The 144,179-nt window shown below is 43.8% G+C and overlaps 1 protein-coding gene across 1 annotated transcript; it reads left to right on the top strand.

Moving 5' to 3' along the window:
- The first annotated feature begins 38,586 nt into the window (after positions 1–38,586).
- Positions 38,587–40,986, top strand: LOC147673832 (E3 SUMO-protein ligase KIAA1586-like). The gene has a single exon (XM_086945535.1). The coding sequence runs from the start codon at positions 38,587–38,589 to the stop codon at positions 40,984–40,986; it is 2,400 nt and encodes a 799-aa protein (XP_086801661.1).
- Positions 40,987–144,179: the final 103,193 nt, after the last annotated feature.

Genomic DNA, 144,179 nt, shown 5'->3' with positions numbered 1-144,179 from the left:
TATTAGACATTGGAAACCTACTAGGGAAGGTGAGGTGACGCATATACTTCAGACTCTTTCTTCCCTTTCGGATGACCCTTCAGAGGCAGTTGAGAGGCCTTATATTTGGTCGGGAAACATCCTTTTCCACGCAACCATTACAACGCGTAATGGTTACATTGTCGTTTTAACAACGCAAGTCATTACGTCGACTTGCACTCGAAGGCGCTCTAGACTAAGGAATACTGTAAATTACTATTCCAACACCTTCCCTACTGTACGTAGACTGGAGTTGGAATAGTAATTCACACTATTCCTAAGTCCAGCGCCCTCCAACGCAAGTCGAATTAACGACTTGCTTTATCAAAACCGCAATGTAAAATACTGAGTTGTGTTGGTGTGCGTGGTATGATCATACATTCTATTTGGTCCCTTTACTGCCCCGTAAAATTCCTTTTTGAGTGGCTTGAGGGTGATAGAGGAGTGTCAAGCTGGTCATTGAGATCTGTGAGTGCTGCAGCATTAGTTGCTTCAGCAGTAAGGTGTAACCTGTTCCTGCAGAAGTGGCTTGTCAAGGATTAGATGTGGGGCTTGCAGGCTTGGGGTGCTCCCTCCCACTACGACTTTCATTGGCATGTTCTTTTTCATCCTTTACTTTCTATTCCATTATTGCTCTACGCGCCTTTAAGTGGAACTCAGATCAGGAAGAGTACTCTTTACCTGATTGTGCCAAAGAACAAAATCTAATCCACTAAGATATAGAGCACATAATTAGAAAATTCTCAAAGGAGGCAGATTATTACCTGCGTATTTTCAAAATTTTTCTGAAGAAAACTCGCTCAGTGCCACACAAACAATGAATGTAAAGATGAAGATTGAAGAAAGTCATCTGATTGTGACTATAGAGGATTTGCGCGGCCCTCATATCGCTAAACAACCACAAGAACAAGCGACCCACTCTAGGGAAGAAAAAATAATTCCATGCAGGAATTGTTCATTGGTTTGTTATGCTCAAGTGGCTCAATCAGCTCCACAGGTCTCACAATCTTCTATTGTATCGGATTACACCTTACCAGATATTTCTCCCGTTAAACAAGATGTTGTGATAGTAAATAGGGGTTTGGAATTACTGCCTGACAAGCCAAAGCTGCAGAAAAGTCCATGGAAATGTTTTCTTGCACCCCTAGTTTTACAACTTCTGTATTATCAAATATTTCTGTGTCTCCTGACATGTTGCTGAATCTACCCATTAACATTTAATTGGACTATGTGTGTTTTTCCAAATCATTGCAAAGCCTTGAGCTTATTTGTCATCTATTTTGTCTTTACTGGAAAAATCTACTGATTGCTCCGATCCCATCAGATATTTTAACGGTAATTTTTAAAGGATTGCCCTTAAAAATAGCTGACAATGGCACTTTGATCAGGGTCAAAAGTTCCACACTTAGCTTTATTGAAATAGGTGTACAAGTAGGTGGTTTTAGGCTTAAAACCCGAATGAAGGCCAATAGTTGTGACCTGTCAGTAGACTTATCCCATTTGGAAGGCTTTTTTAAAGAATATCTTTCAGACCCAGAGGTTATTAACAACTGGGACGAACTCCCTAGTCATGTCCCTTTTCTAGGGAAAAGTATTGAAGTTTTTCCAATCTTTAAAAAACCTAAAAGGAAAAAACGGACTTCGAATGTAGAGGATTTGACTTTTAAGTCTAGTAAAAGAGAGGATTTTTTTTAGAAAGGATTAGCAAGAGAAGTATAGTAGGGGTTAAATTATCTATATTGCATCTGCAAGCTGAGATCCCTGTCGTTAAACTAATAACAGACAAGGTTTCTGCTTTGGACCTTCATGTGTCTATTTCCCTACCATCGGCCTGTCATCCGACATAAACAGGGCCATAATTCACCATTACTGAATCAAAGTCTGTGCAGATGGACCCTGATTTATCAGTGCCCAAATATTCCCACGATTGTTAGATCAGAGTCCTTTAGGCTGGAGGCTGATCAAATCGTAGGTAACCGCTATGAGGAAGTTGGTTGAGTCCTTCAATTGGTGGATATTTTTGCTGACCCTGATATAGTATGTGTCCTAAAGCCATCTCCCTGGTTGTTCTTCCAAATGCCAGTGCTATAGCTGCTTCCAGGCCATTTGTATTGGTTCATTTCTATTCCAGGATAGTAGCAGATGAAATTCTAAACTTATGAGCTTCAGCGAACAGGCTTTGATATTTTTGAATCATGTATCCAAAGGCCTGAACTCACTAGGGAGTTGTCAATCCATAATACCTGAGGCTCCCTGTTTTCTGTTTTTATGGATAATTGCAGGCAGAAAACAATGTGTTTTCTGTCTGCATCTATTTTTAAAAGTGGATAAGTACAAAAAATGGTGCTTCTTTTAAGTGACTCTCCATGCTGTCTTTCATGAATTGTAGCCAGCTGAGCAGATGGACAGCATTTGAAATTAAAAAACTGGATTAATTTTTTTTAAATAATGGCATATGTCAACATACATTTATGATTTAATGCTAATATTTAGGGGATGTTTTGTTAAGTAACATTTGGCAGCTTAAATAGCTAAATACCGATAGACATCAAAGAATGAGTGCATCTCTGTCAGTTAAGTAAATATGGAAATATAGTTTTACAACATAATTTATACACAAAACATAAATTAAATATGGATAAATACAGATAAAATGGCTCAAAAATAAATATGGATAAATACAGGCGGAAATGTAAAAAAAAACATAAAACTGGGAGCCCTAATAATAACAAACAGGAGAAGTGTAAGGCTCAACCATGATCTTCCATTAGCGGGCCACAAGGTTGCTGGGTTTGATAGAATTTTCATTGTTAAATCAAAGAAAGTGAGGCCAATCTTTACTAGCTGTGAAAAAGAACAGCACGATAACAAGTGGAGTTGTATTGTGGGAACAATTATCTCAAAACAAGGTAATTTCAAGACCCCTATTCTGTAGATCCTGATGACGTTGCGGGTCATTTTTTGTCATGGAAAATTGCTGATCTGAAAAGGAACCTTCAATCTCTTTTCTCTGTTATAGAGGTTAACAATGTTATGATTATTGCACTGTAGGAGAACTGGGAATTGACAGATGTGGTGTTGAGTGATTGTAGAGTTTTTAGCATTAAAGCAGTCAATGTGCAATTGGTTGCCCTGCGGGGGGGGGGCTTAGCTGTCATGATGTCTATAAAATATGAAGTAGTTGGTGTCATTATATACAAGGAATGTGCTTTTTTTTATAATGTCAGTTTTCGTCTGTCATTGAAAAAGCATGATAACCTGGGTGAAAATGGTTGTCCAGATTTAATACCAATTATTACATATTCCCCCCCACCCCACAAAAAAAGGCAGAACAAACAGTTAAAAGAGCTGCCAGTCCTAATGGATAAAGTTAACCTGTCCTTCCCTAATGTGTCAATCCTATTGATGGGCAATTTTAATGCAAAGATTCCACCAATCTTATCGAAGGAGGAGTTTCAATTGGAGAAAGAAAATGCATTGGGTATCCCGTGTCAAATTTTGCCGCTCCAGCAGGGGGATGGGATCGATAGACAGTTAGTTATACTGTTAGACAGCCTGAACATGACTATTGTTAATGGCAGATGCGTAGGCGACGAGATGAGCCCAGCTCACCTTTGACAATGGGAGAGTGTCTACACTGATCAGTTATGTAATAATCTCTTCCTAAAATGTTGGTAGAGTAAAGGACCTAGTAATAGGCGATCTAGGAGGAAGAGACCACAAATCACTAGTGCTCTCGCTGTACAGTGGTGCTTATTTAAGGGAGCATTGACGGAATAGTTAGACAATTTACAGTAAGACTGAGTGTAGATCAGTGAGGTCAGCAAAATCAAAATCTCAAAGTGTAAATGGTATGATGGAGGTTTTGAAATCTCAGATCAATCAATCTTCTCAGTACATAGCACATGTTTTTGAGAATTTAAGTGCCTCCATAAGGAACATGGCAATGATGGGCTCCAATAGTTGCCAGATTAAGAAGGGTATAAAGTCCTGACAAGGGGAGGGCAAAGTCTTCTTTAAAAAAGAACATAAGGGAAGTATAAAAAACAGGTGAATCAATAGTGGGTGCCTAATTAAATTACTTAGGAAAACCTATAGAGAAGAACTAAAACAAATAATGTGGAAAGAAAAAGAGATTGTATGGACAAAGGCAATTCTCTTCATACAGGAAGTCTATAGAGCTTCTGAACACACTTAATAATGCTCTCGGGCTGTACAAAAATTGTAGCAGTGCTGGGCGCTGAAGGACTATGGTTCAGGTATATATCTGAGTTGTATAAATGAAAAGAAGAAAATAAAGGAGTAATGTAGACCAATTATTCTGGGCCACCAGAGATGGGGATGGTGGAGAGTTTTCTGTTCCCCTCAGTAAGTAGTATTGGGGCTGTAATAAAAGGCTAGAAAAGCTCTAGGGTCAAGGTCTTGACGGCCTTTCATCAAAAGATAAATAAACTTAATTCCGTCTTATGTGCTCAAGTCCTGGCTCCGGTGTTTGGAGCGATAATAAGTGGACACACCCTACCAGAAGCCTGAAAAGGGAGTACTATGGTCCCAATGTATAAAAAAAGGTGAATGGGGTTTGCTCTTCCGTTACCGTATGATTATCTTGTTGGATATTCCCAGTAAGATTTATGTAAAACATCTGCTTGGTTTATTGGAGGATTGGGTAAGCAGTGCCAGAGTTTTATCAAAGGTCAAACTGGGTTTCCATAAAGGGTATTCAACGATGGATGGCTGTCTAACTATAAACCTTTTGCCAGAAGAACATTCCTTCAATAAGAAACAGCTCCTCTGTGTGTCATACATTCATTTGTCAAGAGTATTTGACACAATAAATAGGGCATTACTCTGGGGGGAAAAAAGCATAAATGGGAATGTCCAGCTGACTTTTTAAAGCCGATCAATCAATTACATGTGGCTCAAGGACAAGGGTTGAACTGGGAGGCAATGGAGCTTTGCCAAGAAAAAATAGCTACCCCCAGTGGCAAATGCTATGGTAGTGTTAAACCAGGTGCGGTATTTTCCACCAAAATTAGTAGCTGAGGCCAGTTCAATAATGTTTTATGCTGATGAAACTGCACTATTCAATCATACGCCGGTGGGCCTACAGAGGCAACTGGAGGCTATTTCCAAGCACTGTCAGGCTGATGATCTGAAAATAAATTTCCAAAACAAAGGTCATGGTTTTTTCAAAAGGAAGTGTACACTCCATCAGGCACAAGTGGTGGCTAAGCGGCGTGCAAGTTACAGTGGTAAACAAATATAAATATTTGGGCCTGCTAGACACTCCCGCGCTCTAGCAGTCAGGAGGACTGGCTAGAGACTGATGCAGGGATTCCTATATAAGTAAGATAGGAGGTAGGCTCTCCTTGCTTTGCGAGCACTTACACAGCTAGGCTCGTTTTCTGGAAACCCTTGGCTTTTAAAGATCCCGTTTTTGTCATTTCATTTAAATTTTATTTTTCACCGTCTTACCTTGTTTTTAAACTCCCGATTGCATTCTTGCACAGTAATTGGCTCCTCACCGCTACTTTGGCGGGCCGGTCCCTCGCGCTCAGGATTTGGTGAGCGCCATCTTGGGTGGGTGTAGGGAAACGCTAGACACTCCCGCGCTCTAGCAGCCAGGAGGACTGGCTAGAGCTCTATTTAAACCGGTCACGATGACGCGCAGCGTGTGCGCGCAGCGTGATCGCCGCAGCCACGCCGGAGTCACGCCAGAGTCCAGCCCGTCTGCGCCCGTCCGCGCTGAGGACGGGCTGGATGGCTGGTCTACTGGTCACAATAAGGTAGGCTCTTATTTATTCAAATACTCCTTACAGGATGTATTACGGCTCAAACCCCCACTAGCACCTTGCTTCCATCGGTACATCCCTGAAGACTTCCCACTACCCCGGGGGTGTGGTTGCTTTCAGGTAGACTCGGGGGGCCCCAACCTATCCTCCCCTCCCACTCCTTCGGAGCCTTGCTCTCCACCGGGACTCAATGGGTCGAGCGAAAATTGCTTTCTTATTAACGCTCGCTCACTCATTAAAAACAATATAGTTTTTAAGGAGCTCGTTTTAGATAGGAAACCCTCTTGGGTTTTTATTACTGAAACCTGGGCTAAAGACTCCTCAGGCCCTGATCTTGTGGAAGCGGTCCCTGAGGGCTACTGCTTAACACGACAGGACAGAATAGGCCGAGTTGGTGGTGGCCTGGCTATCCTGTATCAAGACAGGTTTCATTGCCACACTATACCTCTCTCCGACCCCAAGGATGTGTTCCAAGTACTATATTTTTCCCTGTTTGACTCTTCTAATCCCGCGTTCAATGGGATTCTGCTTTACCGTCCCCCCGGCCCTAGAGCAGATTTTGGGCTGAAATTGCTGCAGGTCTTGGAACCTTATTTTGGCCGACAAAATCTTACTATTCTAGGTGACTTCAATTTTCACCTAGAGTTGCTGGAGGCCCATGATACTATTTCCTTACTGGAAGTTATGTCAGCCTGTGGACTCACCCAATTGGTGAAAGGACCCACCCACCGAGCGGGGCACACACTCGATGGAATTTTTTCAAACGATCAGAGGCTGACAGTTACCAACCCCTTCCATCTCTCATGGTCGGACCATCTGGCTGTTCCCTTTAATATGACCCATCCGATCCAGGACACTATTAGAAGGGTCCCGAGTACAATGGAAGTACGAAGGAATTTTAAAAACATCAGGGAAGACTCTTTCCATCCGTGGATATCTAGTCTGTCCACTACTCAGGAGATGGACACTTCTTCAGCGGTCTTACAATATGAAAAGACCATCTCGGAGGCCCTGGATGAACTGGCTCCAGCTAGGTCTTGCTATTCAGCCAGGAAAAGACCTTCAGCTCCCTGGTTCTCAGAACAACTAAGGCTCCTTAGACAGGAAGTAAGGAGACAGGAGCGCCTATGGCACTCTAGCTGGGACCCTAAGGATAGAGAAGCTCATAAGATCCTGCTAAAAAGATACAAGCTGGAAGTGACTAAGACCAAGCAAGAATACTTTACGGCCCTCAAATCCTCACTTTCGTCTCCTAGAGAGCTCTTCAGGATCGTTGACTCTCTTACTTCTCTCCAGACCCCAGACCCTGTGGTTGCTTCTCAGGAGCTTTGCAACAAGATAGCCTCCTTCTTTCAGTCCAAAATTTCGGACATTTACATTGCCTTGGAGTCACAAAGATCCTCTACCGCTGTACCTTCGGTGCCCGCTGTCTTAGAGTCTAATTGTGTAGAACCATCTCGGCCCGTGGGTCTGGAATCCTTTCATCCTCTCTCTTGCCAAGATCTTGAGATCCTGCTCAACAAAACTAAATCTGGTTCTCCGCTAGATGTCTGTCCGCTAAAGATCCTTAAGCAGTGCAGAGAATCCCTCCTTCCCCCTTTGGTTGTCATCATGAATAGGGCGATGAAGGAGGGCATTTTTCCTCAGCAGTGGAAAAATGCTGTGGTAAAACCTCTGCTCAAGAAGCCCTCTCTTGACCCTGGGGTATTAAAAAACTTTCGCCCCATCTCACTGCTCCCGGCTCCCGCGAAGATGTTAGAAGTCCATCTAAATAAACATCTTGCTGCATTCGTGGAGAGTTCGGGCTGTTTGGATCTTTCCCAGCATGGATTCAGGAGGGAACATAGCACAGAGTCTGCCCTCACCATAGTGCTCGATAACATCCGCACACGGGTTGATGGGGGACAGACCTCCCTCCTGATCCTCCTAGACCTCACGGCTGCCTTCGATACCCTATCTCCCTCGGTACTAACATCTCGACTGAGGGAGATTGGGGTCCGGGAGGCGGCCCTGGGACTCCTTTCCTCTTTTCTCGATCATAGAGAGCAAAGGGTGATGCTGGGTCCGTTCCTATCTCCATCCCTGTCTGTGCAATGTGGGGTCCCTCAAGGGTCAGCGCTTAGTACTACCCTTTTTAACATCTATGTGACCCCCCTTGCCAGACTTATTAGATCTTTCGGGATGGAGGTAGTCTACTATGCGGATGACACCCAGATCCTCGTCTCTCTCGCCCAGTCAGTTACGTCGACTGCCGCCAACTTTAGATCTTGCATGGAGGCAGTCGGCCAATGGATGATTCACAATTCATTGAAACTGAACGGGGAGAAGACTGAGGTGATGGTGTTTGGAGGAAAGGAAGAAATCTGGTCTGCTGAGTGGTGGCCGGACTCACTGGGTGCCTGCCCCGATCCCACCTCCTCAGCTAAAAATCTGGGGGTTATGATCGATTCTACCCTTAGCATGTGCCAACAGGTCAACAGGACTGTATCGACCTGTTGGGGGATCATCCATATACTAAGAAAAATCAGGCACTATCTTTCCCTTCAGGCAAGAAAGCAATTGGCCGTCGCCCTCCTGGGCTCTCGTCTGGACTATCGCAATGCGCTGTATGCTGGACTGAATAAAAGTCAGCTACAGCGCCTGCAGGTGGTCCAGAACGCAGCAGCCAGATTTGTTCTCGATCTACCACGACGTGCCTCTGCCACCGATGCCCGGAAGCAGCTTCATTGGCTTCCCGTCGTGGACCGTATCCTTTTTAAGTCCATGTGTATGGTCTATAAGGCTTTAGCTAAAACCAGCCCTACGGGCATTGGATCTATTCTGTCTCAGTACAATCCTGGTAGGAACCTCCGTTCCTCATACAAACTTCTTCTTTCTGTGCCTCGTGTTCGGAAGACCAGATGGGGAGGTAAGGCTTTTTCCAATCTGGCCCCAAAATGGTGGAATGCTCTCCCTCTTGAAGTAAGGTCTCTCCCCACTCTCCAAGCTTTTAGATCTGCCTTAAAGACCCACCTCTTTGTACGCGCATACCTGTAGTGGTGCTCTGTAATTTCTGATCTTTTTTGATAGGCGCCTTGACACCTTTGGGTTTAGTTTGCGCGATACAAATTGCTAAAAAAAAAAAAAAAGGGCCTCTTTTTGTTATTGTTATTGTTAATTGGTATTTGTTGAGCGCATTATCACCAGCAGGTCTCTAAGCGCTGTCAGAGAGGTCCAGCCTAGCCAGAGGGATTAGATTACGTCCAGGCCTCCGCAAAAAGGACTGTTTTTAATTTCTTCCTGATTGGAAGGAGGGCGTGTTCCTTACGAATATTCTCCGACAGGTTGTTCCAAATGAGGGGGATAGATGATGAAAAGGCTCAACCTCCTTTCATGGACATGTTAAATCGCGGGCAGGCCAGAAAGCTAGGATCAGAGGACCGTAATGCTCTGCTGGGGGTGTATTTGGCGAGACGGTCCTTGATGTAGCTGGGAGCTCGGCCCTAGATGGCCTTGTGTGCAATACAGAGGCCCTTGAATTTAGCTCTCTGTCCGACAGGGAGCCAATGCAGCTGTTTGAGGAGGGGCGACGCATGTGCTCGCCTAGGTGCTTTGAAGATGAGATTCATAATCACCTGCAGTCTGGACACAAGGTTTCCCGGGAGGCCGTGTATAGGGAGTTGCCGTAGTCAAGGCGTGATAGTATCAGAGCAGATACTGCCATTCGGAGTGTATTAAATGTGAGTATAGGGGCGAGTTTGCGCAGCTGTCTCAGCATGCCTGTGAATGTTCTCACCACAGCCGAGACCTGCTGGGTCACGGTGAGCTTGGCATCAATTTTGATACCCAGGCTTTTTACAACCATGGCAGGCTCTGGATATGTACCCAGCTCTTGCAGCCAGAAGAGCTCCTTCCACGGGTTGGAGTCTGAGGTGACGGCCAGTACTTCCGTTTTGTCTGGGTTGATTTTCAGGGAGTTGGCCGTCATCCAATTCACCGTGAATTTTAAGATGTTTTGAAATCTTGTATGGGCTGATGGGGCATTGTCTATCTGAATAATAATTTGAGTGTCATCAGCATAGTTGTAGAGTTGACACTCCATGTGGTTTAGTGCCGCTATCAAGGGCTGGAGGTAGGCATTAAAAAGGAGTGGTGATAATGCCGAACCCTGCGGTACACCACATGAAAGTGGTCCTGAGTCGGACACCAGGTTGTTCAATTGTGTTCTCTGCGAACGACCTTTGAGAAAGGAGGTCAGCCATGCAAGAGCCGTGCCCTGAATCCCTAGCTCCGAAATCTGCGACACTAGTTAGTCATGATTGACCATGTCGAATGCCGCGGATAGGTCCAATAGGACATGGGCACATGGTTTTTTCTTGTCGGCCCTTAGTCTGAGTTCATCTAGGACCGATAGCATCACCAGCTCCGTGCTGTGGTGCGCCCTGAAACCTGCCTGGTTAGATTGTAGGAGGTAGTTATTTTCAATGTGGTTGGTCAGGGATTTTAGCACATGTTGTTCAAGCACTTTAGCAAGCAACGGTAGTTGTGAAATTGGCCTAAAGTTTAAAAAAAAAATCGTACTGGCCCCAAGTTTTTTCAAGAGTGGAATAACACGAGCTTCTTTGAAGTTGGAGGGCACATGTCCTCTAACAAGGGATCGATTGAGGAGTGAGAGTACCTCATTTTCGATGCCCGCCAGTGCTATCTTGAAAATTCTGGGCAGGGGTCCGTAGAGGACCCTAATTTCAGTCTGCCAATAATGTGGGCCACGGGTTTGTGCGTTAAAGTAGGGAAGGTAGTGAGGGGTTCAGAGAAAGTGAGGGGCAGTGGTGTAGGTGTCAAAGTGCATGGGAACTTAGGGGTGGAATGGATTTCCGTGAATAGATCTTTGACTTTCGACAAAAAGAAAGACTGAAAGTTGTTACAGTCTTCTGGGTAGAAGGTATGTTTCTGTTCTTTTACTTGTCTCAATTCTTACAGGATACTAAAGGTCTCTTTTTGTTTATTGTCAGCGGCAATGATTTTAGCCTCGTAGAATTCCGTTTTACGTGATAGAATTGCTTTCTTGTATGTTGCAAAAGCCATGCAGTATTCTTGCCGGGCGCATGGGTCGTAAGTTTTCCGACAGGCTCTCTCGCTTTGGCGGAGGGTTTGTTTCAGGGTTCTTAGGCAGTTGTTGAACCAGGGGAACCCCTTGCCCTTGTCCATGATTCTAACCCTGCGTGTCGGAGCTACTTTGTCGATGGCAATCTGTAGCCTTCCTGTCAGGGCATTACTTTCTGCATCGATGTTTCCCTGCTTGGGTGTGAGTGGAGCTGATTTCTGCAAAGTAGTGATCAGATTTTGTTCCAGCTCCGTATCACTTTCCAGTCTGGGGATAGACTGGCAGTTTGCTTAGGAAAGGGGAGCCGCCGCTAAGTAAGAAGTGGTCAGGCCAAGGGCAGGGGCTAATAGTTATAGGGCTGGTGAAAGGACGGGAGGACCAGACCAGGTCCAAGGTGTGTCCTTTGTTGTGCTTGGGCCCATGGACTAGTTGTTGGAGCTCTAGGGCAGTTAGAGCCTGCTATAACTGTTCGGACTGGCTTTCTTTGGGAGTTTGGTCCCAATGTAAGTTGAAATCCCCCAGCACCACCACACATTGATACCGAGACCGTATGTCATTGGCTAGCTGTGTGAACCGTTCAATGAACCTAGGTGGCATTCGTGGCGGACGGTAGAATACCAAAATGGCTAGACAAACTGACTGGAAGTGAAATTTGGGCCCTAGAACCTTCACCCCTTCAATGTTTTCAGGGCATAGAGCCTCTGCTTTTAGTTGGCGATTGTATAGCAACACCACACCACCCCCTCTGGAGCTACCTGGTAGATTGTGGCAGAGTGCTGAGTAATTGGGGGGAAGGGCTGCGACTAGGTCTGGTGTAGAAGATTCTTCGAGCCAAGTTTCCGTGATGCCTAAGATATCCAAAGTGTCATCTTGCAGTAGCGAGAAGACCTCAAGATTGTGCTTTGGTAGTGAGCGTGTATTGAGGGCAGCAATCTTGAGTTCCTGAGGACTATCAGTCAGGGTTGGTCTCTGGATATGCATTTTGTGGGACCAAGAATCAGAGTGGAGTCTTAATAGTCCTAAGGACCTCAGTTTAGTGGCTACAACATTGTTGAGTTGGGTCGTACCTTTGATTAGAAGCCGCAGGTCATCTATGGTATAAGGGGGGCATGGGCCAGGGGTCCAGGCCCCTGGTCCCGGTCGGGCGCAGACGGGCGTAGACGGGCGCAGACGGGCTTGCCTTAGGCGTGCCTTCAGCACGCCTGTGGCGCGCCCGCTGCGCGCGCGTGCTACACGCTTGTTCCAGTGTGGCTATTAAGCGAGTAACTCCTTTTCTCCCTTTTCAGCTATAACTTACATTTTAAAACCCATATAGAATTTCAGGAAGTTCGTTCCAAAGCTGTTGCAGGTGCTTTACGTAGGTTGGATTTAGCTTTGGGGCAAATGTCTGTAGACACTTGTAATACAAACATTGTAACCTTATTGTTGTAGGGCTAAAAAGTTATGCCAGCAAAGAATATAAAGCTGCTGCAAATTATTGAAGCTGAAATCTAGAAATGATGGCTCGGTTTGCCTGGAGGCTCAGTGAACAGTGCACTGAGGCTGGAGCTGGGCCTGACTCATATTGTATTTAAATACAAGCAAATGATCCTTAATTATTGGGCCTGTCACTAAAGTCAGATGAAGGCTTCCTTGGGCAAATAATAAAATCCTACCCCCAGGAAAAGCACTTAGGCCAATGGGTTCTTAATCTGTAAGATATTAAGGCCTCTTTGAATATCCCATTGACCGGCAAAACCTGTCTTTATCACAGCAGAAACAATTAATACTATTCATGATAAGAGTGTTCTAGAAAGGATGATTTAGATAATGTGGGAAATAGAGATAACCTGCAACATCTAATGGAGTAAGACTATGGTGGTCATAGCCAGTCTTATTTTTGTGATAAAAAAAGTGGTAATATTAGGAAGTGGACCTTGAAGGCCAGTCTGGGGCTGGTCCCGGCCTTTTTTAAAGTGGAAGTTGGTTATACTGTTTGGGGCAGAACGTGGTATTTGTCCCTTCTGTCAAAATGCTTCATTGTCTTTCCCGCATATAATTGTTTTTTGCACATGCTTTGACATAATTAGAAGTCTGCTGCTCCCTGTTTTCAGACGTTTACAGGTCCATCATAGTAGTAATTTAATGACAGTATTAATAAAGTGTGATAATATGAGTGTTTCGCTGTAGGGAAATTTTTGTCTGCAGTTGCCGAATGGTTTGCTGATTCAAAAAGCTCATAGCTATAGATTGATTCTGATGGAATGTGGAGGTTGGATCCAACTATCTTTGAATTGTGAATCTTGTCAAATTGAGTTTACTTATTTGTGTTATAAGCATATCATAAGATATGACGCATGAACTGTATTTATTATCAAACATTTTATTTGGTTCTTGCTCCTTTAAATTGAGAAGCTGAGGTTCACTATCCACTGCTATAAATGTATTTTACACAAAAATTACTGCATTTTGCATAAATAATAATGTTATACAATAGGTAAATTCCTGTCTGTGGTCTTTAGAATTATTTGCACTTTTGATCTGCTTTGTCTCCTACTGTATTTAACCTCTTATAGTTACATTTTGCATCTAAACAATTCTATTTTTGCACATAGAGATTTACCTATAAGATGACGGGTGGACGGAATTAACGTAGTCGCGCTACGCAAATCTCTGCAAAACAGTAAAAAATGTCTGTGAGCATGCAGAGTTCGTCAAATACACGGAATTGCTTGTTCCAGACGTTCCCAATGCATTTTTCCTGTTTGCGAACGCTGTATGCGTGCTCAGGGGAATATCTTGCGAACTTGCCAATGCGGTCACCAATTGGCTCGGCCATCTTCTTACACTTGTGCCGCCCGCTCCTGATGCGTGTTTACTGTTCGCGATCTCTGGTGCGTCTGAATGACGTGTTTGCGATCACAAATTCTCGCTGGATCACCCGGCTGGCTACCAAAATCTTGTGGCGCACGCAAACTGATAGGAAAACTCGTCGGCAAACGAAGTGATCCCCGTAAGTGGCTCCTGTGCACGCGAACACACATTTTGAAAGTGCGAGCAAGGAAAAAATTCCGCAACACCGAGGATCGCAGAATTTTTGACAATTCCGCTGTCTCTGCGGAACACGGAATAGCCCAAATTGCTCTAATTCCGTGAGCGGAAAGGAATTTACCGCCTAGGCCTAATGACAGTGTCATTATATGTGCGAAAAACAATTGTTTTGATTCAAAATACAATTATAGCAAGACCTTGCAGGTACCAGTTCTGGTGTTTCTGCTTTTTATTGCTCACTTCCATCACCTTGATTTTTTCTCATTTATTGACATCCAGTTAACAGATGAATAGTGGGATAACTTATCGATGAGTTGTTGCAGGCCGATCTTTGTTTGGCTCAGTAATATCACATCATCTGCGTATAGGAGGTTCAAGATGTGCATATCACCTAGTCTTGGAGGGTGTGCATTTCCTTCATTCAAGGCTACGGTCAAGTCAGCTAGGAAGAGATTAAACAAGTACAGTGCCAACACTCATCCTTGTTTTAAGCCCTGGGTGGTATCAATTTTCTTAGACAGTCAGGAGCCTTCACCTATTCTCATCCATGCCCAAGTGCCTGAGTATAGCAACTGTATTGCATTCAGAAGGTGAACAGGAATACCCCAGAGGGCCAGTTTTTGCCAGAGGACACTACGCTGCACACAGTTAATCAATCAATCAGGAAATTGTAAGCATGCCACTCACCCATGAGGGTATCAATGCACTGGGGAGGGAGGGGGGGGGGGGGGTCAGCAGTACTGTTCAGCCGAAGAGCCAGGTCTTGAGAATCTTCCTGAAGGTGTTGAAGTTCCGTAGTTTGAGGGTCTGAGGTTTGGTGGTTCCGAACCCGTTCAATAAAGGTCGTCGGAAATAGACGATTTTGGTGTCAGCGGACCGCAAATCACGAGTGCGGTATGTACGAGTGTTTTCGCATTAATTGACCAATGAGAACACTATGTATTTCGGGATTTCGTTTGAACCTTCGGGTTCCATTTTGTGTGGTTGCCCTCACATAGGCCGATGACCGTGGCCGAACGAGTCCTTGGGACACGTACACCTTAGCTGACTTCTGAATGACCTGAGCGAACTGACTCCCTTGCCCGAGGCCGACCTCGCTGAGCCAGTTCCTTGTTAAGCAGCTGGTCAGATAAAGATCAAAGAGAAGGACATGCCGAAGTTTACAGCACACTGCACCCACCTTTCTATCTTGCTTCTAATCTTTTTTTGCTCCTTCCTTTACGACATAATCACTGATTTGGGTTGAGGTTTTATGATGGGTTTGTCCGGCCTGATCGAACAGGAAAATGGAATGTGCTTGGTCATTTCTGGTGGGCTGGACAACAGAAAATGGGATTGTCGTCACGCGCTACTTTTGAAATGTCGCTCTGTGATTGGTTAGTTTGTATGTAACTGATGCCACTTTTGGAATGTGATTTTTGGCATAAAAGACCATGTTCCGCTCATTGAATTTGTGCAGACTCTAGCGAACCACCCGTGTTGTGCTTCGTAGATCTCTGTTCCTGGTTGCAGCCAATAAACTTTGGTCTTTGACGTCATCAAGAAGCGTCCCGTGTCTCGGTCCGCCAAGGCAGGGGAACTCGAAGGCATCGGGCGTTTTCCCTGGCGCCGCTGGGTTCTAAAAACCCGGTCCTTCAGTGTTCAGAGAGGGGGTGTGTCTGATGTTGATCGGGTGCTCGTTGCAGGTCTTGGCCGTGATGTAGGAGAAGGATCTCCCCCCTGCTTTGGCTCTGTGGATGTGTGGGGTTTCGGCGAGGAAGAGGTTGGCAGATCGGTGGTTCCTTTTAGGTACGTGGAGGGTGATTCTGTTGTTGAGGTATTGTGGTCCTGTGTTGTGTTGGCATTTGTAGGCTTGGGTGAGTATCTTGAAAGTGACTCTCTTCTTGATGGGGAGCCACTGGAGCATTCGTAGGTGTTGGCTGATGTACCCGTATTGAGGGATGCCGAGGACGCGTCTGGCAGCGGTGTTCTGTATAGTCTGGAGCTTGCGGAGTAGGGACTTGTTTATGCCGGCGTAGAGGGTTTTACCGTAGTCCAACCTGCTGGTGATGAGTGCGTGGGTGACCATCTTCCTTGACTCGGGGGGATCCATTTAAAGGTCTTACAGAGGATGCAGAGGGTGTTGAAGCAGCTGGAGGAGACGGCGTTGACCTGACAGTTCATGGAGAGGGAGGAGTCGAGTACGATGCTGAGGTTTCTGGCGTGGTCTGTGGGGGTCGGAGGGCTGCTGAGGGTGGTAGGCCACCAAGTGTTGTTCCATGCTGATGGAGTGGTGACAAGGACTTCAGTCTTTTCCGTGTTGAGCTTTAGGAAGCTGTTGCTCATCCAGGCTGCAATGTCTTGAATTCCTTCCTGGAAGTTGAGTCTGGTGGTGTTGGGGTCATTTGTGAGGGAGAGGATGAGCTGGGTGTCAATGGCGTAGGATACAATGCTGAGGCCATGCCGTTGGAGGTTGGCGGCGAGGGGGGGCCAAGGAAATGATGAAGAGGGTTGGGCTGATCGATGACCCCTGTGGGACTCTGCAGTTTATTTCCCTGGGTTCATAGAGGAAGGGTGACAGTCTGATCCTTTGGCTTATGGGGTTGAGGAATGATCGGATCCACTCGAGTATGCCAGCGATGTGTAGTCTGGTTGCAAGTGTGCGGTGGGAGACGTGTTGAATTCTGCAGACAGGGCGAGTAGTATCAGAGCTGTGATGTGGCCTTGGTCGAGGAGGATGCGGATGTCGTCTGTGGCGGTGAGTAAGGCAGTCTTGGTGCTGTGGTTGCTGCAGAATCCAGATTGAGGAGGGTCAAGGACGGTGTTGTCTTTGATGAATCTTGTTAGTTCTGCATTGTCGATCTTCTCAGCGACTTACACCACGAAGGGGAGGATCGAGATGGGCTGGTAGTTCTTGAGGGCTATGTGGTCTGCTGAGGGCTTCTCGAGCAGGAGCCTGACTTCTGCACTTTTCCAGGCAGTGGGGAAGGTGCCGGAATCCAAAGGTGATGTTGATGGTGCGTTGTAGTTCGGGTGCGATGACAGTGGTGGCTCTGTGGTAGATGTGTGGAATGCAGATTTAAAACCTATGAAGCAGAGGTAAATTGGTAGCTTGTTCAGCTTATGTTTGTCTATAATGACCGACACTGACAGGAGGTTAGTTGCCATACCTGGTCCTTGTATGAACACAGATTGATTAGGGGGGACGGCTTGTTTTTCTTCCGCCCAGAGCTCTATTCAGTGTCTAGTAGTGTAATAAGACAGTAGTTTTCCAGGCCGTGACGATCACTGTTGGTCACCCTCTATCTCTAGTTCCTCTACGGTTGGGTTACTTGGGGCTCTTGTTCTGCCTTGCTCCTAGAATGGTTGTCCTGATGGGCTTGAGGGATTTTTATGGCAGGAAACGTCCATGTTTGATTTTAGATCTTCTATTAAAGTGGGGAGGACATCCGGGATTGTTGCATATTTACTCATCAGAGAGGCACAAGATCAGTCTACATAAGTTGCTGCTGCATAATTTTCTGCCTGAGTTATAAGGTTGTTTAAATCAGATAACTTTTGGTTGATACCTGCAACCGAGTTTGCCATGACATTAAGCAAGTCCCCTTTGACATCCATTTTATTTGACAGGTACGTCAGAGCTTCCAATGTTAATTGAGAAGTTCTGAACAAAAGCTCCCGAATTGCCCCAGCTTCTGTTGTGCCATAGTTGTGGGGTTTTTCTCTGGGGTTTTTCTCTGCTGTTTTTCCCTGGACTCTTACTTGCTACAGGTGATCCTGCATGATTATCTGTATTTCCATTGAGTTGTCTGTTGAGGGCCTCTGGAACCAGGTTGTTGGGAGGTCCTGGGGTCTCCAACAGCAGATGTCTTCATCCTTTTGGGGGCCCAGGTTGTTAGGACACTGACCAAGCCACAGTAGCTGTGGCCTTAGAGTGCTGAGTCAACCGTATTTTCAACAAATTGCGATTTAAGCGTGAGTTGGGGTAAACTTGACAGCTGTGTCTCTGACTTGCCAGTTCTGTCTGATGAAGACGATTCTGGGATGCTGTATGCTGGTAAGTAGTCTTGTAGCTTGTCCCATTGTTAATTTTTACCCTGACCTCTATTAGTATTGGAGTGCTGTTTCGTAGGCTAGGCAATGAATGTGGCATTGGTGGGAGCTAATTGAGGTGACAGGGACCTTAATAAAAGTAATTCCAGGTCGGATTTCAGCCCCCAGGAGGGCTCATTGCCGTCTACCAAACCTGGTTTAGCTGCTTCATCCATGACCATTTTACAAGGCCCAGTGTTGGGAATTAAATCCTGGACAGTGCCCTTAGTGTTTCTGGTCAGGTAGGATGTTTGAGTCATCTGTGATGTCTGTGGCGTCTGTTTCCGACGACTACAATTAAGGTCCCTCTGGCTCTGCTGCGTCACCCAAACTAGCTGAACATCATGTGTCAAGAGCTGGGCCTAAGACCGTAGATCACAGAAAGGGATGGACTCAAGACATAGCCCTCATCGCCCTTTCAGCTCTTCCCCTACGCTCTTGCAGGCTGCTGCAGTAGTGGCAGTAGATGAAGCGTCGGGTAATGTGTGATTCCCAGTAAGGGGGAGGGCGGAGGGGGTGCCCTACACCCTGCACTCACCCGGGCCCCATTCGCTGACCACTGCAGAACAGAGAAGTCATAAGCGGGATGCCACACCGCCAACCTCACACCGGGCGCCAGTGCTCGTGCTTCTCACAACCTGCTTGCAGAAGCAAACCACAGCCAGCCTGGGGGAATCAGGGAGAATGTTCAATGAGAATCCTGGGTAATTTGGGAAGATCTAGGGGGCCTCCTATGAGCTCAGCGAGGAGCAATTCACCCCCGTGTGCTGAACTCTTCAGAAGTCAGCGCTCTGTGGTCAGCCTCGTCCCCTCGCTTGTTTGCTACACGTCTTACCAGAGTTGAGAAAAAGTCATGGAGAAAGAGAGGATAGGAACAAACGGATACATTGTTGCCTTCTTCTAATGTATCCTGGATAGGAATGATTGTTGGCAATGGTCAATCTTAATCATTTAGTGAGCTCAGTGGTGTGAATTGGTTGTATGTATGCACCGGCTGGAAAAACAGGGTTGGGGCAGAATAGGTTTTTAGGAATCTCTATCTCAATTGTCTACTGGGACCCTGGCATAATCAGTGAGGAAAATTCCAAGATTGATAATACCCTTTCTACATATTACGAAGATCTAACGTCCACCACCACACAGTTGTCTTTGTTTGGTTTTGCACTTCTTTCAATTCAAGCGACACGTTGCAATGTAATGATACCATCCAAATGTTCTGTTGCCTGTCCCAGTCTAGAACTCAGCAAATGTCTGACTTTGTGCCACAGTTCTCTCCAGCCCTCATGTTGACCTCGTGTGATGGTTTTGGGTGGTAATTGGAGATAATTACTTGCTGTGACTTTCTCTTGCCCCCTTCGTCATTTTGATAACAAAGATTAAGAAATGCTGTAGTAGTATTTTGATTTCTACAGGTGGGACCGTGAACCTCTCTGGTCCAATCTAGCATGAGAGGGTGGACTGCCAATTTGCAGCACAATTGCTCTTAATTGCTTCCCTTGTGTGTTCACTCAGTGCAAGAGAAAACTCTGGCACTTTCTCTTACTCTATATCACTTAATTGTCCAATTTGCATCTTCTTAACCAGATCTAAACAGTAATCAAGTCTTTTCAAAATGGCAATACATGTTCCTTTCACCAAAAAGTCTGGGAAGGACTGCCCATAATCTCCTGAAGTTGCCTCAAAAAAATCATCAACCTCCATGACTGAGGCTGATGCACCTTGATTAGAATTCTCAGTGGCTGGAAGTTGTAAAGCAGCGTGCTTTTATTTCGTGTGGTACAAGAGGCTGATTTTACTTTCTTATCTGGGGTAATGCGATAGGTGTGGTTGGCGAGCCAAGTAGAGCCACTCATAATGCATGGAGTAGTTAGGTCAGCTATGCCTATCATTCCACAGGAACAGGCTTCTAATGTCAAAAGGTTAATACAGCATTCATGTGGTACTGCTACAGTGCCATGAATAGCTGTTTCAGTTGCTGCATGTTGTTTGGTGACTAACCTCTCCGTGACATTACTAATTTCTTTATAACCCATATAGCATTAGTTTTAAAAAAAAGTCACAGTGCCTGTTGCTAATGAGTTCTCATTACCCATTATAGTTGGAGGTGTTTTTCTCTTCCCCTTCTTTTAGGACAGCTGGGAAAAGTTAAACAATATAAGGAGGGTGACCAGATGCAGTCTGGGACAGCGAGCCCTTGTTTTCCACCAGACAGTATTTCCTGTCCAGTGCTATGGGATAGGAGTGCACAGGAAATATCTCCATCAACATGGTGCCACCTCTTCCTCCTCCTCTCTCGAACTTGGGCAGACGCAGTCTAGAAGAAAGAGCCCTTGATTTTCCCCCAGACAGTGATATGCATCCCACGCTGGGTGGCAGGAGTGCATCCTAAATAGCGCCATGAAGAGGGCCCACCTCCTCCTCTCTCAAACTTGTCCAAATGCAGTCTGAGACAGTGTGTCCTTGATTTGCCCCCCTGACAGTAATGTGTGTCCCGCTACCGGCACTCAGTCTCTGTACCAAAAAATAATTTTTCCTCATCAGGCTTAGTCAGAGTGGTAGAGAGAAAAGCAGAAAAGAGAGAAAAAAGGGGGAAGAGAAAGATAAGAAAATTGTCACCAAGAGAGAAACTGGGGATGAAAATGAACCTGCAAGAGTCATTTTGTTTCATAAAACTTTATTCGGCTATCAAGAACAGCCATAAAAGTACATATAAAATAACAGTTAAAACAGTTTAAACTTTTTTGATACAATAAATTCAATAATGATTGTAGACTTCATAGGTGCGCTATTGCATATTACTTTTCATCACATTGTTAGATTCCAAAATCAATAGGGAAACATTATAACATACGAAAGGTTTGCTTAGAGTCACCAAACACTTCATTGCTACTTTATGTGACCTAATATTCTGTTCAACAAGCATAGGATTAAGTAAAAAAAAAAAAAAAACTAAAATCCTGATAAAATTTACAGAACAGTAGAAAGTGCAATGTGTTTTGTTCGTCACAAGGGCAGAGAGCCATATCGGATGGACAGGAGTTTATAGTTTAGAAAGCATCTAGATGGTGCACAATGCCACATCTCATCCTTACCAGCCAAAACAACGCTGTGTATTAGTCACATATGATAAATAGCTATTTCCTCCCTCCTACAAGTTCAAAGACTTATAGAAGGTGATTGTTGATTTGTTCCTATCATCCATCGATTGTTGATCCACTCTATACTGAAGAAAGGTTTCATTAATCCTCCTCTTAGTTAGAGATAATACCTTTATAGGATCCGGCCCGATAGATAAATTAAACAGCCTGGCGAGGAAGGAGTAAATTTTCAACAGCCAAGGGATTCTTAGCGCACTATTCAAAGTTAAGCTGTCTGAAATAATTGATCTGGTGGAACCAGTTTCTTCCTTGGCCGATAATGAAGTCCGCAATAACAACGGTCACACTAATAAAAAATCCTCTAAAAACTGGAGTCCGACCTCCTGGTGTAAGATAGTATTTGATACAGAGGAGGGTAGGCATAATAAACATTTTAAAAAGCTGTTTCCTTCTACTTGCAGAGCCGTGCTATTTGCGTAACCCCAGAGACCTGCCCCGCAGAGGGCTGTAGTTACTCCTTGTGCTATAAAAATAGCTACCATTTCATTAAAGGGTTGGTTCCCTAATTTTGATGAAAATGTAAAAATCCCTTGCCATGCCCAGCTCATTTTAGCTCTAGTGATAATCTCGCCCTACTTTAAATGTGGTCGAACATTACTCCTGAGGGCCGAACCGGATTTGGCTAGTTAGGTTTTCATAAAGGAGGGAGAGATAGCCGATGATTGGCCTAGGTGCACCCAGGGAGGTCAGAGTTGACCAGAGTAAGTTATGGTCTGCCAGATCGAAGGCACTACTTAAATCAGTAAAGCAAAAATAAAGTGTGTCTGCCTTAGCCCTAGTATATATATTAATAAGTAGCTCTAAAATGGTCCATTGTTCGATAGTCCCCAGCTGTTTTCTGAAACCTAACTGCACCGGGGATAAAATAGATTGCTCTTGCACCCATTCCTCGAATCTTATTAACAGGACTGTACTCATTACTTTCAAAGTGAAGTCCAGGAGGGAAATAGGGTGGTAGTTTTTTGGATCTGTTTTGTCCCCATTTTTAAATATGGGTACAATGGTAAAATTACCCCAAGAAGATGGAATCTTATCTATTGTAGCTGAATTAAACACCCTGGTTAAGATAGGCACCCACAAATCAGGGACGGATTTAAAAACCTCGACTGGCACCTTGTCTGTGCCTGGATCCCAGCCCCCAGCTCCGACATGTATAGCCAGATAAACTTCTCTATTAGTAATATTAATTGGGAGGCATTGCCCCTCGCACAACGGCTCCCAGTCTTGCCCGATGGCATCCTCACTATTTTGTCTAAAGATTTCAGAAAAATGGGTCAACCATCTATCGCAAGGGACAAAAGAGCAGAACTCAGGGATGTCATCATTTTTTTTTAATGGGTGCCTTCATTGTATACCAAAAAGTTAAATGTTCCTATTTTCTGCAGCAATAGCCAGGTTTTCCCATGATTCAGCCTAGAGTGTATTTTTCCTATTGGCTATAGCTGATTTATACTTGCCCTGGAGGGTCTTAATAGCCAATGTATCCCTTGGGGAATTAGACATGGCATATTTCAGTGAATGTAAGGCTTGAGTGCAAGCTCTATCAAACCATCCCCTTCTCTTATTCCCTGATGTATGCTAGAGTCAGCTAAAGAAACAGGAAGAGTAGGGCAATGGGAGAAAGAGGCTTGGAGTGGAGTCAATACTAGGCAGTCTTGGTATTCAGCAATCCTGACAATACGACTGGATTACTGCTGGGCTCCCTAGAAACATTTTGGGTCCCTTCATTCATTTATTTTATTTTTGAAGTTAGCTGTATGTCTGTGGCCAGGTATGTAAGTGCTTGTATGATGTGTTACAGTTATTTTTATTTTTTGTTTTTTTTATATAGCACAAACTTGGCTAATGGCATTGGAGCTCTTTACATGAGCACCAGTAACATTACACAAGGTAGAATTTATTTTTAGGCCGCCGTTATTCTGTGCATGCGCTGGCTAGCTGATTTCTAAAGTTAGCTTACAGTGAGCTTAGAGCCTGCCCATTACTTACCACTGATTGCCACTCTCTTTTGATTGCTTCTATTTTGGCACTATTTCTGGGCTTAATTTCCTCTTAATGGCTTTGTCCCTCCCCTGGAGCATGGACCCATTACTTGTATCCTTACTATGCTCCGTCTTTAGGTACTATTTTTTGCTTTTTGTTTAAGCATGCAAAGAGAGTGCTTTGTTTTCCTACAATCACCATTGTTCATGTCTCCTCTGTACTCACTGCTGTTCTTTTCTCCGCCAGCACAACATTGCTGTCTCTTGAGCCTGTGCTTCTTTTCCTATACCCACTGCTCTATCTCCTTGTTGCTTTGTCTTCCCCTACTCTATCTCCTTGTTGTTTTGTCTTCCCCTACTCATCCTCAGTGTTAACTCCCACCCCCACTTTTTATTATTTATTTTTTACCATATTGCACTCTCACTGGTTTCCTGACCGCCTTCGCTAGCACCTCTCCCCAATGTTTAATCCAGTTGACTAAGCCTTTTGTCCTAGTGCCTGCTAGATAGCCCCTCCCCCACCGATCTGACCAATCCCAATGAGAGTATTCTAGGCCCATTAAGGGATCTTTAAGCTGGTGAAGCTGCCAAAGCTGGAAACACTCCTCAAGGGTATGTGTTTGATTGTCAAGTCTGACACCAAAATAGTTTTTATAAGCTTCATAAATGCCTCACGTTAGAAATTCGGTCTCTAGTTGGCACCCTGTCCAAGTAGGGACCGCAAACCTGATCAGGGTAAGCAGGATGCACACTTTAAATGTACCTGTGCTCACCCTCTGGTAGCTTGGCACAGAGCAGGCAGGCTTACCTTAAGAGGCAATCTGTAAAGTATTTGTGCAACACACACACACACACACATAGGGTAACACAATCAAAACAAAACAAAAAGACTCCACATAGGTTTAGAAACATAGATAATATTTATCTCAGTAAAACAAGACCAGAACAACAAAAATCCAATCATTAGAAGTAGAGATATGAATTGTTAAAAATAATTGCAAAAACAGTGCAGTCAATAGCGCTAAAAGGTTATTTGAGGTCGCAAGGGACATGTCCAGCTAAAAAAATACCTTGGATGGAGCAAAGCATCGTCAACGAGAGTCCGATGCATTGGTTCAAATTCACATAGTGTGGTCGATGTGTCGAAGTCAAACCTCTCAGTCAGGACCTGAGTTCGGTGCTGCATCTGAGTCGAACCTCGCCGTCGGGCCCGTGGATCGGTGCTGCGTCGTCATCGAGCCACGCAGGAATGTCTTCGTATCAGCACTGCGTTGGAATCGAAGGGGATGGTGTCATTTCTGATCTGTGATGTGGTGATGAGTCTGTTTTGTAGCAAAACAGCTGCAGATTCTTCTGAGGCCCGGGACTGGAGGGGGCACCTCAGGACAGCGTAGGATTCACAGATGGCAGAGTCCAGCTGCACTAGCAGATTTGGAAGAAGTCTTTTATGATCAGTAGACTTCAGAAACTAGGATGTAAGCCCTTGGAGTCACTCTGGGTTCAAGTGAGATGGGTCCAGTTCTTGTCCTCAGCATGGCACAGATCCACAGGCAGCAGAGCCGCTCAGCAAAGCAGAGAAGCAGTGTAGGAAGGTGAATATCTGACTATATGGTTACCCCCACTTGTTGCCTGGTGTTTTGCTGGTTTTCAACTTAGTTGGCCTGGGGCCCTGAATAGCAAGGTCCTAGGCCAACTGTCTGCTTTCTCTATTAAATGGATTCCATGTACTTTAGGTACATACCAGATTGGTTACTGGGTCACCCTTGTGAGCCCCTGTATAGTGTACCATAGGTACCCAGGGCATAGGTGCACCCTAGGCCTACCACTGGCTGCAGCATGTATTGTGCCACCCCTGGTTAGCCTTCCAAACTGACACCAAAGGTCTGTACTTAAAGCCTGGGTAAAAAGGTGGTGTAGTCTCCCCTTACTTAGATATAGCATATCTATATCCTCCTTATATGTAGACACATAGTTACCTATAAGTCACTCCTATGGCAGGCCTTGACAATCATGGAGGCAGAGTGCTTGGTTTTGTGTGAGAGGGTGCCCTAGCATGAGCTGAGCCCCTCTGCAGCTTTCAGAACCATCTCCCTATAGCTGTTCTATGATATAGCCATACCATATACTCTTAAGTGCATTATAATCCTTGCGGTTAATGTTAACTTTGGTTTGGCTTTATCAAAACATGTCGAGTAAGGTGTCAAACACTTTGCAATACTATCCCCCACCAGTTCTGGTGGTGGGGGTAGCATTCCACCCTTCTAGAGGGAGAAGACATGTAGTTATTGGTTTACCTGGTTAAAGTTAAACAGAGCCCCAGCATCACAAAATGGATGCTGCTGCCACAGACATGAGTCTGCCCTCATGCTGCTGGACGAAACTCCGGCAGGGGAGGCCTGGACAATAGGTTTCATGTCCAGGGAGGTGTTAGCACCTCCCCAGACAGGCTTTAGTGCATTGGGGCAGGGTAGGTTGCATTCAGTGAATGCTTTTCAGACACTGCCTGGGGCCCCCAAGGTGCTCCACCGGTTGCTTTGGCGCTCAGCCCCAGCTCTGGCGTGAAACTGGACAAAGGGAAAGGGGTGTAACCACCCTCTCCCCAGGTCCACCCATAGAAGGGACCTTAGAGTTAGTCCAACCCCTAAACTTACTATAAGTATAGAACTCTAGTCCCTAGGACTTTAGATTAGCCTGGATGAAACTCTGCAACATATATCCTGGACCTTTAAAATTCCATTTCGACTAGAAGGCGGAAGAAATCTCCCTTGTGGTCAAGGAGTGACCACCCTGTTCAAACAGGCACTAACAGCATCTTTGCCGGTCTGCATTTTCGAGACTCCCGCCGGACACTGAAGAATCTGCGACACAGGATACAAACTTCCAGATATCTCTGACCCCTTCCTTCGCTCCCAGCAAAGCTGAGACCCGTGGCGGACATGAGAGACGTGGGACCGGAACTCCTGGACATCCTGCATTTTGCTACCTGCATCGACTTCCCGAGGTATCCCGAAGTTGTGCATTGGGGTGCTTGAAGCCCCAGCCCGAGCACCTTTTGCACCAAAGCTCAGAGGCCCACACTCCACGAGTGTCCCGTGGGCCCGCTTTGTGCATTTCAGCTTGATGCGTCTTCATGGTTGCTAGTCCGTTGGCTAGTGAGCCCCCAGGAAGACCAATCTTGGAACTACTTTGCTTTCCTGGTTGCTTCAGGCTTGCTCCAGCTTCTCTGCAAAGAAGAAGCGCCCCAGACCTTGCTGGTCTGCAACAAAGCCAATTTTGACATCTTGCCTGGATTGCGTTTGCCAAAGCTTGTTGGGTCTAATCCGTATACCGACACTGCAGTCAACTATATCCTTTGTGGAACAGCTTGAATCCAGCTCCTGGTCGTCGTCGCCGCCTCCTGCTTCTCGTGGCTGAAGAGACAAACTTCACCTTTTCACCAGAAATCATCCGACATCCGGTGGCATATTTCTATCGCTGCCCTGGTCACTGGCTAGTGGCCCAGACTCTGTCTCCTCTGCTTTCAGGTTCCTCACATCTCCGATCCACTCTTGGATCCACCCGGACACTTTTCCTCTGGTCGCCTGCAGCACTTCTTTGCAGCTCTCCATTGGAATCGACGACGAAACCCGACTCGAAAAGACACCTATGCACCCGGCTTCCCTGGGTGAGGTAACACGAGTACTCTGGTGCCCCCGTGGGTATTGACTCTCCAAGTGTCCTAGTCTAAAAGGGTTCCATCGCAGTTCACCTCCTTGTAACCTTTATCTTTAAAATTGTAACTTGTTCGTTCTCCATAGAAAGTCAATGGTAACCTGCGGCTGTGTTTAGACACTGCACGCGTCTCCCCTGGGCCTCCTACATTCTAACCTTTGGTTGTTCCTAGAAGCCCCAGCGATTTCCCAGGCCCTAGGCCTGCTTTCTATTTCTCCTGTGGTTCTTATACCACTATTTTAGTATATGGTTTGTGACGCTCCTAGGGAAAAACGTATACTGTGCAACTTATCGTATGCTAATTAAGTTCCTTGTATTGAACTTTTCCCTCTGACCTCATAAAGAATGCAGAGGGGTTGTGTTTAGAATAAATACATATATATTTGATATATACCTTGTGTGGTGTTCTTTAATTTGATACTCAAGGGATTATAAATGGTAAAACAACTTGCTTAATGGTCTCCAAGACTTAGCCTGAAGGCTGCTCTCCACAGCTACCACTAAGGATAGATTTCTATAAGGTTGACTTTATAACCTAACATCAATAAGGGTCGATTGGACTGGTGCAAGGTATCCACTAGAATAGTGGACAGCATATGCCAGGCCAACTTCTCACAAGCAGTTTGTCAGAACAGTCAGTCAAGGCAAAGGGGCAATCTTTACAGCACAGTAGTCTTTACTCCAGCAGAGTTCTTTCCAGGTCCAGTAGGGTACTGATTTGGTAGGATCAGAGCCCCAGTACTTATACCCAAATGTGCCTTTGAAGTTGGAGATAACTTAAAAGCAGCTTCTTGAAGTGCACAAGTCCCCTTTAATTCCAGCCCGTAGGCCAGGCTATCTGTGGGGGTAATCAGCCCTTTGTGTCAGGAAACTGTCTATTCAGATATAAATTATAGCTCCCACTCCCCCTTCTTGCCAGGCATGTTATCAGAAATGCAGATGAGTCCTCAGCCACAAACACAGGACAGGTGGGTGTGACAGTCAAGAGACAGTGCACAAAGTTTAGCTGCCACCTAGCCCAGACATGTGTTAGACACAGGCTGCAGGCACGCAGCGCAAAGAGCAGAGAAATGTCCACTTTCTAAAAGTGGCATTTCTAAAATAGTAATGTCAAATCCAATGTTACTACTATAAAGGATTTATCATTACCATTCCGACACATATGAACCGTGATTTAGCTACTCCTTTCTGGTCAGGAATTACAGCTTAAATGTATTTTAAGGAATTCTCAATACTAGCATATGAGAGAAGTAGGCCTCAGAATAGTAAAAAAAACAAATGTAACTATTTGTCACTACCAGGACATATAAAACTTAAAAGTACATGTCCTACCTTTTAGTTACATAGAACCCTGCCCTTAGGGCTCCCTAGGGCCTACCTTAAGGGTGACCTATGTGTAGTGAAAGGGGAGTTTAAGGCTTGGCCAAGTCAAAGTGGCAGTGAACTGTCTGAACAGGTTTGAAAAGCTACTTGTGGGGGTGGCTCAATCTGTACTGCTGGCGCACTAGTAGCATTTAGATTACAGACTCTGGGTATATGATATACCACTTTACAAGGGACTTATAAGTGAACTAAATATGCCAATCAGGTATACACCAATGCCACCATGTTTAGGGGAGAAGCACATGCACTTTAGCCCTGGTTAGAAGAGGTAAAGTACTCAGAGTCCTAAGGCCAACAAAAAGATATAGCAAAAAGTAGAGGTAAGCATGCAAAACGTTGGGGAAAGATCAGACTAAGGATGACAGTTCTAACATGTCACTATTTGACAACCTAGACTTGGAAGAGTAAATGCAACCTGTCTTCTTGTATATTTTGAGTACATGCAGAACACACTTGTGTGCAAAACAGACTTCATTTACGGCAACCTAAAATGTACCTAGAAGGGCAGTAGTATGCTAACATTTTTCAAAAATCGATGTTAACAGATCTTTCAATTGGTTTAAATGAACTGATCAAGTACTGCAAGTCCCAGAATGCACTCAATAGTTAAATGAAAGCAGAGAACTGAAAGCATGGTGTCATGTCAGCAACCCGTGCAACTTGCCAGCTACTGTTGGCAGCAGGGGCGGATTGGCAAGGCGGGCATTCGAGAATGGGCCGAAGGGCCGTTGCCTCAGTGCCCTCTGTGGGCCGTTTTTTGTCTCCCCTGTCCCAGTCCACAGAGAGTGGACTAGGAAAGGGGAGAAAAAAAAGGCCCACAGAGTGCACGGAGACAGACAAAGAAAATTAAAGCAGCCTCGCTGTGCGGCCAGACAGCGATTGTCAGCTGTGGGCTCTCCTTCACCCCTACCCTGCCAAGCAATCAAGCTGAGGCTGGGCTGGGGAGGGGTGATTGTTTGCAATATTCGGCCTCCCTGGGGGCCAGGTGTTTCTCAGGCCTTTGAGCCATTTACACCTCGGCCCCCTGGCGCCCATGCAGCCCAGAAACGGTGTTAGTCTTAACACCTCGCCCACAGCCCTTCACATTCAGGTCATAGTGGGCGAGGAAGAATGGGTCTTGCTGTGGGGGTCTGGTGATATTTGGAATTTGGTTGTTTTATTTATTTATTTATGCGATTTCATATAGCGCGGACTTTACCCGAAGGTGTCAGAGCGCTTCACACTAGGAACAGCAATAATACATGAGGAGAAAATTATAAGTGGACAAATTACAAAAGCAAACGTTAAGTTACATGAATCAAAAGTGACAATAGTGAGCAACCAAAATACAAGAGGAGCAAACGATACATTACAGGAGGAAAAAGAGATATGTGTGCAGGTTACAAAAGCGTACAAAATACAAGTAGAGGTATAATACTGCAATTAATGGCAGACACTCCAGCACAAGAACAAACGTTACGTAGGCAATGGTGGCACTTGTGCAAGTATCTAAAGCAAACAAAAGTGAAAGGTAGCAAACAGTGTGTTAGGAGAGAAAAGTGACGTGTGCATGTTACAAAAGGGTACCATACACAGGTACAAGGATAATACTACAGTAAATGGTAAATACTCAAACTGCCAGAACACACTGGGAAGGCACTTCCCATGCACCAGCTTCACCTCAGCCTCCCCCCTGGCTACCTGGCTACCTTGGATGACCCAGAAAGCTGTGTTTTGTGCTCCCCTGCCAGGACATTTTCCCAAGGCCTGGAGGGTTGATTAATTTACTAATTGCAGGGGCCTTACCTCTGTTCATGTGCTCCTGAGCTGAAGGTCTGGGGAGGGCTGAGTAGGTTAGTAATAGCAGGGGCTTTGCTGCTTTTCAGGTGCTCCTGTGCTGGAGGGCTGGAATAATTTTTTGACAAAAAGGGGCCTTGCTATTTTTTTTAGTTGCTCAGCATGTAGGCCATTGTCACCTTGGCCCTGTGTCGTGTGCAAGAACAGTATCCTCCCACTTTCATTCCTTGTCATGTGTTTCATGAAAGGGCACGCCCCTTGAATGTGGGCCACGCCCCTTAAATATGGGCCACGCCTCTTGAATGTGGGCCACTTTTTTCGTCAGTGCCCGGGCCGAATTGTGATCCCAATCCGACCCTGGTTGGCAGCAGTGCGGGGGTAAGCCATTCTTGTATGATTACAGAAATGCGGGGGGGGGGGTAAGGGTTGTTTTGCGGTGATTTGTCAGTGGCAGGAGAAGAGGAATTAACTTGTAATCATGTAAAGAGGGCTTGTTCCGGAGGCCCTGGGAGGGAGGCATGCCAGATGGGGGAAGTGTCGGCCCACAGGAAGTGGCCCGCCTTCTCCCTCAGTCCGCCGGGGAAGCTGAAGGCAAGGTTTGCAGCTTTCATCTCAGCCCACTACCTATTTCACCACGACTTGATCAAAACCATATAAAGTTAAACAGGCACTGGCAAAGCCAAAAGGTCTCTGCAAAGCGAGAGCTATTGGCTTTGTCAATATCTTTAAGCCATGTTTTATAGCAGTATACCTACTATTCAACATGTCTGGAAGCCAGGGGAAAAAATGCCTGACGCTGCTATACATCTTAACTAAAAGACATTGTCAAAGCCAATAGCTGTCTCATTGACGAAACCTATTGGCTTTGCCAATGTTTGTTTAAATATTGAGTTACCGTAGATGCACCGGTTTATGCTGTGCAATGCGGTGAGACCACGATGTGACAGTGGCGCTAAAAAACACGCTGATTAATAGACACCACCGTAACCATGAGCTACAGACCGTAAGGAGAAGGTGAGGGCAGCGACAGCCTCGAGCCTGTTCTTGCTTGTCTGCTATCCTTGTTTTGCTGCGCAAGAATTCATTAAATGAACATTTTGCGAACAGACGAGCGATGCACGTAACGTTCCGTTATATTATGAAGAAAAATACAGATGTGCATTTCTTGAAAGCTCAACGGAGCCGTTTTATTACCCATAGAATAGTTAATTGCTAATCACCGAAATGGCCTGAACCACCAGTATCGGGTAATAGCTTGAGAACGCCTCTCTGAGCAGGGCCTGCCGGCGGCGCAGATGAAAGGGAAACGCAGCCCGCGTCCGCTTATTAAAGCCTCGCGCCGAATTTGCCTCTGAGCACTCCAGCAGAAAGGTTCCCGGGTGCAAGGGTCTGCTGGCAGGATTCCTCTCCCACTTCATGGACACAAGGGATGGTTCTTAAAGCGCTCGAGCCCCCCTTATCACTGTCAATCGACGCGCGCGAGCTCGGAACCCCTTGTTTCCCTTTAGCTCACAAGGATACGATGACCTCGCGCTGACTTCGGCGTCTGTCAGAGCCGTCATTTGAGCATCTTTGATGTGGCGTTTTCGGAGCCTATTTACATCACGCGTTCGTCCATCTTCGTTTTCATGTCTAATTATAATAATTATTTGCTTGTCATTCCTGTCAAATACTTCACCGTATAGCCTACGGTTTAGCAGTTGTAAATGATATCATGATGGCACGGTGCCATTCCTCGATGTGCTACATTCCTTTTCTGTCAGACCTTAAGCGGGTCTGCACTCTTGCCAAGGTAGTCATGCATCCTCCTGTTACTGGCAAAATCTTGTTTTACAACAATATCCTTGAAAAAGAATCTACTTAACCTGCTGAAACAATTTACAGCAAATTCCTCACTCAGTTATCAATTGAAATCTGTTTTTTCCATCTGCCTTATCACATAAACCCTGCATTACAGCGTACAGAGGCTGTGTAGGAAATTGGGTTTTTGGTTGAGTGGGGTGAGACCCTTCTCAAACAGCAGCCTCAGTCCATGTTGGGGTGAACCACAACAGTCACTAATTTAACCTGTGTATATCCTTCTGTTAGCCTGGCACAAAAGCAGTCAGGCTTAACTTATAGGCAATGTGCGCAGTATTTATGCAGCTCATTAACAGTAATAAAATTAAATCAAAAGACAAGAAAAATCCCACACCAGTTTTGAAAAACACAGTACATTTTAATAAATGCATTGATAGCAGAACGAGAAAAATCCTATCCGTAGAACCGGAGATAGGCAGGTAGGAGAAATTCAATTTTAAGTAAATATAGCGGCTAAAACCACAATGTGCCACTCGTGGTCATCTGGTCGTTCTAGACCAGGAGAGAGTTGCATGTTCAGGCTGAGCATGATGGAGTATGGGCCGTATATAGGGACCAGGTTAGTTCCACTGTAAAAGGTATCTTGTTAAAGTCCAGCGAGAATGTAGAACGGCCTCAGGGAGCAAGGAGAGCATCGCCGATGGTTGTCGATGTAGAGCAAAGATCTGGTCTGGCGTTGTGGCAAAGTCATTGCAGGAGTTTCACGTTGGAGCAGTGTCGACTCTTCTGCTAAGGGAGAGGAGAGTCGCCCCACTGCTCTCCGAGCAGTGAAAAAAGGAAAATAAATGATAAGTGAACGTTATCATAATTTTCTTTTTCCTACTAGAGCAGCTCCGTTGTTTCCTGTGGGCGGGGCTGGGACCCGAGATGCCAGAGCACTGCAGGGAGTGGAGTGGTGGCACTCCAAGTGTGCATGCATTTTGACCAGCCCGCTCGGACCACCCAAAACAGTCATGCGCACTTGCCATGTTCTCCATCCAGGCTGCTCCCAAGCTTGTTCTGAGCGCCGAATTACGGCGCTCAGAGCAATCACAACGATGCATTGCTGCCTTGTGATTGGTCAGGGGAGCTTTGGAGCCCAGGTGCTTCCTGCTGCCGGATTCCAAACAGGAAGAAAACAAGAAAATGAAGAGGATCAGAGGAGAGTTGTGGCCAACTCCAGCCGTATCCAGGTAAGTGTTTTTATTTTATTTGAGCTTTTTCATTTCCCCCATCCCCACTCCACCACGAGTCTGGAAGCAGCCACTACTGCATTGGAGGACAGCAAGGTGAGCCTCACGGATGATTGTCGCTGTAGCTAAAAGATCTGGCCGGGCGGTGTGGGCGGTCATTGCTGGAGTTTCATATTAGAGGTCAACATGCACTTTCGTTGCTGTCGCATGAAGTGCAGATGTCACGTTGACATTCGTCATAGGCGGTTGCTGTAGGGCAAAGAGTCGAGATAACTGGAGCTTTGTGTTGACTGCTGTTACAGACGGCAGTCTCAGCATGAACATGATCGTTCGCAGATTGTGCTCAGCCCAAAACTTTAGGATTTCACCTTTCTTTGCAGAGGAGTGTGATGTGATGCCAGCCAACGGCCCAAAACCTAGAGGCATCTCTTGGGGATCAGTGGGTCACTCTAGCAGAGGTCTGGTTGCAGGTTCAGGATCGCTTAGTAGCAGCAGGTCAGCAGGGCAGTTGCAAGGAGGAGACCTCTAGAGCTTGTTGTGTCACTGTAGCTCATAGTAGGAGGTCAGCTAACTGGCCCTTGGATAGCCTTATGTATTACAGGGAACAAGGAGATGGTCCAATTCTCTTTCTGCAAGGATACCTCAAGCTAAAGGCCAGTTCTCTGAGAAACAGAGCAAGCCTCTAGCAGCAGGGCAGTCCTCTGGCAGCAGCAGGGCAGTCCCCCAAGAAACAAGGCAGGCCTTAAGCAGCAGAGCAGTCCTCTGAGAAACAAGGCAGGTCTCAAGCTGCAGGACAGGCTACTGGAGTACAATCTAGTCCTAGGGAATTCTTCCAAAGGTCCAGGCGTGAACCGAAGAATGGGTCTTAGGGTTCATCAATTATACCTGGTTCCCATCCTTTGAATTGAGTGAAAGTTCTAGGAAATTCCGCCCCCTCTCCTCACCCCCACCCCATCTGGATCCTCCTTCCCCAGGTGCCAAGTCGTCTACAGTGACCCCAGGCTGGTGTGAAGTTCCTTTCTGATTGTGCAGAAGGCAGCCCTTTTAAATGTAAGTGGAGCAGAGAACAGCTCCACCCCGACCAATGCTAGCAGGATTGCTCATCCTCGCAACATCTAGTCCCCCTTTGTTTTACTGTCTGGGAGGAATATAAAGCCAACTGTTTGCAGTAATGCAACCCGGGACACAGGCATCAAATGGTTAGGACAAGAACATGGCAACCTTCGAAAAGTGGCAAAGAATTGTGACTTACAGTACTACTTTACTATTATAGATGATTTTAAATGGCACTTTTTTTTAGACTAAGCATAGCACTTCTACCTGTTCCCAGTCAAAAGGTAGCAGGTATTAATTGTAATAACATAAAGCATGGTTATCCTATGGGAGAGGTAGGCCATACATTAGTTAAAAATGAATTTGTGAGTTTTTCACTACTAGCCCATCATTTTTCTATTTTTTTAAAGCATGTTCTACCTTTTAAATACAGTACACCCTGCCCTCTGAGCTGTTTAGGGCCTATCAAGGGGGTGATCTATATGCATTAAAAAGGGGTATTTGGGCCTGGCAAAAGAGTTGCCAGGTCGAAGTGGCAGTTAAAAACTTCACACAGGGTGCAATGGCAGACCTGAGACATATTTCAAAGGGTACCTAAGTGGGTGGCACAGTAAGTTATTTAATTATGTTCCCTGGTTACATGTAGTATCACTTGATAAAGATCAAATGTGCCAATCAGGTGTAAGTCAATTTTACCATGTTTCAAGGGGAGAGCAAATACACTTTAGCACTGGTTAGCAGTGGTAAAGTGTGCAGGGTCCTAATGCCAACACATTTTTTTTTCAGAAAACAGAAGAGCAGGGCTTAATTTGAGCCGGGGCTTGCCGGTGCTCAGCACCGGCACTTAATTATGGGGGCCGGGTCTATCACTCGGCATTAAAGTGCACCTGTTCTCTGCCTCATTTTCATTGTCTCTGACTGTTTGCGTGTGCAGTGCACTGACTGGTGCGCGGTGATGACTCTCTGGCAGGCACAGAGAGTGTGGCGCAGCGCTGCTGTGTATTATTACTGCCAGGCAGGCAGTGGCACTGACTGGACTGGAGTTACTTCTAGTTAAAGAAGACAGAAGAAGTCAAGTCAACTCAAATGAATTCGGAATTCCACTTCCCCAGGTGCGGCGCGGATCAGGGCCCCAGTCGGCGCCGCCTGGGCGGGAGAGTCCGGGACTTGCCGAGTTGCCGTTGGAAATTGTAACTTTGTTTCTTTTTGCAGCCTAGTTGCAGGGGCCAGGGGCAGGCACTGGGCAGGGCTTTGCTGCGGGGGTTGGGGCTGTGCGCGCCAGAGGAGGTGACGCGTGCGCAGATGATTGCATGCAAAATGCATTGCACGCGCATTTTCTCTCTGAGTCTGCCCGCCCCTGCATAACCGCACGTCCGCACTCCGCACCTCTTCCCGACCCTCGCCCGCCCAAACTCCAAAGTTGCTGGTGGGGGACTCGCCGAGTCGGTCGGGGGACTGAGACTCACTCGACTCGGAGTTGGGAGCGGCCGGCGACTGCGAGTGCTCACCGACACCGTCACTGCTCAGCAGGTGAGCCGCCCTGAGGGCGACCGGACCTAGGTGCGACTCTGCGAGGCGAGCGAGGCAGGGTCCGCAGGGACAAGATGGCCTGGGGCGGTGGGCCAGGGCCTGGCCCTGGGGGTACGGTAGGCCGGCGCCGGCCGAATTTGAAATAAGGCAGGCAGGGCAGCAGCTGAGGCGGCACTGCAGGTGAGTGAGGTGGTGAGGTGAGGCGAGGCGAGGCAGGGCCTGGGGGCGGTGGGGGCCACAGGCGCGCGCAGGATTACGTTTTTTTTTTTAAAATTATCATTAATTTACTGGCTGCAAATAATCGAAAAGTAAAATGAGAAAAGGAGGCAGGGTCCGCAGGGACAAGATGGCCTGGGGCGGTGGGCCAGGGCCTGGCCCTGGGAGTACGGTAGGCCGGCGCCGGCCGAATTTGAAATAAGGCAGGCAGGGCAGCAGCTGAGGCGGCACTGCAGGTGAGTGAGGTGGTGAGGTGAGGCGAGGCGAGGCAGGGCCTGGGGGCGGTGGGGGCCGCAGGCGCGCGCAGGATTACGTTTTTTTTTTTTAAATTATCATTAATTTACTGGCTGCAAATAATCGAAAAGTAAAATGAGAAAAGAGTTGGCAGCACACCTATACTGCTTACCAATCTGCATGCTTCTCAGATGCGTTGGATAATGGTATTTTTATGGTGATTTTGAGATGTACTTCTAGATTACAAGGAAAGATAGACATTTGCCCTGAAGGTTTAGCCCTGCGTTTGGATCAAATTTCGGCTTATTTTAAATAAACAAAACATTACAAGAGTACTCCTGTAAATCTGCTACTGTTGCAGCTCTCTAGGAGTACTCACGTGTAAATGTATAGCCATTTGGAAATGTATTGTCTATTGATGTAAATGCCTACGTGTGTGCATCACATATCATTTCACTCAGTAATGGTTTTGGAAATGCGGTGAGAATATGGTTGTAGTCAGCCAACCAACCCAACCCTAAGGCAGCGCCCCCTCCATCACGAGGCGCGTTACCAGCAGCACACATTGTACATCAGTGCCCCGAACAGCCCCACCCCCCCATCCTCCCCCCACCACCCCCAGCAAACCCGCGCCAGAGCAGGGCACTCTCAAGCCATCACACCGGCACCAAACGGGAGTCCACCCTGGCAGCACAGCGCAGCTACACACCCCCGAATCTTGAAGACCGCCCGGCGCCCCCCCTCTCACAGACACCCTTTGCACCTAAGGCTGACCGAATGCATGTCTCACACAGAGGCCATGCACACCCTATCAGATCGCCCCGCAGTTCAGAGCTTCATAGCTCACCTTCCCCAATCCCCACAGAGTGGTTCGGACGTCACGTCACACACTGCTTAAATGTTGTTGTTTCTAATGCCCTGCCTGGCATAGGGTAGTTGTTTAATCATCACGAATCGATGCACGATCAGGTTTGTTGTGTGTGCACTCACTGGCTATTTGTTGCGCAGTTGCGGGCTGCCTGGGTGAAATCAGTACAGGTTACAGGCCCAGGGCAGGATTCGGCTTCCTTTTCAAATATCATAAAATCTGTGGGGGTTCGGCCTGGGGCTGTGCCAGGCAAGCTGCAACATGCGCAAATGTTCTGACTGACTTAAGTTGCACTAGTACATTAAGGGCTGTTTTTTTTTTTTTGAAGCAAATAGCAATGGATAATAAATGCGCAGGTGAGGCCTACAGATTAACTTTTTTTATGTTCGGAAGTCACACTGCTTAAATGTTGTTACTGATGCCCTGGCTTTAGGCTAGTTTGATCATCACGAATCGATGCACAATCATGTTTGTTGTTGCCAGCAGTATGCACTCACTAGCTATTTGTTGCGCAGTTGCAGGCTGCCTGGAAGTGGAATCAGTACAGGATGATTTTGGTGCTAATAACCCCCCATGACCACCTCCAGTCCTGTCAAAACAGGTGCCTTTTTACAAGAGAGTTAGTGGACTCAGAGCCAGAATTGCCTGCTAAGGGCAGATGTATCATGTATGAGATTACCTGGAAGAGCTGCAAGTCGCATAAGAGCCGCCCTCATCATCAAACATAAGAGAGGAGTTGGTATTAAGGAGGGGAACTAAGTAATAGAGTTTGGGCCCGGGGTTAAATAAGGGGAAGTAATATGTGGTGGTCTTGCTTGCAAAGAAACCAATGGCAATCAGTCACCTGAGCAGGCTCTGCACCAAGAAGTGATGTTGGTATATGAGTTGAGAATGTGCATGATGAGGGTAAGGGAGCCTTTGTCTGACGTTTCCATGATTTCTAGCCAGGGTGCCTTTGTGTAACATTTCCATGATTTCTAGCCTGGGTGCCTTTGTCTGACATTTCCAAGTTGTGAGATTACCATGCTTTCTGGCCTTGGTGGCTATGCACGTCCTCATTTAGGTGTACAATTTACTATGCTTTGAAAGTTGATACAGCTAAATATGTTGTGCACCATTTTAGTTTTTTTCTCTTCAAAAAAATGTTCTTGAGGGGAGAATGACCCCCATGCAAACATCTCTAGCAGTCATTAAGCTTGCTTGCTATGCACTGTATGGGGGCTGGTCAAACAAAACTTGCCAGGGCTGCTTTGGGTTCCCATTCTGGCCTTGAGTGTCAATTAATGAATACTTTTTGTGAATCACAGTGTGTAACTAACTTTGCACACTTCCACCTTACCCTGCTTTAGTTGTCATGCTACTGCTACAGGAAGCCAAAGCCTAAAAGTGAGGCAAACTTTAAAGACTTTGTACCTCTTTTCAGTGAGTGCTCATCTGCAAAAGGTCTGAATTTGGGTGGGCAAACCCGGCAAAGTAAGATTATACTTGTAGTCAGTTGTAGACAGTAGATGGTAATATATGTGCAGATGCATAAATTTCTTTGGAGCAAACTGCAAAAAAAAATAATTGTGCATGTATTATTACTTAATTGAATTGACATCACACTTCGCACATGTCTAGCATGTTTTATTTCACTTTGCTTCCCTAGAATGTCGCACAGTGGGCAGAAGAAGATTTCAAGCTACTTCACAAAATTTAAGCCCAAAGACGATGGGGAGCCTACTAATAAAGTAGCTAAAAAAGACCATGTACTTCCGGTGGATGAAGGGAACAACACAGAAGATGAAGTGCAAGAGAAGGCACAAGATGAGAGGGACACCACTACTAGCAGCAGCGTTATCACACCTACAGAAGAAAAGACACAAGATAGTCCTCTCCGACATGACCAGTATCATGCTGTGGAGATTGCTGAGAGTGAGACAGAGGAAACTCCAAGCACTAGCAAACAATTTGACACATTATCGCTGAAACCACATTCAGGCACAGTTTTTAGGAAAGGCATTCTTCCTAAAGGTTGGAAACACGATCAAAAGATATATTTCCAACGCAAGCATCCGTGGTTAATTGTTAATGGCACTAACCTTGGCTGTTCTGTGTGTCGCCAAGTCCGTGATCTTGGTGCTGAGAAATCCAGGGGAATGAAATTGTCCAAAGAATGGACTGACTCTACTGTGAAGGCATATGGCACAAATCCACGACAACAGCAAAAATCATTGAGAAAAAAGATTGGAGAACATGCACAAAGCAAGGCTCATTTTGCAACTTTAAAAATCTTAGAAAATGCAAAAAAAGATTCTTTATTGCAAGTAACTGCAAAAGCTCAATCTTTACAAATGTCATCAACATCCAGAATATTCCGTGTAGCTTATAAGGAAGCAAAGCGGAACAGGCCAGCGTATGGTTTTGAAACAGAGATAGACTGCCACCAGTTAAATGGACTGGATATGGATCGAATTTTGCACTCCAATGTAGCTTGCTCAAACATACAACGCCACATATCCTCAGAAATGAAGAGGAAGATATTTGCTCAAATTATTGAACTTTCCCCAAAAATAAGTATTTTACTAGATGAAGGCACTGCGTTAAATAGGAAAAGTTCTTTAATTGTGTACATGCGAATGCAGCTACCTGGCATGGACTCCCCAGCTAATATTTTTGTTGACCTCATTGAGCTGAGTGATTTGTCAGCTGACGGCATAGTAAGTAGTTTACTGTCTGCTCTAAAAAAAGATCCTATTAATGTAAGTGAGGACTTTCTCTCCAAATGCCTGGTTTCAGTTGCCTGTGATGGCGCTTCAGTGATGTTTGGCCGTCACAGTGGTGTTATAAAGAGGTTGCAAGAAAAAATCTCTCCCAATATTGTAGCCTGGCACTGCTCAGCACATCGCCTGGAACTTGCCGTTCATGATGTCATGAAAGATATTGGCGCTACAAATCACTTCAAAAACTTACTCGACAAGCTATATTCTTTGTTTGCCACATCTGTTAAAAACCGTTTGGAGCTAAAGGAGTGTGCAGAAGTTCTTGACATTCAGCTCTGCAGAATAGGTAGAGTGTTAGATACTCGTTGGGTTGCATCAAGCTTTAGAACAGTAGAAGCTGTTTGGAATGCTTATCCTGCTCTCTACAAGCATTTTACTAGTGCTGCTGTTGATGCTTCCCGTGACAGTTCTAATCGAAATATGTACACCGGCCTAGAAAGGCGATTATCATCTATCCAGTTTGTTGCTAATCTTGGCCTCATGTATGATGCTCTTCAGGAGTTATCAGAGTTATCACTCGAGTTACAGAAACGTGATTCTACAATCATTGATGCCCATCGAGCTATTTGTCGGCAAATAGCAGTGTTTGAGGCAATGGTAGACCGGCAAGGAAAGCATTTCTCACAGTGTAAAAAGGCAATGGAAGAAAATATATTCCAGGGTGTGATGCTGCACAAAGGAAAGACCACTGACAAAATCATTGAACAGGGGCAGTTTTTTCGTAGCCTTGCAGAAAATCTGAGAAATCGTTTGTTGTCTACAGGCGGTACTAATTCTGCTGACAAAAAGGCTGACTATGAGACGCTGATTAACGAAGTGAAAGTTTTATACAAACAGTACTGGCCTGATGAGCTACCTGTTCTTTATGGTGAAAGTGACATTGAGTCTCTGTGTAAAAGATTCAACATTGCCAGCCGAGAAACTATACGTGCGTACAGAGAGTATAAAGAATCTGGAGGAAAAGAAATTAAAAGGCAGTTCAAGGAGCTTTTGATGGCTTTGCACACTATTGCTATCAGTACTGCAGAATGTGAGCGGGGCTTTTCTCAAATGAATCTCATTTGCACATCTACAAGAGCATCATTGCTGACTGAAACAATATCTTCTTTAATGTTTTTAAATCTTGTTGGTCCACCATTTAAGAGATTCAATCCAATCCCCTATGTTCAGTCATGGCTTGCAAAAGGGCGGAGAGCAGCTGATGACACTAGGAGTAAAGCAAGGAAAGAGGAGGATTTGGAATGCACAAGTGATTTAGACTGTGTGTGGGCTTTTCTAGAAAAATAGATGCTAGCCCAGTGTAACTGAAAAATGGGTCATTGCAATATTTTAAAAAAGTTAGGCTTTACTGGACTTTTGGGGAAATTTAATTGTTGTGTACTTTATATAGGTTATTTATTTGCATTGATTGACAGTGTCAATTTATTTAATATTTTCTTATAGCTGTCTCTTGGTTTGGATGTTATATTTATTATAATTTATATAATTTATTTTGTTTCTATAAGATTTACCTTGCTTTTTCATTTTAGAACATATTTATTTGTATTTATATGCTTTATGTTACATTATTTTGTCTTTATAGGTTTACATTTTGTATGGCACTGACAGACTGACTATGGCCATTTTGCACTAATAGCTAGGAGTCTGACTTGCAATACTGTGAAATTCAAACTGCCTCGTCATTATCTATTCCTTTGGCCTAGGTAGCTCTAGGTCCTTTTGGTGGAGATTACATTTTGCTGAGCTTTCTGGTAAGATACAATTCTTGAATTAAAAAGTCATATTTGGAATATATGCCTCTTTTCTAATCTGTTGTGTCTGTGTGATACAGAACTGCATAGTTCCATATTTTATTTAACTAATCTGTGTCTAATAAATGCACATCTATCCCCCAGGGTCTAAGCTATAGTAACAAGCCCACTTGGTAATCCTCTTCTTTTTTCAATTGTTTCTCTAACAAAATACTCTAGTGTACTGAATAATCACATACCCCTTCGGCCACTGGAAGTGCCATGATGACTGACTAATTCAAGTACATTGCATGATGTTGTTCACTTTCTCCGTTTAGAGTGTTTTAACAACATTTTGGTTCATTTTGGCACATAAGCTATGTAAAAGTTGTACCTTAGAATTCATAGACTGTTAAAAATGGCATACATACCCTACCCCAGTATTGTACTCCTTTCTCACCAAATCAGCACATACAGCACTGAAATGGTCCCTTTTCAATGCATTAGTGATTTTAGCTAATTTATTACAACATTGTGCTTTAAATGCACTTTTGAGTTAATCTTTTTCAAAATGTTCACAAGGCAAGGGACCCTCCTATCAAAACCTTACTATGAGGAAGGCTCCCTTGCTGAAATTTCGGATCAGCCAGATATATATATTACCTCTAACTTTTAGCAGAGCCAGTTGAAAATGTGGGTGGAGCCAATATAGTAAGTGGGTGGAGCCAGTGGATGAAGTGGGCGGAGCCAGAGAAAAGTAGGTGTGGCCTCTGACAAACATTTGAGCACCTGCACTTCATTTTTTACAAATTAAGCACTGCAGAAGAGGTAAAGGCAAAAAAGTTTAAAGGTGACCCTACAGAGAGGGCCGCGTCCAACAGCCAGTTACTGAAAACTGTGCTGCAGTGTTTTGCAAAATCTGCAAATTGGGACTGCATAGATCTTCAGACTAAAAATAGAGTAATCTACTCTGCACCTGCACACATGCCCGTGGGTGTATGCATAGTACATACACAAAGGGTGCATACACAATGGTCACCACAACAGGCATGTTTACCTACTGTTGAGAGCCAGGGGGCTCTCATAGTGGTAAATGAGCTCCCCAATGACACCCATCTTTTGGCAGATTATTACATCCTCCTAAAAATTCCAGGGTGCTTAGAGCGCATGCAAAATATCTGCCTAAGCTGTAGTAAGAATACAAAACAGCATTGGAAACAATATTAGTGTGAGCTCCAAGTTATAGCAAGTTAATATCTATATATATATATCTGGTAATTCTATAGAATGTATCTTGACAAAAGTCAGTGGAGTGCTGCACACAGTCAAATACACAAAAAACATCAACAAAAGAGGTAGCTAGTTAGTAGACTATTAATGTACTGTGACTTAGTGTTATTTTAAAGAGGTTTGTTATCAATTCTTTATTATATTGGAACAGTGGCAGGGCAGTTCTGATGGACATAGGGATGTTGTTCCAAAGCCTGGATGCAAAGATGGGAAAGGCCTGCTGCCTTGTTGCTTCTTTTGTTCACTTCCTAGTCTATAAGATAAGCAGGAGTGCTGGTTGTGATGGCTTGTAAATGATACTGCTGTTTGTGAAGATGGTGAGTAAGGCAAGGGTAGCCAAGGGAGTTACATCAGGATGGACATGATGTGATCACATTTCTTCAGGCTCTGGGTCAGAAGTGCTGCAGTGTGTATGATGCCCTTAATTGGTGACAGTGTGGTGTCTGGGTGTTCATGGATTAGGGTATGAACACCTCCCAGATGTAAGAGTGCAATGGGTTGAGCAGCAGTTTTGATTTTGAAGCCACTTTCTGGAAAAGACTGTTTTACTTTCTGTATAAGAGAGAGAGCTGGTACCAGGCTGTCTTTGTTGTTTTGGCAGTGCGTTCAGTGAGGGTGAGGCTGGTGTCCAGGGTGACTCCCAGGGAGAGAGCACAGAGATCAAGTCAGACTCTCTTCAGAAAACTTTCAAAAACATACTTCCTATAGAATCTAAACACAACCTCTCAAGTCTCAGCTGTTATTCTGCCTGTAATTTCCACCTCTATAAATTTAGAAGGATTGCCCTTTTACTGATTATGGAAGCTTACAGCACTGCTTTCGTTGCCCTAATAGGGCCATTTTTAGACTGCTGCATGTGAGAAAGTGCCTCTTTTTGCATTAGTTGGCCCCCGCTTTTTGCCTGGTTTTGATGTGGTTTCAATTGTAGTGCACAGGGTCCTTGCCAACCAGGTCCCCTGTGCCAGTGCTCCTTCCCCAAAACATATCCACAATTGGTACTGCTGCCCCCTGTATGTCCCTAGTAAATAATAACCTGTGTGCCTAGGGCCTGGGAGCTGAAGAGGGTCCCCTGGGGTCCCCTCACTGAGATCATGCCACTGCCCTTGCAGCTTCCATGCCCCTGTGAGGGAGAAAACAACAAAGTCGACATGGCAACCTGCCAGGGTGCCATGCCAGCCAGCACTGCCTGAAGATATAGGTAAGTCACCATTCAAGCTGCTTCACAGCCCTAAGACAGGGCGCACTATACCACAGGTGAGGACATATCTGCATGAGCAGATATGCCCTTACAATATTAGGGTCCATTCCTTAGCCAGTGAAGCCATACCGAGTACCTGGGCTGAAAACCCGACAACTCCAGTTCCACAGCACCATAATGGCTTCACTGAACACAGGAGTTTCAATAAATCCATGCTTATGCCAGTGTGGCATTTATTGTACCATGTACTCAAAGGGCACCTCACAGGTGGCCCCCTGAAAACCTACCAACCCTGGTGTGGTCTCTGACCGGCTGCAGGCAGCCAACCACCACAAAACATGCTTCTGGACCCCTGGATAGATAGCTCCTGCTCTCTGGGACCAGAAACAATGCACATCATGGGCAGAGGTGTCACACTTCCTACCCCAGGATGGACCAGTGCTCGAAGGGGAAAATTCAAATGCCTGACACATTTGTAATGCGATCCCCAGCCTCTGCTGATTGCAGCAGATGGCAGCCCCCGGTTTACACCCCCACTTGGGGCAGGAAAACAGTCAGGAAAACTTAGGAGAATAAGAGGTGTGCCCACCTCATCCAACTCCAACCTTAAGGTGGGGGAGGCGAGGTGAAGCACATCTTTCAGTTCCTGTACACTGTTGGGGAACCCCTGGACTCTGTGCACAGTGTAACCACCTAGTGTTGATACAATAAACAGAGCCTGTTTCCTACATTGCAGCTCCATTTACATTGACGTCAGCGAAAGCAAACTTTATTGCTTACTACTAATTCAGAATCGGGCAACCACATTGGTCCTCAGAGCCGCCAGCCACTTCTACCCTGCTTTTTCCAGGTTTACTGCCTACCTATTATTACACAAGTTGACCCTGCACACCCGAACAATTAGTTAGCACAATGTAAATGCTTAATATGCATATGTTCACAAAAAGGATGCAATCGTTCTCCCAAGAATATCCAAAGCCAGGTTTCTTCTTTTAAGTATTCCTTTTATTCATAACTGTAGATAAAAACCAATAGCCAACGCGTTTCGTCCGAAAAACGGACTTCTTCAGGGCTACATTTAAAAGATTCAAAAAAATATATATAAGCATATGTACATGAATAGAAAACTTGTTTACAAAAAAGAGTAATACATACTATTTAACAAAGAGTAAAATTACAGAAAACCAGACATTTTATAATTGACATTACTTGGAAAACCGGCTTTGATTTCATCTCTTTTTTCTTTTTACTTCCAGGGAGAACATACCCAAAGATGGAATTTCCCACCTATCTCTTCGAGTTATTCATATTATAGTACAAAGCCAAATTTACTCAGGTTTACCAACTAGGTTTCTACACACAGAAAAAAGTCCAGACAAAATTCCGGTAAAGATAGGTCTAAGCTAATTGGAATTAAAGCTAAGTACACAGATTATACAACATTCTTCATAATACATTTTTTTTGCCTACCTATCACTGCCAGAGTTCAATGTGAGACACTCTGCCTTATACATAAAGCCATTCATTCAAACAGTCCGTACTTTTGTCTCTTCTCGTGTATAGAGATACATTCCCAAGAGAACTGTCTGATGTTCCAATTTGCATCTTCCTCTAAATCCATGGGTCTCCATAGATAAGAATGGACCTCACCCTCCAAACTACCCCATTTCTGTCACAGTTATAAAAATAACAATTCTACTTTTAACAGTATTTTACCTGCCTGATAATTTTTTCTACTGCTTTGTCGTTCCTTACAACACTATGGTATGCCAGCAGTAATTTTACCATCTATCCTGTAGGATAGCTTGTGAAATGTCACCACCCCCAGACTGTTTCCAGAATGTCCTAACATTGACAGTGCAATTGGCAGGCCATTTTTCACAGTTCAGTATATGTAAATAATCATAGCAAGGCCAGAATTGCTCCAGTGTGTAAAGCTCAATTGGCAGGCATCCTTGTGCTATGTAGTGATTTAGAAAGAACCACAGCAGGGCAGTTTCCACACTCCTCAATTTGTAAAGAACCATTGCCAAGCCAATATTTTTAGAGGACATAAAGCGGAATAGTCAAGCTATATTTTCTATAAAGCCAGGTTAGTATTTTATCAGTATGCAAAAAAAACAGCTGGCCATTTTTTTGCCCCTGCATTTAAAACTCAATTTACATTGATAATGTCCCTTTTCTTGCTTATTTTTTCTTTTTTCCTTCTAAACCTGTACTGTACATGTTGAGTGTTAAAAGGCAATGATTGTTCTGCTACTAAAAAACCTTTGGCAGGTCTCAGTGTCTTGAAGAATTTCAAGCCCCATCTCTCTTTTGCCTTTTCTGGCAAAGCTAAAAAGAAGCTAACGACAACGTATGTCTTACATCAAAGCGAATGTAATCTTAGATTGTGAGTTTCCATTTCACCATGTTATGAACATACCTTTATTAGTGGAGGTCAATGATCTACCTAGAACTCTTGACCAGGAAGGGAGAACCGTGCTGATACTATTTGGTCCCAGGAAATTGCTTTTGACCATTTTCCACCCTGACTCCCCTATCTTGTCTAGCCACTATTTACATTTTGGACTCTGATCTGGCTTGGATCTCATCTTTTCTACCTGGAAGATCTCAAATGTTGCATATATCACTCTATCAATCCAGCCATAAGAATCTCTTGCTTAGTGCCCACCAGGCCTCATCCCTGGCCCCCACACTTGACACCTCTGTCATGCAGTCTTTTTGTAGTATCATGTTTTACACTGATGATATTCTTATTGTCCTATCACTTAATGACAATCTGGGTACTACACGGACTATGTTCATTCATGCATGTTGTCTTTCATTGTGTGGTGAGAAAAGTGAGTTCCTTATATTTAGTAGTATTCCACACATTCTGTACACTCTGCTATGAGTCCAAGTGTTTGCTTTATTCTGCTCCTTTGTTTTCTAAATAAGTGAATAAAGTAGTGTCTCCTCCTTTTACTTGTGCATGTTACACAAGGTTATTCCCATTCTTCTCCTGCCGCATAGTAGTTGTCCAGGCAATCATCATGTTTAGATTAGACTTTAGCAATTCTTTATACTGGGAGCTTTATACTGAAAGCTTTATGTATTTTCAACAGCTTCAAGTGGTGTACAGTATTGCTGCATTCTTGTATCTGGGGCATCGATCAAACACCTCTGTTGCTGGCCACCTCAATACACTTAATTGGCTCCCTCTTGCAAAACACTTTCTTTAAAGCCTGCTGTATTGTCCATCAATCTGTAAGTAAATCTGCCTTCTTTTTTATTCAGAAGAAAGTATTCCTATATGTGCCTTTAAGAACTCTTTGCTCATCGAACGCTCTTTGCTTATGCAGCGCAATTATTTAAACGATTGGGGGATGAAGGCCGCTTTTAGGTCTCACCTACAGGTGGCTGCTAAATGTTTGTTATCGAATTTCTACTGTGTACATTAGCAATATTTACTGTGGGCTCTGGAGCAGCTCATTCCTTATCATTGATTGGCCGCCTTGTCACTCTTATTTTCTCACCTCTTGTTCAATGGCTTTCCTTCCTCTCCTTGAGTTTGTCCCTCCCTGGAGAATATCTTCTTTACCATCCTTTTGATTGGATGACTTGTATCCTTCTACTTCACACATTCAGAGAAATAATTTTTCTTTTCCCTTTAGCACTACATTGGAGTGCATATTATTTTGTTACTCTTTACCCCATGTGCTGCTTTCCTCTTCTCATTCATGCCCCAGACTCTGTTGAAATTTGTCTGATGCTTCTCTTCAACTCTTCATTCCACCTAGCTTTTTAGTTGCATTTAGATTTTTCCCTCCATTTTCATTTGTTTGATTTAAGTCCCAGTTGCACCTCAAGCCCTGATCACTGTTATTCTTGTGACTCAACCGGATTTCCTTTCCCCACTCCAGGTCACTCCAACATTGTATCTTTTGTTGTTCTCTTTTCCATTCTTGGAGGGCTTGGCAACTGCAATTTGCTGCCAAGGTGCTTCTGTTTTAAAAAGCACTTTCACACCCATTTAACATGTTTTAAATGTCCTGCTCCAAGATTGGCATCCATATTATAGACAGGTAAAATATATATTTTTTAAATGGTGGCCAGGTTACTCCCTTGCTGGCAACATGAACCCCTTGAAAATGACTCCTGAAATAGTAGTGGGTAAAAGTGAGCAAAACAAAGAAAATTATATGATCTAGCACTACTCTAGATAAATGTGAAACTGAGGGATCAGTGTTACTCAAGGATATAAAAAAGAATGGTCAAGGGAAATAAGTGAACTGATCTTAATTTGTAAGAATTGCATGTCCATAAAGTAGGGTGCGTTCACCCTCCTTAGCTCACCATAAAGGCTCTTGTGGGAAAAACATCAAGCAAAACTTTGGAGAGGATCAGAAGCCCAGGGTATCGTAGCAGTGGAGGAGGACTAGACAAGCGAAGGAATTCAAAACGGGAGTAACAGAGAAGCGACAAAACAGCAAAGGTGCACAATGATCAGTGAGCGAACCCACCAACTAGCAGTATTGGTTTGGATGCAATAAATATTGTACTTAATAAAATCTGGAATTTATCAGGTATGATATTAGATCCCCTATTTATCATTTAGCCAGAAAAACAGGGCATTAGATGAATTTTGGTACATAATGCACCAAAATTCACATGTCCCAGTGTTTACCAGGCACTTTTCACTCGTTACATTCTAGCAAGTTTGGCCTCACAAAAATGTAACAGAAGGTGCAGACTTTATTACACCCAGTAACTCCAGGCTGTAATAAACCTCAAAGCTCTTACATTGTGATCCCTATGGAAACATGTTAGCACATGGACCTCAGTTTATTTGGGCATTTGTATTCAGGCCCCTAATTTCTGGGTTGACACGTAGACACAGTGTTGAGGTAAGAATTTTGAAAAAGATGAAACAATGGTGAAACCATTCCACATTAAGAGGGGGTGAGATTTGAAGTAGATCCTTCTTAATGAAGACCCGGTCATGGCAGCACCATATTTGTTCATAGATGTGAGGCAATGTTAGAACAGGTTATTTTCATATAAGTTTTCTATGTAGGTGAGTGAGCATCATTGTCTTTTTCACAGTGGATAACTTAGGTCCCATGAAAATCTGGACACACAAAGGAATGCAGTGCTCCATGCTGTGTTCAGGAAAGTCCTCCAAGGAGTCCATTTGTTTGCAGAGTGAGTCGAGGATGTTTAGTCTTCAGTTCTTTGAATGTTATTTTCAAGTTATTAGCAGGGAGGCATTGAAAGAGGGAGCTAAATGAGTTTGTCACTTTACATTGGAAGGATGCCCAGTGAATGTTTGTCACCCCCATTACTATCTTGGTGCTATCAAAGCAGATACTATTTTAACCTGAAAATTCTATGATATTAAAGAATGGTATAGAGAATATTTTAAACTACTTTTCTATCAAATCTAGTGCACCAGGGCTGTAGTCTAGAGTGGGAGTAGACATAGCAGACTGGTGGTTAAGGCTTTAATGTAATGCGTTGGTGTTGGTTTATTATTAACTTGGAGTGTTACTTAGTAGGTTACTTGGGGAGACATGCCTCTGATTCTGTTTCGGCCATTTATTTTCAAGATGTAATGTGGCATGATGAGAGATGTAGTTTTAGGTTTTGATCCTTACTATTGGGGTTCAGGATGTCTCCTGATGAGTTGTTAATAGGTGATGATAGAGAATTAATTGAAGTTTGAGGCATTCAGCAGGTGTAGTTATTGGCAGTACTAACTGTGGCTGTAATGAAGGTGGTGGTTTCTCTTGCTCCGACAGAGGCTTCCCGGGCCTTAAGAGTGCAAATGTTTTGGATGTATAGATGGATGTCAAGGGATTGTGTTATGCCCTTCCAATTGTTGTAGAGTTGTGTGTAAAGGTCATCTTTTCTGCTTTAAAACCAGTTACAGTACGTTTCTTGGGGGATTTAAGTTAAGATAGGGGAACAAATAGCAGAGGGTGCCTGTCCAACAATGTATGTCATCTAGACAAGTACTCCACTCCCCAGGCCATTATTCAATCATACAGGATTATGATTTTATTGTACACTATTTTCTTGACTAAATAGTTAGCTTGGCTGCGTCCAATCTTGTACTGGCGTAGACTCTGGACTACACCTGGACTTTCACAGTATGCTGAGGGTTTTTTTGGACATTATTAAAGCAGATGTGTTTCACAAAGTTGGATGGTTGAATGCGCTCAGAAAAATGCTGGGCGATCTTGGTCTTTACATGCTATGGGAAAACCCAGAGGTAGCTTCATTCCCACCAAAGAAAGTCCCCAAAGAAATCTATTGGGAAAAGGTGGCCGCTCGAAACTGGAGCGATACTAGTTCAGAGACTATGGCTGGAAGATTCTTAGAAGCAAAGCCCAATCCCAGCCTAGAACTCTACTGGGACGCCATAACTAGTCCGAGGGATAGGAAGTTGTTCTTCCAAACCAGAGCGGGTGCCCTTCCCCTTAGATCTCTGACAGGCAGGTGGGGTGGTCCATCAATTACCAATTGCCCCTCTTGTGGAGCACAAAACGAAACAATTGCCCATTTTTTATTTGCTTGTAGGATCTATGCAGAGCCAAGACGCATCTGGCTTCCCCAATGTGCAAGAATTTAGGTACGACTAGTAGTGTGGTAGCTTTAAGAATTATACGCACTAGCACTTTACTGCCTATAGTAATAGCCACCGCCAAATATCTTGGTTGGTCATGGACTAGTAGACAGAAGTTTTTAGGCAGTTGATTGTTTCTTTTAGGTTAGCTATTTCTTTAACTTTGTAAATGGTGTACTGCAAGAGTGTCTGCAAATTATCTGTAAATTGTTATCTCGTAATGAAATTGATGTACTTGATCTGTTTTAAGTCCTACTTTTAACACAAATGTTTTTTAATGGTTTTAATGAAGATTGTATATGCTTTTATGAGTTAACCTCGAATAAAGCAAATTTGACTTGAATATTCACTACCTAGTCCACTCCTCTACATAATTTCTCTATTTTCCCAATTTCTGCATTTGCTCCTATATTATAATTGAATTGAAGATGTGTACATTTAAAAAAAAATTTGTGTAGCATGTGTCCCTAAATGAATATCAGGTTGTCTGAACTGGTGAAATTATATTCTCCTTCAACAGCATCTTCAAATTCTTAAAAACTAGCCTACTGTAGATAGACATTCAAGATGGAGTTGGGAAAAGAGGAATAATGAAGTAGAGCATTATAAACTCTACTTAGGTGAGATATGCACATCGCCTTCACCATCTTCTTGCATAAACAAGTACATGAATCTGCTTGAATTTAGCATATATTTAAAATATGGAGATTTTTGGTTGAGCTATCCACAGAATTATTCTTTGTTCCTACTGGCTACCTACCCATGCGAAAAAACACAGCACCTAATAAAGTGATAATGTTTTCTTGAAATGATTGTTATTAGATATCAGTTTTACGTCATTGTTGGCCAAGTACACATTTGCCAAGTTTCAAAGCAATGTAGCAGAAATGGGCTGTTCTTTTGTTCCAATGATAAAATTAGCTTGCACATGCATTTGTTCTTAATAAGGCATCGATAAACCCTCTTTCTCTTCATCAGAAAATGTTCAGAACTTTTAAGGTCCTCATTACAACCGACCTCTGAAATTCGGGTATGTGCTATAATGTCTGTTATTGCACATAACGGAATTCAGAATTTTTGGTTAACAATGATACCGCCTCCCCCACTAACCCCCCACCAATTTTCCATTGGTATAGGCTGTAATTATTGCCGCTCTTAAGTTCCAATCCAACGAGTATCAAATTTCATTGTTTATCAAATTCTGGGCTGACCACTCATAATGAGTGCCTAAGCCTTGTTACAAAATGGTATAAGTCCATCGTCATGATATTTTGTGTTGTTGAAACCCCCACTAATTTATTTATGGTGTTTGTAATGTGCTTGATGTATGTTTTAGTGTCAGGCTCGGATAGATGTATAGATTACCATGTGCTATAGTTAGGATTGTGTTTTCATAAGAAATGCATTTGTTTTTGTTTTCCTTATATATTTGGCGAATCTTGACAAAAATTTAAAAAAAAAAAACAATTCATATATTTTCTTATATTTAGGGGGCAATTACTGCAATGAACCATAGCTTGCCATTATAGGTCATCCAAGTGGTTTTTCCAGATTTATCTGTATTTTAGGATGAACATAAATAACCAGAGACTGTAAACTTTGTGGTATAAATATTTGTTTTCTTTATACCTTAAACATCTTTTCTTCCTCCCTCTGTAAAAAAATCATCTTTATTCAGAAAGTCATTTCTCTCTTTTTAATATTGTGAAACCATATATAATATAAATTGTTGTTCACCTGCCTCAGAACCCCTGTATCATATTCCATTGGGGTTAGAAACACCATAGCTCCTCTTATTTCGTAAATTGACATTTTGAACTTTTTTCTGAAATGTTTTTGAAGTGCTTCGAAATTACCTTTTGTTTTTCTGTGTTTTATGTATCTCCTTTTATTTTCCAGCTTTTCTATTGCCTTAAGGATTGGGGTTTCAAAGATAACGCTTTCTGGTTTGATTGCATGCGAAGTTGAACTAAAATTCGATTTGATTGGACTTGTAATGCCAAATCACACATGGACAAAATGTGGTATGTAAATCTTTCTTTGTGATCATCAGTACTGCCTGCATTATAGATGATGCACAGTACAGAGGAACAATTGTGGTGCCCTATCAAATGAATGCAATCATAAAAATATTAGATTTACTTCAATAGCTACTGAACAGGATGCAATGTTTAGTTTATCTTGCAGACATTCGTGGGGACCCGCTCCGCCTCTCAATCATGATCTTCCTCACCCACTCGTAGTCCGTATAAACTGCAAGTCCCAGGATGCCACATTCGCCCAGGTAGGTGATGCGGGGGAAAGTTTCTGCCCAAATGGAATCGGGGAGTGCAGGATGGCTGAAGGTACTCGTAAAAGGCCAATATCCTATGAATGATGTTTCCCAGTGCTTCCTGTAGTCCCCAAACACCGCTTAAACCCCACATTGCAGGGAACACTTGCGGGGAGGCGGGAGTGACAGTGTAATCCGCCCTACGTTTCACGCCCGTTATGTGTCCTGCGTCGGGAGACGGGCAGCGGACCTTTCAATACCACGGAGTCCATACAATGCTGCGAATGCAGCTGCCAGCTTGACCGCGGTCAACTTGCAAAGCGGGGGCCCCAGATCACGTCTCCGGTTGACATGAAAAATATCACCAAAACTTCCTCCAGAAGAAAGAGCTGAGGCCTCTTCGGGGAATGTAAAGAAGCACTATATTGAAAATCGGCACAATGCTTTTTGGACTGTCCGACCTTCGTCAGATGCCTAGTTGTGGGGAGGCCTTGGGGCACCTTGCTTATGACCATCCACCAACCTCCCCATTGGCGGGGACCCGCTCCGCCCCTCAATTACGATCTTGCTCACCAACTTGTAGTACGAATAAACTTCAAGTCCCAGGATGCCACATTCGCCCAGGTAGGTGGTGCGGGGGGAAAGTTTCTGCCCAGATGGAATCGCGGAGTGCAGGATGGCTGAAGGTACTCGTAAATGGCCAATATCCAGTGAATGATGTTTCCCAGTGCTTCCTCTAGTCCCCAAACACCGCTTCAGCCCCACATTGCATATATATATATATATATATATATATACATATATATGTACGTATGTAAGTAAATATGTATGTATGCATGTATGTGTAACCTAGTGGTGGTTGTGATTAGGTAGTTATAGTTAGGTATGCTTCTCCAAAGAGCATTTTTTGGTTTGATGGTAACTTTATAGCTGTTTGACGAATCTTCATAAAACTTTACAAAACAATTCATCCACCTCAGCTCCTTCCTGGAAAGTTTCGGGCTGATCGGCAAGTGGGTGCCAAGAAAATAGGGGGGGGGGGTCCCAAAACCCCTTTGCATTTTTCACAGACTTCTCTAAGATGGGCTACAGTAAAAACTGCTGAACGAAATTACACCAAATTCGTTTTTTAGACATTAAATGTTAACTGTGAAAACCTGCAGATGTTATGGAAATTAAGGAAAACAGCTGTATAAGGAGGAAATAGAAAGGCATCCTGCACCCCAAGATTTTGAGAGGAGGCCTGCAAGGTATAAGTACTGTGTAGAAAGTAAATCTATATTTTGTAAAAAAAAAAATAACAATCTCACAAGACTCTCACTAGAACAGGATCATGATTAGTAAAAAAGGAGTTGATGTGTTGTGAATACACTCTAGTCGGAGAAATGGATAATATTCACCTAATTGTTGAAAGGAGGTGTGTGAGATATTAATATTGTGATAAATATAATTTTTTTTTAAATACACACTGTAGTAAGGAGTGGAAATGGTGTGTATCCAATCCTACTATTTGCACTGATCAGTTTGGGAAGGGCTCTTAGTAGACGATTAAGTCTCTCCCCATACCCTACTATGCACCACACACCCATCATAGAGTAGAGGGGTCTCAGTGGGGAGGCTGGTCCCTCACCACACCCTACGATAAAGATCCTTCATTTAAGAGAGAGGTCTGAAAGGAGAGGCCAGTCCTTCCTCATACACTACTATGCACATCCGTCATCTGAAAAAGAGGTCTGAAAGGAGAGGCCAGTAACTTCACACACACTACTATGCACATCCATTATCTAAGTGAGAGAAGTCACAAAGGTGAGGCCAATCACTCCACATTGACTCTACAATGTATATCCGTTATCTGGGAGAGATGTCTGAAAGGAGAGCCCATTCCTTTCAATATAATGTCGCCACACAGGATATATTCTTCAGTTATTCTACTGTACATACACTCAAAAAATAATTAATTTACTTTAAAAAAAACAACTAGAAATTCACTGGAAAAATGCAAAGGTTAAAGTAACGTTATGGTCAAGTGTAATAAAAAGATCTGTTTTTGTTTAAATAACAATTAAAAGCCTTAGAAATTCACAGAAAAAACCCAAAGGTTAAATTAACATTTACATTTTAAACTTTAAAAAATACAGATATTCACCACTTACAGTTACCAACGCTTTCTATAACCTGCACCCCGCAATGAACTGCTTATGACCTCACATATGACATCGCTCATGACATGTTCTATGACATCATTGACATCTCAAGTTAAATAATTTATGACTTCCCTGATGGCATCATTCAAGCTTCTTTTGCACTCATTGCTCTATAAAACAGTATGGCATTAGAGGTCTCAAAGCCAGTACAAAATAGCTCAAAATAATATGAAGCATCATTAATACCATCGCAGATACAACTTCCATAGATGTAGCAAGCATGGGTTATTTGCAACATTAACCCTATACCATACTCTTCACAGGTAGTCTAGTTCACATTAACAAACATCCCCAGATATATGGGAAACCATTATTGCAGACTGTGTTCAATCTGTATACAAGTGTTCAGAGAAATTCAAGTCCCTCAAGATTCTCAAGTCTCTTCCCAAGTTTATAACCTACTACACTGAGATTTACTGGAATCGCTAGGATTCATAGTGATTTTAGAGAAGTCAGTGCTAATTCCCAGCCAGACCGTTGAGTTTTTAGGGTTTGTTGTGAATACGGCAAGGAGTCAGTTCCATTTTCCTGTGAGGAAGAGAAAGAAAGTAAGAAAAGAGATTAAAAAAAGTGATGAGAAGAGAGAGTATAAATCTAAGGGATTTAGCATGGGCGATTGAACTACTATTATCAATACAAGCAGTATTGCCAGTGCCTTAGCATTACAGAGCATTGCAGAGACTGAAGAGAGCTGCATTAGCAGGAAGTTTATCGAATGGGGACAGGATAGCAGTGAGCTTAGAGGCAAAGGAAGAGTTGAAATGGTGGATGGAGAATTTGGAAGTATGGAATGGTCACATTATATTTGGAACTAGATCAGATTTTATTCTGGAAACAGATGCCAGCATGTCAGGATGGGGAGAAATGTGTTCGGGACAAGAGACATATGGTGTGTGGAATATTGTGGAGAGAATGGAACATATCTTTTGTCTAGAAATAAAAGCAGGACTATTTGTCCTTAGTAGTTTCAAACATCTGCAAGGAGCTTCAGTTTTGTTAGAAATTGACAATGTGACACCACTGACATAAATCAACAGGTTAGGAGGGAGCAGAGTAAAGAGATTAGCTGATTTAGCAAAAGAAATGTGAAATTTCTGTTTAGAACACAAGTTTGGGTTGAAAGCAGAGTATTTACCTTGGGTATACAATGTGATAGGCTGGAACTTGAAGCATCAAACAGCGATTGGAAACTAGAGAACAGTTACTTCAATAACATTCACAATTTATTAGTCCCTTTGGAGGTGGATCTTTTTGCTTTCAGGTTGACCTTTCAGTTAAAAATTGATGTCTGCTGAAGATTAGACAGGAAAACAACAAAGGAGTGCATCAATATTACGAGAAGAGCAAGCATGTATCCACATTCACTGTAACATTAACACGTGAATTAAACCACTTTTGGTTCTTCAGAAGGCCCTCACTCACCAACCTAGTTGGTGACATTCTTCTTCATTGGGCCCCACCAGGAGTGGCCGAATGCCACCCTACTGTGCTGAAGACTAGACCCACGCGCAATTGCAGTAGATGCATTTATGCAGGATTGGACCGGGATGAAAGTATATGTGTTCCCTCCATTTTCCATGGATCAGAGAGTGCTGTTTTTTTTGTTTTTTTGTTCTTTTGTTCTCATTCACCTCAGACTCCAATACCTGTCACAGAGGTCTTGATTTTTGCCCACAGTCCGGTATGGGGATAAACATTGCCCAGGAGGCTGTCTCTCTTTCATATGATCCGGTTCCCGAAAGTTGCATTAAAAACGCAGCCAGGAGACTTATATAGTGTAATGATTGGACAAGATATTTGCTCTTATCGTGTCTACTCCAACCCCATTTATGCCCCTGCACATTCCATTAGCAATCTCCTAAACTTTTTTTATTTGATTATTTTCCCATTAAATCGATTTTGGAGATATAAATAGAGCATCTAGCCACTTTGGATGTTGAGGAGGACTACCACTTGCTCAGTTTTGGCATATTTCTCTTCTTGCCAGTAATATAAGATAGAATAAGAGGTCGCTAGCCTCCTTAGTAAGCCCCTACACTGCTTCAAAGATAATCAGTGATAGGCTTACCTTAACACGTATCCCTGTTTTACATTGTTAAGAATTTCTCTTTCCTCAGTGCAGTGAGCACACCATTTATCCCCACTTCCAGTTGGGTGCACCAGATGGCTAGTTTCTTCCATGATAAGATCTGTTTGATACAACAATCATTTGTCCCTATGGGCACATCCGAATTTGTCGAGATGTGGAGTGCCGTCCCCCTGCCTTCGAGGGTAAGTCATTCATTTACCCAATTTACCCCATTTCTTTAGAAAAATTCCTTGACATCATGGTAACACTGAAGACTTGATCGCCCTCTGATCTGTGTCAAGCAAAACTCTTAAAGAACATTGCAGAGACCATAAATCCTGCTGTTAATTTAGCTCTGAATATCTCGCTCGAAAAGCGAACAGTACCTTGCTGTTGGAAAAAGGCAAAAATGATATCTCTTTTAAAGAAACCCACAGCTGACCTTAAGTTGCATCCAACTACAGGCATATATCTTTGTTGCCTTTCTTCTCTAAGGTCCTCGAGATGTACTTTAATTCAGTGCTATCTTACTTTATAGAAGGAAACCATGTGCTCCACGACAGTCAGTCAGGCTTTAGAACCTCCCTTAGCACTGAAAAAGCGCTACTGAAGGTTTCTGGAATTATCAAAACTCAGATGGATAAAGGGGGCAGTGCTGTGGTGATACTGCTGGATCTGTCCGCTGTCTTTGACACCGTGCCCCATGACCGGCTCTTGCGTAGATTGGTATAGTGTGGTATTGGGGGCACGGTTTACAAATGGTTTGCCTCCTTTCTGATGGAGCAGCAGCAGGAAATTTGGTTCCCTCCCTCATCAGCCACAATTCGTTAAATGCAGGTAGGCGAACCGCATGGTGCCATTCTGAGTCCAACGCTCTTTAATATTTATATGGTTCCACTTGCACACCTAGCAGAGTCACACGGAGCGAAGATTATTTCTTACAGCGATGATACCCAACTGCCGTTCACGTGTGACAAAGTGGCGAACTTTCAAGGGATGGAGATTAACAGATGTCTTATAGAGGTCTTTTCTTGGATGCAACTTAAGCAACTTAAGTGTAACTCAGTAAAATGCGAAATTATCTTCTTTGGCTGCCCCCCATGGGAGGACTCGTGTGTATGGTGGCCTCGTGACATGTCTCCTCCTTGTGCCCCAGACTGCACGGTAAAGAATTTGTGAGTTAAGCTTGACGTTATCTTAGCGATAAAGACCCAAATCCAAACTGTTCAGGCACATGTTTTGGATTGATAAGAATGGTAAAAAATGTCCTCACTCTTCTACTGGTTGAATATTGTAAGATCGCAGTGCAAGCCCTAATTACATCCAGGTTGGATTATGTAAATATCTTGTATCTGGAGTTACCAGAATATCTGCTCAATCGTCCGCAGGTTGTCCAGAATGCAACACCCAGAGCTATTCTTATGGTAAATCTCAGAATGCATATGTCACCCCTCCTGAAGGCTTTGCACTGGCTCCCGATTAGAAAGAGGATCCAGTTCAAGGCTTTAGTGCTGGCCAATCAAGCCTTCAATGGTACAGGTGCCGTCTACCTGAGAAGGAGGATCCTACACTATCAGCCTCAATGGGTTTTAGGGTCCTCGGGACAGTCCCTCATGCTTATTCCCAAGTTTACCCACTCTCGGAAAGGAGGGCGTTCCTTTCAGGTTCTAGCACCACGCCTGTGGAACGACCTGCCTCTGCATCTTAGACAGGCTCAGGACCTGCTGTTTTTCAGGAAACAACTCAAAACTTGGTTGTTCCAGCAATAGCACTTTGGTTGGGGGGGTGATGCTTTTTCTGTTACGGCTTTGGTGGTTTAGCGCCAAGACACTCTTTGCGAGTAGCCGCACCCTTTATAAATACCCATTTTCATTTTATTTCATTTCATTTAGAAGTAGCTATTGCTCTAATTTTAGTTGACTTATCTAGTTTCATGTCCAATATCATGTTAAAGTAGCCTGCCATAATAACTGGATACAGCTAGCCCAGCAGGTTGGTAAAGACCGCTTTAAGTGGCTCTGTATCATCACATTTCGGACCATGGTACCCAAACAGTGTCATCAATCTATCATATAGTTTAATTTTAGACATGATCCGCCTCCCAGATTTGTCCACAACTATTTCCAATATGTGTGCCTTCATCTGTTTTTTCACCAATATTGCTACCCCTCTAATATTAGCACTCTGAGCAGTACATACCAACTGCTGTACCCATCTGTTTTTTGAGTAGTTAAACACATTCACTTTTAACTAGATGAGTTTTTTGCAAGACTATTATCTGTGTAGGTGAATCCCTTAAGTGCTGTGGACTCTTATCCCTCCTTCCTTTTGTGTGTAATCCCATGTTAATAACTGAGTTGACATGTCCCTGTCTCTACCTCCCTGCTCCCTACTTGTACTACTATTTCTTTTCCATTAGAATCATGGTATGCTGAAGTTTTGAGGAACTTTTTTTTTTTCCTCCCTAATACTCCCCACCTAGTGCTCCCCCGCCCCTTCTCATGTCCCCCCGCCCCATGGAGAACCCACCCCCGCTTCCTCTCAGGCTGAGCGGTAGGCATACACTGGCACTCTAGAATGGACTAACATCATCAATAGAAAATTAGATAGTGAAAATCGTCAATGCTGACCTAAAGAGAGAGGAGAAGGAAACTAGCGGGATTAAAACTGGAGAATGAAGGTAGTCAAATGGGGCAGATAATAACCTACATTAGGTCTCATCCCTCAATAAGGCTTTGCCATCTCTCGTTGATTAGACTCCTGACTCTTCCCTCATATTAGTCTCTAGCAACTCGTCAGCCTCTATGTGGCTCCTTAGATTATGCATTTTGTTATTGTGCATAAGCCTTAGTGAGGCAGGAAATCTGAGCTGTGCCTTAGCTCCTACCTTTTTCAATTCTTCTAGGTGCCTTCCCAGTTCCCATTGCCTATTTAAGGCAGCTTGATCAGATCTGATCTCAAAAGAGAACTCGTTCCCCCTCAGGGTTATCATTTTCAGTGCATTTGACATTATTTTTTCCTTCAAGGCAGAAGTATGAAAATTGAGAAGAATCTTCTGAGGTTTAACCCCATTGGTATTTTTTCCGAAAGGATCTCTATGTACCCCTTTGGATGTCTTTTGCTTTATCTTCCTCCTTATCCTTAATCTGAGTCCCAACCTTTATAAGAGAAACAACAAATACCTTTAAATCATAGCCTTCCTTACCCTCCGGGACATTCAAGATTCTTAGGTTATGTCTCCTTGAATTTTTCGCCAGTTGTTCAAGCTTAGCCTGTATTTCTTGTTCATCATGCCTCAGAGCCTGAATTTCTGCCCGAAATCCTCTTTCAGATCCCCAACAGTGTCCTTGAAGGCCTGAGTCTCTGTAGAAAGGATATCTATTTTTTCCTTGAGGGCCTCTCAGAAGCTCTATATTTCTCCCTGGTTTCCTTCTGAGACTGCAAAACCTTTCCTAAAATCCACCATCAGTGATGAAAACATGGCCTCTAAGGAATTTGAAGGGGCTATTGGTGTTGTACCACTCTTTTCTACGGATGTTAGGGCTCTAACTAAAGGTTGTCTGTCCTGAGTTGAGTCACTGACTAGGGTGCTAACTCTTTCTCCTGCTGGTGATAGTTCTCCACTTTTGCTGTTGGAGTTTCCTCCTGATTACCCAAACTCTGGGGTCTCCATACCCCCGCCTTGGACAAGGCTACGTTTTTTTCTCTATTAGCCACAACAGAGGGTAGAACTTTAAAAAACGATCTTAGCGAGAGGGACTTTTTCCTGAACCTCACACTCCTCAGTGAGTCCCTAGGTATGCAATCCTTAGGTATGTACACTTCGGGTCGAGGGAAATCACCACCCTCAGTACTTTTTGATACCTCCAATTGGGGGTGGGGTTTTCTAAAAGAGCTTGTGAGAAGGCTTCTTTTTAGCACCCAGCAATATACTGTGTCTCCCTTTTGCTGTATATTTTTCCAAGTCCAGTTACTGCCTAACCAGACTAGCTCCTGCTTTCTTCCCTCTTCTCCTTACTTGTAGCACATCCTTTGCAGCTCCCAAGGATGTCACAGCTGGAGTTGTTCCTAATTCACCTCTACTACTTCCAATGCCGCCTCCTTATTTTCTGGTGCAGACTCTGTGCCTGCCACACCTACTTGGTCCTCTGTATGCACTGCAAGGGCCACGCTTGTGCGGATGCTGCAACCACTACCACAGGCGAGCCCTCTCGCTGCAGTCCCGCTGCTCTTCCTGAGCTCCAGGGTGGCTTCAAAACAGTGTGTGCTCGCCCCGGCTTGCCTGACCAAGAGACTCTTTGGCGCCCTCACAGAGTGCCGATACGGTAAGGGGCATTTGACTGACTCTACACTTCAAAAGGGGATTGATTTCACGTTGGTAGGCAACAGACACCATGGTTGCTTTAGCAGCCTGTCAGTTTAATGGTCGCCATGTTCTCCCCATCTCGATTCAAGTGTTACACTGCAGGAGACAGCCACCTCTCTTGACATATCATTTTGATTCTTAAAGGTTAACTGAATAAAGAATCGAGATTTTATCAAAGGCAGCAGGTTAGCCCACTTACCCTTACCATATGAGAGGAAGTTTCTGGTGAGAAAAGGGTAATTGGATAGACCAGAGTGTTTCAAAATATTATGCGTCACTGCTATCACATTGTCCATTTCCAACATGACATTCCTTGCAACTGTTTGAAACTGTGAAGGACAAAAAATCCTACTTTCATCTCTAGACAATTATTATGTTCCTTTCGTTCTAACATATTCTAAACACCACCTGCCTCGTGATATGAACAGGTTGCTCCCCATCCTGATACTGGCATCTGTTTTCAGAACAAAGTCTGGTCTTGTCCCAAATATCACACACTCATTCCATTCTTCCAAATTCTCTAGCCACCATCTCAACTCTAACTTTGCCTCCATATCCATTGCTACTCTGTCCCCTTAGGATAAGCCTCCTACTAAAGCTGCTCTCTCTAGTCTCTACACAGCCCTGTAATGCAAGTGACCAGAGAAAAATCCTTGAATTGATGAAGACTGAAGACTGAAGTGGGGAAATATCCTTTTTCTGCAGTTTGTTGCATAGAGCATTGATAGCAGGGACAATCTTTGTTTGATAGATGTCCTGTATACCCACACCTATAGCATCTCGCTTTGACATAATCTTCAGTTTTTCTCCCAGATGTGTGTACTTTATTTTTTACCACCCCTACAGAACATTCTTCTATTTTCACTTGATTTACACCCTCTTTACTCACATTCTTTTTTTAATCTTATGCACATCCTTCCACCTGTATTGCAATACCTTCTAGCCTACAGGATGATATCCAATTTCAACATTTAATGTCCTTCCAACAACATGTCTCTTAAAAGATGGATACCTTTCATCTTGAAATGTCTGTATGTTACAAACTGATTCAAGTCTCTCAAATTTGCCACTGATCTCCACCCTGTGTTCTACCAAAAACAGGGTACTGACAAAGCCTACTTTGTCTTCTGCTACCCGTACAATTGCATTCTTTGCCAACATTTGCCTCACTTCCTCTGTCACAATTTCCTGCAAATTCTTCTGGAAACTTATCTCCCTCGATTCTTTGTTCTGGTAAGGCTCCTTTTTCAGTTCTATCTGACAGCAGGGAGTATCCAACTCGTGCACATGCGGAACGTGACAAAGTAGGCACCTTATTAGCATGGCTTATCAACCCGAAAAATAAGAGCACTGTGATTTTAGAGCACCTTTATATAGCCAATCTCCCATTAATACAAGATTTAGGGACTATTATGCATCCCTCTATGCCCCATCACAAAATACACCACCTCAGGCCATTGAATACTTTCTCTCATTGGTTCAGCTAGGGGTGCTTCCGCAGGAAGATGCAGATGAGTTAGGAGATATTCCAACCGAGTAAACAAGAGCTGCCATACAAAATATGACACACAGTAGGGTTCCTGGAGCTGACGTCCTACCTGTGGAGTTCTTTGCACTTATGAGAACACTTTGGCTATAAAGTTAGTAGAACTGTAGTCTGCAGCTTGTAAATCTGGCCATCTTCCTGTATCCTCATGTGAAACTTCAGTTATATCATTATTGAAACCAGGACACCCTCCCACGGATGTCAGATCTTATCTGCCTTTCTCCATTCATAATGTGGATTACAAAATATTTCGTTGAATTCTGGTGACACGTCTCTTGCACCACTTGCCTACTTTAATTCACATAGATCGAACTGGATTTATTCCTGGGCACAATACTGCACTTAATATCTGTAGACTCCTTTCACTCATGAACGAAGATTTGGTAGACAAACGGCAAAACAGCTTTATGGCAATTAATATAGAGAAGGCCTTTGAAAGTCTGTGTTGGGACTTCTTATCTCGAGTCATGGCTCGTATGAGGTTGGGACCTGGGTTTATACACTGGGTAAGACTCCATTATACGGGTCCAATAGCCTGGGTTCGCACTGGCAGAGCAATTTGCGCTTTATATGAAGTGGGGCGAGGTACTATACAGGCCTGTCCACTCGCCCCCCTATTGTTTACAAGTGCAATGGAGCCATTAGCAAGCAGGGCTTGTGCAGAGGGTTTTTGACATGGGTTAGAAGTTCATGGACAATTGCATTATGATGCATTATATGCTGATAATATGCTATGGTTTTTCTGAGATGTTGGAATTTACCTGCCCATAATGAATTTGCTGGAGCGCTTTGGTGTAGTCTCAGGCCTACACATTAATTGGCAGTAAATCCCTTTAGTTTCCACTTTGTGGAAATATCAGCCCTCCTCAGAACCAAGTCTTGTCTTACCTAGAACCCTTCGTGTCTGAAATATTTAGGAGTTTCTATATATCATAAGCACCAAGATTTATTGGATGATAATGTTGGAGCAGCAACTAGAGCGCTTAGAAGTAGTATAACATTTTGGTCGACATTGCCATTATCTTGGACCGGTAGAATAGCAGTGCCATGATGTTGGTGCTTCAGAGACTGCTTTATTTTTTCTCTACTTTTCCAATATTGGTGCCTCGCCGGCTGTTCTGAGATCTGGAATCTCTCCTTTTGGAACTGATTTTGGGTACTGGGAGACGCAGAGTGTAGCTAGCTAAGTTGCAGCATCCTGTAGCGGAGTGTGGGATAGCTGCACCGGACTTTGAAGCATATTACTTGGTGGAACAACTGCAGTGGTTCAACCAGTGGATCTGTTTTAGGTTGCATCCTGATGAAGATGTAACTGGTGCACCTTCTGTCTTCAGATTCTTATTACAGATCCACTTCATTCCCTGGAGATGGCTACATAACCCTCTCATGAGATCATGGTGATACAGCAGTGTTGGTAGCATTGCTTGCAGTGAATTCTCATCCCTAAACCCTACTCGCCAGATCTGTCACTAAGGTTGTTGAAGACAGTGGCCTGTGAGGGGGTTTGGGGGGGATTGCATACTGGACTGCTTTTGGGTTAAACCACATTGGAGATCTGTATCAGGACAGAAAATTACACTTATTTGCAAACTTGGTAAACAAACTTTGATATTCCTGGTGGCCAATTCTTGTTCCATGGGGCATTAGTAGTCACAATTATGACTCAGTGGGGGAATGGAGACTTGGAGCCTACAAAGCACAAACTTTGTATTTTGCTCTGTACAATGACCGGTCGTGTAAAAGTGGACACGCCGTTGTGTCATGCCATACGTGTGAATATGCTAACTTCCCGTACAGATCTGAAAGTTAAATGGGAGATGGATTTGAAGATGCAGATTACTGATATTGATTGGGGAAAGATCCTAGCAAACATAACCGCTGTTTCCCGAAATGCCAGATTAAAATTAAATAATTTTTATTCTCTTCATAGAGCTGACCTTACATCTAGTAGTATCAATAGATTCTGTGCTGCTGCTGCAGTAGCAGCATGTCCAAAATGCTGAGAATTCGGAGCAGAATTGTTCCGTATGGTATAGTCCTGCCTGTTTTTGATAGGCTATAAGTAGACGGGGGACTGTGTCCATGATATCATGCAATGAGAAATCCCTTGCACGCCTGTCTCCCTGGGGGTTACGCCCCCCCCCCCCTTAAAAAGTGAAAAAACACTACTATATGTATTAATCTGGCATTTACTCCTGAAAGAAGAGACTTGACAATGCATTGGAAGTCTGCTGGGGGACCTAGAGACCTTAAATGGAGGGATGAGCTTGTTAAAACGGCTGGACTTGAGAGTACTGTTTAGTTTTGTGAATTGAAAAAAGGGGGTGGAAATTTGATCAGGCTTGAGCATGGGAACATTTAGTTGATAACCTACAAGCTCTGGGCATAGGCTCAGATGCATCACACAGCTCTCAAAACCTGCAGGAGGATTCCGAGAGAGGAAGTAATTGACTTTAATGAAGAAGTTTTGGGTGTGAAGGAAGCTAAAATTCTGACAGCTTAGTTAGGGCATGGGGCATATTCTGCCCCATGGACCATCACCTCCCTAGGGCATGGTCAAATTTTAACTTGAAGGGGGGTTCGGGCAGCCTCCTCCCAAGCCTGTGTCAGCCCCAGGAACCACCACTTCTCTGGTGCAGACTTTAAATAAACAAAGGAAGGAGGCCGTTCTGCTCCCCTCCTGGAACCATTAATGGCCCTAGGGACCCCCACCCCCCCAGGGCATGCTCCATTTGTCCTGAGGTGCTCAGTCTCGGGACATAGTCGTGTGCTGTAGCTTGGCAGGAACTTTGACAGCTCCCACCAATCAAGAGAAACCAGTAAGTCTGCTCAGATGTGGGAGGGAGTAGAAAAACTGCTCCTGCTCAATGGGAGCAGACTTTAAATCTAATTTCCTGCCTGCTTTCAGGAATCAGAAAACTATGATTAGAGAATGCACTCCTTCCCTTATTTTTGTATTCACTGCACTTAATGTCATCATTTTTAAAGCATGCGCTGCAGATTGCTGTGATCCGTCCCCTTCACAGCTTTTCATACTGAAAGTATACATAGGCCACTATTTTTGTGTCCCATCTGTCGCACTGCATCGTGGGTGAAACGTTCCCTGTTTTTTTAACTCCTTAGAACAATTTTTAAACGTATTCATCCATGTACACCAATGTGTATTCAAAATCTTGGCAGTCAGACACTCTCATCAAATCACTCGGGAGACAGTGCCATTTCAACTTCTGGTTTTATTCTTCACCATTTCAAGTAATTGCTGTTTGTCAATCCAGGCTTTTTACAGCAACTCGTGGAATCCAGAAAATGAAACGTACATCCGAATTGACTCATCTTTATTCCCAATGCATTTCGAACCTATACTGGTTCTTCGTCAGGGGTTGCTACAATAAATAAAAGACATTCAGCGAGCTGTTCACCGTTAACCTATGCCATACAGAAATAATATGTAAAAGCGGACCTAATTCCTCACATTATAACCTTGCTGCCATTACCCTCGCGCTAGAAACCCATCTATGCAAAAACCCAAAAGAAACTCATACCCATGACTGCCCCTCCTCCCCCAAACCTCACAGTTCCTTTAAAACCTACTCCCCAATATTCACACCCATATCCCTTTATCAACAAACTACGAATTTCCTCTAAATCATTGCTAAACCGTACTAACCACGAAAAAACTCTGCCCTCATGCTAAACTCCCATCATCCACATTACCCCCCACATTTTTGTAACAGTTCTCCCCATAAACCTCTAATCTGTCTACAAACTTAAACCCACCTCACTTGCCACTTCCCAAAAAGCGAAACAATTCTGTACCTTATCAAAGCTCTTAACCAACGTCCTGAGCACCTCGTCCTTCTCTCCCCATTTAATAGAAAATCATTCTTTCTCCTTGCCTTAATGTCCGTTACTTTAACAAAGCGCCCCTCCAATCAAACTTCATGCTTTTCACCCCGTGACCCTAACCCACAGTTGTACTAAATATTTTTAAAAAAGTGGAATATAACTTCATGTCCCATAATGCACTACACTCAGTGTTACCCCGATTAATTCAACCTAAATCAAAACCTTGAATTTCATACATTACCCAACCCTCCCATTGCATGTCTAATCTACTCGTCACCACTAGAGTGTGGAAATTCTAAATCCAAACATAGGGGCCGATTATGATCGCGGACGGACTTGCGTCCATCCGCGATCACTGAGGAGGAGGGAACGTCCGCATGGGCTGCGGCATTCCCTCCTGTGCGATTAGGATGTGACCGCCACCCTAGCGGTCACATCCTCTATTTTTAACATTGCGGCGGGTGCGGCTTCAAGCTGCACCCGCAGCAATGTTAAAAATGCAGGCATTACATTTGTATGCAGAAAGAGGCAGGCACCGCGCGATGCCTGCCGCTTTCTGCATACAAATGAAGGGGGGTACCATAGGTACCCCCCATGTGCACCCCCCACCCCCCTTCACCTAGGGGGCCCGCATCGGGCCCCCGCAGTGAAGTTACACATGCTTTTCCACGGCGGCAAAGCCGCCGCGGAAAAGCATGTTTCACATCCCATCCTAATCTGGCTGACGGTGTGTGAGAGACACCGTCACCATATTAGAGCTTTTCCGCCGCGGTTGTAAGCCAACCGCGGCGGAAAAGCTGTGGACGGAAACCAGTACTCACCAGCCATCCTAATGTGGCGGTGGGTCTTTGGTGGGTCCGCAGAGGATTTTCCGCATCCTTCGGGCCGGCGGTGGCTTCTGCCGGCCCGGAGGATGCAGAAAATCCTCCATCGTAATAGGCCCCATACTTCGTAAAAAAGTGATCAGTGATATTAAATAAAGCTGAAAAATTATCTTTCAAAATATCAACATGTAAACTGTGGTTTTGTTAGTGAAAACAAACATAAACATCCTGAAAAAATGCAAAAAGGTTAACAGTCCATAATCCAACGATGATTGCTCAATTATCATACATGCTGTAATATTCTTCATCACAAGGAGAAAGAATAATTTTCTATTAAATGAGGAGAGAAGGACGAGGTGCTCAGGACGTTGGTTAAGAGCTTTGATAAGGTACAGAATTGTTTCGCTTTTTGGGAAGTGGCAAGTGAGGTGGGTTTAAGTTCGTAGACAGATTAGAGGTTTATGGGGAGAACTGTTACAAAAATGTGGGGGGTAATGCGGATGATGGGAGTTTAGCATGAGGGCCAGCTTCTCTGGCAGCAGTGACCATGGCGGCCATTAAGGTTTCCCCTATGATACCCAACCTTCATTTTTTTCAGTTAATTTCTAGGTTTTTTAAAATTATATTTCCTAACTATAATGTCCCTGTAACCCTTTGTTTTTTCTGTGAATATTTGTTTTATATAGACAAAAACATGGGTTAACGTTATGTTTGAATGATATAATATGCGATGGAATAAGAGGAGCATGACTGCGGTGCAAGTTCTGGTTATTGCACTGAACAATAACTCACAAATTCGAATGTTTTTTTCAGTTTTTAAACAGTTTTCATCTCCTTTAAAAATCTAACTATAATGTCACTTTAACTAGGGGATGGTGAAAAACTCAGCCCCTGCCGCCTGAGTTTGCAGAGTTTTGTCTGCTCCTCTTGGAGCTCGGAGTTACAGGAAACTCAGCCAATTGCCATGTGGTGGATCTTTCTCCCCCTTGGCTCGCCAACACTAAGCTGGCGAGCACAAGTGAGGAAATCAAGAGCTAGGACACCTCCTGACAAAACATCTCAATGCAGGCGGTGATGGCAGCCACTACCGCTCACGTTGAGGAAGATTCTGCTTGAGTAGAAAATCTCTTTGATCGAGAGAAGGAAGCCGCTCCCTCTGGCGTTTTGTTTGGTGCTGTTCATGCTGATTTTATAGCGCACAACAAGCCCTGGGCTCTAAAAATCAGCGTAAGCAGCATGTTGTGCCAAATTGTGCCGCTCACAGAACTCCACAGATTCACTGGTAGTTTTTATGCAACTCCGAGGAATTTTGAGGAAGGAAACTCTGTGAGCTCCCCCCACCCCTATTTTTAACCCTTAGTTTTCTTCAATGAATTCCTGTTTTTCTATCATATTCAAAGTTGGGCATCTTCCCAACCACTCTGGTCAACCGTCAGCAGCCCCACAGCTGGACCTAGATGTTGTCTGACATCAGCAAGTTTTCCATAGGATCCAACCTTTTGTTGGGTCCTGACTCCTGCTTCCAACTCCATGGGTACCAAACCCCCCACTGGTGCCCAGACAGGCCTTGCAGCCTTTGCCATGGCAGTCCAACCCCTTGAGGATTTTCCACCTTGAACCCTACTGCACACAGCCTATGGACTTTCTCAGTGGTGTGTGGCGGGTTCCAACCCTCTGTGGGCCCCTAACTACCCTTACTGCACATGCCCTCTTACTTGTGGCTGGTCTAAGTGGAAAGCTGGGTCAGAGACTGTCCTCTGGCCATGCCTTTTGAATGGAAACTGTAACCTAACTAGAACTACACATTAGCGAACGCGGCTGTGCCACTGTGTTATATTATTGCCTAAGTGTGTGTGCATATATGCATTACCTACTGGCGGTCGCCAGTAGGTAGTTATAGTTAGGACCTAGTTTCCATAGGAAATCCACAACATACTATTTGGAATAACTTTAGCGCCGATGGACGAATCTTCATGAATTTCTCCAAGAAAATGGCCTGCTCGGTTCCGCTCCTTCCCTGAAAGTTTGGAGGTGATTCGTCAAGCGGGGTGCCAAGAAAAAAGGAGGTCCCAAAACGTGTTTTCCCCATGCAATTTTCCATAGGGACCTTTAGCCAGGGCTACAGCCCGAACGGCTGAACGGAATTACACGAAATTTGGCATAGAGGTAGAGTTCGCAGATTGTGCTTTTTGTTAAATGGTGTCAATCCGTTCAGTAGTTTCTGGGAAAATTGCAAGTAAAATCATAGCGATATCTAGAGACGGAGTTCAGCACGCGTACGGAAATCCGTTCAATTACGAGCGTGAGCTGCATGCTGATTGGCTGTAAACAGTCTGTCAACACTCAAAACCAGGAAGTGTTGGCGGCCATCTTGTGTCTCGGTAGAACCGAGTCACAAGAAAACAGTAAAACAAAGTTGAGAAATAAGGAAAGGGGGCAGGGTAGAAACATTCTGACTCTAGGCTTTCTCAGGGGGTCGTATATGGATGTTTAGGGTATATATATGTTTGGGAGAAGGCAGGACATATCTACCTCACTCACACCCGTTCACACAAGCACATGCACCTGGCGCTGAAGAGGCAGAGAACGCCGAAATGCATCCGCCATAGGAAGAGAAAGCACTCTTCTTTGTTTGTGCAGCCTATTAAAGCGCTTCCAAATTGTTCCTCAGCTGTGGCCTTACTCTTTTTTCGAAGAGCAGATGGTGATTCATTACAGTGCGGCTCCCAGTGACGCGCTTCTAAGGCTCCCGCTTTGTCAAGAGACTCTGTTCAGGCTGGAACATTGCTTGCAGTTTTGCTCTTCTCCGGGGTACCGGAACCTACAGAGTCCACCACACAGCAAAGAAAGAAGTATGACGGTGAGGATGCCCTAGTGCACCACGTCGGGCCGGTTGGATTTCCACGACTTGCCCCCGCCAGAAAGGATTCCTGAGCTGTGGTGGTTAAAGCGGTATGGGGACTGGAGGAAGCGCAGCTGCGCATATGTGCTTTTGGACATAAGAACGTTACAGACTATGCAGTACATTTCCTCCTTCCCGCTTCATTCCTGCGATACCTACCAGAGCACTGCAGTTCCTAATATCTACTAATTCTTGCCATATTTTCTTACTCTTAGTAGGAACGCCATTGACAAGAATAACTAAATTTTCATCCTGTACATTTATGTTCTACACTAATTGTCTGTGTTTTAAGTAAATCAAGATTGTAATTAATGTTTTCTGTAGTGCTAGCGCTCTTGGTATCTAGTTGTGAACTGTACTAAGCGGAATATTGATTGAAGGCACTTCTAAGCACACATAGTGAAGAGAAATTTACATTGAAAGCTGAATTAAAGTTGTGAACCCCGCTGTCTGTAATGTAGATCAAAGGTACTAATTGATACAAATATTGATGAATGCTAGTTTGTACGGTTAACAGAATCTGAGGACAGAGTACAATTGTCTCTACGTTAAGGAAAGCAAGGGTAGATCCAATGGTGTCCTTAATGTAGAAGGAAATCTGAATTGAAGTTGTGAATCCGGCTGTCCGCAGTGTATATTTAATAGTGGACTGTATCATCTGTAATCACGATTGAAATGAAAGATAGAACATGTATGGAATGCTTTGTCAAAATATGTATGTTTCAGGGACATAATAGTTCAAATTGTGACCTGTCTTGTCTGTAGTGTAGACTGTCATTCAGTGTTCCTTTGGACTTGCCAGACAAATTTTGTTATTGTACTAAACCTATAACTGATATAAAAGAAGTTCATGAAATTCAAGAATAATTGATAACCCTAGCCAAGTATGGTAGCAAGTGTGCAAAGTTTTAACTGCGTTTGGGTGGTGTAGTAGCTACATCATAAAGGCTTGATAAAGGGCCTTGAGTGAGCGGAGAATTGATTGAAAGCACTTCTCAGGACACATAGTGAAGAGAAATTTACATTGAAATCTGAATTGAAGTTGTGAACCCCGCTGTCTGTAATGTAGATCGAAGGTACTAATTGATACAAATATTGATGAATGCTATTTTGTACAGTTAACAGAGTCTGAGGACATAATACAATTGTCTCTACGTTAAGGAAAGCAAGGGTAGATCCAATGGTGTCTTTAATGTAGAAGGAAAGGTGAATTGAAGTAGTGAATCCGGCTGTCTGCAGTGTATATTTAATGGTGGAGTGTATCATCTGTAATCACAATTGAAATGAAAGATAGAACATGTATGGAATGCATTGTCAAAATATGTATGTTTCAGGGACATAATAGTTCAAATTGTGACCTGTGTTGTCTGTAGTGAAGACTGTCATTGAGTGTTCTATTGGACTTGTAAGACGAATTTTGTTATTGTACTAAACCTATAACTGATATAAAACAAGTTCATGAAATTCAAGAATAATTGATAACCTTAGCCAAGTAAGGTAGCAAGTGTGCACATTTTTAACTGCGTTTGGGCGGGGTAGTAGCTACATCAAAAAAGTTCGAGAAAGGGCCTTGAGTTTGAATCAGAATATGAAATTGAAGAATAGTTGATAACCACAGCGAAGAAAGGCAGCAAGTATGTTTGTGTATGTGTGGATGATATGTTGATTGTGTGGAAGATGAATAAGGTGAAAAATAAGAAATGCTGAAGATGTGCAAGCTACCCATTTCCTTGTAAGGGAAGTGGGTGTTTGGTTTTCCAGGCCATTACACCGACAGGGTGTCAGATTCTGCAGTGGGAGCCTCAGAAATGGGTACCACATATAAGGAGGCAAGCTAGTGCAGAAAGTACACACACTGTGCGTTAGAAAGGATGCAAGAAAGGATGCAAGTGTGCAAATTGCCCACTGCTATTCATGGGTAGTAGTTAACAAGAAGGGTCAATGAAGGGCCTGTAGTTTGAAATTCAATTTCAAGAAGAATAATTGGTAACGCTAGCGAAGAAAGGCTGCAAATTTGGTAACTTCTACAACAAAAAGGGTTAATAAAGGGCCTTGACTTTGAATCAGAATATGAAATTGAACAATAATTGATAATCCCAGTCAAGAAAGGCAGTAAGTGTTCACTTTTAGTACAATAAATACATTAGTAGATAGTGCTCAAAGCTTTATTATTTTTGAACAATAAATGTATTCTATTAATATCTCATAATTTAACAGACATTCCAATGCATCTTCATCAGATATGTCATTTAGATCAATTTCCTTGTCAGCAGTTTCTAATTTAATTTGTACTAAAATTTCAACATAATTTAAAACTGTGCAGTATCTATAGGAAAAAGGCTTCGGAAAGGGTAGTAGCTACAACAAAAAGGCTTGATAAAGGGCCTGCACTTTGAATATGAATATGAAATAGAAGAATAGTTGTTAGCCATAGCCAAGAAAGGTATCAAGTAGGTGTGTGTACCTGTAGATGGCGATGATGTGTTGATTGAGTGGTAGATGAATAATGTAAAAAATATGAAAGTGCCCAAATTACCTACTGCCATTCACGGGTAGTAGTTAGCAAGAAGGCTCAATAAAGGGCTTGTACTTTGAATTACAATAACAAACAGAAGATTTGATAACCATAGACTATACTGGCTCTTTTTTAATATTGTTAGACTTTTAAGCTTTTGTTTATACATGAACGGTTGGAAGTGCGCAAATTACCACTGCCATTCACGGGTAGTAGTTACCAAGAAGGCTCAATAAAGGGCCTGTAGTTTGAATTTCAATAACAAACAGAAGATTTGATAACCATAGACTATACTGGCTCTTTTTTAATATCATTAGACTTTTAAGCTTTTGTTTATACATGAACGGCAGGAAGTGCGCAAATTACCCACTGCCATTCACGAGTAACAGTTACCAAAAAAGGCTCAATAAAGGGCCTCCACTTTGAATTTGTATTATAAGAAGGACAATTGAGAACCCCAGCCAAGAAAGGCAGCAAGTGTGCAAATTTCCCACTGCTTTCGGCCGGGGTAGTACGTACAACAAAAAGGCTCGATAAAGGGCCTTGACGTTCAATCAGTATATGAAATTGAGGAATAAATGATAATCCCAGCCAAGAAAGGAAGCAAGTGTGCATCTAAAGCAACAAAGTTCTGTGGAATGTTTGATGATGTGTGGTGCAAGCAGCACAGATTAGTAGCAAAATCTTTAAAATCAAGTTTTCTAATAAATATTGGTTGTCCATTCACAAAAGTAAGTTGAAGTATATTTTCAAAAATTATGATGTTTTATTTTTCTAAGTAAGTTATCTCATTCAATACAGTGACATGGTGATGATTTGTGGTGCACTGAGTTAGTAATACCTTGGGCGCTGAGCTTGAATGTACCCTGTGATGATGTGTGGTTGGGGTGAGGTACAGTAATTGAAGTAATGTCTTTTGTTGATTGAATTCTGAATCAATTCCATTTAAAAGGGACAGTATGTCTCACTGTGACATAAAAGTGTTCACTCTTGTTTGTGATTATTTATGGTGCGCTGAGTAAGTAGTATATTTGGCGGTGAGCTTGTATGTTCCCTGTGCAGTGTGAATTGAAGGCAATAGTTAACAGACATAGATGAATGTTTTTTGTCACTTATTTAAACAAAATGTGAAACACATATAGTAGAATTTTGTCTGCATTAAATCAATGAAGGCTGAATTTCCTAGTGTTCAAAGTTTAAGAAAATGTGAGGATATTGTGCAATTGTCTGTGTTTTAAGTAAATCAAGATTGTATTGAATGTTTTCTGTAGTGCTGGTGCTCTTGGAATCTAGTTGTGAACTCTACTGAGCGCAGAATTGATTGAAGGCAGTTCTCAGCACACATAGTGAAGAGAGATTTACATGGAAAAGTGAATTGAAGTTGTGAACTCTGCTGTCTGTAATGTAGATCGAAGGTACTAATCGATAGAAACATTGATGAATGGTATTTTGTACAGTTAACAGAATCTTAGGACAGAGTAGAATTGTATCTGCGTTAAGGAAAACAATGTTGAATGTAATGCTGTCCTTAATGTAGAAGGAAAGCTACATTGAATGTCTGAACGCAGCTGTCCGCAGTGTAGATTGAAGGCAGTTGTTGACACAAATATCGATAAATGCTATTTTGTACAGTTAACAGAATGTGAGGACACATTATAATTGTCTCTGCCTTAAGGAAAGCAAGCAAGAATACAATTCTGTCCTCAATGTAGAAGGAAAGCTGAATTGAAGTTGTGAACCCAGCTGTCCGCAGTGTCGATTGACGGCAGTTGTTGACAAAAAGATCGATGAATGCCATTTAATCACAGATAATAGAATCTCAAGATACAGTATAATTGTCTCTGCCTTAAGGAAAGCAAGCAAGAATACAATGCTGTCCTCAATGTAAAAGGAAAGCTGAATTGAAGTTGTGAACCCAGCTCTCCGCAGTGTAGATTGAAGGAAGTTGTTGACAGAAAGATCGGTCAATGCAAGTAGTGAGCGCAGCTGTCCGCAGTGTAGATTGAAGGGAGTTGTTGACAGAAAGATTGGTCAATGCAAGTAGTGAACCCAGCAGTCCGCAGTGTAGATTGAAGGTAGTTGTTGACAGAAAAATCGATGAATGCTATTTTGTCACAGTTAACAGAATGTGAGGATACAGTACAATTGTCTCTGCCTTAAGGAAAGCAAGGCTGAATACAATGCTGTCCTTAATGTAAAAGTAAAGATGACTTCAAGTTGTTAACCCAGCTGTCCGCAGTTTAGATTGAAGGCAGTTGTTGAGACAAAGATCAAAGAATGCTATTTAGTCACAGATAACAGAATCTGAGGACACAGTATAATAGTCTCTGCCTTAAGGAAAGCAAGGAAGAATACAATACTGTCCTTAATGTAGAAGGAAAGCTGAATTGAAGTTGTGAACACAGCTGTCCGCAGTGTAGATTGACGGCAGTTGTTGACACAAAGATCGATGAATGCTATTTAGTCACAGATAACAGAATCTGAGGACACAGTATAATTGTCTCTGCCTTAAGTAAAGCAAGGCTGGATTCAATGATGTCATTAATGTAGAAGGAAAGTTGAAGTGAGGTTGTGAACCCTGATGTCTGCAATGTATATTGAAAGTGCTACTCGACACAAACATTGATGAATGTTATTTTGTACAGTTAACTGAATCTGAGGACATAGTACAATTGTCTGCGCCTTAAATAAATTGAGACTAATATGTCATACTCTGTTTTAAGAGTTTGCAGCATTCTTAAATGCACAAAGGCAAGCATTAAGTTTGATACCATGTCTATGTCATCAATAATGAGAAGTTTCATTTTCTTCAAGAGTGTTCACAACAAGCTTCTCCAGATATCTTGTGGTATTGTAATTTGATGTTATGCTCCATAGGTAGTATAAGTAAATGATGTAATGTAGCATTGGTAATGTTAACATTTGGTTATATTTTTAATATAAGGAAGTTATTACAAATATGCAATAAGGAAATGATGCTGAATTGGAGAAATGACTGAACATGTCAAAGAAGTTTTAAGGAGAAGATTAGTTTGAAATTTGTTTCCAAAAGAAAATATTGTTGCTAAGCTTGTAGGTACTTTTAAAATAATTGACAACCCCAGTGAAGAAAAGCAGCTAGTGTGAAAATATCCTACTTTGCTCGGCCGGGGTATTAGCTACAATAAAAAGGTTCGATAAAGGTCCTTGACTTTGAATCAGAAAATGAAATTGAACAATAATTGATAACCCCAGCCAAGAAAGGCAGTTAGTGTGCAAATTTTCACTGCCTTCGGCCGGAGTTGTATGTACAACAAAAAGCCTTAATAAAGGGTACGAGTTTGTATCAGAATATGAAATTCACGAACAATTGATAACCCCTAGCCAAAAAAGGCAGTTAGTGTGTAAATTTTCACTGTCTTCGGCCGGAGTCGTAGGTACAACAAAAAGCCTCAATAAAGGGCCATGGGTTTGTATCAGAGTATGAAATTCACGAACAATTGATAACCCCAGCCAAGAAAGGCAACAAGTGTGCAATTTTTTACTTCCTTCGGCTGTGGTACTTGTTACAACAAAAAGGCTCGATAAAGGGCCTGTAGTTTGAATACGAATATGAAATACGCGCAAACTATCTACTACGTTGTCAGGGAAGTGGATCTTCGGATTTCCAAGTCATTATACGGATAGGGCATCGAATTTTGCAGTGGGAGCATAAGAAATGGCTATGACATCGAAGGAAGCAATGTAAGTGCTTTAAATTACCATTGTGGGGGGTAGGGCTGAAAAATTACAGCACCGGGCCCATTTCAGGAACTCTACTTTGAATTAGAATAATACTTGGCAAAGGCTGCAAGAAAGTTAAGAGGTATGTGTGTTTTAGGTAGTGGATGCAGAATAAGGTAAAAAGGAAGAAAGGTAGCAGATGCGTAAACAACCCACTGCCTTGTAAAGGAAATGGGTGTTTGGTTTTCCAGTCCATTACAGACTGTGAGTCGGATTCCGCAGTGGCAGCCTGTGAAACGGGTATCTCATCTAAGGAGTTAAGCAAGTGCACAAAGTACACACACTGTGCGGTAGAAAGGACGCAAGAAAGGACGCAAGTGTGCAAATTACCCACTGCCATTCTCGAGTAATAGTTACCAAGAAGGCTGAATAAAGGGCCTGCACTTTGAATTTGTATTAGAAGAAGGATAATTATTACCCGCAGCCAAGGAAGGCAGCAAGTGTTCAAATTTTCCACTGCGTTTGACCATGGTAGTTGATTGAAGAAAAAGGGCTCGATAAGGGGCCTGCACTTTGAATAGGAATATGAAATTGAACAATAGTTCATAACCCCTGTGAAGAAATGCAGTAAGTGTGCAAATTTCCCAGTTCCTTGTGGCAGTGCAGTATCTACATGAAAAAGGCTTGATAAATGGCCAGCTCTTTGAATACAGATATGAAATAGAAGAATAGTTGATAACCATAGCCAAGAAAGGCAGCAAGTAGGTGTGTGTATGTGTATATGATGTGTTGATTGAGTGGTAGATGAATAATGTAAGAAATATGAAAGGCTGAAAGTGTCCAAATTACCCACTGCCATTCACGGGTAGTAGTTACTAAGAAGGGTCAATAAAGGGCCTGTACTTTGAATTTGTATTACAAGAAGGACAATTGACAACCCTAGCCAAGAAAGGCAGCAAGTGTGCAAATTTCCCACTGCTTTCGGCCGGGGTAGTAGGTACAACAAAAAGGCTCAATAAAGGGCCACGAGTTTGAATCAGAATATCAAATTCAAGAGTAATTGATAACCCCAGCCAAGAAAGGCAGCAAGTGTGCACATTTTCAACTGCCTTCGGACGGGGTAGTGTTTACAACAAAAAAGCTTGATAAATGTCTAGTAACTAATTTTGAGGACAGCGCCGCTCCTGTTTCTTGTTTTTGATGAGGTTGATATAGTGTTTGCATAACACAAAAGGTCATCACAATAAATGCATAGAAATTTAAGTTTACGAAACCCAAGATCAATATGCGAGTATGGACTGTTTGCTAAAGATGGTGTTGCAGCTGTTGATGTGCTTGGTGAGCAGCAAGTGGTTGTCCTGCAATCTCTGTGTTGCAGCTCAAGCAAAGTTGTTGGGGTGCACACCTTGAAAGAGTTGTTTGGCAAATTTTACAGGGTTACTATTGGTTGGTGTGTTACAGTTAGTATGTGTTTGGACTTCGCTTGAATGTTTAAGGGACGCATTAGGGATTTCATAATACAAACATACTTTGTACTTAGTGACATCCAATTCTATTTTATGAAGAACGGTTGAATTCTACATCCACCTCTAGGACTAGTGGGATGGTAGTATTTCAAGTGTTTGACAGGTTACACTACATGTTTCTATGTAGCTAAAGAAAAGTTAGCTTGGTTATGTATGGGCATGCTCTCACACAAAACTCAGCAGTCAGCATTCAGGATTGTAAAGGCTTACCATAGGAGTGACTGATGAGTTTACATATGTCAGTTTACAAAAGAGAAAACAGGTACGATTGTTTTACATCAGAGATATACAGACCTGAAAGACTATGCATGTAAATTCATGAAATCTTTTTGAAGGTTTGGAAGAAAGCAGTGAAAGGGTGTTTAGAAGCAATACTGTACAGCATAAAAAGTGCATAAGTATTGGGACACTCCTTCAGTCTAGTCTTGTGTCCAAATTATCTTAAAAAGTAATGTTGAAACACACTTTTTTTCACCTGTTACAATTTGCACAATGCTTTTAGAATTGGAGCAGACTTCGTCTAACATTCCTACTTAATTGTCTTTTTGAAATTGAGTAATTATTTTGTTTATCTGTTGAAATCTAAATTTAAATCTTCCTCTTTGAAGGTCAAGAAGCAACACCGCTCATCTACACATTATTGTTGACTAAAAGGTAGTGGTAATTCCACTATCACCAAGGTAGATATCTGACAGTAGAATGAATTATATTTTCATACCACTATTCCATAGTCCTAATTCAAAAGGTGTGTTTAGACTCAACAAAATTAATACATTTTTTACATATACAGGCAGTAAAAGGTAAGTATGATTTACATTTGCTTTTGTGAATTGAAGGTTCAGTCATCTGCTGCATTCGAAACATTGGGCCTGTTGAGAAGAAAGTGAAAAGTATGTTGTAATTAATATTGCATTGTTTAAAGGTGAATAACTTTTTGAAATAAAAACTTTATATGTATTTACATGGTAAACATAGTTCCAGGGTCAGAATGGTCTTTTGAGTCTGTGCAAACCCACTAACTTCCATGTTTTATGCGTTTTTAAGAACTCTTCTCTAATCTTTTGTTATAGTGAAGAATGTTGGAAATTTCCTCCCGACAATGGCAGACATCAACCTTCTTCCTGAGTTGGGAAAAAAGGTGTTGGAGGAAAAGTGAATTTGTAAACATTCAGATTTTCGCATGAGCAAATCTACACATGCAAATTTGCTCATGTTAAAATGTAGTTCACAAATATTTTCTAGTAGTACTATTTCTTGTCCTACTTGTGTACATTTTTGGGAATTCACAAAAGCTGTATAGCTGCATTTAATGCTAGGACATATTCCATGGGTGCACTTTTGAGACTTTCTTGAATAATTGGGCCCCTAATTTGGGTCTGGCATTAACCGTGACCCTTTGCGTTTATTTCATCTCTCTCTCTCTCTCTCTCTCTCTCTCTCTCAATCTCTGTTCCCTCCACTCTCATCCACGCTGCTCTCTCTCCTGTCTCTCTCTCTCTCTCTCTGTCTCTGTCTTTGTATCGGATGGCTTCGCTGTGAGTCTCAGCATTATGCTGTTTCACAAGGAGCATATCAGCACACAAAGTAGTTTTGTTCAGTGGCAGTAACTACTGTGGAAGTTTGTGCTTTTTAAAACCAAAAATATTTTTTGCTTTTGCCAAAGTTTGTTATAATGGTGAGGGCACAGCAGCTTACATGCCAATAACGTTTTACAAACACGATGCCAAAACGAGTCCCACAATGACAAAAGTAAAAAGGTGACCATCAATTTCAGACCTACTGTGTTTGCCAATGCTTGTTGAATTTTGTTTCCCATAATCTTATTGAAAGTAGTTACAGCGATTTTCCATAATTAATTTTTTGGGGAAATACTAGCATGGATTAACACGTTATTAAATGATGCTGCAAAAAAATGGTAACAGAAATTTTATAGTAGTTTAGCAAAATGTTTTTTTCCTGCTTTCTCTTTTTTATGAACATTTTATTTTGAAAGCAAAGTATTATCAAACTTGCTGTTAAGCTTCTGCAGTTATTTGCGTCAAATCGCAGAGTATTCTGGGAGCGGTATACATAGCCTCATAGTGCTAAACTTTGGAAGTGCGTGTACACTTTTTTTACTACAGAAACTGTCAGTAGTGCAGTCTGAGTTTACAACATTTATTTGGAAGAGTCACTCTAACTAATAATAATGACTGCATCAATGTTGTACAAGTTTGAAGGTCTTTAACATATGGACACAAATATTAACTCGGCAGCAGACATTTCTGATAAGCATACGTGGGTCAGGCGTGTTTCAGAGCTGCACGCTTTGTATACTGGAGCCACTGACAGTTGTGCACTCAGAGGTTACAACATTTACTTAGAGTGCGCGCCCGAGTAATAAATGCAGTTAATTAATGAACCATAAATACAGGTTTGAACAGCATTAACATATGGGCAAACATATTACGTTAACTACAGACAGTGCTCTTCTCTGACCCATTATGTGGTACTCCTAACTGTCAGCCATAGGGTTTGTGCTGGTGGGAGTTGGGCCTACTTGTGCTAAGGACACAATACACATGAAAACTTGGTGCCCTTGACCTCAAACAATATGTGCTGTGCGTCGGGCTGTAGGAATTATACATCCTTGACGGTACATAGGCAACTTTCAAATACAGTGCACACAACAACTCAGAAAAGGTTCTTACCATAAAGTTTTCTGTATAAGTTGCTGAAGCATTTTGGTTGCAGACACCACAATACTTTTCAATAGACTGTAAATGTAAAAAAGATGTATATTAGGGATATTAGCAATGCTAACCATTGAAAAGGTAGTTTGCGAAATAAATGTTATCCTTGAAAACCCTCTTTGGTATTTACGAGTATTTTAAAGAAGTTAGATCAAGCAAAAAAACAGTTGCAAACGGGCAGATTCTCAGAATCTTTCCATTTGTGACCGGCTTTTTTGAATTTGGGATGCATCATCCCAAATGCAAAAATTGCAATTAAGGAATCTCTAAATTGAGATTCCTTAAATTGTGATTACATTTAAGCAGCCATGGCTCGTGTAGGGCATTACGCCGGGCGGTGACGTCAGGCAGTGGAGGGGCAGGGTGGGAGTTGTAAAATGTGAGATATGGACGATGTCAGGTAAGTACCCAAAAAAAAAAAAAGAATTTCGTTACCTGCGCTGCATCGACAAATGTGATGCAGCGCAGGCAACGAAATTCGGTTTTTTTTTTTCGGGGCTTACCTGACATCGTCCATATCCTGCATTTTACAACCCCCCACCCTGCCCCTCCTCTGCCTGATGTCACCGCCCGGCGTAACGGCCTCCACGAGCCATGGCTGCTGATGTCACCGCCCGGCGTAACGTCCTGTACGAGCCGTGGCTGCCAATTACATTTGTTTAGACTTACAAGTATTCGAAAACTATTAGAGGCTTGGGAGTGTCATGTGACGCAGTAATAAATATTACAACTAATGGGAGAATTAGGAGGGAGCAAATACGATGAACCAGAAAGCATATATTTCAGAAAAATAAAGCAAAGCTGAGCTGGGACGGCCACGTGATGGATTAAAAAAAATATTAGTATTATGAGCGCACAATGTATAAGAATACAGGCTAAAGCACATGACAGTTAAAAAATACGAAACCGAAATTTATGGACACAATATTTTAAAAATACAGGTCTGGAGGACCTCGTGACACAGAAAGAAACATTTACTATGTACATACAATTTAAAACCATTGAGGGGTAGGAGGGGCACATGATGCAGAAAAGAATACCTTCATGAACATACAATAAAAAGATCACATTGTAAAGCACGTTACACACTTCAAAAATAGAACACAGAAATTCATGGAAGCTCAATTTATAAAAAAAGGCGTGGGAGTGCTAAGTAAGACAGAAGGAAATATTAGGATCAACAAAGGAAGATCAATAAGAATGGAGGCCTTGGACCAGGACCGGACTGGGAACCAAAACCGGCCCTGGCAAAGTGCTCTGCCACCCCCTCCCCTGGGAGGGGGGAGTTGGGGGTGCGACGAGTTCTTTGCCGGGGCCGGTTTTCGGCCGATTTTGTCACAGGGCCGATTTCGCAGCTATGCTGCAAAACCGGCCCCCACCCTTGCGGCGCACCGGTGGATTGCCTGTGCCGCAACGGCCAGTCCAGGCCTGCCTGGGATGGCCTTGTGATGCAGAAAAAATAATATCATCGACCCACCATTAATACCGATAGAGGCCTAAGCACGTGGCGTAGTACAGAAATACGACACAGAAATTTATGGACGCATACTTTATAACATTAGAGGTGTATAGGACCTTGTGACGCAGATAGAAACTTTTATACTATGTGCATACAATTTAAAACCATTAAGGGGTGGGAGAGCCATATGATGGAGAAAAAAAAGCATCATGCATATACAATTTACAGCGGAGTCTGATGTTGTGACAGTTTCTCTTACCTTTGCTTCTGTCGTCTTTTGTCGTGTCTTCAAAGGCTGCGGTTTTGCTGGGTCTGAGGTGTTTTGGGTGCGGGCGCCGCCGCCTCCGCGCCTATGGTATTGTGGCTGGGCGACAGCAGTAGTGACACCACGTCGAGTGTCAGGAGTCCTGCTCCGCTCGAGCAATGACTTTGCAGTAAAATCGATGACAACACTCTGTCTGTCACCGCAGCACAAGCAGACAAAAGAGAGCGTGCTCACGTCAGTGTTCGGATTATATGGGAACCGCGGGGGCTGAACAAACCAAGTCCAGGAGCTTGGTAGCGTTTTCGCGGTCTATAAGAATGATGGCCTTGGGAGACATCACATTGGCTAATGTATTGGTTTCCAGGCTTAGTAATAGCAAGCATGCTAGTTGGTGGCATGTGGGGAGTGTGGGCGTGCACCGCGCATGTGCAAGTGTGAGTGTGTGCACCAACAATTAACAACAGAGAGAGATAGGGGCGGTGTTATCATGTGAGCCGAGGCAGGCCCAGAATCGGATCTCCAATGAGTGACCACTTCTAATCATTCTCGTTAGCGGGCCCTGTGCTCTGATTTGTCACTGAGAGGGTGATCACACCATACATGTACTGCTAATCATACTCAGTGTGTACCCACATATAAAGTACGAATATGGTTTGACGTTACGCGTCACATCAAAGGTTACATGTGATGTCATGAACGGCGCCCTGTACGAGAAAAGCGCCAATGTTTCTACATAGTGAAAAACATATATTTATGTATTTAATGTACATACTAAGGGAAGATATTATTTGGGATAACTATGATTTTTTTTTTTACAGTTTTAACAATCATATATTGCTTTCAAAAACAATTACACAAATCGCGTACTGGTATCGAAACAGCTGCGTAAGCGCATTATAAGCGTACATAAAGTCATGTGACTTTAAAAGGAGAGATTTGATTGGTTCATAAGTTTTCCTATTGTAACTGTTGAAAGTTCCGTCCCATTATAATCATTCGACTTTGACTTTCTAAGAAGAAGCATTTCTTTTGAGAATTTTTTCAAATAGAAGGAAGATCATTATAAGAGCAATGGACTCATCTTCCAGCAGTTCTTCAGAGGGATGTTTCATTCCTGAAGAACTTCCAAAGGAGAGGAAAGAAGCTCTAATTTGGCAATTTTTTACTTTTCTGGAAGGGCAAAAAAAGGTTAATGCTCCAAAAGTAATCTGTAAAATTTGCCAAACAACTCTTTCAAGGGGTGATCCATCTAAAAAATACTCCTTTGGCACATCAAATATGGTGCGACATGTGAAGAACTTGCACCCCAATAACTTTGCTCGAGCTGCAAGACGGAGGTTGCAGGAGAACCCATCTGCTTCTGCACCAAGCACATCAACTACTACAGCAGAATTTTCAGCAAGCAGTCCACATCCACAAATTGATCCTGATTTTGCTGACGTTAAAATTGTATGCCTTCATTGCGATCAACTTTTGGGTTATAGGGAACAGTCTATTGATCTGATGAAACGCAGGATGCAGGATCATCGCTGTCCTCGACATTCGTTTTTTTTTCTTCATTCTTTTGTTCCTGTTTGATAATTTTGGGGTTCCAGTTCAATTTTTTTTTGGTTTAAAAAAAAACTTATTCACAAAACACAAAAAAAAATGTAAAAATAAAAACAGAAAAAAACCCAGTTCTTTTTAGAACTACCTTCACTGGGCAAAGAAAGAACTATATTTCTATGTTAGTGTGTATAAGTTTGTCAGAATGAATGTGTAGTTTACAAATGAATGAATGAATATATTACTAGTGTATGGAGAATGTGAAAGTGCAGAACTATAAGGAAGTGCTACAGCATTAATCTATAAGGTATTTACCTATAGTATACTGTAGTATGTCCGAAGCACTTGAATGTAACATATGTACATAAATATGTTACAAGTCTGTGCTTCAATTTGCTCTGCTGGTGAAACTGTCTGGGTGAATTTGTATGTGTGAGGGATGGATTTAAAATCCCCTTGTGCCTCTTTTACACAGCCGTTGCATCACTTTTGTGACACAGTGGTGGTGCAAAAGATGTGCCATGGTGTGTTGTATTAAGAATGTGATGCATCTGGAGGGTGCATTACATTGTAAAGCCCTGTGCCAGAAGGAGGCTTTCCTGTGCAGGAGGGGGGCAGCAACGCCTCCTAAAAGTGACTGAGTGAAATGTATAACATTTCAGTCAGTCACATTGGAGCTTATGCTGTGTCAAAACCTTGCTTATGCTTGAAGCAGGTGTAAGAATTGATACAGTATTGTGAGCATACGGCCCGAGAGCATTGCTGGAGTTGTGTTATGCTTGCAACCGAAGTCAACCAATAATTAATCCAAAATATATTTAGCAATTTGGTTTTATTAGTATTTTATAGTAAGAATATGAAATATAATCTAAAAAATAAAATAAATATAAATATTTATAATAAAAATATAAGAAATTAGTATAAAAAGAAAGACATAATATTTAATACATTTATAAATTATTATTTACAAAACCTTTGAAATTCCCTGAAAAAACCATAGGTTTCAGGTACGTTATAGTTAGGAATTAGCATTTAAAAAACCTTAGAAATTCACTGAAAAAACCATAGGTTTCAGCCACGTTATAGTTAGGAATTAGCATTTAAAAAGCCTCAGAAATACACTGAAAAAACCATAGGTTTCAGTCATGTTATAGTTAGGAATTAGCATTTAAAAAACCTTAGAAATTCACTGAAAAACCATAGCTTTCAGTCATGTTATAGTTAGGAATTAGCATTTAAAAAACCTTAGAAATTCACTGAAAAAACCATAAGTTTCATCCATGTTACAGTTAGCTGGACATTTCTCTCATACAAAACAATTGAAATTCCTCTGTTATAGTTAGTTCAGCTAACTATAACTCGCGCGCCCGCAATGCACTGCTGATGACGTCACATATTACATCACTCATGACATGGTCAGTGACATCCCTCATGACATCACTGATGATATCATCCTTGTGAAAGAGTGACAGACCTCCTCTCAGCATAATATAACCCTTGATACACACATTCAAAAACTAGAAACTAAAATTTTCAAAGTAATGGAGATACCAATACCAGTTAGAACAACCTATTCATTAATTCCAAAATCTACATACACATCCAGTCATTCACTAACAGTTCTATATAGGCACTCATACATGTACTCACTCATCATATGTACTGATACACCTATACATCTTATTACACACCGGCACTCATCTATAAAGTTACTCACACACAAACTGACACATGCAAATAAACTATCAATTATCCATTTACTTGCATATACAGCTATACACTCACCACTACACTTACTTCTACAGAATCGTACATATACTTACTCTCTTAAACCATCACTTATAGAAACACATACTTATTTATACAGGAACTCTTAGAATCTCTCGCTCTCACATATACTCACTTATATACATCACTTTTATACATCAATACTCACATATACTAGTTTAAAACCTATGTAATTACTCATAAAGATGCACTTGAGATAGTGATTCATTCACTAACACACCCATACACACACTCATCCACCCATTCAGTCCTGCACACATGCTGTCTTCAAAACACATACAAATAGTGAGTCACCCATTCATGCATCTATGCGGTAAGCAATACCCCCCAGCAAACCATACAGACACTCATACTGATACTCTAAAAACCAACTAATAACCCATATCCACACTCATGTAGCTAGTCACCAACCCATGCAGCCACTTATACACAAAGTGAGACACTGATACAGATATTTACATATTTAAACATTACTCGCTAATACATGTATTCACTAAGATACACTAAATAATCAGTTATACAATCATTTTTACAAAAAAACATCCATTTAGACACTTATGTACACATTTATTCTTCCATCTTATATATAGATATACATATATAAAACATATTTATTTTTCAGAAAGACACACATTCATAGGATGATGTTATCAGTGATGTAATCCGTGATGTCATGAGTGATGTCACTGACCATGACATGAGTGATGTAATATGTGACGTCATCAGCAGTGCAATGTGGGCGCGTGAGTTATAGTTAGCTGAACTGACTATAACGGAGGAATTTCAATGGTTTTGTATGAGAGAAATGTCCAGCTAACTATAACATGGATGAAACCCATGTTTTTTTCAGTGACATTCTAAGTTTTTTAAATGCTAATTCCTAACTATAACATGACTGAAACTTATGGTTTTTTCAGTGAATATATATATATATCCTTTCCTGGCTCAAAGTGTGAATTTTTGGATTTCAGGGTGTTGTACGTCGAGTAAAGTTTGTAATAACTTATATGACACTGTATTGAGTTTGAAAGAACATATGTACATATAGATTAAATTGGTAGAATGGCGGTCATGCAATACAGGGCTAGTCCACTGGGGCGATAGGTAAGTAAGAACTTATGCATTGCCGGATCAGCACGTATTAGCCGGATTATGGAGTTTAATCTGTAGCCCAGTGGGGCAAAACTGTAATTCATGAAACCACAGTTTGATGTTTATAAGACATCATCTGCTTTTGATTTGGTAATATGTATTCAATTATTGCCCTTTTACATCATTAGTGGTATTCAGCTTAGTGAAGCCCACTGAGGCACAACTATCTATTGCATGCCACACCGTTGGCTTCCAATTTAGCAAATGTACCTAATATAAATATTTGTTTGCAATCTATATTAGTTGCGTTTTGATTATATTACTAAATGCCATTTAAGATCAAGGACACAATATGTGTAATTGTCGCAATGCATTGAACATGTGTATATATTTGTATATAGTGTATATAGCATTGATTATACATCTTGCAATCCTTCTTTGTATTGTTGCAAAATGGCCGCAATATTAGTTCACACTGGGGATACACTTGTGCCGTAGTCCTGTTTCCATTGCAATGATTGCAGGGGTTAAAAATATGGCTACTATGAGCTTTCTGGAGCGTGACCAAGGCTTAATTGCTGAAACTAGTTGCTTTGACTTGCCATTAAATTTATTAATTTTCTGCATACGAAGGTGTCCGAGGCATCTTTAGATCTAATAAGACTGGTGGAATATATACATGTTTCTATAGTAGCATGCAAACGTGAAAGGGAGGGTGACGTAACCCATGAATGTGCAAAGAATAGTAACTTTTCTATGTCAGTCTGGCTTGAAATCTAATTGATGTAACCATGGGAACCAGGCCTTGGAAATGTAAAACAAGCTAAAATATGCCGTAAAACAAGAGTGAAACAGGCATGATGTAATGCAGTGACAGAGGGGTATAAATGTAACCACAGTCTGCATAGATGTTGTGAACAAGGCGGGTGCTTACCGCCGAAACGCGTCAAGCAGCCTAATAAGTGAATAAAACTTATTTGGAATTGTCAATTTCACGGAGTCAGTGCCTTACTTGCATGCAGAAGTTTGGAGTGTTCCTGATATATATATATATATTACCTACTGGCGGTCGCCAGTAGGTATATATAGTTAGGATTTTTTCTCTATGGGATTTTTGAAAATTCTATGTCTAATAACTTTGGCGTTTGTGGACGGAATTGGCTGAAATTTTCAGGAAAATGGAACATTTTGTTTCTGAGCAGCCCCTGACAATTTGGGGGGATTTCATCAAGGGGGGGCAGAGAAAAAAGGGGGGTCCCAAAACGCGTTTTTCCCATGTTAATTTCCATAGGGCGGTTGGCCTCACTTTTAGCTCGAACGGCTGAATGGATTTGCACGAAACTTGGCAAAATTGTAGGGACTGTTAGCCCGATGTGCCTTTGCTAGGTCTCAATATGTGTGCTCCAGTGGATTTTGAGTAATTTAGGTTAAAAAAAAGATATATATCTGGGCGGAGCCTAACCACACATCTGATCTGATTGGCTGTCAGCACTTCATCCAAGAAGTGTTGGCAGCCATCTTGGGACCAATATACATGATAGCACCTCATTAAAAAGCATTGTAGTTAATAGAGGGTTTTAGGACTTTAGTTACATTGTAAATCATTTGTTGATGGTACCATACTCGTTTTAGGAATTGTGGTGGGTTCTAAGGTGATTTTACCATGTGAAAAAACCTTCTGTTGTGATATCATGAATATTGTTTGAAAGAAAACTAATATCTCATGATTTTCCCACAGTGGTTTGGAAGGGGATCTATAAGCTAAACTGAAAGCATATTTTCTGTAAATTCACATTATCTTTCTCAGTCATGTGAAAATGAAGTCTGACATTCTCAGTAAAACATGTACATCCAACAAGGACAGAGATGTCAGTTGATTCCTTTGTGTTCTACTGCAGCCTCCTAGAGTGTTCTAAAGAACAACTAGAGCGCTAACAGTCCTACTTATTACAAAGGTATGGCACACCTGAAGCCATCTTGATTGGAATAAAGTGGTAACTCTTAAAACATTTAATTTAAAAAGAAACAACATGAGGGGGTATATTTTGCCATAGAAAGTATGATTAGTGCTGCAGAATGAAAAATTAGGGCACATTTTAAGTGACTTCTCAAATCCTTTTCTATTTCATTAAAACCTTCTGACATGCAGTCTCCCAAAATGGCCACCAGAGACAAAAGAGCCCAAATGTAGCCCAAATATCACCCAGATGTAGCCCAAGTATAGCCCAATGACAGAATGTCCCAGAGTGTTCTAAAGAACAACTAGAGCGCTAACAGTCCTACTTATTACAAAGGTATGGCACACCTGAAGCCATCTTGATTGGAATAAAGTGGTAACTCTTAAAACATTTAATTTAAAAAGAAACAACATGAGGGGGTATATTTTGCCATAGAAAGTATGATTAGTGCTGCAGAATGAAAAATTAGGGCACATTTTGAGTGACTTCTCAAATCCTTTTCTATTTCATTAAAACATTCTGACATGCAGTCTCCCAAAATGGCCACCAGAGACAAAAGAGCCCAAATGTAGCCCAAATATCACCCAGATGTAGCCCAAGTATAGCCCAATGACAGAATGTCCCAGAGTGTTCTAAAGAACAACTAGAGCGCTAACAGTCCTACTTATTACAAAGGTATAGCACACCTGGAGCCATCGTGATGGGAATAAAGTGGTAACTCTTAAAACATTTAATTTAAAAAGGAACAAAATGAGGGGGTATATTATGCAATAGAAGGTATTATTAGTGCTGCAGAAAGAAAAATTAGGGCACAGTTTGAGTGACTTTTCAAATCCTCTTCTATTTCATTAAAAAATTCTGACATGCAGTCTCCCAAAATGGCCACCAGAGACAAAAGAGCCCAAATGTAGCCCAAATATCACCCAGATGTAGCCCAAGTATAGCCCAATGACAGAATGTCCCAGAGTGTTCTAAAGAACAACTAGAGCGCTAACAGTCCTACTTATTACAAAGGTATGGCACACCTGAAGCCATCTTGATTGGAATAAAGTGGTAACTCTTAAAACATTTAATTTAAAAAGGAACAAAATGAGGGGGTATATTATGCAATAGAAGGTATTATTAGTGCTGCAGAAAGAAAAATTAGGGCACATTTTGAGTGACTTTTAAAATCCTCTTCTATTTCATTAAAAAATTCTGACATGCAGTCTCCCAAAATGACCACCAGAGACAAAAGAGCCCAAATGTAGCCCAAATATCACCCAGATGTAGCCCAAGTATAGCCCAATGACAGAATGTCCCAGAGTGTTCTAAAGAACAACTAGAGCGCTAACAGTCCTACTTATTACAAAGGTATGGCACACCTGAAGCCATCTTGATTGGAATAAAGTGGTAACTCTTAAAACATTTAATTTAAAAAGGAACAAAATGAGGGGGTATATTTTGCCATATGAATTATGATTAGTGCTGCAGAAAGAAAAATTAGGGCACATTTTGAGTGACTTCTCAAACCCTCTTCAATTTCATTAAAAAATTCTGACATACAGTCTCCCAAGATGGCCACCAGAGACAAAAGAGCCTAAATGTAGCCCAAATATCACCCAGATGTACCCCAAGTATAGCCAAATGACAGAATGTCCCAGAGTGTTCTAAAGAACAACTAGAGCGCTAACAGTCTTACTTATGACAAAAGTATGGCACACCAGAAGCCATCTTGATTGGAATGAAGTGGTAAGTCTGAAAACACTCAATTTAAAAAGAAACAACATGAGGGGGTTAATTTTGCCATAGAAAGTATGATTAGTGCTTCAGAAAGAACAATTAGGGATCATTTTGAGTGACTTCTCAAATCCTCTTCTATTTCATTAAAAAAATTCTGACATGCAGACTGAAACATGCACTTTGAATACCAGCAGCAGACGTCCCTGGTGAGCAGTAGCTTTACTACAGTGATCTAATGTGCAACTAGAGTGCTAACATTCAGAATTTATGGCAAATGTGTGACACATCTGAATGCCTTCTTGATGGAACCAAAGTAAACAAGCATTGAAAATGCAATAGATCTCGCCCTCGTTTAAGTTAAAGCCATTCTGTTTGTAATGAGGTGGCTTTTTAGCTTTGCTTTTATTAGTGTTTTTTCAACTTTCATGTAAATACCATGCATCTGTATGCATATAAGTATATGTATGCATGCATTTATGTTTGTATTTATATAGATATACAGATGATATATGTTTATATATGTATGTATATATATATATATTCACTGAAAAAACCATAGGCTATAGACCATATATAGTTAGGAATTAGCATTTACAAAACCTTGAAAATTCACTGAAAAAACCATAGGTTATAGACCATATATAGTTAGGAATTAGCATTTACAAAACCTTGAAAATTCACTGAAAAAACCATAGGTTATAGACCATATATAGTTAGGAATTCGCATTTAGAAAACCTTATTTTACTCACACAAAACCATTGAAATTCCATAAATAGTTAGTTGCACTAACTATATATCGCGCACCCGCAATCCACTGCTGATGATGTCACATATTACATCATTCATGACATGGTCAGTGACATCACTGATGACATCACTGATGACATCTCAAATGACATCACTGATGACATCACTGATGACAACATCCAGTGACTGTATGTTTCTGTAAAGTTAAAATATGTCTTACATATTGAAGAATGAGTGGATGTATAAGTGTCTGGATGAAGGATTTAGTAGGTGCATGACTGACTGTATGAGTGAGTGATTAAATGTGTCTCACTGAGTACATGGGTTAGTGACTAAACTGTCTTAATTTGTGCATCATTATGTCTGTTGTTCTGTAAACTGTTGCATGTGTTGATAAGTAGCTATATGAGTAACTATATGGGTTATTGATTGGTTGCCCAAGTATTTGTATGGGAGACTGAGTGTGTGTGTGGGTGGCTGGGAGGTGTATGACTCTGTGCATAGATGTGTGAGCAGTTGATTCACTAGATGTATGGTTTCAAAAGTGCATGTGGAAACAGCTGTATGGGCGGTTGACTGTGTGCATGAGTGTATTGGTGAGTGAATGGATATCTCAGTGCTACATGTCAAAGTAAGTACATATGTAAAACACAGTACATGTGAGAGTTGACATATATAAATAACTGTGCATAAGAGCCAGTGAATGAGTGAGTGGCTGTATGGATCATTGTGAACTTGTATCAGGGATTGTATAAGAGAGTAAATATGTGTTCGTATATGTTTGAATAAGTAAAGTTTGTATAACTGTATAGTTGAGGAAATGGAGGTGTGATTGATTCTTTGCATGACTGACTAGGTGTGTGAGTAACTCCATGGATGAGTGACAGTCTGTGAGTGTCTGTTTACACTGATTGTATCTAAGGTTATATTAGAGTCTGAAGAGGTTCATCGTATTATCACATGAATTATATCATCAGTGATGTGATCAGTAATGTCAAATGAGATGTCATCAGTGATGTCATTTGAGATGTCATCAGTGATGTCATTTGAGATGTCATCAGTGATGTCATCAGTGATGTCACTGACCATGTCATGAATGATGTAATATGTGACATCATCAGCAGTGGATTGCGGGTGCGCGATATATAGTTAGTGCAACTAACTATTTATGGAATTTCAATGGTTTTGTGTGAGTAAAATAAGGTTTTCTAAATGCGAATTCCTAACTATATATGGTCTATAACCTATGGTTTTTTCAGTGAATTTTCAAGGTTTTGTAAATGCTAATTCCTAACTATATATGGTCTATAACCTATGGTTTTTTCAGTGAATATATATATATATATATATATATATATATATATATATATATATATATATATATATATATATATATATATATATATATATATATACCTACTGGCGATAGCCAGTAGGTATATATAGTTAGGATTTTTTCTCTATGGGATTTTTGAAAATTCTATGTCTAATAACTTTGGCGTTTGTGGACGGAATTGGCTGAAATTTTCAGGAAAATGGCACATTTTGTTTCTGAGCAGCCCCTGAAAATTTGGGGGGGGTTCGTCAAGGGGGGGGCAAGAAAAAAGGGGGGTCCCAAAACGCGTTTTTCCCATGTTAATTTCCATAGGGCGGTTGGCCTCACTTTTAGCTCGAACTGCTGAATGGATTTGCACGAAACTTGGCAAAATTGTAGGGACTGTTAGACCGATGTGCCTTTGCTAGGTCTCAATATATGTGCTCCAGTGGATTTTGAGAAATTAACGTTCAAAACAAGATATATATCTGTAACAGCGCTCCGGGCAGCGCTCCGGTTCGCGTACTTTTCGCGTAACGGAGCTTTGCGAAGCGAAGCTGATTGGCTCTCCGGTGTCTGTCAACATTCTAAACAGTCCGGAGCGGCCGCCATCTTGTCTCTCAGTAGGATCGAGAGACAAGAGGAGGCCAAAACAAAGGGGGAAATGAAGGAAAGGGGGCAAGGTAGACCCCTTCTGACCCCCTAGGATTGATGAGGGGGATATTATAGAGCCACGCGGGGCAAAAAAAAAAAAATCCGATTTTTTCGCCGTAGAGACGCGTCTTGGTACGCGAACCGGGCAGCTAACCGGGCAGCTAACCGGCAGCTAACCGGCAGCGTAACGGGAGTCTGAGGAGTAGCTGATTGGCTGTCAACATTGTAAACAGTCCGGAGCGGCTGCCATCTTGTCTCTCTGTAGGATCGAGAGACAAGAGGTGGTGAAAAACGAAGGGGGAAATGAAGGAAAGGGGGCAAGGTAGACCCCTCCTGACCCCCTAGGATTGATAAGGGGGATATTAAAGTGCCCCGCGGGGCAAAAAAAAAAAAAAATGCGATTTTTCGCCGTAGAGGCCCGTCCCGGTACGCGAACCGGGCAGCTAACTGGGCAGCTAACCGGCAGCGTAACGGGAGTCTGAGGAGAAGCTGATTGGCTGTTAACATTCTAAACAGTCCGGAGCGGCCGCCATCTTGTCTCTCGGTGGGATCGAGAGACAAGAGGTGGAAAAAAAAAGGTGTAAATGAAGGAAAGGGGTAAGGTAGACCCCTCCTGAACCCCTAGGATTGATGAGGGGGCTATTAAAGTTCGCCACGGGGCAAAAAAAACGGGCAGCTAACCGGCAGCGTAAACGGGAGTCTGACATATTGTGTTTTTGGAGCGTTTGTTTGCATACCGGGTAGCGTTCCGGTAAGCGTAACAAGGGGAAAATCAAGAGAAACAGTAAAATAAAATTTAAAGGAGTAGATTTCCACTAAACTTGGCAAAATTGTAGGGACTGTTTGTTTGATGTGCCTTTGCAAGGCCTCAAGATATGTGCACGTGTGGATTTTGTCTAATTAAGGTTAAAAAAAATATATATATATCTGTAAGCGTGCTCCGGCGCGTTTACGTTACGGGTTTTGTTTGCGCTGCAGAGACGATACGTCACGGTTATGGAATGCGTCATGAGGCGTCTCACGGGCTATGTGATACGTCACGTAATAAAGAATATATTTTACAGCTATAGATATTAGCTTTTAAAAAACCAATGAAATTCACTGAAAAAACCATAGGTTATAGACCATATATAGTTAGGAATTAGGTGTGTGAGTAACTCCATGGATAAGTGACAGTCTGTGAGTGTCTGTTTATACTGATTGTATCTAAGGTTATATTAGAGTCTGAAGATGTTCATTGTATTATCACATAAATGATATCATCAGTGATGTGATCAGTGATGTCATCAGTGATGTCATTTGAGATGTCATCAGTGATGTCATTTGAGATGTCATCAGTGATGTCATCAGTGATGTCACTGACCATGTCATGAATGATGTAATATGTGACATCATTAGCAGTGGATTGCGGGTGCGCGATATATAGTTAGTGCAACTAACTATATATGGAATTTCAATGGTTTTGTGCAAGTAAAATAAGGTTTTGTAAATGCTAATCCCTAACTATATATGGTCTATAACCTATGGTTTTTTCAGTGAATTTTCAAGGTTTTGTAAATGCAAATTCCTAACTATATATGGTCTATAACCTATGGTTTTTTCAGTGAATATATATATATATATATATATATATATATATATATATATATATATATATATATATATATATATATATATATATATATATACTGAACAAACCATGGGTTTCAGGGACGTTATAGTTAGTTGGACATTTCACTTTTTACAAAACCAGAAAAATTAGACTGCTATAGTTAGTAGAGATAACTATAACTTGCGCCCCCTCAATGCACTGCTGAGGACGTCACATATTACATCATTCAAGACATGGTCAGTGACATCACTGATGACATCTTAAATTACATCATCCACATAATAATCTGATGCACCTCCTCACACCCTAATATAACAATTGATACATCCACTCTAAAAATACAGACTACCACTTTTCTAAATGCTGTTTTTGGCCCTGGGTGTCTTTGTGGGACCCCCTGAGCAGGCCTAGGGGGTCAGGGTGTTTCTACCCTGCCCCAGTTTCTTCTTTTTCAACTTGAGTATTGGCAGCCAATCAGAGTTTGCTTGTGCCTGGGAGGATTTGTGAACCCTCCTCTGTGCTCAGATAAAGATATTTATTCTTTTTTAAATTTCTCAGGAACTATTGAACGGATTTTCACCATTTAAAAAAGGTCTCTTTCTGATACAAAGGCTACCTTTTTTCCAAATTTGGTGTAATTCCGTTCAGCAGTTCCGGCTGCAGCCTGTTCCAATTTTCCCTATGGAAATTAACAAAGGAAAAACTTGCTTTTGGATCCCCCTTTTTTCTCTGCCCCCACTTGACGAATAACTCAGAAACTTTGAAGACAGGAGCTGACCTGAGCGGGCCATTAGCTTTGAAAATATCGCGAAGATCCATCAAACGGCGCCAAAGATATTGGCAAAAGAAAAAACACTATATGAATAGAAAGAAGGTCCTAACTATAACTACCTACTGGCGACCGCCAGTAGGTAATATATATATATATATATATATATATATATATATATATATATATATATATATATATATATATATATATATATATATATATATATATATATATATATATATATTACCTACTGGCTATCGCCAGTAGGTATATATAGTTAGAATTTTTTCCCTATGGGACTTTTGAAAATTCTATGTCTAATAACTTTGGCGTTTGTGGACGGAATCGGCTGAAATTTTCAGGAAAATGGCACATTTTGTTTCTGAGCAGCCCCTGAAAATTTGGTGGGGTTTCGTCAAGGGGGGGCTGAGAAAAAAGGGGGGTCCCAAAACGCGTTTTTCCCATTCATTTTTCCATAGGGCGGTTGGACTCACTTTTAGCTCGAACGGCTGAATGGATTTGCACGAAACTTGGCAAAATTGTAGGGACTGTTAGCCCGATGTGCCTTTGCTAGGTCTCAATATATGTGCTCCAGTAGTTTTTGAGAAATTAACGTTCAAACCAAGATATATATCTGTAACAGCGCTCTGGGCAGCGATCCGGTCCGCTTACTTTTCGCTTATCGGAACTTTGCGCGCAGAAAGCTGATTGGCTCTCCGGTGTCTGTCAACATTCTAAACAGTCCGGAGCGGACGCCATCTTGTCTCTCGGTAGGATCGAGAGAGAAGAAGAGGTGGAAAACGAAGGGGGAATTTAATGAAAGGGGGCAAGGTATCCCCCTCTTGACCCCCTAGGAATGTTGTTGGGGTTATTAAAGGGTCCCGTGGGGAAAATAAAAAAAAAATGATTTTTCACGGTAGAAGCGCGGCCGCGAACTGGTAGCGAAACGGGAATTCGCCATTTTGTGCTTCGTAAATTAAATTACTAGTTATAAGTGGGTGCGGGAGACGTATCCTAATCCCCTATGTTTCCTGAGGGTGGGTGAGGAGGCTGATATATGTTGATACATCTCTTCCAGCGGCTGTGCGTGAGCTTTTTTTTTTTTTTTGCTGCGTGACAGTCCGGAGCGGCCGCCATCTTGTCTCTCGGTAGGATCGAGAGAGAAGAAAAGGTGAAAAACTAAGGGGGAATTTAATGAAAGGGGGCAAGGTATCCCCCTCTTGACCCCCTAGGAATGTTGTTGGGGTTATTAAAGGGTCCCGTGGGGAAAATAAAAAAAAAATGATTTTTCACGGTAGAAGCGCTTCACGGGCCGCGAACTGGGCCGCAAACTGGTAGCGAAACGGGAATTCGCCATTTTGTGCTTCGTTAATTAAAGTACTAGGTATAAGGGGGTGCGGGAGACATATCCTAATCCCCTATGTTTCCTGAGGGTGGCTGAGGAGGCTGATATATGTTGATATATCTCTTCCAGCGGCTGCGCCATCTTGCCTTTTTTCGAATGCCACAATTTTGTCGTGCACGGCAGCCATTTTAGATGCCAGGCTGGTCCCAGGCTATCACCTACCCCTGCGGATGTAGTTTATGGCCCCAGCTGTAGAGAATTCAGACATGCCAATCCTCCTGATTCAGGCGTGTGAGTACTGATTTCAGTGCTAGTCTCCCGCCTCCCGATTTCTGCAAGCAAAAACCCGGGGGCATATTACGAACAACTAGCGATAATTTTTGTCTATAACTTGTTTAGAGACAAAAATTATCGCCGCACATCGGCGATTTTTATCGCAGATAAACCTTGCTATTATCGCAGAAAAGTCAGCGATATTCATGTATTATCGACCTAATGCTCTTAGCCATGTTATCCACCTCCCATTGGATAACATGGCTAAGAACTGCTCAGGGCAGGTGTTAGATTTTGGAGATATTCGCGCTTAGCGCGAATATCTCCAAAAGTTGGTAATAGAAGGTAGCGATGTTAGGGACTGTTTCCAGTCGCTAACATCTTGGCACGCCACTTTGCATGTCATTAGTGATAAGTATCACTGACATGCAAAGCCGGGCCCAAGATGGTCGCTATCTCCTTTTAGGTGTCACTAACTGGTGTTAGCGACAGCTTGATAATAGGGAAATAATTTTATCTCCGCTTTCATGGTTTTTAAAGCCAAAAAAGCGGAGATAAACCCCCTTGATAATATGCCCCACGATTCCTTGGGGGTTTCAGCTGACAGGGCTTGGTATTGTGTTACATGGTAATTTTTCCATGAAACGTCAGAGGGTCGATGTAGGGGTTCTAGAAGAGGTGATAAACCATTTAAGCCTCATGAACAAGCGCATGGTCTTTTAAAGATTTGTGAAGTACTCGGGGCGGCGGTGTGTGTGTGCCCTCTTTCAGGAGCGGGCGGGGGGGCACTGCCAGCAACTTGCCAGGTCAGGTAGTGTTCAACACGTGCATCACCCTTTCTCTGCCTGCTATTGCGCTCCATGCTTCGGAAAGGTAAGAAAAAGAACGTGCATTTGAGTTTGAAATGTCCGATCCTGCAGCAGCACACTTCCAAAGCCCACACATGACAATAACCCGATTCAAGGCCCCATTCACCCGTTTTTCAAAAAATAGATAACACTCCAACAAATTAAGGTTATAAAACTTTATTAACTTTTAACGATAATGAACAGAACAAAAACTAAAAACATTTAAACATTTATTAACACAAAAAGCAACAATGGTTAGAAGCTGTCTTTTGTGCGAATAGTCCCAAGGCAGCACAACGTGCAGAGTTCTGGACGGCACCCAGGTGATGTCGCCTGGGTGCCGCACTGGTTTAGGGATCCTACAATGCTGCTCCGAAAATTGGCGTGGGGCGTCCCGGGTGGGGCGGGGGGAGGCCTCGTCAGTAGCGGTCTGTTGTGCGAATAGTCCCAAGGCAGCACAACGTGCAGAGTTCTGGACGGCACCCAGGTGATGTCGCCTGGGTGCCGCACTGGTTTAGGGATCCTACAATGCAGCACAGAAAAACAGCGTGGGGCGTCCCGGGTGGTGCGGGGGGAGGCCTCGTCAGTAGCGGTCTGTGTCCAGTGTCACATGGCTGACACAACATGTACGACAGGCACCCAGGTGATGTCCAGTAAACTGCCGCACTGGTTTTGGTATCCTACAATGCTGCTCCGAAAATTGGCGTGCGGCGGCCCGGGGGGGTGGGGGGGGGGAGGCGGCGTGAACGGGCCTCCCCAGGTGGCGGCCATCTAGCTGAGTTGCGCTCGCTCTTGCGGCCACAGCGTCTCGCTCACCATGTTGTGGAGTTGCTCCCACTCTTGCAGTGCAGCGATAGGCGGCTGCCACATGGCTGTCAAAATGGCGGACGGCTCTTCGGTTTTGGGCCTGGTCCACTGAAATGGCCCTGGGACACCTTGGAAGTCGGACGCTTGCCTGCTAGGGCTTGGGCTCCATTCTCGAAAAGCGTCCCCTCAGCCGTGAAGATTGTATAAAAGTCTTGGGGGCCCCCGACTCCCGCAGGCTTCCGGTGGGGAGCGGCTGACATGATTGCTCGCGGAATGACCACGACGGAGCCAAGAGATGGTGGTGCTCTCATGCTGACGCCAGCTTCAGTCTGAATGATCCAGAAACAAGGTGGGGCTTTCATCGTTTGGGAAAAAAAAATGTTCTAAACCAATGAAAAGTGTTATTTTTAGGTCATATGACCAAGCCTTCCATCTTTAGCAAACCAAAAGTAAAATGAACCAATGAAAAGTTTTATAAACAAGTCACATGACCTGTTATGCGACATAGGGCTACAAAAAGCGTAGAAAATCCGTTGGCACGTGAGGCGGCGTCAGTAGCGGACCGATGTGCGAATAGGCCGAAGGCAGCACAACGCGCCGAGATCCGGATGGCACCGAGGTGGTGTCCAGCAAATTGCCGCACTGGTGTGGCCATCCTACAATGCTGCGCCGAAAGACGGCGTGTCCAGCTGAATTGCGGTCACTGTTGCGGTACAGTGACTCGAACGCGCCGAGATCCGGATGGCGCCGAGGTGGTGTCCAGCAAATTGCCGTACTGGTGTGGCCATCCTACAATGCTGCGCCGAAAGACGGCGTGTTCAGCTGAGTTCCGGTCACTCTTCCGGCACAGTGACTCGAACGCGCTGAGATCCGGATGGCACCGAGGTGGTGTCCAGCAAGTGGCTGCACTGGTGTGGCCATCCTACAATGCTGCGCCGGAAGTCGGCGTGGGGTGCCCCGTTGGCTTATGAGGTGATGTCAGTAGTGGACTGATGTGTGAATAGGTCGGAACCAGCACAAGGCGCCAAGATCCGAATGGCAAGTCCTGGATGTTGAGTGCCTCAGTTGAGATTTCTGAGCAGTGCTTGTAGAACTGTCTGAAGCTTATTTGCACCTGCTGCAGCTTCACTAGGTCCGGCGGAACTTGTTGCCTTTTCCTTTCTGCTTCTTTTCCTACAATGCGTTTCTTCTGAAGACACGACCAGGTCCCTGAATGTGTGCAGGGGGACGCTATTGATTGAATGAAAATGGCGGCTTGACACAAAGCTGACTCAAGCGTTACTGTTGGTGCTATACAGACAAAAATTGGTTTTCAGTTTGTACATTCTTCAGGTTTTTTTTTCCATCCAAGTCTGATTGAGAGTTTGTAGAAAAATGGCTTCAGATTTTCCACATACTACTCTTCAACATTCTTCCTAAATGTAACAATGTGAAACTCACTAGGAGAACGGCTGTTTCTGTTTCCTTTCAAAATGCTGCCACCAATATTTTCTGAATGGAAGACACCATCTTGTAACATAAAGGGCCGAAAGGGGTTCTGGTCTGGCCGATGGTTGGTGGAGACATTTTGACTATATCTTGGACCTGCCCGGCCTCGCCCAAAATGGCGCCGGTATAAATGGGACTCGTAACTCTTTGCCCGCAAATGTATATCTAGAAAATGTTATTGTAAGTGGCCCTGTCGTATTTTAATTACAAAATGTACGTCCACCGATTCCGCAACTGTTAGACACCTTTGTTCTTGTCACCTAATGGCCCGCTCGTTACGTTCTTCTACAGTGTAAATGTCTCCTCATCATATACGATTTGAGTTTGCTCCGTGGCCGGCCCACGTGGTTATAGGCCCGTATTTGTATACTGACATTTTCACAATAAAGGTTTTTAAAACAAAACACGGTAGTAGTATTTTCATTTGTAAAGTTTTTACTTTTAGTGACTGTTTTCGAATCAGTAAAAGGCAAGTGAAATAAAGCAGTCCAATTACATGACGGATAAAAGGTATAATATGTAGGAACGCAGTAAAGATAAATGGTCAAGGGCAGTTGTGTTTTTCATGTCTGCAACATAAAGTGATCGATAAGAATCTGATAATCAGGCGTATCGGCGTCTAAGACAGCAGGCCGAATCTCTTTTACTCAACGGCTCCGTCATGGAAGGAAGAAACGCCCTTTTTCTCGAAAAAGGAATATATTTTACTTGCAAGACAGTTGTAAATTTTCCGGGAAAGTACATTAGCCTGGAATATTATAACATATGTTTGAAAAAAAAATATTGTTCGAAAATAATAAAAAGCGTAATTTTTAGGTCATATGACCAAGCTTTTCATCATTAAATTAACAAAAGTAAAATGAACCAATGAAAAGTTTTATTAACAAGTCACATGACCTGTTATGCTTACGTTACGCGCTGCGCGCCGCGCCTCGGATTACTTCCGGGTGCGCTAACGCGGCGTGTCATAAAACGCATTACGCGACAACGTAGGTCAAGAATATAGTCTAAATGTCTCCACCAACCAGCGTTCAGAACACAACCCCTTTCAGCAGTCCAAAAAGTTCTGTTAAATGACAACAGAGGGGACAGGCAACAAGAACCATCAGTCAAAGAGGGGAGGGCAAGTTCTTCTCTTCCGGGTCATGTTGGGGCGCTACCGGAACTGATCGAATTGGTAGTCTACAGTGTTTCTGGATGTTTCAGACTAAAGCTGGCGTCAGCATGAGACCACTACCATCTCGTAGCTCCGTCGTGGCCATTCCACGAGCAATCATGGCAGCCGCTCCCCACCAGAAGCCTGCGGGAGTCGGAGGCCCCCAAGACTTTTGTAGAATCTTCACGGCTGAGGGGACGCTTTTCGAGAATGGGACCCAAGCCCTAGCAGACAAGCGTCCGAGTTCCAAGGTGTCCCAGGGCCATTTTAGTGGACCAGGCCCAAAACCGAAGAGCCGGCCGCCATTTTGAGAGTCCTGTGGCAGCCGCCTATCGCTGCACCGCAAGAGCGGGCGCATCTCAACTACATGGTGAGCGAGACGCTGTAGTCGCAAGAGCGGGCGGAAAACAGCTGAATGGCGGAAGAGGCACAGTGTAGCAAAAGCGGGCGGAATGGCAACTAAAACGATAAAGGGGCGCCTCACTACAGCTTGTCTTCAGGTCAAACGGATTGTGGGACAAGGTCCAGAATTGAAGAGTCATCAAAAGGCAAAAAGTACCGCCGGACCCCGGGAGCCGGCCGCCTATGTCGGGGGCGATCTCAGGCTACACCAGTGCTATAAGACTTGGGGAGGGTGTCGGAGCCAAGCGTCTTCTCCGAGTCCATGGCCATCACAGCGCCCCTCAGGGGCCTCCGTCAACCTGTTAGGAAGGTAACATATCACATTGTTTTCTAATGCAGTCAGGTCCACAAACGACACTCACTTACTTTGAGAATAGTGAAGCTGCAGTAGGTGGAAATAAGCTTCAGACAGTGTTACAAGCGCTGCTCAGAACTCTTAACTATGGCACCCAACATCTAGAACTTATGCTATTTGAGAATGGTAGTGACATCGAAGCATCTCAGGGACCAAAACCATTAACGTACTTTCACGTATGAAAATCTTACTTGGGGAGGGGGCAGGAGCGAAGCGCCCCCTCCCAGTCAGCGCCACCACACCGTATGTTGAAAATCTGAAGCCATCGTTCTACAAAGTCAACCAAACTTGGATTGAAAAATCTAGAAAAATGTACAAACTGAAAACCAGTTTTGGTCTGCATAGCATCAGTAACAACGCTTGAGTCAGCTTTGTGTCAAGCCGCCATTTTGATTCAACAAAGCACAGGCATTGAAAAAGGCTGAAATTCAGAACTCTAAACTATGGCACCCAACATCCAGGAGCTTGCTATCCGGATCTTGGAGCCTTGTGCTGTTTTCGATCTATTCACACATCGGTCCACTACTGACATCATCTTATAAACCAACGTTATGTAAATAGTTTTTTAATAAAATGTTTTACCCTGTTTCTTTGCTGGTGTGTTGTCTATATTTTTAATATTTGCATAGGGTTTGTCATTATTTTGTGCGGGATGGGTGATGGAGCCGAGCTGTCTTGCAGCCCTCATGGTGTGGAGCTCAGTTCATCTCACTATTTTCGTATTTCTCAAGAAGGGTTGTTCCTAATATTTCTATTTTAGCGAGGTCAAAAAGAGATCCAATTAGTGGCCTACTGATTTTGCTCGATTACTTTTATTTTTTTACACGATTTTTCACTATCTGCAAAGACTAAACAGAGTATTGCGACTTTGTGCTTGTTTGTAAATAGAGAATGATCCAAAGAGAACCAATTCTAAAACAGTAAATGCTTGGACAACAATCAATCAAATGGAGAGACAAGGAGGTACGACGGATTACAACGGGGGTAAAGGCCTGCGTTAACTACCCTTCTGTATCTGCAAAGAGAGAGTACTACTAAGGCAAAAGAGGGGAGGGGGGGGGGGCAGCGTTCAAAGCACATCAGCGTGCATAAATACGAAAATGTTTTTATCTATCACGTACTTGACATTTTAAAGCTTTTCATATTTGCTATTAAAAAACCAATGAAATTCACAGAAAAAACCATAGGTTATAGTGGATATATAGTTAGGAATTTGCATTTACAAAACCTTGAAAATTCAATGAAAAAACCATAGGTTATAGGCCATATATAGTTAGGAATTAGCATTTACAAAACCTTATTTTACTCGCATAAAACCATTGAAATTCCATATATAGTTAGCTAACTATAAGCGCTAACTATATATCGCGCACCCGCAATCCACTGCTGATGATGTCACATATTACATCATTCATGACATGGTCAGTGACATCACTGATGACATCACTGATGACATCTCAAATGACATCACTGATGACAACTCAAATGATATCAATGATGACATCTCAAATGACATCACTGATGACATCACTGATGACAACTCAAATGACATCACTGATGACATCTCATTTGTCATCACTGATCACATCACTCATGTGATAATACAATGAACCTCTTCAGACTCTAATATAACCTTACATACACTCAGTATAAACAGACACTCACAGACTGTCACTCATCCATGGAGTTACTCACACACCTAGTCAGTCATGCAAAGAATCAATCACACCTCCATTTCCTCAACTATACAGTTATACACATCTTACTTATTCAAACATATAATAACACATATTTACTCTCTTATATAATCCCTGATACAAGCTCAGAGTGATCGATACAGCCACTCACACATTCACTGGGTCTTATGTTCAGTTATTTATATATCTCAACTCTCACATGTATTGTGTTTTACATACGTACTTACTTGCACATGTAGCAATGAGAAATCCATTCACTCACCAACACACCCATGCACAGTCAACCGCCCATATAGCTGTTTCCACATGCACTCTTGAACTCATACTCCTAGTGAATCAACTGCTTACACATCTATGCACAGAGTCACGCACCTCCCAGCCACCCACACACACACTCAGCCTCCCATTCAAATATTTGGGCAACCAATCAATAACCCATATGGCCACTCTTATAGCTACTGATCAACACATGCAGCAGCTTACACAACAACAAACATACTGATGCACGAATTAAGACAGTTTAGTCACTAACCCATGTACTCAGTGAGACACATTTAATCACTCACTCATACAGTCAGTCATGCACCTACTAAATTCTTCATCCAGACACTTATACATCCACTCATTCTTCAATATGTGAAACATATTTAAACTTTACAGACACATACAATCACTGGTTGTTTTGATCAGTGATGTCATCAGTGATGTCACTGACCATGTCATGAATGATGTAATATGTGACATCATCAGCAGTGGATTGCGGGTGCGCGATATATAGTTAGCGCTTATAGTTAGCTAACTATATATGGAATTTCAATGGTTTTATGCGAGTAAAATAAGGTTTTGTAAATGCTAATTCCTAACTATATATGGCCTATAACCTATGGTTTTTTCATTGAATATATATATATATATATATATATATATATATATATATATATATATTACCAAGTGCATTTGTCACTGGTTGCTTACAATTAGGATCGTGTTTCCACAGGAAATTAATTTTTGGGTTTCGTTATCCTTGACACCATTTGACGAATCTTCATGAAACTTTCACCCAAAAAAAAATGTCACCCCAGCTCCTAACTGAAAAGTTTTGGGTGACCCATTAAGCAGGGGATGAGAAAAAAAAGGGGGGGGGGCTCAGAATGTTTTTTCCCCATTGACACACCTACACCCCAAAACACTGAATGTAGTTAAACCAATTTAGGCAGAAAGCTGGATCTTGGTCCAGAAAGAGTGCTTGTTGTGATTTGGTGTAAATCCATTCAGTTGTATTTAAGCAAATATTGCTCACAATGTCTGCTTCCACCTAGTAGTAGCATTTTAAAGTCTTCCTCCATGTGAGAGCAGACATGAATTTCCTGCCTGCAGTAGCGTGGGCAAGGAAGTCATATCTGGTCTCATTCTGCAGGAGCTTTAAAATTCTCCCTCCTGGTGGGAACAAACTTTTTTTTCCCTGCCTGTGCTCCTGCAGGCAATGAAACACAAATTGCTTCTGCTTGGCGGGTGAATGCAGAAATAGCTGCTCCCTCTGGGTGGGATCAACACTGTCTCCCACAGTATGTGGGGAGCTTTCTGGGGCTGCAGTACTCTTGGGGCTCCCCCCATGGACCTCAACTTGCTGCGTGGTAGGTGCCCTGGTGGGCACCGGGGCACCCACCAACTGATTTCTCCATAGGCCTCAGGGGATGGACCTCTTGGGCCACAACAGGCTTGGAGAGGGGGGTCTGTAGGCACCCTCCAATGTAAGTGTGGCCCCAAGGTATAAGTGTCCCTGGGGCCTATAAAGTCTTGGGGAGGGGGATTCAGTTGGCCCCTCTGCTTTTTATTGAAATTGCGTCCCCAGGGCCTATTAAGGCTTGAGGAGGCGGCAGTGTGCCATCCACCCCTATATGGTTTTACCCTTGCGGATGGGGTCCCCTGGGCCACTATTGGTTTAGGGAGTGGGGCCTTACACCCCCTCTTTAAAGGCATCATGGGATGGGGTCTCTGGGGCCCCTTCTGGCTCTTGAAAAACGATATCATTTGGCCATGGAGGAAGTAGCCCTGAGAGCCTGAAGTGGGTTGGGGAGGGGTCCACGCACCCCCTTTGCCTTAAAAAAAAAAAAAAAAAAACGGCTGAAGGCCAACTCCACTCCGCACATTGCCAGAGGCCATTCATGACGGGGTTTGGCTTTATGTATGGTAATACAATATTTCTTTTCATTAAAAAAACTCCAAGAAATCCACTGGAAAAAACAAGCTTTACAGTGTTGCTAAAGATAGGAATTGTAATAAAATGCTTAGAAGTTCGCTGAAAAAAACAAAGGTTAAAGGGACATTATAGATAAATGAAAGTTTCTTTTAAAACAAACAAAACCACTGAAATTCACCAGTTATAGTTATGCCAAGAAACTATACCTCGTACCCCAAAGTAACTATAACTAGCGCCCTCACCATTACAGTGTTAATTACCCTGCCTATTACTTCACTTATTACATGTTGTGCTGCATCACAGCAACTTCTGAAATAACACCATTACACCATGCATGGAGAGGGCACAAATTATAGTTCCTTAAAATAACTGTACCTGGTTAATTTCAGTGGTTTTCTTTGTTTAAAATGCTACGTTTTAACTGACATTTTTACCTAACTATAACGTTCCTTACACGAACATATATATGTATATGTGTGTGTGTTATAGATGTATATAAATCTTCACAAATCAACTTAAGCTATGGCCTGCATTGTGAAGCAGCACACTGGTAATCTGGGTGCATTGTGGTCACAATAGATTATATGCATTTTCATTGCATTTGCCAAGTGATGCAAAGCTGTAGTAGTGGTTTGGTTATCTTTATACATTTCCTAATTACAGCTCAGTTTACATTTTTCATTTCATTATCCGAAGGTCCACTCGTCCTTCACTGTCTCATGGTAATGGCAGCATGCTGCTGTGAGTATTCCTTTTACCTCTGGTGCATAGCCATGAATAAATCGCTTCATCCTTGACCTCTTTTTGGAATCACTTTGCCACTGGAAGAGGCTACATTTGGGACCCACCAGGAGGGGAGGGGGGGGGAAGCATGACCACAGACAAAAATTAAGGTGTGACAAAGGCTGCTTTATTGGAAGCAGGTGCATCATAAAACTTACCCAAACCTAGGCCTGTGCCAAACAAAACGAAACCTCACAAAATACAACCATACCTGACAACCACTGCCCCCACCCCTAAATGGTTCCCAGCAAATAGCAACATAAACATAACATCCCCCTGCAACATGCCTCACTACCTAACTAATCATAACTTGACATCTGTATTCCCCACCCCCTGCCAAACAGACCAGGCCTCCTACAGTTACCCCCCTTTAGCCTAGGAAAAGCGCCACTTGAAGTTGCCTACCGACTTTCGACCCCCCATAGGAATCCTGACCCCTTAGATACCTGCGGACCCCCAGTGCTACATCCAGTGCCTCCTTCAATTGGACAATGTACAGCTCCATCCTATACCGAGACAGGTGAACCCCGTCCTCCATGAAAAAATATACTGCCCCATACCGCAGCTCAGGATGCACCATCCTACCTACCCCTTCCCTGGTACAGAACTCCTTCATTTCCCTGTTGATTTTATGCCTTGTCCTGTCTATTGCCCCAGGCAACTCCGCCCCCTGCCAGATCCTCCTGGGAATGAACTCAGACCAAATGACATGACACCCCGCCCAGCACCTCCTAATCTCCAACAAGTCCCTCTTCATTTGTTTCACCAGGGCCAAACCTTTGCACAGCACTAGATCATTCCCACCTAAATGTATGACCACCACATCTGGACACCCCCCTCTGACCACATTATTCAGAACCGGCATCAACTCGTGCCAACGCATTCCCCTTTTCCCCGCCAATGGCATCTAAAAATTTGTTCATCCAGTTCCAAATTAAGTTTTCGATGCTTGTCCCACTCAGCCCTTTCCGCTCTCTTGATAAAGGAATGCCCCACAATGTAAATGTCCAACACCGCCGAAGTCGGCCAGGCCACAGCACCTGCAAAGACACACATGTAAGAGGGAGAAACAACTGCCATGTCAATGCGCCCCTTCTACCCCCTGCATCCTGACGTAAGTCCTGTAGCAATCCTTACTTTCACCTTCCCAACCGCTTGATCTCCTCCTTCCCCCATCCCCTCCGTGCCGCCTCTGTCGCCGCCCGATCCAAAATTAATGTGTCCCAAACGCCTTCGGGTCCTCACCCATGTACCGCAGGGCGTGCCGCAGGACCCACAACACTTGCGCCGCCGTCACCCTACCGTCGTCTACCCGACCAAAGACCTCCCGCTCCAATGCACTCCGCCCAGCTGCCAATCGCTGGCCCCACTCCGCGGGACACACCCCCTCCGAGCTCTCCGGCCCCAGCACTACCCAAGTCCCCTACCCTCGCTGATCCATCTTAGAACACCACAAACGCACCGCCACCTCCCGGGCCTGCACCTCTACGTCCCCCCACAGAACCCCCGGATCCCCCTTCTGGCCCACCAACTCTGAAACCCGGAAAGCTCCAAAAAACAACCATGACATGAGAGTGGAAAAAACCGTGTCCCCTCTATCCCGACAAACCGCTGGCAACGTCAACAACAGGCACCCCAGCATATCCTCCAAGATGGGCCTCTGCTGCCGCACCATCGCCCCCCTTTCTCTCGCCCACCCCTCCAGCAAATGCGCCCCCAACTCGCCCGCCGACGGCGGATACCCCCACCACAGCTTCCCCATGAACGCCACCGCCAACAACTTCCCAGCGATCATCACCCGCAACAAACCCTTGTCCATCAATGCCAACATAAAAAGCACCACCTGCTCTTTCCACTGCCACCGGTCCCCCTGCCTTGCCGCACCGGTCTGTCGAAAGTCTTCCCATGCCTGCACGTACGCTTTCCAAGTGGACACCGCCACCGACGCCCTCACCAGTTGAAAGACCAGGCATCTCCCACCGACCAAAGCTCCATCGGAACCGGCGTCTTGTCATCCTCCGCTTCCATGGCTAGCCCATGGAACCCCTGCCACTGTGAACGAGACAAAGCATCCGCAATGTCATTGTCCACCCCAAGGACGTGTCGGGCCTGAAACAAAATGTCATGCTCCAGGCAGCGCAGCACGAACACTCTCATCAGCTTCAACACTTGCGGGTCCCTGGCCGACTGCTTGTTGACCACCTGCACCACGGACATATTGTCCACACTGAACAGCTCCCATGCCCAAACCGACACTGCCACCACCAACGGAAACAATTCCAGGAATGCAATACTGCAGCCCCCCGCCTGCCACTGCGGCGGCCACTGCTCTGCACACCACCAGCCCGCCCGATACAATCCGAAACCCTTGACTCCCGCCGCATCCGAGTACATCGTTACGTCCCATGTCCAGTCCTCCGGGGGCGCCATGGGCACGCCATTGAAATGGTCCAAAAATGCCCGCCACATCTGCAAATTCTCCTTCGTGCCCGCCGACAACGCTCAGGTGATGGTGAGGCAAAGTCAAACCCGACAACACTAAACCCAGCCGCCGGCAGAACGTACGCCCCGCCCGCACCACTCGGCATGCAAAATTCAGATGACCCAACAATACTTGCACCTGCCGCACCGTCACCTTCCGCTTGTCCAACATCTCGCCCACCAAAGCCAGCATCGCCAACCTCTTGTTATCCGGTAGGCGCACTTCCATAGCCGCCGAGTCGAGCTCTATGCCGAGAAAGGACAGCACCATACTGGGACTGTGCGTCTTCTCTGGCGCCAGGGGAACACCAAATTGGCCCATTAGACCCTTAAACCGTCCAGCTGCCGCTGGCAATCCGTCAAATCAGGCCGCCCCACCAGAAAGAAGTCATCCAGATAGTGAGTCACCGTTTCAGAGCCTGTGCTCCAGGAAAAAGCCCACTGCAGAAAGGAACTGAAACGCTCAAACAACGCACAAGAGATAGAGCACCCCATGGGCAGCGCCTTGTCAACAAAAATGCTCCCATCGAAATGAATCCCCAATAGCTGGTAGTCCTCCGGGTGCACTGGAAGTAACCGGAACGCCGACTTAATGTCACACTTCGCCATCATGGCGCCCGTCCCAACTGTCGCCACGATCCTCCGAGCCACGTCCACCGACGAGTATGACACCGACGCCAGCTCCTCCGAGATGAAGTCATTCACCGACTCCCCCTCCGGCCACGACAAGTGCTGTATCAACCAAAACTGCCCCAGCTTCTTCTTGGGCACCACCCCAATCGGGGATATAATCAGATACGACAAAGGTAGCTCCGCAAAGGGGCCCACCATGCGGCCCTCCTTCACCTCTTTAAACAATTTATCCCACACAATTCCCTTGTGTGCATTGACCGACTTCAAATTGTCTGCCCATCGTGCAATCCGCGGACCTTCGTAACCCAGCCAAAGACCCCCGTCGCAACACGGCCGCATCGTCCGCATCGTCCGCCCGCGGATACGCCTCCAGGAAGGGTGGCAACCGATCAAGCCTAACTGTTGTACGAGGCTTTTCCTATTGCGCCCGATCCTTCTTTTCCCGCTCCCCGTCCCCTGCTGAGCGTCCCTGCAGCGCGGGCTGCTGTCCTGGGGGTCCTCATACTCCCCAGCATCGCAACACGATCCTCCGAGCCACGTCCACCGACGAGTATGACACCGACGCCAGCTCCTCCGAGATGAAGTCATTCACCGACTCCCCCTCCGGCCACGACAAGTGCTGTATCAACCAAAACTGCCCCAGCTTCTTCTTGGGCACCACCCCAATCGGGGATATAATCAGATACGACAAAGGTAGCTCCGCAAAGGGGCCCACCATGCGGCCCTCCTTCACCTCTTTAAACAATTTATCCCACACAATTCCCTTGTGTGCATTGACCGACTTCAAATTGTCTGCCCATCGTGCAATCCGCGGACCTTCGTAACCCAGCCAAAGACCCCCGTCGCAACACGGCCGCATCGTCCGCATCGTCCGCCCGCGGATACGCCTCCAGGAAGGGTGGCAACCGATCAAGCCTAACTGTTGTACGAGGCTTTTCCTATTGCGCCCGATCCTTCTTTTCCCGCTCCCCGTCCCCTGCTGAGCGTCCCTGCAGCGCGGGCTGCTGTCCTGGGGGTCCTCATACTCCCCAGCATCGCAACACTGGGTGCCTCTTCCCGCACTTGTAAAACTTGTGCCGAAAACGGCACGCCTGCCTACTGCACGTGTCCTTATTGAAATCTCAGCAGGCCCCCTCCTGTGTCTGACCGGTACTGTCCCTTACCCCACCCCATGGGTGGGGCGTGAAAAAAGGGAGGTTGGCGCGAGCGGCAGACCGCTGGCCATGTAGATGGTGCGGCCGAACTTCGCCCCGCCCATCGTCTGTTGATACAAGTTGCACTTTTGCCGTTTTGATATGTTTTGCACTTTGCCGTTTTGATATGTGGCTGCTTCAATACTATTGGAAAAGACTGTTTTAATGTAATAGCATAATGTATGTTTTTATCAAATTTTATTGTGTTCTAACCTGTGTGTACTTTTATGGATGTATTAATTCCGAATAAAGATCATTTGACTTGATACAAGTCGGAGTCCAGCTCGCCCCACTTCGCGTCCGGGTCCGACGCCATCCTTGCCCGGAACTCCTCATCGTAATGTGACCAGGCGAAACCGTCGTACGTCACCTGCGCCCTCGGACCACATCCATGTACTTGAACAACGCGATGGCCCTGTCCGGATATTTCTCGCAGTATACGCTCGTGTATATTAAGAATGCCGCCGACCAATTATCAATCGTCAGCGGCACCTTGGAGCGCCTTGCTAGCTCCTGCTCCTCCTCTTGGGACCCCTCCTTGGAAGTCAACTCCCTGTGCAGAAGCTTCAGAATCTCCACATAATCCCCCTTCCATATATTTTCCTTCATGGCCAACGACAAGTGTGCCCCTAACGGCTTAGTTACCCCCATGTACGTTAGCTTACGCACTGGAACCACGCAACTCTCCTTCGCCCCGGAGGCTGCCTCGATCATCTTCGCCTTATCCGCCGCCGGCATCCGCCCCCGTGCTCCCCACCTCTACCCCCTCCAGTGCTCCTGCCCCATCCAGGCCCACCCCCTTGTCCGTCACATAGCGTCCCTTCACCAGCCGCGCCAAGTCTCTCCCCCTGCATCCGTACCCACTGACACCTGTGCACTGCGCGGCTTGCCCGAACCACACCCAACCTTACCTGGCATCAAGGTCGGCGTCCGGACTGGATCCCGCCGACTAACCAGTGGAGCTGAGGGGGCCGTCACTCTGGGCATGTCCTGTTGTGGGCGTACCTGCAATATACTTCCAACAACATTACTCCTTCCCCCCTCCCCTTCCCGAATCTCCCCCTCCTCCCCTGACTCCACTTCACCGTCCACTTGCACGTCTTGCATCCTGCTACAGCACTCCAGGGACTCCAGCCTGCTCAACCCCGCCCTCTCCCGACACACTCTCAATCAATGCACTCAGATCCACACTGTCCCTCAGTCCTTCACCAGCCCGAGACTCTAAAAACTGATCCCCAGCGTCGAATCTCACTCCCCGACCCCCGGCGGCCGTCTCGACCCCATGGGGTGGGGCTGGCAGTGACCCTGCGTCCCGCCGTCCAACACGCTCCCATGACTGGTCCCTCAGTGGAGCACGACCGCCCGTACAAGGCTGAGCCGACCCATCCCCTTGGTGGATCGGAGCCGCATGCTGCTCACCCGAGCTCCACGCCAAACGCTCCTGCCAATGAATAAAGGTGGAGTCCAGCATGCTGGGGAAAAAAAAAAGCCCCATCGCCCCCCTCCTTGCCCCCGCCCCCAACCCCTCAGCGCACCCCTCCCCCAGCCTGCGGAGTGTCCCCCCCTCCTCACCAGATGCTCAAACCACCCCTCCTGTCCTCCCAACCCCACCCCTCCCCCCACTCCGACCGCCCCTGCCCCCTAACCCCTCCCCTCCACCTCACCCCACACCGCGCTCCCCCCACCACAAGCCCCACCCCCCCACCCACCCCTCCAGGTCTGCCCACCCACTCACTCCCCTCTCCATACTCCACCCATCCCCTCGTCCCCCCCAGGTGCACCCCCCCTCTCCCCCGCACCCCGACGGCGCCCTGCTCGGCCCCACCACACTCTCCACCCGGACGATGAACCCCAGTACAGTTCGCTCTCCTCATCCCCCCTGCCCCCCTCCAGGTCTGATTCCTCTATCAATAATGGGGACCCCACCCCCATCTCCCCTCCCCCAGGCTGTCCACTATCTGCCCCCCTCCCCCAGCTCCATGCCCCCTTGCATCTCACCCCCTTGCTCCCCCTCCTGTGGTACCTGTCCCTCTCCTTCCACAGTGCCAAGCCTCCCCCCTCCTCTTCCCGCCCTCCCCACCCCACCCACAAACTCCAAAACCGGCCGCCCCCAGCTCCCTCCCCCCTGTGCTTTCCTCGCTTTCTTTGGGCTTCGCTTCCTTCTTTGCGGTGTCCGGCCCCGTCGCCCGCCCTCCGCCTACTTCCCGCAGGAGATCCATGCGGCCCAGCTCGCCCAGCAACCTCACAGCCTCCAGCTCCCGGGGATCCGACACCGCTGCCATACCGCCTGCAAACGCCGACCAGCACTGCTCCAACACGGACACGCAAGGATCCGTGCAGCCACAGGTAAACAAGCCGAAACAGCGCCGCTAAAAGCCGTCAGACAACTGGAAAAACTCGTCCCCACAAACCGACCCGGCTACTGTGTCACTGCCACCGAAATGGTGGATAGTGACACAAAATGGCCGGTCATAAAGGACCTCCAGCCCAACCAGCCTAACAACAGCCCAAGGCAGCCCAAAACCTAGCGCTGCAAGCCCAACCAGCCCAAACCCAGGGGCCTGACCTCACGACCCCCCCCCTCCAGGCCCCAAAAACCCCCGGGGGAGGCAGGCATCCCTCTGGGCGGCCGCCCCCCCCCCCCAGCCCCATTTTTTAGATGCTGCATAATAACGATTATTGTTCCAGTTCTTGTGTGTTTGCTGTTCAATGGTGTTTATTGTTATTTTATCTATTTAAATGTGTCCTTTCCTGAAGTACTAAGCATACGTGGTGTGTGCACGAGTATGCCAACCTGTTTACTCTTGTGCAGTAACAATGTTGTTGTGTGTAGTATTGGTTGGACTGTGCAGTCCCTTATTCATTTGAAATATGATAATCTGTATAATCTTTTACCTTACACATTCCTTCCTTGCTCATCTGCAGGTTTTCCTTCTCTTGAGGGTGGAAGATATTTAACCATGATGAGGTTTTTTAGTATTCCACCGAGTTAACATTATATAGGAACTAAAAAGCCGATGCAAATAATAAATTGGAGATTGAAAACCAAGGAAAATTAAACAGTTGCATTAATATGGCTGTGGAACAACAACTAAGAGAACGGTTCTTGCTAACTGCTGCTTTGAGGAACTAATTTGAATAATAATGGCTGTTTATTGTGTTTCGGCATTTTTGAAACTCCAATCATAGCATTAGTGTAAGTATTTTTCAAACACATGCAAAATGTCACTCTGTTTTCGAAAATGTTTCCTCATCTGTTGACCTTATTAGGAGTCCTGTGTAATTATATTTCAATCAGTAACAGGAGTTACTGGCAAAGCAGCATTACAAGATCCACTGTAATTCTACAAATCTGAACATTTCATCAGACACTGGTACAAAATCCTATCATCTAGAGATTTTCCAAGAATCTTGAAATTACCAGGTTTCAGTATCAGTGAATAGTGTGTGTGGAGTGGTGGGGGAAGAGGGAGCTTAAGGAAGGAGGGGTTTGGCCAGGGGACTAAGGGGAATTTCAAGTAGAAAACCACCAGCTTTGTAATTTGTTCTAGAATATGTGTAGAGAAAAATCCATATGTAAATCTTTCCACTATTAATCTCGGCAGTGATGTAAACAAGAAACTCCTAATACAAAAAGCGTTCTACTGTCTAAGGTTTTTGTGGTCCTAGGAGTATAGATTTAGTCCTAAAAGCATAACTTTGTTACAGCCAGCGCCGGAGATTGAGAAAGCACATTGGTTCATCAAGAAAACAACGATGCAGGAAAAAGTATCCATTAAGTGACTGTAGTAGTGCTTCTAAGAAGGAGAATATAAATGCACATGACATTGAAACGTGCAGTAACAATCCTTACAGAAAAAAGAACCACAAAATAATATCTGATGGAGGATTTCTGTTGGATCAGATTTCTTAAAGTAAAAATGCAAGCTAACTGGGACAAAATGAAATAATGAAACGGTGTCACTTAGCTCAAGGGAGCACTATTGGATTTAGACAATAGGGAATATGCAGAAACATTAGTGAGAAAACCATGCTAACGATCCCTGCTGTTTCTGAGCTTATCTCTTTCCTCGGAGAGGTACACACCATAATGTGCTTTTGTTACAGCACTGTATGGTTTGTGCTGTTGCATCATCCATGATACTTACTTCTGGGTCAGTATATTTTAATGAGCGCCGTGACACAAAACAACATTTTTCGAATTGCACTAACCAATTGTTTAAATTCTCTTAGTCTCCACTTATGGATTATGTGGACAGGAGTAGATCAGGGACAAGGTCTTACATTATCAGTCAGATTTACTAAGAACATATGTATCAGTTTCCATTTCCTTTTGTGTTAAAAAACAAAAAGAAAAGACAAAGTTAAGCAGTATTTTCCAAGGGAAGTTATTGACCGGGGTATAGTTAAATGGTCTTGAGGCAATGTCAGGAGTCCTACTCCACCACAGTCATTTCTACTAGGCAATGACATCCCTCTTGGATAATGCTGATATTGTAACCAAACCCATTAAATTTGGGGTATATTACACTGCATTTTGTATGGGAATGTTTAGGTAGCATTGTACAAAAAGCAAACCTGGATTATTTTTTCTTTTCTTGGTAACTGCCATTTTTGTCCAATTGAAATGCATTGTAGTGAAAGCCTGGTTTTAAGGGTTACAAGAAGGAACACATTTAAAGATTGAAAACGTATGCTAGTCACAATATAAATATTAGGTTTGTGGTATCATGCAGATTTTAAGAATTGTTTGTTCTAAGGTGATTTTACCATGTGAAAAACGCTGATCCTCCACTTGGATTTGATGAATCATGTTCAAGAGAAAAAGACTTTCTCTCTTGACTTTCTCCTTGAGGTTATGCAAGGTGCTCCAGAAGCTAAAATGAGAACGCGTTTTCTACAGGCTCACACTTTATTCCTCAGCCATGTGACACAATAGTCAGATTTTATGAGTAAAATGTACTTTCAACAGGTGCAGCAGCCTGTCCGTTGATTCCCAAGTGTTCTGCGACTTCTACCATTGTGTTCTAATGAACAACGAGAGAGTAAACATTCTATATTGATGACAAAAGTGTGGCACACCTGAACACCATCCCAATGGAATCAAAGCTGTAAAACTGAAAGCATTTCCTTTACATATTATCAACATGAGGGTGTTCATTTTGTCATAGAAATTCATGTTCTCTGAAAGCTAAATTTAGGACACATTTTCAAACAATTCTTAAATATCTTCCTCATCAATGCCAGAAAAAAGTTTGATATGGTTAGTGTAACGTACTTCCAACAGCAGCAACAGCCTGTCAGTTGGTTCTCAAGTGTTCTACTGCTGCTTCACCTCAAAGGTCTAGTGATCAACCAGTGTGCTAACATTCTATATTGATAACAAATGTAAGGCACACCTGGACTCCATGTTGCTGCAATCAGAAATGCAAAATTAAAATAATTTCCTAGGAAAGAAACTGAGGTGACGTTATGGGTAGGGATCTAGAAAGCTGAAATGGGGACACATTTTCAATAAATTCTTAAAATGTCTTCTTCATACATGCCAGGCAAAAAACCCTGGCTTGTTGAGTGAAACATACTCCCACACCAACAGCAGTCCGAGAGTAGAATCCCTGGTGATCTACTACTATAGCTTCACCACACAGCTCTAATGAACAACTAGAGTGCCAACGTTCCATATTCAAGGCAAAAAGGAAGCATCATAAATGCTGTTTTGTTGAAATTAGCTGTTGAATTTTAAACTTTTCTTGTGGAGCAGGCTGTAGGAAGGGATCATTGAGGTGATTAATAGAGATATGAAACAGCTGGTAAAAACATGTTAGGGAAGTCATCTGTTTTAAGACATTTAAGGTTAGCGAGAGCTCACTACCAAAGTTCAGCATCCCATTTACTTTGTCACTTTATAACTCGCTAATTTTAAATAATAACATTTTGGTGAACATTTACATTTTTTTTTAATCTTCCATTCAAATATATGTGAGTTCTTACAGGTGTAGGTAGCTACTTACAAACAGATGTCTTTTAAAAGGAGTTGCTTTTTGGACGTTTAGCTTTTTCGCTTTACTATTTTCCCTTTCCTCTTGTCAGTAGTATACACTGATGTCAAAACAATTCTTATTGTGATATAAAACACATTTAAATATATTTGTAAGTAAAATAAAATTGATCTGCATACCTTATAAATGGCTGATTTCACAGTTAAATAGAATATCTTTTAAAATAAGTTACATTGCAAACCACAGGGAATAAGGCTGCAAGTTACAACCCAGTGAAAACTGTTAGTGACCTCACCTTTTTCCAATACAAACAAATGGAAAAGAATGTTTTGGGGGGCGTGTTTATTTCAGGAACTTGTAGAAGCAGAGTTAATAAATATTTTCACCTACATGCATATTCAGCCTTCTGCACAGGAAAGTAAATAATTATCATGCTGTCATCTCCACCAGCATGCCTCCAAGTGAGGGCAAATTCCGTGAGATCGTTGGAAATCCTAGTTCTTTAATAAAACTGTGATCTTCCGAGGCAGAAGTTATGGGAAGAAGGCGTAGTGATATGTAGGTTGACCATATATTAATGCTTCTCTCAGACTAGCTATGAATCTTCTAGGTAAATATTGACCAATTTGGAGCCAATCAAAATGGAGCATGTTTGGTATTTTCAGCCCTTGGATTTACAATATTGTTTACTATTTGCTCAATGTGCCTGTCAAGAAATCCTCAGTTGAAAATAGCATGGGCCATATCATGATGCTGTTCAGTGCAAAGCTCTGATACAGATATGGTATTGGTACATTTTCCCCCATATTGTCCATTCTACAGCTCAAACGTTGTTCTTGAAAATGTTTGACTTGTAGATGGCACCATTAGGAAACTCATAAGCAAATTATTGTTGTGTTTCGAGCTGTGCTGTCAGCCGTCCATGCACTAACTCAGCAATTTTAATAATTAATCTATGTGCTGTAGATAGGGCCATTTTTTAATTCAAATTCACAGGACCAAGCTGCATCTGTACTCTGCAATGAAGAATATCACGATTGTGCTTCAAAGCTCTTTAATTACTTGTCAGCGGCAATAAGTGCTATGTAAATGCAGTTACAATACAATACAGTAGCATAGCCCTAACAGATTTGTATTTAAAAGAATGTTAGTGTCTCCCTCCATATGAAGATCCATTACTGTGACACATATTAATTTCTTCATGAATGTCAAATGACTTACTGAATGACATAGTTTCACAGCTAGCCTTTGAGTATAAGTGGGCCCATGAAGGTGAGGTATTTACTGGACACTACAGCATGTAATTTTTAATAATGTGGTAAATATCTCCTACTCTGAGATTTCCCCTGAAAAGTGAAGAATTGCAGGAAAAATGAGCATGTACCATACTGAATACTATGCGTTTCAGAATTTCAAGCATGCTTTCCCCACAAAAGGGCCGATTACGATGCGGCTCATAATGGTTTACGGCTGCAACATATAGGGCTGCTCGGTTTCCTTTCAGACCACCTCATTACGAAGGAGGCGGTTGGAGTGGAAACCGACCAGTCATTCCGGCTGGCTTCTGACAGGCTTGGAGACCCCGTCCACCAGTCGGAAGCCGGGTAGTAATCTCAAGAGCAGGCTTTTTTGTCCTTGAGATTACGATGACAATTTCTGACATGGTTTCCATGCCGGTCTGTCCGACATGAAAACCTTGTAAAGCTTTTTTGGGGGCCCCCAGCAGGGCCCCCTTTGGTGGAAGGTCTCTTTTTGGAGGCAGAGGGGGCACTGTGGTGCCTGCCGCAGGGTGCTGGGATGAACCGCACCTCCCATTTCACTATGGAGAGCATTCTGTCATGTGGTTTGGTTTCACCTTTGCACTGTGTTATGTTGGCATGAGCGTGTTAGAAGTTTAAACGCCATTTTCCTTTTCTGCAGCCTCTGCACACAACACATTTTGTTGTTAAAACTTTTCGCCTAGTTGAATATTTTGCTTCACACGAGAATAACATGTTTGCTTGTAATATAAGCCTTGCTTGGTAAGCTATGTCTGTACAGTGAGTGCCGAGGCCTTCAAGGTTATTTCAACACAGCGCTTGTTGTTCAGTTTTATCAGCGCACAGTCTAGACATAATACATATGCAGCTGTGGCCAACTTTGGGTTTTAGGCGCGATTAATAATGCACTGCACAGAACATGAGTTACACACTTGATGAATATTCGCATGCAGAGAGTTGGTGCAGGAGATGATGTGATCCACTTCTGCTGAACCCAAAGGTATGGGCCCGCCCTTCTAAACCCAAAGAGACCTTCTGTAGATATAATATAATATACTAGCTAGGGAGGGTAAACTGAAGTTCTATTTAGACCTTTTTCCTTTAGCATTTTAATATGCTTTCTCCCTTTGTATTTTATGGAATAGTAACCATGCTGATAACCTTGTTCCTTACTATATGTTTGCTTGTATTAGCTTAGATACTGCACCTGATAGTACAGCATTAGAATAAACATTTCAAACTTGCACGTGTCCTCATTTACTCCTCGTTCTGAATTGGTATGTTAGCATAACAAAAGAGTGTTCATGTGTTCCACATTACCTGAGGTGTTCTAAGTCCATGTTCTGGGTTCTCTAAACATTGGGGGTTTGTAAGAACCAATGAGACTGATTGTTAGTCTGGTAGGGGATTTTGGATACTAATGTGAGTTTTGCCACACCCTAATTCACTGAGGTTTTAAGTCTCTATGCACAGTTCTGTGTAGGAGCAGAATCCCTGCTACATGGCGCCCGATCGTTGGTGGTCTTATTACATGACACTTGAGTAGTACTTATATTGGTCCTTAACACCCTTCACTATTGTTTTCCGGAAGACAGTGGTGTTAGTCAAACCTACTTACACTTACATAGGTCATTTCAAGCTTGATTCTTTCAAAACAGTTTTCCTTGAATTACTACCCAGTTGTGCTACGTAGTTTTTATTGTATCTTTTCCTTTCTGTGTCACTATGCCGCGGTGGACATTCCGCAACATAGTCACATTGCGGTGCACAATCACTTGCAGACTTATAATTTCCCCGTGGATGGCATGGCCGTAATTATGGTGGTAAGTGCAGAGGTGGGTGGCATACCCGTACGGAATTTTTTATTCGTGGGTGACCTTCCCGGCTGCGAACGCAAATACTACTGTGTTCGACACGTACACTCCCACTGCCATAGCCTCAGGACTATGCTCCATATATGACACAGGAGGTTCTGTTTATCGCTTCGCAGCACCGAGTTTGGTTTAATGGTGTTCTACCCCACTCTTTGACAGCACCAAGGTTAGGTCTCTTGTCCATTCTAGGCGCGACTTGGCCTGTTTTGGCTGCATGTGCACTTCATCCTCAACACAGGGCTTGTCCCCTTGCTAATATAAGACGACTACATTTAGTTGCAATTAGCGTAATTAGGTCGTTAGTGCAATACATTACCCGCAATCTCCCGGGCGGGGCCCCAGGTGGTGCGGTGCTTCCTGCTGGACAGGGCGGAATGAAGCTTAGTCCTGTAATGGTCAACGCTGTGATGGGCAAGCGCCTCCAGAATAAAGATGATTTTCCTTTCTGGCTTGCCGAGAAGTTTGACCAGCTGGAAGAGGTATTTCCTAACACGACTCCTGGTGAGAAACACAGGATTCTGACAATTAGCATGCCTAAAGACTTGATCCCAGAAGCTGGTGACCCTGAGCCATGGGGTAAGGTCTTTGTGGCAGTATATACGAGGTGCTTCGGCACACCGTCAATGACTGTCCTTCCGACGGTCGTTAAGCGTGTTCAGGGTGAGCACTGACCTGAGGCAGCGGTTGAATTGGGTATGCGCCTCTGCGGCAGTTTTGACGTAGTTTCCGATCTCGTTCTTGTGAATGTCAAGGGAGATGCTGTGAGCTTTCAGGTGTCTAATGCTTTGCAGGCTGTACCCAATGCCGATAAACCCCGTCAGTTATCGAGAATTATTGTGGCGGCTTATAACACCGTGGCCCCCAATAATTTGGGAGCCAAGCCATTTTCCACTAAAGAGAAAAAACAACCCCAAGGGCCGAAGTCAGAGACTGACGAACAGCCCAAGGCTAAAAAGCAAAATTTGCAGGAAAAACAAAAACAGGGTAAACAACAACAGCAGAAACAGGAGTCTCGTCCTGCATCTCCAGTGCCTGCGCCTACAGAACATATTTATGACTTGCGCAACGATAAAATCACCTGATTGTTTTCAGGTTTCTGAACAACGCTGTCCTCGTTCTTTTCAGGACTCATCGGCCACATCGACCGGTGGTGGAGGAGGCGGCAGAGGTCGCGGTGGCCAGCAGGGACGCGACCAGCCCCGCCCGAAAGACAGTAACGGCAAGCAGGACTATTCAACACCGAAAAGACCCCAGTTTCAGAAAAATAAAGTTGCTGCTTTAACAGTGAGATATGCCATGGATAGTGAGAACGCAGCTTCGGAATCAGACATGGGCTCTGACCTCGCTGGACAGCGCGGCGGAGATAACCATAGTGCGAGAGGCCCTGCGTCCGCTACTGAAGGTAACAGCGACTGACCGATATGTTGTTGTTGAGACAGCTGATACTAGAGTAGCTCCCCCTGATAGACTTTATAACATAGTCCTTTTAATTGAAGGTGACATAGAGAGTACCATCAAAGGGGTATTCTTGGAAAATCTTACGACTACCTATGACATTTTGTTAGCGGAGGCTGACTGGCCCCCACCTTTTGTGCTTGCAGCTCGAAAGAGCATGCGCTGAATTTTGCAGAAGAGTGGGCTAAGGCTCTTGCGCCGGCTCTGTACTGTACAAAGTGTGGTTGGGATACATTTTACCCACACCACGAGATTTTTTTGCGGTCTATGCCACAGCCTCAACCTCAATATCCCATCTGACGTGAAGCTAAGGCTTCTGTCGCGGAAATCCTTGAACAATTGGAATATCAAGGTGTGATTGAAACTTGTGTGTCACCGATGAATAACCCTCTTTTTACTGTGACCAAACCTGACGGCTCGTACCGTTTGGTATTGGCCCTCCTCAATAGCGTGCAGCGTGCTCTTAATAATCTCCCTATAAGGTCTCTGGGTGGGCGGACCCCATACGAGATGCTCTTTGGTATCAAGATGTATGTCCCGGACCTTGATGGTCTAGACTCAGTGGCTCTAGCTGCCTCCTTTGACGTAGATGAACATTGCAATGTTTCACAGGATCTACAAAAGATAAGAGACAGTCTTGCGAAGGAACATTTGCCCTCCACCTCGGATGATGCGTTGCAGATCCTGGTAGTTGGCTGGCTACCCCAAGTTGGAGAACTGGTTCGTGAGAAGATCGGAAATAAGAAAGAATTTGGTCCCTCTTATCGAGCTCCGGTTCAAGTGCTTGGAGTGAAGGGCACAAGAACAGTCATTTTACCACCACTTCCAGGTCATAAGAGAACAGGTATATCTCCATTGACAATGTCAAGATACACAGAGTGGCGGATTCTTCTTAGTATAGCCCCGGCAGTCTCATGTCCTTCGATTTTGAGAAATTCTGTTTTGGCCCTGGTTTCCCGTCCTGTGCCTGATGTTGCTCTCGAGATGTCTGCTGTTTCCAGTCCTTTATTGAGTATACTGCTGCCTGGTACTCAACATGATGAAACTGATTACACTTACCCAACTGACTTATCGATGCCTGATTTGCAAACTCGCTTAGCTACAGAATCCAGATTTTCTTTTGACACTGATTCCCACACAGCAAAAAAGCCTTCAAAGATTTCTGTTCTGGCAAGACTGTTTAAAAAACATTTTTTGATTCCCCCTTGGACCTATATTTGGATGGTGCTTTTTTCGATTTACCTTTTTATGTCAATTGGTTTTGTGTTTTATTTTTTCCGTCTCGTCAATGGACACTATGTCGAGGAGAGAACATGCATTCGACATATCAATGGAACATTAGCTCCCCATTCCTCATCACACAGATTGAAGAGAGACTTGGCTGTTGTTAATATCACTGCTTGGCCTGTCTTAGATGGGGTTGTATGGGATGCTGTTCGATTTCAAATCCATGGGCCCACTGAGGTTATAAATGTCCCTAATGTGGTTAGAGTGTCTATGGGGGATGTAGTTAAACAAAATATACGTTCTGATGATTGGGATGTTCAGGCCGTAGAATCATTGTTTTCTGATTTGAAATATTATGCTGCCTTTGATACTGAAGATTTGTATTTGGAGTCTGCTAATTACGGTGATTTGTATTGTAATCAACATTTTGGGAAGAGTTTCCAAGGATAGGGATTTTTCAGCTCCTATTCTGTCTTCATAAGTAAGATAAGGCCTGCAAGAGGCCCAAGGCTACCTTGACGCGTGAAATTAACATTCCATCAATAGTTCTACCCAAATAACGCTATACCATTTTAGTAGTTCTGTGCAAAGTTGAAGCGTGAAAGCTCATAACCTCATGAGTTGTTTCAAACCTTGCCAACTTTGCAAGGCACAAAACCTGCTATTTTTAAAGATCAGAAACACAATTTGAGCCATGCTCAGTATCTAGAAACTTCTCACTGCCTTGAGTAAGTGGGAGTGGAAGTGGCAGCTGCTTATCTCTTTAAATATGGTGTAATGCTTTTTCACCTTTCCCTCTTCTGAAGTGAGAAAGAAGATGTTACTGTTTTTTCGTTTTATCTCACAAGTGTCAGTAGGAGACGAGGCTGCTGAATATGAGACCTGGCTATGCCAACCTCACTGGCACATGCCCTTGTTTTTGACGAGCGATGGACAGTACTTTTAGGGCATAGGTTATTCATGTCAGGAAGTCAAATTCATCAAATGTTCTTGTTACTTAGAAACTAACCCAAATTGGAGTCTCAAAGCCGAGGGACTGAGTACTAGGCATACAGGTAAAATCATGTAACATTATGCAAAGGAAAATATGTCAAACCCTTGGGGCTGTGTTTTAGCACACGTTTATTATATAAAAAAAAGTTGATTGAAATAGCCACATATAATAATAATATATCACACAAGGACTAGAAGGGCAACAATAACTAAACAATCCCCAAATGCTTGTAGTTTCAATCTTAGTAGTACATTTGTGCAAGGAGACCCAGTCAATGGTCAGTTCAAGGCTTTACCCAGATGAGCACCAGGGAAGAATAGCTGTATGTTGCAGCACCATTACCCAGGTCTCAGAGCACAAGTCCTAAATAAAGAAGTGGGGGGGACGCTGACGTCACGACAGGAAGTGACATCACGAAAGGTGGCTTGCACCATCAGACTCATTGCCTCCCCTCGCTCACCCCTTAAATGCGCTACCTCCCAAGGGCTTCTTTGAGCTGCGTATCATCTTTTAATCAATCTTTTGGTCACACAACACTAGAAAAAATGTGAATGTGTGGCTCCATTTGTTCGAGTTATCGCGCTCCCGGTAAAATAAGTGCGGGGACGCCGTCCACCCGTGTGGTACCCCGACTTGAGCCCTGCCAGGTCTACATCGAGCTTCCACCTAAGGCAGTTTTATATTCTCATATAGATAAAATACTGGCAAATTTAGCTTTGAGAAGCTTCTTGCTCGAGAACCTTGTAGCACCTCTGTACTTTAACGCTCATCACATTATCATGCAGGTAATCATGCAGGTATCATGCAGGTTGTGCAATGTCTACCTTCTCACTTGTTCTCGAACGTTGGAAGGGCTGGTTTTAGGACTGTCACAAAAATGTATGATCGGCATGTGTACATGCACCTGTACGCTTGTGATCTACGAAACATCTATGTTAGAAACGCGTGTGAATGCTATGTTTAGGACCTGGGAGGCTTTGTCAGCTCCTTCTACTCCCATAACACATCTAATCTAAGTTGTGAGGTCAGTGTACCAACTACCAAGCAGCTCCATAAGCGTCTAAGCGCTATATTTATTTTTTACAAGTGCCAGGCCAGGAAATTCCTGCCACAAATTCTCTGGGGTCTCCCTGATTTTCCTCTCCAAGTTGTGTTGTAACTTGAGCATAGTTGCTCACCCCCGCTGCATCCATTCTCATTCCACCACTTGCTTTCAAAATTTCACTGTGCCAGTTAGTTATATCATTCGGGCCATATGTGTTGGGACATCATGCACAAATTCAGCCTGGAACTTCTCACTGCTGCTCATTGGAATGTCCTGTTACGCATAGTTTCATGTCCACATTCATTCCTTTCTCCCTGTACATATGCAGGGCCGGCGTTAAGGCTGTGCGACCGGTGCAGCCCCACTGGCTGCTGACCTGGAAGGGGGCACAGACCTCTGGCAGGGGGCTCTGTGGGTAACATAATTTAAGATTTAAAATTATCTGCTGCAGAGTTCCCTGTGCTTCCAGCTTTCAAGCAGCAATAACAATTTCAAGATTACTCTTGTGATTATTGTTCCTTCTAGAGAGCGAGATCAAAGATTTTGTCTCGTGACAGTTTTGATTCGCTACAAAGCAGCGTAGAGGGTTAATATGCCTGCTGCAAAGAACAGATCTGTAGTTTATGTGGATAGCCTAGTGGATTAGTAAAGCCAGCCTTTTCCAGCGGTTTAAAACAGATGAAATGTACTTGAGAGAGGAGCTGTGGAAAGATCAGCTGTACTTTTTCAAGGTGGTAGCGAGGGAATCCGAGGAGGATATGTGTGTGCAGTCTGCCTCCTGCAGTAAAGTGGGCGTTATCAGTCTATAAGACATTCACTAACTGGCCCCAAGACTCTGTGCCCAGATAAAATTTTATATCCATATTGTCACTGTGGATGCATTTATATTGCTTACACGTGCCTCCTTGTAAGTCTGATGTGACTATCACTGACAAGGAAGGCTACAGTGATTGTTACCGGAATGCGTTAAAGTATCCACAATCAATCAATCAATCAATCAAAGCATTTATATAGTGCACTACTCACCCAGAGGGTCTCAAGGCGCTAGGGGAGGGGGGGTCCGCTACTGCTCGAACAGCCAGTCTTGAGTTGCTTCCTGAAGGCGAGGTGGTCCTGGGTCAGGCGGAGGTGGGTCGGGAGGGAGTTCCGTGTCTTGGCGGCGAGGTAGGAGAAGGACCGTCCCCCTGTGGTGGCTCTTCGGATGCGAGGGACAGCGGCAAGGGCGTGGCCGGTCGATCGAAGCTGGCGTTTGGGAGCGTAGAAGTTGAGGTGGCTGTTGAGGTATCCTGGGCCTTGGTTGTGTAGGCCTTTGTGTGTGTGGGTGAGGAGACGGAAGGTGATTCTCTTGTTGACCGGGAGCCAGTACAGATCTCTCCGGTGTCTGGAGATGTGGCTGCGACGAGGGATGTCCAGGATGAGTCGTGCTGAGGCGTTCTGGATCCGCTAGAGTCTCTTCTGGAGTTTGGCGGTGGTTCCGGCGTAGAGGGAGTTGCCGTAGTCCAGACGGCTGGTGACGAGAGCCTGGGTGACCGTCTTCCTGGTCTCGGAGGGGATCCACTGGAAGATCTTACGTAGCATGTGCAGGATGTTGAAGCACGACGAGGAGACGGCGTTGACTTGTCTGGTCATGGAGAGGGAGGAGTCCAGGATGAAGCACAGGTTGCGTGCGTGGTCTGTTGGTTTGGGTGCGCTGCCTAGGGCGGGGGGCCACCAGGAGTCGTCCCAGGCGGAAGGTGAGGATCCCAGGATGAGGACTTCCGTCTTGTCCGAGTTCAGTTTCAGGCGGCTGTTCTTCATCCATTCGGCTACCTCTTTCATCCCTTCGTGAAGGTTGGCTCTGGCGGTGGCGGGGTCGTTGGTGAGGGAGAGGATCAGCTGGGTGCCGTCGGCGTAGGAGATGATGTTGAGGTTGTGCTGGCGTGCGATGTCTGCGAGGGGGCTCATGTAGACGTTGAAGAGGGTTGGACTGAGCGAGGAGCCTTGAGGAACGCCGCAGATGACTTCGGTGGCTTCAGATCTGAACGGGGGAGGCGGACTCTCTGTGTCCTTCCGGCGAGGAAGGAGATGATCCACTCCAGTGCCTTCTCCTGGATTCCGACGTTGATGAGGCGCTGCACTAGTGTACGGTGGCAGACAGTGTCGAAGGCCGCGGAGAGGTCTAGGAGGATGAGGGCTGCTGTTTCTCCGTTGTCAAGCAGGGCTCGGATGTCATTGGTGGCTGCGATCAGGGCGGTCTTGGTGCTGTGGTTGGCCCGGAAGCCGGACTGCGAGAGGTCGAGGGATCCGTTTGTCTCGAGGAAGGCGGCCAGCTGCTTGTTGACGGTCTTCTCGATGAATTTTGCAGGGAACGGGAGCCGCGAGATGGGGCGGTAGTTCTTGAGGTCGGTGGGGTCGGCTGATGGCTTCTTTAGTAGAGCGCTGAGTTTGGCGTGCTTCCAGCTCTCCTGGAAGGTAGCGGTGTCGAAGGAGGTGTTGATGATGTCCCGCAGGTGGGGTGCGATGACAGCGTCGGACTTGTTGAAGACGTGGTGAGGGCAGGGGTCAGTCGGAGATCCGGAGTGGATGGAGTTCATCGTGCGGACGGTGTCTTCGGTGCTGATCGGGGTCCAGGCGCGGAGGGTGATGGTGGGGGGCGGTGGTTCGGTCGAGGCGTGCGTCGGTTGAGTGCTGAAGCTGTTGTGTATGTCCGCGATCTTGTTGTGGAAGTACGAGGCGAGGGAGTTGCAGAGGTCTTGCGAAGGGGTGATGTCGTTGTTTCCGGCGTTGGGGTTGGAGAGCTCTTTAACGATGTTGAAGAGTTCCTTGCTGTTGTGTGCGTTGTTGTCCAGTCGTTCCTTGAATGCAGTTTTCTTGGTGGCATGGATAAGTCAGTGGTGTTTTCGGGTGGCGAGCTTGAGGGCAGTCATGTTGTCCGGTGTTGGGTCTCTGCGCCAGGTTCTCTCGAGGGCTCAGCAGTTCTTCTTGGAGCTCTTGAGTTCGTCTGTGAACCATGGGGCTTTTTTGCTGCTGGGTCTGCTAGGCAGGGTCCTCAGTGGGGCGAGGTCGTCTGCGCAGTCGCTGATCCACTTCGTGAGGTTGGTGGCCGCTTGGCTGGGGTTCGTTGCGCTGGTGGGTGGGTCCTTGCTCAGGGAAGTTGCGAGCTGGTCGGCTGTGATCTTGTTCCAGCTTCTGCGTGCAACCTGTTGCTGGTGGTGGTGGCTCGTGGTCCTTCTGAAGCTGAAGTGGACGCAGCCGTGGTCCGTCCAGTGGAGTCCGGTGGCGTGGCTGAAGGTGATGTCCTTGCTGGATGAGAAGACGGGGTCGAGGGTGTGTCCGGCGTAGTGGGTGGGGGTGGTCACCAGCTGCTTGAGTCCGAGGTTTGCGAGGTTGTCCAGCAGGGTGGTGGTGTTGCGGTCGTTGTTGTTCTCCAGGTGGAAGTTGAGGTCCCCGAGGAGGATGTAGTCAGCGGAGGGGAGGGCGTGCGGGCTGATGAAGTTGGCGATGTTTTCGCTGAATTGTGTGCGTGGTCCTGGGGGTCTGTAGATGAGGGTGCCTCTGAGGGTGGTCTTGGGGTTGATGTGGACCTGGAAGTGCAGGTGCTCGGCGGGTGCGGAGGTGTCGTCGGTGTTGGTCGTGACGCAGATGGTGTTCTTGTGGATGATGGCGATGCCTCCTCCGGTCTGGTTGATGCGGTCCCTTCGGATGATCTTGTAGCCGTCTGGGATGGCGATGTCGGGTGCTGAAGAGGCGTTCATCCAGGTTTCCGTGAGGAAGGCGACGTCTGGTGAAGTTGTGTCGAGCAGGTTCCAGAGCTCGACGGCGTGTCTGTGGACGGAGCGGGTGTTGAGCAGGATGCATTTCAGGTGGCTGCTGCTGTTGCTCGTCTTGGTCTTGGTCGGTGCTGGAGTAGTGCAGGTCCGGATGCAGAAGAACTTGCAGGAGTGGCAGCAGAAGGGTCCGTGGGTGCGTCTCGGGGTGGCTCTGTAGCAGCCCGGGAGTCGACCGGCGTTGAGTGCGTAGAGTTCAGTGGTGTCGTAGGTCCGGCGGGTGGGCTAGTGTCTGTGGGGGCCAGGGGTCCTGGCACTGGGCGTGGTCCAGGCGCAGACGGGCGCAGACGGGCTTACCTTTGGCGCACCTTCGGCGCTCAGTCGGCGCGCCCGCTGCGCTTGCACGCTGCGCATACGCGTGGACTCCGCCATAAATGGCATAGTGGGGGGGCGGAGCGAGGGCGGAGCGAGGGCGGAGCAGCTGGGAGGCGGGAGCGGGGTGGACCAATGGGCGGGAATTACGAGCGAAGCTGGGCGGGCCGCAGGGGAGCAGCGGCGGGGAGGGGGACAAGCGGCGGGAGGACACGAGGACGGCACAGGAGGCACAATTAGGGGAAAATACAAGTCAACACAGTACAGAAAACAGAATAACCAAGCAAACACTGTACACAGGCGAAAGGATTGCTACGCCGAGCAGGGGCACAATGCAGGAAGTGAGCCGGTAGAGTGACGGTCCAGGCACACGCCTGTGCGAGGCAGCAGCGGAGGGGTCAGGGGTCCCGGCACTCAGTGAGGGAGCTGCGCGGTGTGTGGAGCGACCAGCCCTGCAGGCAGGGGCAAAGGTCCACATGATTGATTGTAGAGGCACTTGCTCGTTGCTCATTTAGACTTAAATCTTAGGTGTGATATCAGTTGAGTCCTAAAACAGTATGTTAATCAGCTGCTCTGAGTGTGCGTGCGTGTCCTGTGGTGTGATGGTTGGATGAAACTCCCTGTCACTTTGTTTGTCCCCTCGGCTGGATCTGAAACACTTAGTCTGCAGTGTCTCTTGATTTATTTATTTTTTGTCTTTGAACTTTTCATTCTTTTCTATATGCAACAGTATGTGAGTTTTGCTCAATGAATGTTATAATCACTTTGAGTTCGGACATGGTCAGCACATACGTGTGTGGTTAACTGAGTGAAGAAAGTCGTGTTGTTTTGTTTATGCTATGGCATTGAACTTTGAGTGCGGATAAGCTTTATGGGGAACTGGGGTATAATTTACACCATGGAATATATTTTATACCAGGATGTGTGACTACACCCTTTTTTGTATGTTTTATTAAAGATAAACATGCTTTTGTAGTCCTATATATATCCATGAATACTGTTGCAAGAATTTACCGCACTATTACAGTAACATTTAGAAACAGCTGTGGCTTTCTCTGGGTGGATGCAGGTACCATTAATCTCCTCAAAAAGATGTGAACCGCTGCCTCCTCTGTATGATACTGGATCTCTCTCATAGTATGGGCACCCCCCTCTCCATCTGAACCCAGCAGATGGCCTCACTGTTCCAACATGGCCGACTGCCTCGCAAAGTGTGGTTCCACTTCAAAGAACTGACACCTGGCCTGCACCCTAGAGGGAAATCTCTTCAAATGCTCCAGGAATGCTTTGTTCAGCAATATCGCCAAAGAAGGAAACCTAATTAATGGTAGGACGAGCTGTCAACCAGACAACCTGCTGTGCTGTCACCACATTTACCTCAGTCTGTCTGTCCTTAAATAGTGATTCCTTGAGGCAGCACCTCACTAGGGTTTTGCGAATATGCAAAAAAAAAAAAATTGTGAAAGAAGTGTAATTTTTAGAAAATCACATGCGTCAACACTCGACAGGGTTAGTAAGCTCCATATAAATGCAACAACAAAAAATGTACAGTACAATGTATTACACGAAATACATTTCACGGGTATCTCCAGTAACTTTTAACCGTTGGGGGTGTTGTAGGACAAAAAACTCACACGACATACTGGCAGGAGACACTGGTTCGAAGAGAAGATATGTTGTTCAACAAAAAAGGCTAATTGGTGGGACACTGTTTATTTATACCAGTCTCCTCCTGTGGACAAAAAATCATGCAAAATATTATGAAAAGGAAAAGATGAAAATTGTGTATATTATGCGTCCCCGCGAAATTCTGCAACTGTGCGAGATGAAACTGCAGTAAATAAAATTGCGCGCAGGCCCACACCTCACTCCTCGAGAAGACAATGTAGTTTACAAGTGCGTCAGCACACGCAAGCTGTGAGATTGCCATTCAATAATAATTACAAAGTCAATTATGGTTTATAATGTGAAAAAGCGAAAACCTTTCTTTGCCTTGGAAATCCATTTTTTTCCCTTCTAAAAACAGCGACGCTCGCCACGACGAAGCGACGCCTTCGAGCCTAAAAGCGCGCGCGTTTAAATGTCCAGCTATTGTGTTTTTTCTGCTGATATTGATCCCGCCGATCATCATAATCACTGCCGCTTGACAGGGCCGGCTTACAAATGAGAGATGGACAAAGAGTTTCCTTTTAATTAGTAATGAAGGTGAGGGCTTTGATTTATGATTGCATTAGTGACCCTTAATGGGGCTTTCACGGTGCACCTATCGGGAAGAGCTGCCGCGTGCAGCGCTGAAGCTTTGCTGCAAAAGCACTTCTTAAATCAATGTTTTTCTAATTCGTACTTGAGGTATAGTGGCCGTAATGAGTGCAACTGGACATTGAAGGCAAGGGTTTTAAAATCAGGAAGCCCAGGGGGCTCCTAGACCATTTAGATTTTTGCTACGAGCAAAACAGCATAGGAATTTGATGTATAACATATACATCTGCAATGGTGGTAAACACAACTTTGTGACTTGAGTCCCCACCATGGACAGCAGTGGTCAATCAATCAATCGTGGTTTTTATATAGCGCTGCTACTCAACCGTGAGGGTCTCAAGGCGCCGAGGTGGTGATTTTCCTCCGTGAAAAAAGCTCCTCTTTTGAACATCAGTGCTTGTAGCGCACCTGCTGCAATTGGTCAATGTGCAACTTTTACACACTTGTAAGCTGCTGTAAATAGTTTACCCAATAGGTGTCTCCATTCCATTCTATTTCATTCCAGTGTATGCACCATAGCTTAGAACCTTATTTTCATTTGGTATGACAGTACCTTGTTATGTTATGTTATGTTATGTTAATATGTATTTATTAAGCGCTCGTACGCCCAGGGGCTTCATGGCGCTGTAGGAAGGGAACACAACACAACAGTTAAAAGTAAGATACAGCTCAGCAATGGACCTGCGAGAACAGCCAGGTTTTAAGAGAATGTCTGAAGCTAAGAAGGTCTCCGCTCAGTTTCAATTGTAAGGGAAGCGAGTTCCAAAAGGTGGCTGCAAGATGGTCAAAACAGCTGCCACTGAGGCGCTTCCTTTTGTAAGATGGCACAATCAGTAAAGATTTTTGAGCAGAGCGGAGATTTAAAGATGGATTATATCTAGAAAACAGTTCTTTTATAAACTTCAGACCTGAGTTTTGTAAGGATTTAAAAATAATACACCCCGTTTCAAATGCAATTCGCTGCGCAACAGGCAGCCAGTGTAGTTGTTTCAAACCAGGTCTGATAGATTGCCATTTTGAGAGTCCCAGAATAAGTCTGGCGGCCTGATTCTGGGCCAACTGAAGTCGTTTTAGCTCTCCCGCTTGGAGCCCCAAGTAGAGACTGTTAGAAAAATCCAGTCGAGATAAGACAAGGGCAATTATGACCTGGATAAGAGCGGCCTGTGTAAGAAAGCAAGCTATTTTCCTTATTTTTTTAAGTTGAAAGAAACTGGACGGCACTACAGTGCCTACCTGTCTTTTCAAAGAAAGATCCTCACTAATTATTACTCCCAAGCTTTTGACTGAGGACGATCTCGTGGGTGGGGCCCCCATGCTAGAAGGCCAAAAGCATGGGCTCCAGCTTAGTTCACTTTGCCCAGGCAAGACCAGATCAGTCTTGCCTGGGTTAAGTTTCAGATGGTTGCGGCTCATCCAACCCTGAATATGTGTCATGGTGTTATGAAATTCCTCCACCGAGTCCTTGGTGTTCAAAGGGAAGATGAGTTGTAGATCGTCCGCATAGTTAAAGATGGTGACTTTAGCATTTCTTAGGGAGTACAGTAGTGGGCGCAGGTACAAATTAAAAAGCAAAGGTGACAAAGATGAGCCCTGGGGTACTCCGCATGTGGTGGAGATAGTGGGGGCTGTAAAAGGGCCCAATCTTACTGATTGAGTGCGGCCTGTGATAAAGGAGCGGATCCAACTCAACGCAGGCCCCCTAATGCCAGCTTGTTCGACACGGTTGACCAAGATGGTATAGTCAACCGTGTCGAATGCTGCCGAAAGATCGAGTAAAACCAGGGCCTGGTGGATTCCTTTATCCGCATTCCGCCTCAAAGTATTTTGTACCGCCAATATGACTGCTTCGGTTGAGTGGCACGAACGGAAGCCAGCCTTCCAGTGGTTATACATATACGAGTGTTCTCCTTTGTTTAAGGTACCACTTTTGGTTGCTTCCACTTGAGCTGTTTGACTTTTTTCTTTTTCTATTTTTTCCAAAATGGAAAAACAGTTGAATTATCCCACCCCAAACCATTTCAGTGTTCTTGAAACAAAGAACAAAGCTGATGCAGCACACCCTTTATAATTAATGATAATCCAAATACAGTATTGGATATGTTCTACATAAGTCAAAATTCCAATGCAAAAGTCAACACCAGTTAATACGGGCAATTTAGTGAGGCAGTTCAGTGTTCTGTGCTTTACTTCCATAATTTGCTCTGGCCCGGGAAATCTCCATCTATCTAAAATGCACCTATTTTCACTTTGTGCCTTCGAGACTCGCAGGCTGAAAAGGTATGGGAATTTGATAGCCATTCTGATAGCTAGACTAGCAGCCAATCAGAAAGGTTTTGGCAATTGTTTGAATCTGGAAAAGACAAACAATGGCAACACTAATGAAAATTGTTTAAAAACACATCCTTCAAAATATTAAGTATGTAACACCACAGTTTACTTAGGATGGAAACAGAAAGGACATCCAGTTGCCAAATGCTGTCCAAAGTGGGTCAACTAAAGTGACCCAAACATTACATTATCAACATGCTGATCAACATTGATTTGTAGCAATATCAGTGAATTACTTTGTTAATTTGGCTTTCACAAAATCTTGGTATCTTTTATTAGTTCAGTGTCACAGTTCAATTTATTTTAATCTTTTAACATTAAAACCTTAATAATGTGATGCATGTGAGACATTAGCCTGAATGTGTTTTGTCCACCGATCTAACTGTCTCTGGACAGCCACAAGGCTGAAAATCATTGCATACATTTTAATTATCAATACACTCAACTAATGTGGGTTAACCTATTTAAACGTGTCATTTCACAAAATACCTTACTATGACAAATGTGAACTATTTGTTATATATGTTAATTTCCAAATTGGTTTATCTAAGTAAATACAGCTCCGAAGACATGACCATATCTGCATATACAGTCTTTGCCAGCTACATAGCTTACTTCAAAGGCCCTGTCCCAGTGCTTAATTTGAGAGATAGTTTTTTTGTGCTCCATTCCGGCATTTAATTGCCTAAACCGGCAGTTGTGACAGTCTGTCACAAGGTGGCATTGTCTGGATAATTTATAGATGACCACACCATCAGTTAATTATTAATTCAATTTGCAATAAAATGACTGTTACCTGCTTCCCAAGCCATTCTTATAGCAATGGGGGCCTGAAATAGTCAACATTTCTGCACTTATAGGAGTGTGATGGTTAGTAGTTGTGTTGTTACTCTCATTGGCAGCATAGCAGGTGTAATGTGTGGTGCAAGCTGCTTGGGCCTCCTGACAAGAGCCCTGGCACTTTTTTTCCCCTTATTTTTTTTACACAGTAAGTACGAACCTGTGCCCAATCCCTCCATGGGTGGACAATACACTCTGCAAGTGTGTGAGGGGGATCACAGGGCTTGACCCATACGGGATCCCAGCCTACCTACTTTTCTTTTGTTCTCAATTAGTTTTTGGTACTGGGATACTCCCACTGTATAGGCCATGCAAGCTTCCACCCTATGTTTCTCTGATCCCAGGCGCGCAACGCTGGGTCCCACTGGCATTTCTTTTTCTTTTTTAAAATTTTAATCTCTTTGGAGGTCAGGATTAAGAGGACAGACTAGGGACACCCTGACCCCTCACAAGTACCTGGGGGGTCAGGGGATTCCTAGCCTGCCCCCATATACTCTTTTTATAATTTTTTTCAGGACATGGTGACCACAACAGCCATTCAGATCATGTGGCCCTGGGGCCAGTACTAGGACTGGTCTATGGTACTAAAATGGTTGATGGGAGTAAAAGCCTCCTTGGCTATTCAGAAGGCCTTATATTGTTAATTTTCGTTAAAGCGGGACCAATCATTCAGATATAACTAACTATTTTACCTACTTGATTCTCAACCACCCTCCCTCTTCAAATGTTAATTTCTTGATAATGGCTGAACAAATTTACAGCAAATCACAAAAGTGTTTTTTTGGAGGAAAGTTATAACTTTTTGCCAAATTTAGTATCATTTAACTTGGCTCTTTTTTCCTGTATCAGAGAGCACGTTTCCTATTGGAATTAACAAGGGAAATTAACATTTTTTAACCTTATTCACTTATTTGACACAAAACTTTCCATGAAGGAGCAGGGGTGAATAACCTTTTTTGGCGGGGGAGAGTGTGGTACTGAAAATTCTGGAACTGTGTTATAAACATCGTCGTATCATGACGATTTTGGTATCAGCAGACCGAGAATGATTAGAATACTATGCACAAACATTTTCGTCATCTTCGGGTGACGAAATCACCCTGAAATCAGAGTTTCCGTCCTGAACCCTCGGGTTCCATTTTGTGAATGGCAGACATTTTGTGATTGCCCTCACATAGGCCAATGACTAAGGCCAAAAACGAGTCTGAAGGACACGTACACCTTTGCTGACTCCTCTGTGACCTGGGCAAGCTGACTCCACTGCCTGAAGCCAAACCTGCTCGGCCAGTTCCTTTCCCAGTGGCCGAATGAGATTAGTATCAAGGCACAACATATCATAAACCTTTCATCGCACACAAACCATGCCTAATCTTACACACACCTGTCCCTGTTTCTTTCTTTATAACTTGCTTTACGAGGAGGAGTTGCCCATTTTTATTGGGGGTCCGTCGATATCTGATGAAAATACTGAGCCTTGCCGGGTAATTGATTGAGGGCTGGACAAACTGAAATATGGGCTTGTCATCATGACTCTGCTTTTTCTTTGTAGTGAAAATATGTTAATGGTCAACTGTAAAATAAGGAATGTTTGCCTAAAGCATAATATTTTGTATAAAAAGAGAAGGCTGGCTTTGTAAGGTTGAGCAGTGTCCTGAGAATATACACCGTGTTGTACTTCTAGGATACCTGTTACTGGCTGCAGCCAATAAATTCGATCTTTGACTTCACCTAGAAGACTCTGTGTTTCTGTAGTCTAAAACAGGAAGGACTCGAAGTCTTAGGGTGTGTTCCCTGGCACCGCTGGGTTCCGAAAAACCCAGTACTTCAAGAGCTTTGTGCAGATTTGTCAAATGGCTGCCAAGGTTATTAAGAAAGCAAAAAAATGCCTTTTCAATGGCAAACTCTGACTTAACCATAACTACAAAGTACAGAGGCACTATTGCCACCTGGTTATGCATAGATAGTTGGTAGTTATAGTTAGGACAATGCTATAGACAATGCTATAGACATAGCTGCTAGCTTTTCTTTGGCGGGAGCACAGCTCCTGCCAAGCAAAAGCAAACACTCCGATTTCAGCGGGTGGGAGCAGTTAAAGTGCTCCCGCCAGCTGGTAGCGGTGATTTCATCTCTTTCCCATCCTGCAGACATGCAGGCAGAGAAAGGGGTGAAACTATTGCTCATGCATGCAAAAAGCTGCATTTCCAACAGCTCCATGAGTGCAGCAGCAATGCCGGCTCCTGTAGGAGTGCAGCTAACTGGGCCCGCGGGGGCATTTAGGTTCCAATCACATTCCCCATTGTGCACAGAAGGTGCCCTGGCTGGGGACAAGGCGCCCAGAGACATAATGCTAAGCCCCGGGGTTGGGGTCCCAGGGATAAATTCAGCTGGGGGAGGGGGGCATGTGGGCCCCCCTCCCCACCACATTTCGGCAGTGCCCTCGGGAATGGGGTCTGGGGGGCTGAAATCAGCCTGGTAACTGGGCTGCGTGCCCCCTAAAGAATTATATATATATATATATATATATATATATATCAAAAGTCTTAGTGCGACCAAGCCACTTAAGACGGCGGGCACACGGCGGGGTCGCCACCCCCGTAAATCATACACCATTCCTGGAAAATAATCCTCTTCTCATGAGAAAAACCAGAGCGGTGGCCACAATTTGTGCTCAGCGTGTTTATTGTCAACGAGAAACACCCAATGCGTTTTGAAGTTTCCTCACTTCTTTCTCACGGGTGAGGTCACAATGTAGCCATTCTTTTTTTAAAGGTACAACACAATTCTTAACGTGCATGTGATCAGTAAACATAAAAGAAACATTTTAGTTGCACTGACTGTTTGTGACTCGGTTTAAATAAAGATTTATGTACTTTCTGTTTCATTATTAAAAATGAAGTAAACAAAATTAATGCCACATTCCATGTTCATTTCACATAATGGCAATATGTCACAAATAACCGAGTGGAACAACCTCTCTTGTTCGTCCATTCTTAACGGACACTCTAAAGAATTAAACCAATTCAGCCCCAGTGGGCATGCCATTAGTACAAATGAAAAAGTAAATGTGGATACATTGTATTCACTTGACCAGAATTCAACGCTGTGTCAAAAATTCGTAAGCTGCGAAACTTCAAGCCAATGCTGCCCAAGTGGGCATAAATGCTCCAGAATTTCTACGTCATTCAATCTTCCCATCTACAGAAATAGAGAGTGCAACTTTTAGTAACAAAGTAAAAGTGCTATATACAATAAAAGACCATTAAAAATTTGAGTTTCATTGAGGCGTGACAGCTAAACTGATTTCCTACAAATTCAGTCTATAGGTGTCCTGAAAGCTCCTCATCAAGGTTAAGATCTTCAGGGTGCATCGTATTGTACTTGATGATGAATTTGGACTCGAGTCTCCTTAACTCAGAAATCCTGTTGTCTCCCCTCTCCTTTACTGGAATATAATCCAGAACATAAAATTTCCAAGAGATTTGGGTTCTTATTATGTACTGCTGAGAAATGGTGTGCCATGGGATATAGACAATCTAAATTCTTAATAGCCCTTAGGTGTTCGAGTACTCTTTTTTTTCTCGCTTTATGCAACATGCTGCCTACATAAAACCTGTCACATGGGCATTTAAGGGCATATATTGTGTATTCCGTATTACAACTAACATGTTTCATTATTCTGTGTGGAGCCTTATCAGATGAGATTTTGAGACTTTTACAATTTTCACTATACTTACAGGCTTTACATTTGTTGCAAATGAAAAAACCTTGGATTTCACTACTCTTGGCACCGAAACGTGTCAGGCACGTTACTTGCTTGCATTACATTTCACACTGCAGTAAGGAATTTCTGGGCTCGAACGATTCTTTGTTCACTGGTGGAGGAATCAGAGTTGGATTACAAGAGGGTCGCGACCTCGTTTTGAGCCCACCGCCATTAAGAGGCAAGGAGACCCGCAACTGTTGTGGTTGTGTATCTATATATATATAGTGGGACTTGTTCTTCTGGGAAATAAATTTAGAAAATATATATATATATATATATATATATATATTTTTTACATTTGTTTCCCAGTAGAACAAGTCCCACCTTGAGTGCCAAACTCAGGACGGTGGCATCCGTGGGATGGTGAGTCTCACGCATAATACATTTATCCAAAAACTTACGGAGCTCTCACGTGGTAGGTAGTCTCTATCATTGTAGTAGACGCATTTCAGACTTCTTCAGTGCTTTTCAATTAAAAATGCAAATGGTACACTCAACTCTTGATCTTTAAAATGTCACAACTTGTACTCCCATTGGAGGATTTCTCATAGTATGTAGCAACGAAGGACTACAGCTATTTATCACTGGATGTTGTTGTCTTTGGCTGCCATATTTGTGTGGTGCCAATCCACTTGTACCAATGATATAATCCTACAGTGCCTCTTCATGTGCCAGTTACCCCTCACCACAGCCGCACAATATGAAAATATTAACCGCAGGTGCCAGTTCAATAACTGAGCATCCTTTAGTTTGAATAACTGACGCATAGGCGACGGAAATAACTTCAAATGCTGCTGTTCAGGAACCATAACAAATATTCCAGTGGAGCAAGTCCCACCATCAGTGCTGAACTCAGCTGCATCCGTGGGATCATGAGGTTGAGTCTCACGCATAATACGTTTATCCAAAAAAGTATGGAGCATTCACTGGGTAAGTAATCTCTTTAATTGTAGTAGACGCATTTCAGCGAAAATGCCTTCTTCGCTGCTTTTCAATAAAAAATGCAAATGGCATGCACAACTCTTGATCTTTAAACTGTCACAACTATTACTCCCAATGGAGGATTTCTCATAGTAACTAACAACAAAGGACTACAGCTGTCTATCCCTGCATGTTGTTGTCCTTGGCTGCCATATATATATCCAGTCCCCGGGGTTGAAATCAGCCCAGGAAGGGGGGCCGTTCAGCCCTATCCAGCTAAGGACAGGGCCAAAATTGTTCCAGGGAGGGGGTCTGCACCCTAATTTAAATCTGGCCTGGCCACACCCACTTACAGACCCAGTCAGACACTCATATACCCACTCAGACACACACACACCCACTCAAACACTCTTGCACCCACTCAGACACTCTTGCACCCACTCAGACACTCATGCACCCACTCAGAGACTCACGCACCGACTCAGACTCTTGCACTGACACACCCTCACCCACAGCTTTCCTGTGCTGCTCCATTGCTCTGCATCTTCTCCATTTTTCTGAGTGCTTTCTCCTGTTTTTCCCTAATTTTTAGGTCGAGCATTCGAGACCTCTTGTATATACTTTAGTATATACTTATATGTATACTTATATATGTATGTGTAATTTGTGGGCTCTGGAGATCAGCCCTAGAACTGGTCTCCTTCCGCGAAGCGACTTTTTTTTCTGTTCAACTGCCTCTATTTATCTGTCTTGATAGAAAAATACCAGCAGAGGTCAGTAAAATACCAGAATTACTTTAGCATTCTCTAGATTCCAGTCCATGTAAATTGCCTTCCACGTGCACCTGTAGACAATTTTTTTTTCCAATCTTGTATTTTCAGTGATATAATTGCCTAAGGCCCTGATTTTATATTAAAAACATAGCTTTGGGCTATACCATTTCCAGCTGAAAGGCAATATTTCTCTCCATGTAATCCCATACCCGGCATGTCAAGCAGTTTGGTGCTTACTTTCCGTCCATGTTAAAGAACAGTAGATGTTTCAGCACCCAAGTTAATGTGCTGCATAGCTAAATACATACAAGGTCCCAAAGGCGAGACTGATTGCATTGCAAATGCTTGTTACTGCTTTCTCCTTCTTTTCCCCCTTTTTTCTGAGTGCTTTTCTTGCTTTTGACCCATTATTTAAAACTGCTTTCTCCTTCCTCTCACCCATTTTTCTGATTGCCTTTTCTTGCTTTTCCCTTGTATTTTACTGCTTTCTCCTTCCTTTCTCCCTGTTTTTCTATGTACTTTCTCCCGCTTTTCCCTCGTTTTTTACTGCCTCTCCTTGTTTTTTTTCCTCATTTGCCACTGCAGACAGTTTTCCTGCCTCCCAGCACCCCTCCCTCCTCCCATGATCTACTTAAAGGAGGGCGCAGCGCAACCCCATTGAGGAAGCTGCAGGCCTAGCTGTCCTGTGCTGCTGCACCTCTCTGCTTTCTCCCTGTTTTTCTGAGTGCTTTCTCCTGCTTTTGATTCATTTTTAGGTGTCGCCTGCACAGCACTTGCATTGTGCTTGTGAAATCTTTAGTATTTAATATATCTTAAAAGGGGGCTCTTACCAGTTCCTATCCCTGAATTACTGTGTTCATTCACTTTTGTGTGCAACTTTTTCCTTTTGTTAACTTCACCTGGCTGCACAGATTTATGATGCTTCTACTAAATATGTGCACATTGTTTAAGCCCCTTTCACTGTCAAGATAAGATCTCGTCCCACTGATAAGGCAGACAGCTTCTAACAGTATGCTGGAATGCTTGCTTTTTATAACTTTGCTTTGTAAAGCCAATTCTTTAGCCTTAGAACGTTTGTGGCTTTCCCTATTCGATTCATTATTCTTTATTTCGGTTAAACAACCTTAAAAGAATGCAGTACAATACAATTTTAAAACATTACAATACAATATATATATCTACACAGTACCGGGTTAAGATTAAAAGAAAACTAGTAGCAAGGTCCTTCTCAATTAAATTAACGCACATATTCGAGGAACACTTAATAAATAACAGTTCATTAAATTTAAAATAATACTATGGGACAATAAAAACAAAGCACCAGGAAACACTAAGATCAGGCCAATTCCTATTGTCATTATTCTAGTTTAAGTTGCAGTATAAGTCTAGATCAAATTCGATTACATGCACCACTTGATAGTAACATTATCAGTTCGGTTGCATTTATAATTACGTGTTGCACACACGTTCCAGTAAGGATTACATATGTACAGTTAGTTCAGATAAAATAGGGTACAAATCAGAATGCATTTCAGCTGCTAGACTACAATCATGCCGACTATCAACTTACGTTTTCTAGCCTTTTCTCTTCCTGACTATCGCTGCTGATAGGAGAAAGCGGCTCAAACTAAATACTATTGGGCGTGCAGTGTCTCCTTTGAACACTCTTTCATCATCTTTAATGTGGCGGAGACCCAAGAGTTGGCATATGGGTTTTAACCATTTTTTCCTCGCCTGTAAGTAAGCGGGCATATAAATAACACATGGGACTCATCTTCCCTCAGGCCCATTTCACATAATTCGCATAAATCAGATCCAATACTACCTCTTGGTCCTTTATTGCAGTGTCATTTCGAAGTCCTAGATTTAATTTGAAGGGCACTATAGCGAAATTTTAAGTATAACGATTTGGCCATAGGTGGTAGATTTCATCCATAAAGGAATCTAATTTCATGTCCATTTTTAGTTCAAAGAACCTGAGGGTCAGAGTCCCCAATTTGGGATTTCTCAACACAGAATCTTTGATATATTCCCAATACCTATTCTTTAGCAATTTCTTAGAATTATTGGTAATCGAATCCGGGTCTGACCAAAAGCTACTTAACCCCAGCTTTATAAACCACTTTTCAATATAGGCCAACCATATTAAACATGTGGAGTTTTTTATTACCATGATCTCCTTTAACGCCTCTCTATAGTCCACTAACTCATCAGTGGACCAAAGACGAACCCAGTATAACAATGGGCGCAATGCAGCATGATCAACTGATCGGCGAAAATTATGATCCCATACAACCGGGGTAAGGGGAGTGGAGGCAGGTACACCTAACAGCTGTCTGATTAATTTGTTTTCCTGAACTAGGAACGTGCCTTTTGAAACATGTCCCCAGAGTTCTGCACCATAAAGGGAAGCAGATTGTGCTTTGTTTTTGAACAGACTGATTGCTGGAGTGACTGATTTATTATAGCTGTTTTTGTGTTTTCTTAAAATAGGAGCTTGATTCTGGACTAGTCTGATCTTTGAGGTTTCTAGTTGGGATTTCCAAGATATTTTACAATCTAAAGTGATACCCAGCTACTTAAAACTTTGGACTTCTTCAATTTTTTCATTGTTTATGGAAAAAGTTTTATTAAAACCTTTATGTGGGTTGATTGTCATGACCTTAGTTTTGGACGAATTAATTTCAAGCTTCTTGTCCTGACAGTACAACCTAAATTTATTAAGAAGGTTCTGGAGTCCTTTGGGTGTTTGGGAAATTAAAATAGTATCATCCGCAAATAATAGTGCCGGAACGGCTTGACCACACAGCTTGGGAGAGTCATGCTCGCAGCCCAAGAGGGTGTCAGGGATGTCATTAACATAAAGGGAAAATAAAGTAGGCGCCATAACACATCCTTGCCTAACTCCTTTTGCTATATCTATTTTCTCACTCAGCTCCCCGTTGGGCCCCCATCTGACTCTTGCAAAATTGTTATCGTGCAGTCTGATCAGTTGTTGGAGAATGTTCCAAGGGACACCCATATCATTTAGCGTTCTCCAAAGTTTCCCCCTCGGCACAAGGTCAAAGGCTGCTCTTAGGTCGACGAAGGCCACATATATATGGGAGTTCCTTATGTTAATATATTACCAAACCAAACATAAAAATCTAAAAACCTGGTCCACTGTACTAATTCTAGGTCTAAAACCAGCCTGGTACTTTGTAAAAATAAAATGGTCCTCGACCCATGCATTAAGCCTACTAAGGATTTGGCGGGAAAAGATTTTTTGCAGCACATCGATCAAGCTAATAGGTCGATAATGAGATGGATTAGACCTATCGCCTTTCTTAAATATATTCATGATTTCTGCGCCCCTCCAGGTCTCCGGGATTGGGGCCCCTCGAGTTATTTTATTTGTAAGTAAGTTAATATTCATGTCTCAGTAATTTTCAGTTCACTTAGTAGGCATTATGGGATTGATTTTTTCAACTTAATCTATTGGGTCATTATGATCAAATTCTAAATTTTGTAATAAATATTGCATGTTAAAAATAAAGTTAATATACAAGAGCTATGCTATATTTTACTACTAAACAGGCAGCCACAAGTGCAGTTACATTGCAGATCACAGGGTTATCATTTGAATGGTGCAGTAGGTGCAGTAGCACTGGGCCCAAATGTTGTCAGAACTCTCTAAACACATAATATTGCTATCTTTGACTAG

This window comes from Lissotriton vulgaris, chromosome 12, assembly GCF_964263255.1.
Source record: "Lissotriton vulgaris chromosome 12, aLisVul1.2, whole genome shotgun sequence".
Lineage (NCBI taxonomy): Eukaryota > Metazoa > Chordata > Amphibia > Caudata > Salamandridae > Lissotriton > Lissotriton vulgaris.
Note: the sequence above shows the minus strand (reverse complement) of the source record. Positions and strands in the feature narration are given on the sequence as shown.

Coding starts and splice junctions, on each gene's coding strand:
- LOC147673832 (XM_086945535.1), top strand. CDS start 38,587: ATGTCGCACAGTGGGCAGAAGAAGATTTCAAGCTACTTCACAAAATTT.